Source organism: Bradysia coprophila, chromosome X (genome assembly GCF_014529535.1).
Source record: "Bradysia coprophila strain Holo2 chromosome X, BU_Bcop_v1, whole genome shotgun sequence".
In the NCBI taxonomy this organism is placed as follows: Eukaryota; Metazoa; Arthropoda; class Insecta; order Diptera; family Sciaridae; genus Bradysia; species Bradysia coprophila.
Window position 1 is genome coordinate 998,414 of NC_050737.1, and position 141,011 is coordinate 1,139,424.

The 141,011-nt window shown below is 35.2% G+C and overlaps 14 protein-coding genes and 5 long non-coding RNA genes across 29 annotated transcripts in view; 9 read left to right on the forward strand and 10 right to left on the reverse strand.

Moving 5' to 3' along the window:
- Positions 1 to 3,809: 3,809 nt before the first annotated feature.
- On the reverse strand, positions 3,810 to 17,602 carry LOC119081338. 2 transcript variants are annotated; one of them, XR_005088478.1, is made up of 3 exons: positions 17,171 to 17,602; positions 16,066 to 16,149; positions 3,813 to 4,572 (listed from the first exon to the last, which is right to left on the reverse strand). XR_005088478.1 is itself a non-coding variant. In XM_037190141.1 (2 exons), exons 1-2 carry the CDS (start codon positions 5,112 to 5,114, stop codon positions 3,884 to 3,886), a joined length of 885 nt encoding a protein of 294 aa, XP_037046036.1. In that variant the 5' UTR covers positions 5,115 to 5,145; the 3' UTR covers positions 3,810 to 3,883. The 2 variants fall into 2 exon arrangements, 1 of the variants encoding a protein (XP_037046036.1); XM_037190141.1 differs by lacking the exons at positions 16,066 to 16,149; positions 17,171 to 17,602 and adding an exon at positions 4,919 to 5,145 and having other exon boundaries at positions 3,810 to 4,572.
- Positions 17,603 to 43,282: 25,680 nt separating this feature from the next.
- LOC119081352 (thymidylate synthase) lies at positions 43,283 to 44,510 on the reverse strand. Its single transcript, XM_037190200.1, has 4 exons — positions 44,327 to 44,510; positions 44,006 to 44,263; positions 43,534 to 43,952; positions 43,283 to 43,475 (listed from the first exon to the last, which is right to left on the reverse strand). Exons 1-4 carry the CDS (start codon positions 44,409 to 44,411, stop codon positions 43,338 to 43,340), a joined length of 900 nt encoding a protein of 299 aa, XP_037046095.1. The 5' UTR covers positions 44,412 to 44,510; the 3' UTR covers positions 43,283 to 43,337.
- Positions 44,511 to 44,548: 38 nt separating this feature from the next.
- LOC119081345 (tRNA-dihydrouridine(20) synthase [NAD(P)+]-like) lies at positions 44,549 to 46,416 on the forward strand. 2 transcript variants are annotated; one of them, XM_037190188.1, is made up of 6 exons: positions 44,549 to 44,805; positions 44,864 to 45,000; positions 45,061 to 45,514; positions 45,578 to 45,743; positions 45,810 to 46,009; positions 46,069 to 46,416. In XM_037190188.1, the coding sequence occupies exons 1-6, from the start codon at positions 44,634 to 44,636 to the stop codon at positions 46,317 to 46,319; spliced, it is 1,380 nt and encodes a 459-aa protein (XP_037046083.1). In that variant the 5' UTR covers positions 44,549 to 44,633; the 3' UTR covers positions 46,320 to 46,416. The 2 variants fall into 2 exon arrangements, with proteins under 2 accessions (XP_037046083.1, XP_037046073.1); XM_037190178.1 differs by having other exon boundaries at positions 44,550 to 44,805; positions 45,061 to 45,517.
- On the reverse strand, positions 46,345 to 50,311 carry LOC119081344 (run domain Beclin-1-interacting and cysteine-rich domain-containing protein). Its single transcript, XM_037190162.1, has 6 exons — positions 49,728 to 50,311; positions 48,094 to 49,635; positions 47,540 to 47,841; positions 47,290 to 47,457; positions 47,028 to 47,225; positions 46,345 to 46,878 (listed from the first exon to the last, which is right to left on the reverse strand). The coding sequence occupies exons 1-6, from the start codon at positions 49,917 to 49,919 to the stop codon at positions 46,536 to 46,538; spliced, it is 2,745 nt and encodes a 914-aa protein (XP_037046057.1). The 5' UTR covers positions 49,920 to 50,311; the 3' UTR covers positions 46,345 to 46,535.
- A 1,084-nt stretch (positions 50,312 to 51,395) lies between these two features.
- On the forward strand, positions 51,396 to 62,797 carry LOC119081378. The gene is made up of 4 exons (XM_037190263.1): positions 51,396 to 51,769; positions 61,628 to 61,827; positions 61,918 to 62,305; positions 62,377 to 62,797. Exons 2-4 carry the CDS (start codon positions 61,668 to 61,670, stop codon positions 62,462 to 62,464), a joined length of 636 nt encoding a protein of 211 aa, XP_037046158.1. The 5' UTR covers positions 51,396 to 51,769; positions 61,628 to 61,667; the 3' UTR covers positions 62,465 to 62,797.
- Positions 54,766 to 60,584, reverse strand: LOC119081359 (beta-hexosaminidase subunit alpha-like). Of its 5 annotated transcripts, none has more exons than XM_037190233.1 (11): positions 60,389 to 60,584; positions 57,385 to 57,570; positions 56,997 to 57,321; positions 56,577 to 56,926; positions 56,370 to 56,508; positions 56,127 to 56,308; positions 55,891 to 56,064; positions 55,767 to 55,832; positions 55,583 to 55,703; positions 55,168 to 55,372; positions 54,766 to 54,939 (listed from the first exon to the last, which is right to left on the reverse strand). In XM_037190233.1, the coding sequence occupies exons 2-11, from the start codon at positions 57,475 to 57,477 to the stop codon at positions 54,786 to 54,788; spliced, it is 1,809 nt and encodes a 602-aa protein (XP_037046128.1). In that variant the 5' UTR covers positions 57,478 to 57,570; positions 60,389 to 60,584; the 3' UTR covers positions 54,766 to 54,785. The 5 variants fall into 5 exon arrangements, with proteins under 5 accessions (XP_037046128.1, XP_037046108.1, XP_037046118.1 ...); XM_037190213.1 differs by lacking the exon at positions 60,389 to 60,584 and adding an exon at positions 59,265 to 59,728; XM_037190223.1 differs by lacking the exon at positions 60,389 to 60,584 and adding an exon at positions 59,173 to 59,728 and having other exon boundaries at positions 57,385 to 57,572.
- Positions 62,798 to 68,553: 5,756 nt separating the features above from the next.
- On the forward strand, positions 68,554 to 70,756 carry LOC119081385 (TBC1 domain family member 13). Of its 2 annotated transcripts, XM_037190275.1 has the most exons (9): positions 68,554 to 68,689; positions 68,756 to 68,829; positions 68,904 to 69,029; positions 69,111 to 69,280; positions 69,463 to 69,585; positions 69,686 to 69,688; positions 69,785 to 69,983; positions 70,051 to 70,375; positions 70,439 to 70,756. In XM_037190275.1, exons 1-9 carry the CDS (start codon positions 68,562 to 68,564, stop codon positions 70,548 to 70,550), a joined length of 1,260 nt encoding a protein of 419 aa, XP_037046170.1. In that variant the 5' UTR covers positions 68,554 to 68,561; the 3' UTR covers positions 70,551 to 70,756. The 2 variants fall into 2 exon arrangements, with proteins under 2 accessions (XP_037046170.1, XP_037046178.1); XM_037190283.1 differs by lacking the exon at positions 69,686 to 69,688 and having other exon boundaries at positions 68,555 to 68,689.
- A 1,384-nt stretch (positions 70,757 to 72,140) lies between these two features.
- LOC119081458 lies at positions 72,141 to 72,995 on the reverse strand. Its single transcript, XR_005088488.1, has 2 exons — positions 72,866 to 72,995; positions 72,141 to 72,569 (listed from the first exon to the last, which is right to left on the reverse strand). It is a non-coding gene; the product is annotated as an uncharacterized LOC119081458 (long non-coding RNA).
- A 2,946-nt stretch (positions 72,996 to 75,941) lies between these two features.
- LOC119081449 lies at positions 75,942 to 76,794 on the reverse strand. Its single transcript, XR_005088485.1, has 2 exons — positions 76,672 to 76,794; positions 75,942 to 76,372 (listed from the first exon to the last, which is right to left on the reverse strand). It is a non-coding gene; the product is annotated as an uncharacterized LOC119081449 (long non-coding RNA).
- Positions 76,795 to 80,356: 3,562 nt separating this feature from the next.
- On the reverse strand, positions 80,357 to 81,228 carry LOC119081456. The gene is made up of 2 exons (XR_005088487.1): positions 80,708 to 81,228; positions 80,357 to 80,393 (listed from the first exon to the last, which is right to left on the reverse strand). It is a non-coding gene; the product is annotated as an uncharacterized LOC119081456 (long non-coding RNA).
- A 697-nt stretch (positions 81,229 to 81,925) lies between these two features.
- Positions 81,926 to 88,979, reverse strand: LOC119081400 (cell division cycle and apoptosis regulator protein 1-like). Its single transcript, XM_037190296.1, has 10 exons — positions 87,835 to 88,979; positions 87,547 to 87,772; positions 87,185 to 87,474; positions 85,079 to 85,445; positions 84,278 to 84,392; positions 84,006 to 84,205; positions 82,903 to 83,920; positions 82,602 to 82,837; positions 82,454 to 82,524; positions 81,926 to 82,394 (listed from the first exon to the last, which is right to left on the reverse strand). The coding sequence occupies exons 1-10, from the start codon at positions 88,740 to 88,742 to the stop codon at positions 82,178 to 82,180; spliced, it is 3,648 nt and encodes a 1,215-aa protein (XP_037046191.1). The 5' UTR covers positions 88,743 to 88,979; the 3' UTR covers positions 81,926 to 82,177.
- A 590-nt stretch (positions 88,980 to 89,569) lies between these two features.
- LOC119081409 (glutathione synthetase-like) lies at positions 89,570 to 99,460 on the forward strand. 2 transcript variants are annotated; one of them, XM_037190307.1, is made up of 11 exons: positions 89,570 to 89,873; positions 92,139 to 92,351; positions 93,017 to 93,177; positions 97,844 to 97,886; positions 97,946 to 98,071; positions 98,137 to 98,249; positions 98,427 to 98,738; positions 98,795 to 98,867; positions 98,928 to 98,994; positions 99,053 to 99,137; positions 99,208 to 99,460. In XM_037190307.1, the coding sequence occupies exons 1-11, from the start codon at positions 89,727 to 89,729 to the stop codon at positions 99,335 to 99,337; spliced, it is 1,470 nt and encodes a 489-aa protein (XP_037046202.1). In that variant the 5' UTR covers positions 89,570 to 89,726; the 3' UTR covers positions 99,338 to 99,460. The 2 variants fall into 2 exon arrangements, with proteins under 2 accessions (XP_037046202.1, XP_037046210.1); XM_037190315.1 differs by lacking the exon at positions 93,017 to 93,177 and adding an exon at positions 94,866 to 95,002 and having other exon boundaries at positions 89,572 to 89,873.
- A 420-nt stretch (positions 99,461 to 99,880) lies between these two features.
- On the forward strand, positions 99,881 to 117,724 carry LOC119081455. The gene is made up of 4 exons (XR_005088486.1): positions 99,881 to 99,891; positions 101,771 to 101,782; positions 117,244 to 117,383; positions 117,694 to 117,724. It is a non-coding gene; the product is annotated as an uncharacterized LOC119081455 (long non-coding RNA).
- LOC119081420 (tubulin alpha-8 chain-like) lies at positions 104,420 to 106,389 on the forward strand. Its single transcript, XM_037190330.1, has 2 exons — positions 104,420 to 104,554; positions 104,916 to 106,389. The coding sequence occupies exons 1-2, from the start codon at positions 104,552 to 104,554 to the stop codon at positions 106,257 to 106,259; spliced, it is 1,347 nt and encodes a 448-aa protein (XP_037046225.1). The 5' UTR covers positions 104,420 to 104,551; the 3' UTR covers positions 106,260 to 106,389.
- LOC119081436 (coiled-coil domain-containing protein 137) lies at positions 106,485 to 107,693 on the reverse strand. The gene is made up of 4 exons (XM_037190370.1): positions 107,546 to 107,693; positions 107,339 to 107,484; positions 106,784 to 107,274; positions 106,485 to 106,721 (listed from the first exon to the last, which is right to left on the reverse strand). Exons 1-4 carry the CDS (start codon positions 107,620 to 107,622, stop codon positions 106,503 to 106,505), a joined length of 933 nt encoding a protein of 310 aa, XP_037046265.1. The 5' UTR covers positions 107,623 to 107,693; the 3' UTR covers positions 106,485 to 106,502.
- On the forward strand, positions 108,432 to 110,012 carry LOC119081425 (secernin-3-like). Its single transcript, XM_037190344.1, has 3 exons — positions 108,432 to 108,783; positions 108,847 to 108,940; positions 108,998 to 110,012. The coding sequence occupies exons 1-3, from the start codon at positions 108,622 to 108,624 to the stop codon at positions 109,975 to 109,977; spliced, it is 1,236 nt and encodes a 411-aa protein (XP_037046239.1). The 5' UTR covers positions 108,432 to 108,621; the 3' UTR covers positions 109,978 to 110,012.
- On the forward strand, positions 111,047 to 112,375 carry LOC119081432 (2-oxoglutarate-Fe(II) type oxidoreductase ppzD-like). Its single transcript, XM_037190356.1, has 5 exons — positions 111,047 to 111,229; positions 111,294 to 111,415; positions 111,478 to 111,850; positions 111,914 to 112,024; positions 112,087 to 112,375. Exons 1-5 carry the CDS (start codon positions 111,098 to 111,100, stop codon positions 112,288 to 112,290), a joined length of 942 nt encoding a protein of 313 aa, XP_037046251.1. The 5' UTR covers positions 111,047 to 111,097; the 3' UTR covers positions 112,291 to 112,375.
- Positions 117,725 to 120,334: 2,610 nt separating the features above from the next.
- LOC119081444 lies at positions 120,335 to 125,284 on the forward strand. The gene is made up of 2 exons (XR_005088484.1): positions 120,335 to 120,490; positions 124,856 to 125,284. It is a non-coding gene; the product is annotated as an uncharacterized LOC119081444 (long non-coding RNA).
- Positions 125,285 to 129,766: 4,482 nt separating this feature from the next.
- Positions 129,767 to 141,011, reverse strand: part of LOC119081459 (solute carrier family 41 member 2) — a 29,321-nt gene continuing 18,076 nt past the window's right edge. For all 3 annotated transcript variants that reach the window (XM_037190450.1, XM_037190441.1, XM_037190430.1), the window contains 8 exons: positions 134,961 to 135,220; positions 132,617 to 132,829; positions 132,413 to 132,524; positions 131,184 to 131,330; positions 130,964 to 131,111; positions 130,657 to 130,862; positions 130,420 to 130,568; positions 129,767 to 130,348 (listed from right to left, as the gene is read on the reverse strand). In XM_037190450.1, coding sequence (XP_037046345.1) covers positions 130,148 to 130,348; positions 130,420 to 130,568; positions 130,657 to 130,862; positions 130,964 to 131,111; positions 131,184 to 131,330; positions 132,413 to 132,524; positions 132,617 to 132,829; positions 134,961 to 135,220 — 1,436 coding nt within the window. In that variant the 3' untranslated portion in view covers positions 129,767 to 130,147. The remainder of the gene's footprint in view (positions 130,349 to 130,419; positions 130,569 to 130,656; positions 130,863 to 130,963; positions 131,112 to 131,183; positions 131,331 to 132,412; positions 132,525 to 132,616; positions 132,830 to 134,960; positions 135,221 to 141,011) is intronic.

A 141,011-nucleotide genomic window follows, 5' to 3' on the forward strand; every position in this document is an offset into this window, starting at 1 on the left:
TAAAACTCGCAAAAAATTCACGAAACTTATCGACCCGGGAAAAACTATTTTACGAATTTGCCTTATGAGAAGGATTTTTAAAAAAATTCAAGAATTTTTTTTCGTCTACATTTTTTGGAGATGGACAAATTGGTAGGGATGGGAAACGTTCAAATTATCGATAATATCAATCGAAACTCAAGCGATTCGCTGACTTTAGTGGAGAGTAGTCATCACACCCGTATCTCATTTTCTCCAAAAAAATATCTTGTTGATAAAGTAGAACTATTCTGACAGATCTAACTGTAGTGTCTTATTTATCGTTGACGCGCCTCACAACGGACAGTAGATTTATCAAGAATCAAACATTTTCACAAAAAATAATGAATTCTATCAGCGCATTGTTGGAATCTGCCGTAGAATCTGTTGATTTAAAAGACTTTCGTTTTGGTATATTTTGTCTATGTCAAGGTCTGTGCAATAGTGATTATTAACAAAGCAAATGTTTCTTGTAGGCAATGTGAAATCGAAAGACAATGATGAATGCCACGTTGTGCAAAATTGTGACGTTAGACAGGAGTTGTTTCATAGATAAAATTATGAACCACTACTTGAGAACACAATCTCAGCTTAATTTGCCTGGAAGACCTAATGAAGTTACTTAATGATAATCGAGAAACCTGTGACCGATTTCCAACGTCAAAGGATACAATACTGAAAATGTTCGGAGAGCAACGTGATTTGTTTCATTATGTTCAACTTCATAAAATGTGAAAAGTGTCATTGCATGAACAAAGTCTGTTCAGATGTCACAATATCTAGTTGTGCGCGATGTAATACAGTGCTAAAAACTACTGAAACAAACTTTTTTTTGTTGTGATTCCGATCGAACAACAAATTAGAAAAAGTGTTAAAAGACAACTGGTCGCATATATGTGAATTCGAAGCAAGCTACAATAAAAACAATCAATCGTATTCGGATGCGCGCGATGGCAAAATATTGAAAGATATCAACGAACAGTATGCTGAGTCTGATATAAATATTTTATCTTTATGTTTGAACCTGGATGGAGCAAACAAATATAAATCAAACACGCTGTCTGTATGGCCAATTCAATTGATCCAGAACTACTTGCCACCAAATATCCGATTCCTTCCGCACAACATCATTGTGAGTGGGCTATACTACCATCAAAAAAAACCGGATTGTTACGAATACATGCTTCCACTCATAAATGAATTGAACGAATTAAGCCAACGGAAAATCACATTGAATATTGGCGGTGAAGAATTCGTATTTAAGCCGATTATTACACATTGCTCGGTCGATTTACCTGCCAAAAGTTTGCTTCAAGCGACGAAACAATTTGGGGGCTACGAAAGCTGTACATACTGCGATATTGTTGGGGAATTGATTGTACTTACTAATTCAACCGCTGCAACGACGGAAAAACAGGCAAGAAGAAAAAAAAACATTAAAGAGAACACCAATAAGCCCAAAAAACCGAAAAAATTCGTTCGTTACACTGAAAGAGATGAACCGTGTGCATTACGTGACGAAGTCCAAACGCTTCAAACAATGTTAGCGGTATCGACGTCTACTGCTGGCGAATCTATCAACGGTGTGAAAGGTAATTTTTTTTGTTGATTTTGTTCGTTTCCGCTTAGTAGTTTTTTAAGTAATTTCGTTGAATGTACTAAAAGGCCAGTAGATCGCCAATCAAAATTTTCGTAAAATTGTTGAAAATTCAAAACTGTAAATGTCAAGTCAATACGGCTTTAAGCATCACTTCACTTGCTGACGTTAGTTGAAAAAGAATTTTTTATCTTTCAGATGTATCGTGTCTAGTCAGTTTGGAGCATTTCAATATCATCTTTAGCATAGGAGTGGAGTATATGCATGCAGTTCTGCTTGGAGTTACAAAACGTTGTTTGAATTACTTCTGCAACCCAAACAACAACTCCAAAACATATTATATTCCACCGAAGAGTCGAGGCATTACTAAATGCGAGACTTTTGGCTATCAAACCGACGAGCAATATTACTCGCAAACCGCGATCCCTCGACCAAAGAAAAATTTTAAGGCCAGTGAGTTTCGATCGCTGCTGTTGTATTATCTACCAGTATGCTTACCCCGGTCTCGTATCAAATGAGTACGTTCATCACATACGCATTTTATCAGCAGCAGTTTACAAATTACTGAAAGCCGACATCCCGTACAAGGAAGTGGATCAGGCGGAAAATTATTTGCTCCAATTCGTGAAAGATCATCAACAGTTATTTGGCAAGGAAAATATGGTGATGGTCATTCACTTGCTGAAACACTTGTCGAACAGCGTCCGACAATTGGGACCTTTATGGTGCCATTCTGCTTTTTCGTTTGAGCGAAATAATGGATGTTTGCTGAAGCTGGGTGAACGGAACGACTGATGTGCTTGATCAGATGTCGAGCAAGTATACTTTATCAAAATCGGTTCCGAGAATTTTCAAGCAAAAAAAATTTTGTCGTGGAAAGCCGGTTATCATCGTGGAGACACATTTGGAACTCCAATGTATCGAATCATTGGAACGTTTCGATTTATCAAACAAGTCAATCAGTGCATTCAAACGAATCAAGCTAGACAACGTAATCTATACTAGTTTGTTGTACACACGGCCGAAAAAGACAATCGACTATTTCATTGGACTGAAAGATGGAGTGAGCATTGGAATGGTAAAATTTTATTTTGAACTGAATCACAAAATGTGTGTGTTGATCGAACAATTCGAAGTCGTGGACTATATTTACCACATCGAAAAAGTTATCAAGTCTAACAAACTTATTTTGGCACCCGTAGAGAACATTGCGAAAAAATTCATTTTCATGAAAGTTGGTCTCAATCAGTATATTGTTACGCCTCCGAATCCTTATGAAAACGAGTAATTTACCGACAAGAACAATGTAAAGATTAATTTGTTACTCTGCACTGTATGAATTGAATTGAGTAAAGGACTGATGTTAATTGGGGATTTTCGTTTTTTTTTCATGCTATTGTCTAACAGGTTCCTTACTTTTCAACTTAGTATCTGAGTCTGCGTCTGCAAGTAATTCAAGGTTGAAATTTCTGTTTGACCATTAGCGAAGTTTTTGGATGACTCGGCAATTAAAAAGAACGCCTGTTTAATGTACTCTTACTGGAGAAACTTCTTTTTCATTTTAACTTCATCAAATCTCTGGTGAGAGCCCATACAGCATGGCAACGAATGTCCAAAGTAGGTTTTATATTAAGTTGTCTTGTTAGACTTGCTAAGACTTCCCTTATTTCTATTTTAAACCCTGAGAACGGTTTTGTGCTTGAATTAAGAAGTAAACTGACTCATGTCTGACATTTAGTAGAATCTGGACTGAGATTAGACTAAGACTAGACTAAGATTAAACTATAATTCTGTTCCTTTACTTAAACCTATACGAAGTACTGAACTTATAACTTTATTCGTTTTCACCGATAGTCAACAGTTTACGTAAACCAAAACGATTTTGTAAAACCTGATTTTTCCTAATAATTCTAAGCATTTACCAATTCTTGAGTCTAGATAAATTTGTATGAGGTTGCTGAACGACAAATCCTGTTACAAGTATTAGTTGCGACAAGTATTGTAATCAAACGAATGCAAATCGACCGATTTTCATCTAGGACACTAGTGTTGTGAGAACGAATACATACCTGATTCAAATCGTACTGTCCGGCTTATTATCAACTTATGATTACTTATGACAGCGTCGCTTCTCATGCTGCTGAATGTAATGTTTTTAACGACGAATCCAGGTTCAATATTTCATCCATTACCTCACAGGAAAACCACAGATTTTCAGACACAATTCAATTTGTATTCAAACAAGTTTTTTCAGCAACAATATCGAAGTCACGAACTTCCTTTCTTTTTAGCAATGTTTCGCACACCAGATGCTATTAGTCGGTTAAGGTATGCATCCTTGATGCGCTCAGAATAAGAAACAGCATCAAGCTGACATTTAGATACACGCTGAATGAACAAATTTCTGATTTGTTCAACCTTTCCCGGTGTCATCGGATCTTTGCCTGGAATTATCTCGCCGATTTCCCCATTTTCTGCAATATGTATGACCTCAGCTGTTCCCTTTAATGATCTTTGGACCAGGATGAGCGGATTGTCTTTGTACGCGTACTGGATGCAATGGTGAACAAACGTCGAGTCGGATGTCTTATCTAAGGGCATGCACTCCAAGAATTTTAGCTCTCTCGCTGAGAAAATGTCATCCGTAGCCGCAGTGTCGCTTGAATCTGGTAACATCTGATTTTTTCCAGATTTAACTTTCAGCAGATCTTCAAATTTTAAGTCCATGTCAGCGTTACGAATCGTTAACCGCAAGCATAACTTCTGCAGATTGTCGTACTCTTGTTGCCATGCTTTGCATCCAGTACACTGTGGATTTTTTCCACTTTTGTGGAGATCAGCGGGCGTTTCTTTGGCAGTTGACTTAACGGCCGTCACTGCAATTTGGCCTTCGGTGCCACTTTCCGCATCACATCGATCTGCTTCAATTATTTCTTGCGCGTCGTGTCCAGCCAAACCTGCATAAATAATTGTTTACGAAAACGTCAATATGATGGACTCTACTGTTTATTTCGATTAAAATAAATGAAAGACTAGTACAGCACCGAACCACTTTAATTCTTTTAACTCAACTAGAAACTCAATTTTTATCTAAAAGCAACAAATGTGTCGCTGATATTTATTTCGATTCCTTTTTTGGATATAATCTACCACTCGTATTTCCTTTAGAAAATGTCGGAAATAATCAAATTGGAATATAACCAATATGGAAATTTAAGGCGCTCCAAGGAAAATTTCATCGGAAATTAACATTGAACTCCGAATACTCCAATTTGATAGTCCAGAAAATAGATATTTCTTTACCTTGTAACTTCATTTTCAACGCGTCAATATAAATATTTCGCACAGCGGTTTCATCGGTTATGTTTTTTTCTTCGTCGACATTTACATCCAATTGTCTCGCAACCGCTTTAAAATATGTATCAATTGTTGGGGTTGATCCATTACCATTCACATCTTTCTTATTAGATTGACCATCTTTCTTTTTTGAGGCTTTCATCTTCAATCGAGGCAAATAAAAATGAATTACAAACGATGCGATATAAAAACAGCTCGAATTAGTATTTCAGTTTAGAAAATGGATGACATACACTATCCCCACTCTTTCCTATTTGAAAATCGATAACGCAGTTTTGCTAGCATTCATATCAGTTTTTTATGGCGCGAAATTGAAAACAAAATTATATTTGACTTATATACTACTAGCACTGTTACTTTTATTTATTTAAATTTTACTCAATAGATTATGATAGATTTTCTTTCTAAAACATGCACCTCACAAGACTGTGTTGTGACTGTGAGATTATAGCGGCTTTTTTCTATATGAAAGTATTACTTTTTTTGTGGTATTACTTATGTCTTATTTTCATGCCTTGGACATAAATTACGGTTTTGAGGCTCTTGGCATGAAAACGTGTCTGTTGTGGACGATTTATTTTAGGCACTTTCTCTAGTCGCCCTCACTCAGTGCCTATTTTTAGTGAAATTTTCATGAAATTCGTGAAATTTCGTGAAATTCGTGAAATAAATTTTGAAAATAGGCACTGCCCTCACTACGTTCGGGCTACGACTCGCGAAATTGCGTAAAATATACCGTCCACAACAGTCACGTAAACAAGTGTTTGGTTTTCTATGATGACCCGCTAATTCATTGTAGGCTATGGTGCAATGAATTGACGCGTGGTTACACGCGGTAACTGTGCAGAACTATTTTACAAGACAGCTGAATATTACCATATATGAAAGAGTGATACGACAAAGTTGAATATTCGTGGAATAAAAAAACCTGTGTTGGTAGTACCGAATTTGAGCTAGTTAGCTGTCAAAATGTATGGGACTTTGTAGCTCCTACAGCGCTTCAGCATCTACACCATCGTCTCATACAATTTTGACAGCTAACTAGCTCAAATTCGGTACTAATAACACATTCAATTTTGGCCTATATTTTTCTTCTACATGTCGTATATATCTCTTATTCATATATGATATTACATTCCGCACATATGTACATTTTACATACTGGCCACACTAAGTGCAGCTAAGATGTACTTCGTACAGCTATGTTAACAAATGTACTTGTCCTAAAATTTGTACATTATAGCAGTACGTTTTTCGTAGTAGTCGTACTATTGTACTGTTGAACAGTACTATTGTCTATTGAGCTACACTATGCACAGGATAGATGAGAATTATGGCCTGCTCAGCTGAATAGTAATGCATTTCAGTTGTAAGTCTATACTGCTACGTTACGTTACACATTTGTACTTTTCTCGCTTCAAAAAAAGTGTTCAGCTGTGCTGAATATAATTTTCTGGGTGTGGTGCACCGAGGTGACGCATGATGTACCGAGGTGACACGTGGTGCACTGAGGTGACGCATGGTGCACCGAGGTGACGCTTAGTGCACCGAGGTGACACAATGTGAAATGAAGTCGATCGATTTTAGGATTTATATTATTGAGAAGACACACTTTCATGTTTGGTCCAGTAAATCACAGTACATCAAAATTGATATTTTTTGTTACGAGGAATGAGAAGTGTAATTTTTCAGGACTAGTCGTTGGCTTGCCCTATCGAGTAAAAGCCGACCATGCTGAGGGATTTGAAAGTAGTGATTGAAACGTACAAACTACGGTTTTCGACGCAAGTAGCATATGTAAAGCTTAATACGTAACTCTTTCGACCTACTCAATCGTTGCGTAATTAACTATTCTAAGCATCTTCATCCTTAACACATAACAGAAAATTGGGTGAGAGCACAGCACTGCTTCTAGCATGAACACTGAATTGACAAGTGTCAAATTTGGAGGCTTTAGTGATAAGAGCTACAGCTTAAGATTGTTTGTATTGTATGTTTTAACTCATACAATGAAACGAGTCATCTATCTATATAAAAGCAACGCGGTGCCAACTGTGATTTCATCAGCCTCCGAATATGTTTTATGTTCATGCTAAGAAGCAGTTAATCTAAACCTGAAGCGAGCCGCCCACAAAAAATTACAAACGGCGGACATATATCTTTGATTTTCCACTGTTTTAATACATTGAATTGATCATTCCCGATTTTTTTTTACTCGTCGCTTGAGCACACAATAACTCTAATAATTCTCAGCTTCTTCGAAAATTCGAAAATCTTTTTATTAATAAAATTCCTTAGGTGTTGACCATATTGAACTTGTGATATTAGAGATATTTCCAAAGGAATAGCTTTCAGTAAATTTAAATGTTTGTGGTCCGAGAAAACTCAAAATTTCCCGAAAATTGACACATATTTTGAGTTTTTTCGTAGTTAGGTAACACCACCACAAACATTTAAATTTTTGCTGAAAGCTTACACATTTTAACACCAAACCAAACGATGTTCATACTTTTCAGCTTTAGAAATACTAGAATCGAATTGGATTTGAAATAAAAATTTTGATGTGCACGGGTGAGACACGAACTCACAACCTTCAACTTGCCGGGCTGATGCTCTAACCAATTGAGATACCGTGGACATTTTTATTTCAAAATCCAATTTTGAACCGTTGGTACAACACATGTATGTTCTTTCTTCTATGTGTATTTCAATCTCCATTAGATGTGTATGTGTTAGTTAGTATACATCATATCAATAAATTTTCCAGAAACTCTAAACACAGAGAACACCGCTTGCAGTACAGAATGTATTCCAAACATGGGAGAACATAGTGGACAAATTTCTAGAGAAACGCTATATTCCGCGACGAATTCTTTTTCATTTTCAGCTTTAGAAATACTAGAATCGCATTGGATTTGAAATAAAAATTTTGATGTGCTAGGGTGAGACACGAACTCACAACAGAGCATCAGTCCGGCAAGTTGAAGGTTGTGAGTTCGTGTCTCACCCGTGCACATCAAATTTTTTATTTCAAATCCAATTCGATTCTAGTATTTCTAAAGCTGAAAATTAAAAAGAATTCGTCGCGGAATATAGCGTTTCTCTAGAAAGATGGTCGTACTTTTTCGAAAAAAAACTGCGAGTCCAAAATTATCATCAAAATAATAATAATTTTGTCCCGAAATGTACGCACCAATTTAGTCATGTGTAAATCCGTCTTTTCGTCTTAAGGCAACTGATGTAACCGACTTTGCATAATAATTTGAAAATAGTTCGATAAAAAGGAGTAACAGATTCGATAATTTTACTTATAAGAATATGTCTGTGACAGGTTAAGGAACGTAATGATAGTTAGAAGCGCTGCCGGTCGGGAGAAGCGACTTTTCTGACTCAATGGTGGTTGGTCTTATGCACAACAAATGTTCATAAGCTTTGGTTTAAAAACCATTGATCTCCTCCTGTATCAAATAAATTCTCATCTTACCTGACATTTTTAAATGGTCAGACTGTTATGTGTTGTGTAAGTTACTACGTGTGGTGTGACACAAACTTTTTGTTATCGATCAGGAAAAACTCTGTTATATGAACCTGTTCTTTACCCCTAAATAAATGTAGTTTGTTTCCTAGAGAGAGTATTGGCCTAAGACAAACCTACACTCAACAAATTAAAAAAAAATATATTCGACTAGGAATGAAATTCGTGAGGTTAAGTTCAACGATGCGCTATAATCGACCTAGCGAACTTAAGACAAAGCAACACAAAGATAAATTGTAGCCTAAATTTGTACCAACACCATACACTTTGGCACAAAACGATGGTCCCACTTTTTTCAGAAAAGAAGCTGATACAAAGTTATCATCGAAAATATATTATTTCTATGCATAAAAGGCTACAATTTAGCGCTGCGTCGATTCTTCTTAAAGATAGTTAAGAGAATATCTGTCTGGTCTCTTTATCAAAGGACAACTTGTGTAACTTGTTCGTTAATAGATAATACTGGATCTAGGATTTATTCTTAAAAGAATTTTTTGCGTGATATCTTGGTGTCGATGATTATTCAACAGGTAAGCAAGAAACACTGCCTTTTTTGAGATTCTTTTAGCAGACTAAAGCATCGCTTGTTTGAAAATGAAGTTGCCTTTGTTTAAACTGAAAAAAATAGCTGAAAAATAATGAACAATTTATGGCAAGCAAGACATGCTTTCGCTTTGAGCAAGTCCGTTTTAGGGTAATTTGAGTCATAAATATATTGAGAAAATCAGTCAGTCAAGGGATCTGACCCACCCAACTTGTGTAAGTCCTAACAGTATTAAGTTGACATTTAGATATACGTTTAATGAAACGATCTACCAGCAAGACCAGCATTATGCTGGTATTTAGTTTTACGTATACATTCACTAGAACAATGGTCTTTTTTAATCTATATGCTCATATACAGACGAGTACTCTACATCCCAGTGGAGACAGTTGCGCATTAGATTTATCTAAAATGTATAGCAAGAAATTGACATCTGTAAGCACACCATTTCTTCATAATGCGGGTGGTTGGAGTGGTTGGGCTCCAACGAATTGTACACAGAAAAAAGACAAAAAGAAACGACAAAAGACATAAGGTGTAAGGTCCCTGATCGTGATTTGTGGTATTGTAACAATTTTTAACTTTGTGCGTTATTTTCTTGGAATCTTTTTATATCCAGAAGTAGGGGCTAACTTTATTGTGAAGATTGAACATTTGGCTTCGTAATTAATAAATAATTGAAAAACTTCTTTAATTAAGTTTAATATTTTAATTAGATATTTTTATATGAAGCTCAATAGAGACCGATATTTGGAGGTATTCCAAAACGTTATACAAATAATACTGCAAATCTATGTACAAGAGAATCGTGATTTGCGGTATAATTTATTTTACATGTAAATTTACATAAGCAAATCATGGTTTGGTTTCGCGTCCGCAAATCACGGTCAGGGACCTTATATAACATCATCAATATACAATGAAATTTGTGTACGTAAGTATTATCTGAGTCTGATGTACTTTGTGCCTAGTTCGTATAGGCTCATCAGGCTTATTCAGTCAGTTAGGCGAAAAGCCGGTTGACGGTGCTGTATTGTTATTAATTAATTATGATGACCTCAAAGCGACGAGGGGCCGTGGGTGTTAATTTTTTTTTTATATTTTTATAATTCAATCTAGATCGTACTTGTTTCATAAATGTATGCAGAAGTGAATTTCTCCGCTATAGTTCTGTAGTTCTAAGCTCATTGAAATGTCTAAAAAAAAATTACATGCAAACACACAGTTGCATGTGGTGTGTCTTTCAGCTTCTTTTAGTTCTTGGAAGCTAGAGTGCTATGCCTCTACAGCAATGGAAGGGGCAATTTTGGAAGGACCAGCTTACTGCTATCAAAAGCCGAAACTCACCACTTATTTCTTTAAAAACTATAGAATTTCATCTAACTGTTGGTAAAATATTAGAATCAATGGAGAGGAGATCCTGGTTCTGTTCAATTTATTTTATTTAAAAACGTGAGGTAAAGTTAACTTTACCTCACATTTTTAAATAAAATACCTTGTTTTAGTGTGTTCATTGACCTCGGCTTCGCCTCGGATCAACTAAATTCACTCTCTAATTTTCATATTTTTTTCACTCGTTATGTCAAAAACAATTTCATTATTTCTACTGATCTCCCTGCTGTGAATGTGTTAATGTGAAATTTCAAGAACGTTCATGAATTGTCAATTTTCGTATCTAAGCTGCTGGTCCCATCCGTTTCCAATGGGGCAAATGATGGAAATTGCACTTCTTGTGTGTTTACCAGCAAAATTTCACACAAGAAGTACCATCTCCATCATTTGCCACATTGCAAAGTAATGTACTGCAACAACACGTTTCATTAGTTATCTAATGTAATAATGCTGCAAACATATCATGAGTAGTGTTTCTGAAAATTATTAATTTTATTGTTTTATTTGATAAACATCAACTTCGGGATTCCTTTAGCACAAAAGAAACCATTCCACACTCAACGTGCACTCAAGTTTCGAATTATTGTGATTTTGACACTGGAATAGTTAATGCACCTACTAAATTTCTTATCAACATTACAAAGCTCATTAGGTTGGGAAATTGAACCTGAAAATATTTTGCTCGTGAACTGATCAAAACAAATGAATAAAAATTTCAACTACATACAAATGATATGTCAAATATACGAATTAATCTGTTGTAACTCAGAACTATCGATTGTTCGTGTAATTATTGAAAAATTCAGATTATTTGAATCAAAGTCACATAATGAAAAACCATTAGTAATATACTTAGGCCTATCTACATTACATAAGTATTATTATTAAATCCGGTTTGATTATCATCTTTGGAAATCGTGTCATATTTTTACATTGTAGACTTTTATTCAAATCGGTAAAGAAGATTTTGCAATTTCTACAACGCCGAGATTTTGCAGTCATATTGGCGTGAACTGCAGTAAGATTATAGTCGTTTGATTGCTTGAGAAGAAATTATCGATAATTGATTAATCATATTGTTATCGATAATTTAATAGTTATCGATAATTATCAAAATATCGAAATTCGATAATTATTAAAACATCGATATTTTGATATTTATCTGAAAATTCATGTTAATATACCGATATATCGGAATATATCGATAAATATCGGATTTTCGGACCGAAATATCCATATATCGAATTATCGATATCTTGATAATTATCAAAATATCAATAATTATCGATTATCGATATTTTTTTGATAATTTTCGATAAAAAGAGACGATAATTATCGATTATCGATAATCGATAATTATCGACAATCATTATCATTATCGCCCATGCCTACAAATTGGGTCCGGCTGGACATTTTAGAAAAAATGACACACTCTAAACATACTCTTAGTACCTGCTTACCATAGCTAGCTGTCTGATTATCTTATTAATTGATCAGATAAATTGCATAAAATAATTAATTTGACAAAGTTTCATGCAGAGAGTAATTCACCTCTAAATTGTCTGAGTCTAGTTGTTTTTCTTTGCGATCAATGTATTTGTAGACTTGTTTAAATGAACGTTAAAACTTAAATATTGATAGAAATCTACATTCCCAAAGCCAAGCTTAAATCTGTCGTCGATATAGATGGAAACGTACAACGCCATGTACAAATTCTTCTAAATTACCTGCCCTTTTAAAAGTACGCAGTGAACGTTTTCCCATTAACAAAACAGAAAATTGTTGCACTAATTAATTTGATGCTAGCAGCACATTACTCATTCATTCTATTCATTCTGTTTCGTTATTGATAACTTTATTATCGGCAGTCAGTAGGTATACACAAACGTCTCCCAGACATTAGAACAATGAATGTTACTGCATTAAGATGAATTTCAGTTGTGATAATATGCCACAGTGACCACATTCAAGTTTGATAAACAAAAAAATTATTCTTCGGAATGAAATTATTAGGCAAGTTGATTGACCTCTAAAATTTACAGATTTGGAAATATTGTTTAATTGCAATTGGATCCGTCTGTCTTGTCTATATATGTGTTGTTAGTGTTTTGTTCAAACAATGATCTATTGATAGAAACTGGCGAAAAAACGATTTTTAAACCAATTTAACACTCAGGCATTTGGATACGGAAAGTTTGTAAATCATTAAATGGTTAAATTGGTTGGAAAGTTTTTCAGTTCAAAGTTGTATTGAGCAAACGAATTAATTTTTTGTGTGTTTCCATTTTGACGGTCAATTCTGAAAGCTCACATATTCCCATTCTTAATCACACAAAATCTGCCGTATGATTAATTGATTATTAAAATGCGTTCATACACCGCTTACGGTTATTGTTGTGAATAAGTGGTGAATAATATGGATCTGTTTGAGCTCAAGTAATATGAGCTGGTCTGAGTTGAAATGGATGATTAATTCACAGAGTTCTACACCGAGTCAATATTGTCACATGACTAAAAAAAGACGCAGTCAGTCTTCATGTGGAACATTAATTCATATTCACATGTGCTAATATTTAAACATGGCAATTAAGTCATGAAAAAAAAAACTATCGTCGTGCTGGGCCAATAACCGGAACAGAGTCTTTAGCATGAAAGTGCTAGAAATCGAAGCTTTTGTTCTAATTTAAGAATTATTCATATATCGTCGGTCGGTGAAATTGAAGAGAGTGAAGAAGAATTTCTGTTCTATTCAACGTGATGACTAAACCGAAATCCTTTGGCGGAACATTTTGAAGGGATCATTAAGCTTGCGTCAAAAGTTTTTTTTTAAACCAGCAAATAAATATTTAATCAGTAAAGTCAATACGAATTGGAAGTTTTTGTTTAAACTTGTTTCAAAATAAAATTTTGTTTTCGTTTTTTTTACCTCATCTTCTGTTCCAACTTTTTTTTGTTAAACTTTTTTTTAAATATTTTTAAGCCTCGATACGTAAGCACGAACGAGTATTTTTTTAGAGTAAAAAAAAAACTTTTTTTTGTTTTCATTAGTTTTGTTTTTGTTTTTTTCCTACAAAAACCGGATTCAACTGGATCAATAAGGTTCGGTAGAGTCTTCAGTAATGTTTAAAATGCAAACGTCTTTGGGATTACATCATCCTTTAATATTTGAATTGAATTAATTTATTTCAAAAGTTCAGCTTTTTTTCAGCATAAAATCGAAAAAAACAATTCCATATTCCATCGAAATCGAGAGAAAGCAATAGAAAATATTTATATGTTTGCCTTTGCACGCGTATTAATACAAATTGTGAATTTGATTTTACATAATATTCATCTGGATAATTTTTAATATCTAAAACAATCTGTTGTCTTGCACGACAAACGAGTCTATTGGGGGTGAGACTATTTTCGTTATTTATTTTCTAAAAGCATTCCAATTCATTGTGACTCTATGGTGATGAAGTTAAGTTCTAAGCTAAGAAGCTTTTAGTAATCGGTGTACTAACAAGAGGACTTTCAGTTACGCTACTGTAAACATACGTTCAGTAATTAATATTCATAAAACAGAAGCGAATTTCTTGACCCTCGACAATAATAACAAAATTAACTCCGGCGTGAAGCTCAACCCTTTTTTGTGCTGAACTGAAAACCGATCAGTTTCTCTTCGATTCAAATTTATCAAACAAAATCCGTTAATATTTCCTTCCTCTCATTATTATTAAAAGTTACTGGAAAAAACCACAAATAAAGCTTAAACGACAACGTTAAAGTTGCAGACTTTAGCTCTACAAGATCCCTTAAAGAAAACTTTAGTCGAAGAAGAAGCGAACAAGAGTAATGGAATTGAACAAAGTATTTCATATTACTGTTTGTTAAGCCCTAACTCGACTCCGTGAAACAGGAGCTCTTGCCTTTTGCTTGGCTAGATATATACTGGTATATTGGTCAATATCCACATGTTATTGAAGTGAACAGTAATCTAACATTCATCAACAATAAAGATGTGCTACTGATAAATAAATTAAACAACCCGAATGTTACCTGTGAAAATTGTGTTCTCAGTCACTAGCAGTAATACTAAAAAGTCACGTTATTAAATTGAATTTAGCCGTTAAACAATTAAATTTAAATTCACGTCTCTTCATACGTCCGTTCTGATCTAAATACCGAAAAGGAACGATGATGTTTCTTCACTGAAGGTACCTATCACACTGAACGGGTAGTACAAAGGAGCATTTTTTATATGCAATTTTGTGAAGAGTTCTGACATAAATTGATTGACATACTGACACAGAGTCAATAAATCAACAACAACAAAAAATTAGAATCCATTTCCATTACACGAAGGTTGACAATGTTGCAATTATTCTTAGATTTATGTTTCAAAAAGAAATGCTCATAGCTTTACGACGATCTTTTTTCGTGTCAGTTATTGACAATAGGCGAGAGTAGATAAAAATATTCGCTAAAATTTAAGGGTTTCACATTAACTTCTGATAAACAACTTATCATCTGTTATCCACCCACAACGACCACAAAATATATAATAAACTCTGGTCATTATATAGGAAAACTATGTGTCAGAATATAATGAAGTAAAAGATTTTGTGTCAAACATCAAATGGTACGTTAAACATAAGAAGTTTTTAGATTTATAACAAATCAAATATGTTTGAAACGGCATTAGCATCGTCATTTTCAAACGTTTTCAAAATTGATGCGCAGTTTCCTCTCTGAATTTCTATTGAATATTGTTGTATCAAGAAATTTGTCGAGCGCTTTTCTCCAGTTTTTTGTTGCAACAGTTTTCCGATTTTATTTATGAATTTCTTAGTGTCCTCTCCCATTGGCCCGAACGTTTCGAAAGCGATAGGAGTGAATATGTAGTCACGTTTCAATGCCATGTAGTGATTATGTTTATGACGTTCTGATTGATCTGCGACAGAGCCAGCGATTTTCGCTGATTGGGCCAGGTATGATGGAGCAACGGTGTCGCTAACTGTAGCATCCCAAATCAAAGATTTGGTCCCTTTTTAATGGTTTAATTTGTGGACAGAGGCTGATTCAATCTACAAACCACAAACAAATTTTTTTGATGATTTTCATTTACCAATTAATTTGGCCGAAAGCTATTAAGCTATTAAGAAAAGACTAAACAAAGCCAATGAACGGAGATGGTAGAACATTCTGTAGTTCTGCTGATGTATTTCTACTTTAAAACAACAAAATATGCTAAACTCTATCCTCCCTACGGTAAATAGGACATGAAACTTTTAATTTAACAACAGCTATTTAGAGCCTAAACTCTGTGTTTTTCGTCTTGCTAAATTAAAAATTCAAAAAAAAATTTTTTGGTTGTTAAAAAACAGACCTAACAAATACCATTAATAATTGCCTTTCTTATTTGCTAATCAAATACATTTGAACATGTTTTGTTGAACTGAAAAAAAAAACCGACTCTGTACATCTTACGTCTTTTAACTTGGCAAATTTTTCAACCATCGAATATATTTTCGACTGATTTTTGTACTCAGACTTTCCGAAGCAGCGAAATTAATTTAAAATTTAAAAAAAAATAAAATTAAATTTAGGGAAAAATATGAAAATATTGAAAACACTCACCGCTTAAATTGTTCGTGTACAGAAAAAATTCCTTGCCGTGTATGCGTGAAAATTGTTCGATCTCCGATATGGTAATAAAATTCACTGGAAAATAATAAACAAACACAGCATTCAGTGAGATGTCTGTTTTTTTTTGTATTCTTAAACAACACGAAAGAAAAAAATTTAACGTAACGACTGAGACGTAAAGGTAAGAATATAAATGTATAATAATTCATTCACATGTAAATTTCCATTAAAATAATTCACGGGTTTTGGAGTGACGAAAAAACCAATTGAATTGAATTCAATAATATGAAGCTATGATTAAAAGCAACGGAGTGCAATTTTTGAAAATAGAGAAATGAAACATTCAAATTGTTTCGGTTCGGATTATATGACGTGCAATTGAGGTAAAAATGAAATATCAAATGTTTATCAGTCAACGTTTCTGTATTATTTATAGTTTACAGCTCATTAAACCAATTATTGGTTTGGTTTTTAATTTGTGAACATTGTTAAATTGGTGAAATAATGAGAGTACACAGGTATACCTGAACACTTATGTATGTAGACCTGATGTATTTTTATATATATAAATATATCCAACAACAATTTCCAACTGAATATTGTTGTGTCGAGTAATATAATTGTTGTACATTGACTTTAAAAATCAGATTTTTATTATTACACACAAATGTAGCCAATGGGTCACAAAAATTTCAGTAAAAATTTTTATTTATTGGCATTTCGTTCGGGTAGACAACTTTCTAAAACACAAGAATTCGATAAATAAAAAAAAATTGGCAACGTTTTTATATGCAAAATTTATTTTTTTTATTTTATTTCATTTAAAGCAAATAATACACGAAAAATGTGCGATAAAAATATTTAGTCTTCGTTTGTATTTTATCTTTCTTCAATCTGCTGCTGGTTTTTTAGAGGAAGGACACAGATGAAGCTTAATGATTTTGCAACAAACTAAAGAGATAACATGAAGAAGAGAAAATTGTATTCAATCATCAAGGATATGTTCTCATTGCTTTGCGTAAATTTAAAAAATAAAATCGATCGGTTGAAACACGGTTTGTTGAGCTATATACCGATAGGTTTAATGGAAATTTACCTGGGAACTATGAAAAGTCGTTTTGTAACATCAACAAAATAAATGAAAAAGAAACTAACAAAAATTCAGTGTTGCACACGACCACTTCCTTAAAATATCGAACTTATTGGACACACAAATCTGTTGCGATGCGTTTATAATCCGTAAAATCCGTTTTTCTTTTTTCCAACAACAACATCAACGACAAAAAATCCCCGAAGAAAACACACAAAATAATAATGGGGCGTTTAATTTACATCACTACAACAATTATTTTTATCCAACAGAAAATAAATTAAGATTTTATTTTCAAAAAGCAGCAAAAAGAAACGACTATCAACTTTGCGATACAGAAACAGGTCTAAACAGCGCGAGATTGCAAGATCAACTGAAAATCGCGTTTCATTTAATACGGAGCACCATATGTATTATTTTAGCTACCTGTCGTACCTGTTGATATGACTTTGTTTGGTATACAATTTAAATATATTGTCTTTTCTATGAAATTTTTAAGTTATATCTGTCGGTGTTATATTATGGCGCTAGTTGTGTTTATAATATTTTGATAAATTTATCGTTTAGGAAAAATTAAAGAAGAGAAGAAAAGATGTTTTGTGGCTGTCACAATTTAAATATATATATTCTGCGTGTACCTTAATTCTTAACCATAATAATGAAGAAAGGTTACACAATAACTAATGTGTTGAATGGCTGTAAATTACTCGATCGATTTGTACAGTACAGATGAATTTTCTTCGATTATTTTGATGTGGGTCATTTGGTTATCGGATTCTTCGGAGGCACGGATTTACATCTTTCTGTATTATTACGTTAGCCTCGTCTGACTGTTCTGTTTCCGAAGTAGCTGTATTTCTGGGAAGCTACGTTGGAATATTTGTGATTTTTGATGCAAATTTGTAAATCAATGAAGTCTAGTCAAATTGTGGCAAATAAATTTAGTGGCTTCCTACTTGTTTTCTTGCGGTTTTACTATAGAATTGCTGAGGTCTTGGGTCCGCCCTACCATAGGCCAATTTATATTTCAGCATAATAATGTCGAAGCAACTACACAATGGGTGGCCTATGGTGCAGTGGTATATTCATTTAGGATTAAGTTAAGGCTAGGTTTGTAACGAATGGATTGACCAACAACTGGACGATTCGTTTGAGAATATTAACAATTTGAAATCGTTTGGAATATATTATTTGACTATGACCACAATAATTTCTTAATTCTTAACTGTAATCCGATGTCCCCTCATAAAATTTAAATCTAAACGACCGAATTATTTAGATCATAAATTGATACTCATGTCGCACGAATAAGTGCTAACTTTTACATTTTTTTTAAACAGCCAACTTCACGACTCAGAGTACGAATTGTCTATATTCAGAAGGAAATGGCATAATGTCGGTCTTTTGATTTTCCCTGTGACTGGGAAATCAGAATAATGTCTCCTCTTGAGGATAATTTACCAAGCTTATTGTGTAATAACATTCGAATATTTCTGTTCTAAATTTATTTTTAGGAAAATGTTGGTGTTACTGTCCCCTGTAGTCAGTGATTTTTAGACATGAATTTCGTTCAGTTGTATTAACGATTAATGCGTATATAAAGCTAAGTCTTTTCTTGGGTTCTATAGAATAGAGAATTATATATATTATGAACCTCTGTCCAAATGTTCATTCTGGCGATTGGGAGATTGTGATCCTACTCGTCAAAATGAACATTTGACTATTGTTGATGGTTTTTACTGTCATACACAGAGAAAAATCCTGGATTAGATTTAAATCTTTTTCGGATTACATATAGGACCAAATTTATTTTTGGATTGAAATCTAATTTTTCGAAAGATTACTTGCATTTAATCTTTCGAAAATAATCTGTCAATGGATTAGATCGAAATCTTCCAAGAGATTTAAATTTTTTTTATTTTGAAATTAAAAATTTTTTTACAACATTTATTTGAATATTGAGTCAGATTTACTTGTTTTATTTATTCTGAAATTGGGAATTTTATTTGTTTAGTTGAAATTAAATGTTTGTTTTTTTCACTTACTTTGATCAGGGGTGGAATTACGGCTGCAGTTTTCTATATAGAAAAGACTCTTTTCTACGTAGAAAAGATTCTTTTCTATATAGAAAAATAATCTTTTTCAACTTAAAACGTTTGATTTTTAGAGGCAATTTTATGCGTATTCGTAGTAGGCATAATTGTTTTGATTGAATTCATCGTCAGTTTGTATTACGCATACTATTGCCTCTAAAAATCAAACGTTTTAAGTTGAAAAAGATTCTTTTTCTATATAGAAAAGAATCTTTTCTACGTAGAAAAGAGTCTTTTCTATATAGAAAACTGCAGCCGTAATTCCACCCCAGGATTTGAACTCTTTCACCTCGGTACCTCCGTATCTCCAGTCCTGTACTTTACCACTGAGCTATTGGGTTCTTAATCTTCGCAAGATTTAATTTCGAACCGTTGTTACGGAGATTTTAATCTTTCAAAGATTAAAAAATAATCTTCTGAACGAATCCTTTGTACCAACTGAGGTAACCATCATAGTAAACGAGTTCAAATCCTAATCGAAGGCAACATTTTTTTTCTTCATTTTTTTAATTATTCAATTAACGATTATTATATTTCATTATTTCATTATATTTCATAAGCAACGATAAGGAAGTTGAACCTGGCAAAAGTATTGAAAAGTAGGAAAATATTATAATAAAACGATATTTTGCGCCCATATTTAATTGTACAATTGATTAAGAAGTATAACAGACCTATTTGCATGAAGAATTTATTTAATTTTTTAACGATTTTCAACTCATAAATCAATATTCCTAAAGAAAAGCAAAAAAAAAGTCTCAAACATTAAGTGTGCTGTGGTTTTTATTTTTACTTTGAGTCGCTAACATATGACAAAAAATTACACATCTACCATCTACTAGCTTCTAATCACAAACTCTAGATACCATAACAACGAACTTTGAAAAAAAAAAAAAAATCGTGGCAAAATGTTCTATATTTAACTTCACTTCTCACTGCTACTATCAATTTTAGCCATTTTAATCCGAAACGTAATCTATCGAAAGATTTTATTTTTGTAATCTTTGAAAAAAGATTGAAATGAAATCTTTAGAAAAATTTAAAATGTTCGTAATCTTTCCAAAGATTAAACATTTAATCCGACTTTTTTCTCTGTGTACCAATGATTGCTAATGACAGTGATAAATTACTAAGAATTTTTATTTTGTTTGATCCACTAATCAAACTTTCTATTCGCCCAAAAAAATCTTAACTTGTCAGTTGAGTGCAGCGAGCAAAATCTACTACTTCATTTGTTTCAATCATGTGCATTCTGCTATATAACAGAACACTAGAGCTTTACCGCCTACTTTTCGCGACTTCATCTCGTTTTTAAAATTCTTTCATCAATTGTTATTTTTGTTTTGTCTTTATCTGGACAAAAAATCACTTCTTCGACGTCCTCTAACCGGTCACTAAATACAAGAATTATCCAATTATATCCCTTGTGCTATGACTGGATGTTATAAATGTAGCCCATCAAGATTGAAGAAAAAAAAACATCAATCGATTAGACCCAAAGGCAACATAACATCAATTTTCCATTCATAAATTAATGCCAGCGACCACACAATACATGATCGAACGCACAAACAATTATTTTTGGTTTTTTTCCTTATTTTTGAATATAATTTTTATCGAACACAAAAAAACAATCCACTTTTTTGTGTTGCATTGGAAACATTGTGTAAGATTATTGTTGAAAAGTCGTTTTTTCATAAATTCAATTGATCTCGAATAATGTGCTCGAATTCATCGTTTTTATTTTTAAAAGGAAAATTACCAGACCAAATTTTGAAATATTTCCACAGTGTAACTAACCATTACTTAATTTGCATCTCTACAAGTCGACGCCATAACAATAATTTCTGAAAAATTCAATTTGGTTAGTTGTTTGGAGAAGTGGTAATAATTTTGTACAATTGCAGACTAATTCAAAATTAATACAACCAGATGATGGGTTTCAATAATAATAATGCAAATGCTACAACTTGGTCAAATGTAAATGTAGCCATCTCACCAGAAAAGATAAAACAAGAGTTTGCCTGGGTTCTGGTTTCCAATTAATGATTCCTCTTTATTAGACTATTTATCGACTAACATGCATTCAACATCTCCAATCTCTGGCTCTATCGCAGCTGTCGTTTTGCATTCTTAATATAAAGACATTTGTTTCCAACATAAATGATATTTTAATGTTTCGTCGAATAACACGTGGCTAACTGTTGGTCGGTTATATTATTGTCTCACATAATCAAAAACGTAACGCACACGACCTTGAAATATTAGAAATTTTCGTTCGATATATATAAATAAATTGGATTTGTATAGCACACAGTGTTATAAACGACATTACGCATATTACGAATTTTGAATGGATAGCATATTTCTATTCATAAATTAATAATAATAATCAAAATTCATTCATTTTTAACATTTTTGTAATTTTGTTTGTTGAATTGTCTGTTGGTTGAACAAACATGCAAAGTATGGGCTATGATTTTTGAAGTTAATCAAATTAATTGAATAAAATTCAGAGCAAAATTACTTCCATGTTTGTGTTGTACTGTACGGTGTTGTACTGTACGGTTAGCTGAGTTCTTTCAGAACCCAGATATTTCTATTATATATTTAGGAACTGCCTGAATATTTTTCCACAATTTTTCAAGATCTACTAAAATTGTTGACGACAAATGGCAGGTCAAGAGTATTTTATTAAATTCCTGGAAATTTTTTGGATCTTTGAAATTATGAAGATTCAAGAAAATTAATGGCTCGCATCATGTAATTCCGCAAAGCATTTAGAGATTAAGATTAGCGATCGGTAATTGTAACTTTTTTTTTGCAACGACAATCGTATCACTATAAGGTTACTGACCGTAATTTGCGGATTCAAAAACCAACATATACTTGGTTTACGTAAATTTATATGGACCATTTTTTTACCACAAATCACGGTCCATATGGAGCGAGATTTGCATATTAGCTTTTTGGCTACCACCAAATATCAGTTCATGTACTTTATATGGATATACCTCAAATAATGATTCTTGATTCACAGAAAACACTAACTTTAATTGAAGAAATTTATTGAAAAATTAATTATTTTTCGTTCAATTCGTGTTGAATCTTCATAATACAGTTCGTAGCCATTATTCTTGGATTATTCTTGAACGGCAACTGGAGAAGAAGATACAACCATGAGCTGTATCAGCTTTACAAGGAGCCTGATATAGTCAAATTCATCAAAATCAATCGATTAAGATGGCTCGGTCATGTACAAAGAATGAACGAGCAACGTGTCTCACTGAAACTGCTAAATACAAGTCCCAATGGAAGACGCAGACCAGGAAGACCAAGAGCGAGATGGAAAGATGTAATTGAGTCTGATCTAAAAGTACTAAGAGTGAGCGACTGGGGAACGTTGGCGCGGAATAGGTTCGATTGGAGAAGATTGCTGGAAGAGGCCAAAACCAATAGTAGGTTGTAGTGACTGCCTAAGTAAGTAAGTAAGTATTATTCTTGGATATCAAAGGATTACAAGAAAATGACCAACGCACTTCAAGCAAAAGTGGTACTCTAAATAGGGTACTAAAACTTGACAGTACTCCATACAAAATTTTACACTGTAAAAAGAGTGGGGATAAAATTTCATACGAAATAGTACTCTTGGCAGCTGTCATTAATAGCACTTTTATTTGGGGTGCGTTGAAACGACGCGTAAAGATAAAAAGTGTCACTTTACCTCAGCGACCTTAATTTGTTACACCATTTATTCAGGGTATACTGCTCTGTGCAAGATACAAAATCTTTTACTTCAATTCTTTCAACATTATGATATAAAAGACAACATTAGTGGCATATCACAGCTTAATTTAGTTAATTCAAGATTAATGACAAGAAGTGTGGATCTGGGCTTGTTCGATTTATATAAATTCAAGGAGGTGACTTAGGATCGATACAACATAGTAGGTCTAAGTTAATTTTAGTTCTGGAAATATTACGTAAGTGATTCAGCAGAAGTTGTTTTAAGTAGAATAATCTAAATTAAGTTAATTTGAAGTCAGAAAATTATTTGTAGGGTAAGGATTATTCATGTTCCTACGGTCAATATCAGCTCAGCAAGATACGGTTGGAACTATTAATGAACGTCCATCTTCAAAAAACACATTTTTTAAATTAAATAAAAATTTATGGAAATTGAGGAAATTGGGTAATTATTTTCAATACTAATACGACCAGCTTCCATGTCAATGACAATGGCATAAGTCGAACGTCTAAAAACATTGTCATCACCTCATTTTTTGTAATACTGTAAATGATCAGACTTAATGTCAAAACATCTGAACGGCTTTTATCACAAAAAAAAAAGTCAGCAGTTTTCTACTGCAAATAACACCAGACTCATTTTCAAACATCCCTCAGACCTATAAATTACACTCTAAATTAATGTTAAAAATCCAGCAAGGTAATACGTCCGAATTAATCTCTTCATCATGATCATTTTACCATATAAATTAGCTCACGTCACAAATATTTGATTGTGAAAAACTCGCATAACAAAGCAAGAACTTATCGCAAGAAATAACAATATTATTTATAAAATGAGTCCTTAAGCTCCAAGCTCTTTTTGTATTTAGGTGCCATTCGTATTTACTATTCGTAGTTAATGAATGAAGCGCGAGTACAAAATGGTGACAAATTTGTTTGGACGACTTTTTTGATTGATTTACAATTTAGAAACATAATATTCATTCAGACATGCTGAACTAATTCCACAAATTGTTCAGTATAACGATAAATAGCGGATAAAGCTGTCAAGATTTGGTTCCATATGGCTCGCGTTGTCATAGGTTTTCTCGTTTGGTTGTATGATCATTGTGTGGGTGTGAGTGATACGGTACGCGATATTCTAAACGTTTTGTTATCTGATCACACTTACTAACTTATAGAACTGAAATGGTTTTTCTTGTACAAATTTATTTAGACCGCATGCATATATTACGAGTGATAAATCTGATTTTCTAAGCAATTGTTGTGTAGACTTTATACAGAACCTTGAAAAAGTAACTCGTGCTCGTTGAATGTTGGCCAATTTAATGTACTTATGTAAAAAATAGTGTACCACTCCGCGCTGAGGCTTGTTCGCGTAATAAATATTGTGGTGAACCTGTTGACGACTTTTGAGTAAATAAAGCAAACATTTTTATTTATTTCTTTGGAATATGGTTCAATATGGTTCATGGGCATAGACTCCATGCATAATATACTGAGCTGCATGCAGTCTCCTTTTTTGTATACAACGAAAAATGACGAACCACCGAAATGTAGTTTGCGCCAATAGGTGAGTGAAATAAAATGCTATGTTCAGAGCAGAAGTTCTAAATGTTATGTGCTCAGGCTCTAATGGCCCCATGTGGTACGTTTTCGTACCTAAAGGCACCAGTATTTGCGTTTTTATCGCTTCCATCCCCTCTCTTTAGATTGCTTCATTTTCCTATATTTGTCCTCAACAAATGGTAAAACCTCACTTTCAACCACTTTTTTCAGTGCAGTTTGAAGTCATGAATCGTTTTGGCTTAAATTTTCGACAAAATATTAATTCCTTATCGTTTCGTTCTAATTTTTATTTCAGCTAAGACAGGTCTGTATCCAAATTATTGGAGTCACTATTTTATGAGGTGAAGAATATCCCCTACCACTGTATCGGTTTTCGACAGTCTACCAAAAATTTCCAATCCTCATCCATTCTAAAAAAAACCAAGAGTCCGTTTTACCACATTCTATATTGCCAAAACGTTTGATTTATTTCCTCTGCGCGTCGCACCGTTTGTTGCAAATCGCCAATATGCCGGCCGCAATTGATTACCGCAAAGAGAGTAAACTCCTGACTATTTATTCAATTTGTCTAGGGTAAGGATCACTGAATTGGTGTACCGTTTGATGAACCACATGCTATCTATAAAAATCAGGCGCTTTCTGGAGAAATATTTTCCCATGTCTTCACGAATTTTTCTTAAATTCTCTTATCGTTTTCCCGATTTTCCAATTAATTGAGAAAGAAAATTTGGCAAATATGAGAAAATTTAGGAAAATGTTTTCGCAAAAATAGGTTCTTTGCACAAAAATAAAGAATTTATGAAATGTGACCCTTATGTCTGAAAAATTACTCCGTTTGCAATTTTGTTTGTTCCACTGTTCCACAGCTTACTTTAATCATTTCATAGAATCTGCAACCTCATATTAGAGAGGCTGTGCTCCAGTGCTCCAGTGCTCCAGTGCTGTGCTCATTTCTAAATCTAAATAATTCGAAAACGTAAACAGAACGAATTGACACAAGATGCCGTAACGACAAAGGATACACTGATTAACAAACTAAAATTTTGGTTGTTATTGTTACTTTCGTTTCATTTCTTTTCATTGATGAAAAATCTTTTACTTCATTTTTTAACAACATATTTCGATACGTAGTACCCCATTAGCAGAGCAACAATACCCAGAGCTTTAATAAATTATTGCAAAAATGAAAGTTACAATTTTCTGACTTTGCAACCGAAAATCAATTTTTTTGTCGTGTAAAATCGTTAGCATGCATTAACAGTAGCCACACGAAAAAGATCCATAAATGCAACCTTTGTGTATTGCATAATTTCATGGTTAGCCACAAATAAATTGCAGTTTTTTTTTCTCTCTCTGATTTTAATTTTCACATTCATAAGAACCTTCTAATTTTATTGTGAAGATAACTTTAGATTCTAATGTTATCATACAATCGATGCAGGGCTGTGTAATATATATAGAGAGATGGTTGTTGTTTCCGTTGTGCAATTTAAACAAGAAAAAAAATGCGATGCAGTTTTATCACCCAATAATTGTCTTTGTCTTTTGACGTGTCTTCAAATTACCGGTGATCCGTAGAAACAACTATTTTAAATATGCATTGTATTTAGGTCTACTAAATAATAAAGTAGAGAAAGGAGAAACTATAAAACTTTTTATAGTTTGGTGCAAAAAGCACCCATTAATAAAAATAAAAACAATCAACCGAAAGAGAGCATATATACGAATATAATAAACTGATTATAATCCGTGCCAGTTCAAGAAGTCAGCGAAAATTCTTGTGTGTACACACGCTCGTAAATTCCATTTCAAAATGAAACAATAAAAAAAATTGAGTAAAGACTTTCATTGAACAAATTCAGAAGCACAACTATATAAAAAAAAGACCCGACCTTCATTACGTTAAACGATTAATAATTTAACGTGAAATAAATAAGTTGAATACTTTAAGATCTGTGTGCTATCTGAAAATTTGAGTATAACAATAATATACACCTAAAATGGATAAAAAAAGCACAATATATACAATATACATACACACATCGCATATAAAATTCTATGTATTATACATATATATGCAATCGTCGTCGCCGTCTCTTGAAACAAGAAAATCTTATGCTTTTTTTAAAAAAATCCCCCGATAATATAATGTTGCTACTGTCACACAGTAAAAAGTGATGAGGCGAAAATTTTGTGTTTATCTTTTGTTTTAATATTTTATGCGACTGTTAATCATATTTTTTTTTCTTTGTACAGTTGCTATACAAATCCATTGTCAAACAATCTAATCAAATTTAATTAAATATTATGCATAATTTTAATGTCATATCTCATAAGACTGAGGCGTATAATTTGAAATTGTTTTGTCGAGATTTTTGCTGTTGTCTAATTTAGTTTTAATGAATGAAAAGATGATCACGAGATGTGGCAATGAAATTCGAAGAAAAACAAAACAAAACAAAATTTATCGAAGTAATTTGTAAAGGGGGTAAAAGTAATACCGATTATGATATGTGTGGATTGACTGTGCACATATAATTATAGGTCAAGAGGATAGAGAGAGAGAGAGAGATAGACGACGAAATATATTATTCCGTAACAATTGTATCTACAACACGATGCCAATTCACAAAAGAAGTGTACAGCATTGTGAAACACATGGCATGTTTAATTAGTTTTACCAGATAAACGCTAAAGTACACCAGTTACACTCGCATAAAAAGTAATTGTATTCAATCAATATGTAATTATGAAATATATCTGATAAACTTTGGTTGTAATTTAAACATTTTTTTTTTGTTAGAATTCTTGTTGTATATTATGTTGTTCAAGATAAAATGGGTAGATTCAAGGTCTTAAGAATCGTTTTTTTTCACAATTTTTAAAAAAGGTTTGCACTGATCAGAAACTTAAATTTTCGATGTTATTGCAAATTTGTTAACTAGGCGCCACTGTTTGTGAGTCGGGTCCCTTGACTGCCTTTTTAAATTTCGGGAAATTAAAGTAAATTTTTTTTTTATTGAAATGAGGAAAGTTAGCCACGGTTGGTTTGAAACGAGATTAAATAGGGACCGTCGACCACCAATATTTTTTTTTCATATTTATAATAAGTGATGGACAAGAACTTCACACAGGAAAAAATTAGCCCGAACCCCTGAGCCGTTTCTGAGAACCAGTGGATGCGACTACCACAAGCAGTTAGGTGCAGCCTGAGCACATATTTTAATTGGGATCGGTAGAGGGAACAATTCTAAGATCTTCTGTGTAAAAATTATTGCTTTCGATGATCTGCTCTCGGAGCAATAACTGTTGAAAGTCAAAATTTCACAATTTTCGAAGAGTGATATATCCTTGACAAAGTGACCGAGCCAGCCAGTTATGATTGATTCTAGACGCGGTTAATTAGCTCTTTCGAATGGCGACAAAAAAAAATTGAAAAAGTTCTTCTATGTTACATTTTCAGAGAAGTTACTTTTTCCGCTACCCTCGGTGAAATTCGGACATTTCTGTACCTTTCTGGTAGCTTTATTTCAAACTAATTTGTCGCTTATATTGTAGCCTGAAGAATAAGCTTTTCAACGGCACCAAACATGCCATACATGATCCACAACAAGTACTGTCGATGATTCAGTTTTTCAATCGACACTCTACTCGCAAATCTGGAGCCCTCGAAAACGAAATTATTAAATTTCTAGATTTTTTTGAAAAAAAAGTAAACATTAATGATTTTCTGAGTCGGTACCATAAATATACATAAGTAAAAGTCATTCAATTATAATATCAGCTTGAAATTTAATAATTTCGTTTTCGAGGGCTCCAGATTTGCGAGTCGAGTGACTGCGATTGAAAAACTGAATCATCGACAGTACTTGTTGTAGATCAAGTATGGTATGTTTGGTATCGTTGAAAAGCTTATTCTTCAAGCTACAATATAAGCGACAAATTAGTTTGAAATAAAGGTACCAGAAAGGTACAGAAATGTCCGAATTTCACCGAGGGTAGCGGACAAAGTAACTTCTCTGAAAATGTAACATAGAAGAACTTTTTCAAATAATTTTTTTTCGCCATTCGAAATAGCTAATTAACCGCGTCTAGAATCAATCCTAACTGGCTGGCTCGGTCACTTTGTCAAGGATATATCACTCTTCGAAAATGGTGAAATTTTGACTTTCAACAGTATTGCTCCGAGAGCAGATGATCGAAAGCAATAATTTTTACACAGAAGATCTTAGAATTGTTCCCTCTACCGATCCCAATTAAAATATGTGCTCAGGCTGCACCTGACTGCTTGTGGTAGTCGCATCTACTGGTTCTCAGAAACGGCTCAGGGGTTCGGGCTACTTTTTTCTTATTATAAATATGAAAAAAAAAATTATTGGTGGTTGGCGGTCCCTATTTAATCTCGTTTCAAACCAACCGTGTAGCAGCAATGACCAGTGATAAACACACGGGATTTTTACTTTTACAATGCTGATTTTAGCAATGACCAGTGATAAACACACTGGATTCTTACTTGTATAATTCTAACTGTAGCACCGACAGCACCGACCAGTGATAAACTCACAGAATGTTTACTTTTTACTTCTACTAGTTTTTGAAAGGCGTTCAGATTTTCCATATCCGGTTCAGGATTTTTCGAGTTATCGTGCAGTCAAAAACCAGATAAAATTGCTTTTGGGAATTACTTCAAGATCATGAGTGCTAAGCTGATCATCTACGAACTGGAACCCAAAAACGGTTTTCTTCGTCGAATACAACCAAAGTTTCCAAATTTGGTTCAGGATTCCTCAAGTTATCGTGAAATTCGAAGGCCAGACAAAAATGTTTTGGGAATTACTCAGAGAGCATGAGTCTACCATTGACCGTATTCGAAATTGAGCACAAAAATGTTATTTCTCATCGAAGAAAACAAAAACTTCCAAAATTGGTTCCGGATTTCTCGAGATATCGTGAAATCCGAAAGCCAGACAAAAATGCTTTTGGGAATTACTTCCAGATCATTTGTCCAACATCGACCACCTACGAACTTGACCTGAGGAATTTTATTCCTCGTCGATTAAAACCAAAATTTCCAAAATCGGTTTAGATTTACTCACGTTATCGTGCTGTCAGGAAACCAGAAAAAAACTCTTTTGGGAATAACTCTCAGATCAGTAGGTCGATATTGACCATCTACGAACTTGACCTCAGGAATTTAATTCATCGTCGACTGAGACTTTTGAAAATCGGTTTAGAATTACTTAAGTAATCGTGCTATCAAGCGTTACATACATTTCAGTATTTTCCGTTTTTTGCTAACATTTTATACATTTTACGTGTTACGGCATGTTTCATTTTCATTTACATTGCCTAATCACGTAAAGCATTGTACTTACGAGGTTCCAAGTTGTTATTTGACAGATATTTTTATGAGACCTAATTAGCCTAGGCACGGTGGGTTGAACAAAACTTTTATAGGGTCGCGACACCACCTCTGATTTTTTTGAATCAGAGGTGGTGCTGCGACCCTATTTAAGTTTTGTTCAACCCCACCGTGTAAGACTTTACAAATTCCACCAATCGTCGTGCAATATTTTAATATGTTACCCATTTTATTGAAAGTACTAATAACCTACCGCTTGATCCAAAATCTTTTATTTCCTTTTTTGTAGCATTTATATACGTTTTGCTACAGGCTTTAACATTTCAAATGTCTCACTATCATTTTTACCAAAGAATTTCATTGTGAATTCGCAATGACACAATGAAGTTCTCTGAAAAATTTGACAGTGAGACATTTGAAATGTTAAAGACTGTATGTAATAGAAGTCTAGATGGAACTAGAGCTTTTTTTAATCGTCGTTATAAAGAACATATATTTCACTGTTCATATGGTCACTAATGGGTCACATGCTGAAGGAGACCAGTTACAAAAAGTTTTAAAGTATACCTTTGTTCCCTTGGTCTTGGACTTATTTCCTCTAATTAATAGACTAGAAATCATTGAGATCCATCCAAGATCCCCATCTTAGAGTTCATAACCATAAAGATGCACCTAGAAATAAAAGGCAAGTAGTGAGCTCCAAAGACGGGAAGATTAAGTTTCCAACAAATAAAAAAAAATTAGATGATGTGGATATAATTCTACCGGAATTTGAAATGCAGATTCCAATTGCTTTTTTTCCATCAATATTCTTCAGAATTTGAATATTAGAAAAATTAATGCAAAAAAAAGAGTTGCTATCATGTCATTGCCCCCGCCCAATGATAACATAAAATGATAATGCTCTTTGTATCATTGATATTTGTAAAAATGCAAATACGAACTGTTTACATCTTGCAGAAGGGTTATAAACACACATTTTTTGTTCACCTTCCTGATGCGTCTGTATCGATAAACGATATTATAGTCGATGTCATTGTATTATGTTTATAGTATTGAACTTGACACAGAAAGATTTCTTTTCAGTTCGTGTTTTATAGTTTGCTACTTTATTATATATGGTGGGCATTGCCAAATACAAACACCCACACGCATTCAAAATGCCCTTTTTTGCATTTCAATCATTATTGTGTTAATAACCACTTTTGAACTAAATAAGTACAGTAAGTTTTAAGGGGCTTACATTAGGAACTATTTAGAAATTGTTGAGAAACGTTGGAACTTACTCAGCGAAAGTAAAATCATTTTTCAGCTAAGAAGAGAAATCTATTTTACTTCTATTACTACTACCTCAGTTTATCTAAGTATTAATTTTCAAGATACCGATTTCAAATCTTTTACTTCATTTTTTTGAACATGTTTTGGTTTCATAAGGTCGCATCAGTCAGAGCTTGTCGTTTATTTACGAAGTTGCTATCGATAACAGATGGTAGCAACGCACTTCAAGCATGAGTGATACTCTAAATAGAATACTGAAACTTGACAGTGTGTCATATGACTGTAAAACACTGTAAAAAACCATTTCATACAAAATAGTACACTATTTGGCAGCTGTCCACTACAGGGCCTACTTTTTGGAAACTAATTTCTTGAATTTCTCGTTTCTCGAATTTTCTCGAATTTCTTAAATTTCTTGATTTTCTCGATTTTCTCTAAAAGTTTCTAAAAAGTAGGCCCTGGTCGACTATGATCACTTTTGCTTGAAATGCGTTGATGGTAGCCGTCCTTAACATGTAACGTTTCAAACATAAACAAAATACAAATGATGGTGCACAACAGCGAAATCTCCGTGATTCCTTACATCAATAACGTGTTGTAAAGAAAGGCATCCTTACATCAGAATAAATATTGAAATGTAAATATCGACAATAAAATTCAACAATAAAAAAAACGCAGACGAGAAGGTTAAATTCATAGGTCAAAGCACGTTTAAGCTAAACAACTTTCGTATACATATAGGAAGTCATCTTCCATGAAAAGTCAATAGAAAAAAATTGTTTTTACCTGAATAGATGATCCATGGAGGCGATTCTGATGAGTGTAATACCACGATTTTTTTTTTAAATCAAATAAAAAGTCCAATCCAATTAATTTATGCTTAAAATTTCATATTTTTTTGTTGTTGTGACGTCTGTCGCATCAAATCAGGGAAAAAATACTGACAAAAACAGTGGAATACGCAAGGAGGTTGCTATTGTACAAGTGTAAAAATTCTTCTGGACTAATACAGTTTAAGGTGTGTGTACTGTGTGTGACACATCTTCAGGTGTTATAAATACAAGGTGGCATAAAAGTTTTAAACAAGTTTTTTGTCATAATAATCCAGCTTTCGTATGGATAGTGTTGTCGGTGAAACTTACGGAGACAACTAGGTAGTCTACCTATGCCATTTAAAGCCTTAGTCAAAAGAAAAGTTCTAACACAATTCAAAAATGCAGATTGGTGTTTGCTGCAGAAAATTGTAAACGAACAAGACATTTTTCTCGTAATTTAGTCCTTTAGCATGAAAAGTTGTATGCGTATCTGTTGTGGATGGTTCACATTAGGTACTTTCGCTTGTCTCCTTGAACCCTTTTCTTAACCTAGTACAGCTTTCATTAAGATAAAAAAACAAGAGATTGCATTCTATTATTAACAGTGAAACGTTTCAAACGTTGAAAGTAGCCTTGATGTTAGAATGATGAACCACCTTTTATTTCAGTCGTCACGTGTCGCCTAAATTAATTAACACAAAATTGATTTAATTTCGCCTGTAAAACAAGTTCCATTCAGACGAAAATTTATTGCAACTTCGTGTGGCTAGTTTGATTCGCATTTCATTTATTAAATGCGAATAATGAAAAATTATCGACATGGTGCTAATTGATAGTATCATATTCCGCGATCGTATAAAAATCTGGGGAGAAAAAAATGGTTGCTAATCAGGAGGCAAATGCATGATAGAAATTATTGATATCGCTCGTGTAGTGCACATCCATTGTGTATGTCTTCTTCTTCTTTTTTTCTTCAACTTGTGCTATTTTTTTTTACACCAACAGCCATGACATAAACAAACAAAATATCTGGTCAGCTTTCTTATGAACGGGCTTTCATCATATCATGATATTATTGGTATAAATACCACCATCGTCAATATCAATGAACGCTTCAATTTTTCGTGTGTGCTGTCGATATCGTTAGGAAACATTTATTTTTTTTTTATTTTTATAATGATGTGACCGTGGTTGGCGTGTAGCTTCTTGTCACTGTGTCAATAAAATTTACAAGAAAAGAAATATTTCATATAATACTATTAAACCGAGTGTAACATTGACATTTTGCGTGTAATCACAACAACAAAATTTAAATATTTCACTTAAAAATCTAAACGACTTTTACGGAAAATGTTTACAAAACATTTGATAGGAAACTTCATCAACATTCAGGACGCAAACGAGTTTTATTTTTTATTTATATTTTTAACTGGCAATTCATCAATGATTGCAATTCAATAAATCTACTTAAATTGATAAGTCCAATGATGCTCAAATAAAATGGGTTAATATAATAGTTGGATCCGATGTTATTATGCAAATCTATGCATTTCGTTAGTTAATTACGAGCGAGATTAGTGAGGAATTTAATTATAAACAGGTGCATTGCACTTAAGTTAGGTAGACTGATACTGAAGATGAATTATTAGCAATTTGCATTCTTTTTCATAATGTCTAGTTTCCTTTTACCAAAAAAGTACTCCGTGTGAGAGACAAAATTGAATTTTGTCAATTTTTTCTTTGTTTATTTGACAGTTCGCTCTCTCACGGCTCTCTCAAGGAGTACTTTTTGTTGAGTGGAGTGGACACTTAAGGTTCGATTATTAAACTAGGGAAGCACTCCCAGCTTGAGTCGAGATTACTATAATGGAAAATATTTCCCTACCAAAAATATTTTCACCGTTCCAAGGGAAATATTCCCCACATTTTAGGCTTTACAGCTTACTATTTGCACTCGGTTGGATCTAAAATTCACTATTATTTGCAAATAGTTATGTAAGGCCATTATTTCAGTTTGTATAAGTAAAATGCAAGTTTCTTCTGACGAAACACCCAAAAGTTCCAAACAAAAAAAAATTATATTTTTTATCTATGGAAAACGATTTTAGTATAGGTCCTTGTAGAATGTAGAACAAAAGGCGCCAAAGGCATCAAAATAGTTCATTTTTTAGTAGAATGCTGCGCTTTGGACCAGTGATTAATATTGGTCGCCTGAGTCCAAAAAGATTAACACCCCTCAAAAATCCCCACCTTATCACCCAAAACCCCTCACCAAAGATTTAAGTGTAAGGGTCACTTTATTGAATTATTGTGAAGCCTATGCAACATGCTAGAACACCGATATGGAGCTTAAACGAAAGGCAAAGGTTCATACTTTTTTACATGACCAAACGCTTTTAAATTTCTCCATTTTCAACACAAATTATCCGAGTTTTCCCTGAAAATCTATGAAATCTCAAGCATGGAGGTTGGTGAATACATAAAAAAAAATTATGCAAACTTTCTTCTGCAATATCTTATCCAACGACTCCTGCGCGAGGGGTGAGTCACTTTTAGATTAAATGGATTAAATGGTATTAAATGGTATTAAATGGTATTAAATGGATTAAATGGTATTAAATGGATTAAATGGTATTAAATGGATTAAATGGTATTAAATGGATTAAATGGTATTAAATGGATTTAATGGATTAAATAGGAAAAAAGTTCATTTTATCAAATATTACTTTAAAAGTCTTAAAAATGGTTGATTTTGATCGAACCACGTACTACAAGTCATACTAGAACGTTAAAAAGCATAAAATTCCACTTTTAGAAGTTTTTGGTGTAAAATGGATTAAATGGATTAAATAAATTTAATACCATTTTTCCAAAAAAAGAATTTTCTATGTCTAACGAGTACTTAAACGCCCTGGGGATCGTGCGAATGTAATTTCCGTAATTAGTTTACAAATTTTTTAGGTGGGTGGCCTAATTATTTCGGTAAAACAAAAAATTTTTTTTGGAATAAATGGATTTAATGGATTAAATGGAAGTGACTCACCCCTCGCTTCTGCGCAAATTTGACGAAAAAAGTTAATTAATGTGTCATAGACTAGGAAAATCGATCTGGCGATCTGGATCGAAAAAACCTGCCCGTAGGGTGACTTCGCGTCTGCGCAATTGTCAGGTCAGTTTGTAAAAGGAAAAAAATAAACAAATGCAAAACTTTATGGGTGTAAATAGTCTTTCATGGACTATGTGCATCCTGGTACAAAAGGTGAATTTTAAACTATGGGCACCGAACCTTTGTATTATTTTTAGACTATTTGCACCCGGAAGCAAACAGTCATTTAGATAAAATGTAGCGTTTTTCCGAAGTTAGGAATCCTAACTTGTCTTTAGTAGTCGGTAAGGTATGTTTCAAATCTCTAAGACTTTTCTTCTGAGCTCCTATGTAGCCGAGCCAATTTTTACTTTTATAGATTAGGGAAAGAAAGCATGGATTCTATTGAAAGTAGACGGAGATTCGTTGCACTTCCAGTCATGTGTTTGTTATATGGTGTTTTTTTGCTGGGAGACGACAAACGCAGTCTGACTGAAGAATATATTTTCACACCTACACCGACAGATATGATCAACTCAACATTGTTACTTAGGTTCGACGAGACGACATATTTAGACATTAGGCAACTATGTGATATTACCTTTTCAAATTTTCCATTTAACTTTTTTCTTACATTTTGACTTCGCCTTGTTTAGTGTGTGACTAATTGACTGTGATATTTTTTATCTTTAATTTATTCACTTACTTTTTTGACTTAGGCATACCGTGTGATGCGATTGACTTTATTTATTTATGCCTTAAATTCCTTAGTAGCTTTTATTTTGATGTTGTTTATTTTACCTTTGGTGCCTTTTAATTTGACTTGCCAAACTTTAACAACGATGTATTCTGCCTGTACTAGATCGACGTTAAAAGAATGAAACAATAATAAATATGTTTATACACAGAAATTGGAGCGAATAGTCGAACGCCATTGTCTTTCAGTAAAGGCTCCCTACCTTTGCTTTCAGGTGGCTAGTCGACAGTTAATATCGATTCTTTGGAAGATTTTTATGATCAGATTCATCGAAAATTTGAATGTGAATAATCTTAGGAAATGTGAATGCCTACAAAAAAAAAGTTGTAATGAAAGAGTATGGCACTAAAGACTGTTTGGGCTTATGACAAACTCATGACCGTCGAAGCTTTTTAAAAAATACCGCAGATTCTTGATCAGAGCCTTCGCCAGGCAGAACATATTTGGAATGATACCCTTTTCGTAATGCAAGCAGTAGAACAGATTTTCCAAGAGGGGCCTGCGTACACAACCCTACTATGTTGTCATTATAAACGCCGTCCATAAAGATAAAATTGAAAGCATACAGAACAAAGTAAAAGATAAGATAATCATTTATTTAGCTAATTTGCTATTACAAATACAATTCACATAAAATCACAGAAAAAAAGGACTACAGCAAAAGTCACACTTCTTAGTCAATTTATAATCAACTTTCGTCTCCCCTTAAAAATCACGAAAGTGGTTCTAAACGGACTTCATCATAAGTTTTCACTTGGTTAGCATCTTAAAGCTTTAATTGTTCCACATGTTGTCAACAAGGAAAAGTGAAGACACGCAGAGCAAAATAAACCAGGCAGTAGTGGTTCATTTTTGAACCTTCAAATACACTTAATACACCAAATACACTGTATGAAAATGAACTCAACTGAACGACATAAAAATTGAATAATAAGGCTACTAGATAATCCAGGTCCCTAGTCAAATTAAGCGCTCCTGCCTGGTTTACTTTACTCTGCCATGGTAAAATGAATCATTTCACTCATACGTACGTGTACAATTGAAGAAACGCAGAGAAAAGCGCTATTTCTGTGTGGTGGAATACGTGTGGAGCAAATAAAGCGAAAGAAATAATCGAAGCCCACTAAAATTAAAAACTTATGTTGAGGCCCGTTTACCTCTACTTGTCGTTGAAAAACGACATCTCACTGAATCATACGTCCTATCACAGTACACCACACTTGAGGTCAATAATCACATTGCTGACAGATAAAAGGATGCTTGTCGTTTATACAATGTATTGCTGCTAAACACGTCCACATATCATTACCTCCTGTGCTTTCAGAATGTTCGAAAAAGAGAAGTCGTGCCTAGATAGGTATTGGTCCCTAAGAGACAAACATATTTTTTGAAAATTCGTCGATGCTTATGCACCTAGCGAGAGGCGATCGAAAACTGAAAACATACACTTTTCTTATGGAATTTTCTCCGGCTGCACGATTCCCGTGAAGTATCGCCAAAGTCAAATCGCCAAGAAAAAAGTAAATCGTCAAAAAAAATCGCCAAAGAGTGAAGAACCACCAAGAAAAATCGCCAAAGAAACGGCAATTATTTGATTTTTTTCTTTTTGTCGTTTCTTCTCACTTTGGCGAATTTTCTTGGCGTTTCTTCACACTTTGGCGATTTTTTTTGGCGTTTCTTCACACTTTGTCGATTTTTTTTGGCAATTTAAAAAATTCTAAAAAAGTGACGAATTGCCAAAATAAGTCACACTTTGTCGATTTTTCTTGGCGATTCTGTTGTACCATTGTCAAGGTATGTATGTGAAGTACAGGCGAACTTGAACCTGCGAATTCTACATTATAGTCAAGTAGTTATGACGATCATTTTATATCACTTTTTAGTGATTTTTGGAATTACAAAAAATTCGCAGCATAGAAACTGCCAAATAAAAATTTCGTAGGTTTGAACCCGCGAAAAAAATCGCCCATTCAAACTGCGAAAACTTAACTCAATTCCTAACTTCCTTCTCGCCATAAAAGCGTGTTGTTGGTTCCTAGGGAATTCATCCTTTTACGAAATGTAACGTGCAGGAGTTTAGTTCGTCCCTACAGAATTCATTTTGCGAAATGAATGTCAATTTTCATTGTACATAAAAAGTGTTTTAACACACCGAGCGATCCGGCCCATTGCCCCGGAGCGAAGCGGAGGGCCGCAATGCGAGCCGGGCGCCGGAACGGTGTCGGTAACTTAGGAGTTATTTTTTTTCTCTCGCACCGTCTAATAATTAGTCCTTTTACAAAATAACACGCTAATAAAATTTCAGACAGAGAAATACTCCGTATTAAATGGTGGACATGTATCTCATTTCTATTGGTAGTTTATTATTTTTTATCAGTGGTATTGAATTAAATTATCGGTCGTTTATTACCATCCTTTTTTATCTCCGTTTTTCAATTTTTTACCTACCGTTTATTGAGATCGCTTCCGAATGAACAGGTGCATCGCCCTCGTCTAGACACATCTAGAGTACTTCGCACTCAATGTAATAAATAACTAAATTTCAACTAGTCGGATCTTACTAAAACGAGCCATCAGAACAGTCGGAGCGTTTGCTGCGACTGAGCCCCGTACAAACCCGTATATCTATTGCGTACGTGACCCTAGTGCGTCTGTCACCCTACTTTGACCGTAAGCCTATGCGCCGGTTAAAGTAGTTAAAGTAAAATTATTATGTAATGTGTACATCTTAGAAATTGCGCATAGCGCAATTACGAAGCCCCGTACGACGTTCCTTTCAAATAAAACAAAAATTTCAAATAGCCCTAAAATTTTAATTTATTGAGTATAAATACACATAGGGCCTAGTATCGGCCTCAGTCCGAGGATCCAAATTTATTTTTTTTTTTTCAACTACATTCTATTCGGCCTTTGATTACCTTCCAAATGAAACAAAAAATACGGAAAACGGATGAAATTTGCTCGAGTTCAATGTAAAATACACATAGGGCTCTAGTAGCGGCCTTAGTCCAAGGACCCAAATTTAATTTTTTTTTCAACAACATTCTATTCGGTGTTCGATTATCTTTCAAATGGAACAAAAATTACGAAAAACGGATGAAATTTACTCGAGTTGTATGTAAAATACGCATAGGGCCCTAGTAGCGGCCTTAGTCCAAGGACCCAAATTTAATTTTTTTTTTCAACAACATTCTATTCGGTGTTCGATTATCTTTCAAATGAAACAAAAATTACGAAAAACATATGAAATTTACTTGAGTTCTATGTAAAATACACATAGGGCCCTAGTAGCTTTTCACTTCTACTAGGCCCTAACTCACGGTCCACACACCCGATTTTAAAAAACTTTTTTTTCCTGGATTGATATTGACAATACCTATCATTTGCCGTGTCATTTACATTTCCATCGTTTATTTTGCCATAAATATCACCAAAAGACCTTAAATCACTTAGGTGGCCCTAACTCACGAAGGGCCGACCCGAATATGCCCATCTTCGAACTTAGCCTCACTATTTTGACTATCTTTCAGGGAATTTTTTTTTTTTTTGAAATCGGATTTGATTTACTCAAGATATCGACGTAGCAGACAGACGGACAGACGGCCCAAATTTTTATTGCGGATTCGTCATCTATGAACATAGGCAAACACTTTGCCCTTACCGTCTGCTTCGAATTCCATCAATTACACACGGGATCGTAATCCTATAAGCCCCTTCGTACTTCGTACGGGGCTAACAAACTGCCGGTGTGTAGCGCGCGATCTCAGGATCCTGGCGCTAGTTTTATACAACTCAGCTCAGCATCATAATTTTCGAAATCTGCGGACTTTAGATGCCTCTGTTGCATAAAAGGCTCTACGAATCTCGATGCAAAGTGCTTTATAAGGCTTACTATGTGTATTGTGCACTAGGCCTACCGCCTAGAGTCACAATTACTCATCTAAGGCCCGATAAATCACTTTGCACTCGATGTCTTTCAAGACTTTGAAATCATGATGTGATGATAACAAAAAAATCCAAAGATAGATATATGCTGCAAACTCTAATATTTTCCTGAAGAATGAATTTAAATTTTAAGGTTTTTTTATTTTGTCGTTTTTTCACACTTTAGTTATTTTTTTTCGCGATTTGTCAATTTTTGAGAATTTTTGTAGTCGCCAAAAAAATCGTCAAAGTGTGAAGAACTGCCAAGAAAAATCGCCAAAGTGTGAAGAAACGGCAATTATTTGATTTTTTTCTTTTTGTCGTTTCTTCTCACTTTGGCGAATTTTCTTGGCGTTTCTTCACACTTTGGCGATTTTTTTTGTCGTTTCTTCACACTTTGTCGATTTTGTTTGGCGATTTAAAAAATTCTCAGAAACTGACGAATCGCCAAAAAAAAATTGCCAAAGTGTGAAGAACCGGCAAGAAAAATCGCCAAAGTGTGAAGAAACGACGAAATGTGAAGAAACGCCAACATTTTTTTTGGCGATTCGACTTTGGCGATACTTCACGGCAATGGCTGCACGACAGGCGTCCGATTTCGGCAGTTAGTTTTTCATAAGAATCCCTTATCGGTAATGAAGAAATTTCGCATGAAAATGGCTGCAAACTTTCGTTTCATTCTGCTTGCATATTTTTTGAAAAAATCTATTTCAAAAATAAATTTTTGTCTCTGTTTGGGACTAATTTTGGGAAAACGTTTTTCCTAAATTTTCTTACATTTTCCTAGATGTTCTTAATTTTCCTAATATTTTCCTCAATATTGGAGGAAACTAGCACTGTTTCCCGGCCTTCGGCCGGGTCGTACTGTTCCCAGGGTTATTTATCAAAATAAAGTTTACTTACTTGGTTATCAACCCTACGTGTCGTATTTAGAAATTATCTTTACAATTCTGGCTTCGCGTTCTGAAATTTAATTCTACGCTTATCGTGTTTCGATATTTAACTCTACACTTCCAGCTTTCCGGGATTCAACTCAAAGTTCTTGCATTCAGAGATTCAACTCTACGCTTCCAGTTTTCCAAACTTCGAATTTGAATTCTACATTTTTAATGTAATCATAATCTCAATCCTTAATTTCGTTTCTCTTTCAAAATCATAATTTTCATTAATTATCACTCTCTTACTTTCTTTTTTGCTCTTTTTAATCACACAAACGAAAATTATCAACAATCGTTTCTTTAAGTAAATTCTAGACTAAACAAAGTTTCATCGATTAAAATGTACAAGGACGCCATGTTTGATTTTGCAGTTAGCTATAGCATTTGTCATAAAATGAAATAAAACTTTTTCCCTCACATCGGCTTTCCTTTTCACCTCTTATATCTGACAATTACCCGCACTACATTCGGCCGGGTCGTACTGCACTGTTTTCTCGCTTGATATATGCACTGTTTCAACCGTATTTATTTTGATATAACTCAACTGGTATTTAAAATAGTACTAATACTTTAGGTAGCGTTAACATTCCGATTCCTGTAATTACCAGCAATCGTTCTGTTATTCTTAATTTTACTGATACCAAAATCATCAATCAATGTCTACATGAAATTGTTCAAAAAATTGTACACTTTTTCTGAAAACTGATTTAGTTTACTTTTTCGTTTTTAAGTTATTTTTTCTTATGTAATAGTTTGCAGAGATTGTTGGTTTTCTGCATAAGATGTTCAATAAAAGTTTTAAACAAAGATTTTTTAAGACGGGACAGGTATCTTTGACATGATTTAAATCCTTCAATCGGGCGCTACAAATAAGCGCCATAATTTCATTTAAATATTCATAGCTAAATATGTCAAAGCTTAACCAACACAACGTTCAATTCAAGACAATCGTTACATAAGGGGCCTTTGCAGTTTGGGCACTATTTGAATGACCCCTTAAAATGCTTAGATATTTTTATTACTTATAGTAATATCTGACGTTGGACAAACATTTAGCAATAATTTTAGATTTTGTTTTGACGCGTGCGAGAATTACGTATGCTGCCTTTCGAACTTTACGTACCGAGGCGAAGTTTGATTTTTGACTTCGACTAATCCTCGGGTCAAGAAATTTCTCACGAAAAGACGGTTTCCTTCATCTTACTTCTCCTCACTCTTTCAGACAAAATTTCCGAAAATTCTGTAATAAATTAATGCTAAAGGGTAAGAGATGCACACAATGATTCACAGCTTAAGAATTTGATTTTTAAGGTTTGTTTTATTCAGTTACTTTGAATTGAATTTTAATGTTTGATAGAGTTTTAGTAATTTATCCCTCTATGAAGCACACTTTGGAGAAAGATATTTATGTCCTGAAAACTTTTTGAAAAACGCACTCTGATGTCTTGCCAGCTAATTTATTTGAGGTCAATTTTGACAAACCGAATGAGGTCCAGATACTGTTTTCGAAAAATGGCATTGGAGAGCGTTTTTCAAAATCGTCCTCGGCGGCGTAACAAGGTGTGCCGTCGGATACCGTTTTTAAAAAACGACTTCGGAGGGCTGACCGGTTGAATTCTCTGATTTTGGAAAACGGTCTCAGAGGGCTGATCGGTGATACATCGGAGGTCGATTTAAAAAAAACGGCCTTGGAAGGCTGAGCGGCTGATCCGTCGGACGTCTATTTTGCAAAACGGCTTCGTAGGGCTGTCCGGCTGGTCCGTCGGATGTCGTTTTTAAAAAACGGCCTCGGAAGGCTGACTGGCTGATCCGTCGGACGTCTATTTTGCAAAACGGCCTCGTAGGGCTCTCCGGCTGGTCCGTCGGAGGTCGATTTTAAAAAACGGCCTCGGAAGGCTGACCGGCTGATCCGTCTGACGTCTATTTTGAAAAACGACCTCGTAGGGCTGACCGGCTGATCCGTCGGAGGTCGATTTTGAAAAACGACCTCTGAGGGCTGACCGGCCGACCCCTCAGAGGTTGATTTAAAAAAATGGCCTCGTAGGACTGACTGGCTGACTTCTCGGAGGCTGGGTGCCCCCAGGTGCTCCGAGGTGCGCCGAGGTGCTCCGTGGTGCTCCGAGGTGCTCCGAGGTGCGCCAAGGGGCGTCGTGGTGCACCGACGTTGGGTTTTATATGTATAGATGAAGGAAATTTAGGAAAATGTTTTCCCTAAACATAGTTCCTGTATAAATCTCTAAAGGTTTGCCATTTTAAATTGTTTTCTGCAAACTCAGCTAAAGAAATTGATTTCACTTATACTCTAAATAGCGGTGAGCCAGGACATTTTATTCGGATTTTTTTAGGAATTATTGAAATTTGTTAGAAATAATGTTCTGAATAAAAGCCATGCAGAGAGCTTACCCTGAAGTCAATACAAAAACCAATTAAAGATCTTCTTCAGATTATATTTAGAGTAAGACATCGTCCGTCCATAAAAGTAAATGATTTTCGCACATTTCCGACAATTGCATCCCATTAAGTTCAAGTCTATTTGATATTCATTCGAGTCATTTCGGAGCTTTATTCCAGACTGTTTCAGATCAAATACAAATAAATTTATTCAAATTGCCATGTCCATTTTAACAGCCGGATGAGAAACATAGTTCTGAATTTCAAAATCCTCGAATTTGAAATCTTCAATCGACGTAACGGTTCGCTTAAAATTCAATACTGGAAATGGTTTCGGTTCTCGTTTCAGCTGAAAGAATCTATCCATTAGAGCCATCAAAACCGGCGAACAATCAATGACTTCATACCTGTTCTTGAAGTGGTTCAATGTGATTCAAATAGACGTGTGCGTCACCCAATGTATGTACAAAATCACCAGCCTTCAATCCAGTGATATGGGCGATCATGTGCGTTAGTAGGGCATAGCTTGCAATGTTAAACGGAACACCAAGTCCCATATCGGCAGAACGTTGATACAATTGACATGATAGTTCGCCATCGGCCACATAGAATTGCACCAAACAGTGGCATGGAGGCAATGCCATATTCGGTAGATCGATTGGATTCCATGCACACATTATAATTCGTCGATCGTTCGGATTATCGCGTATCCGTTTGATAACATCATTTAGCTGATCGACTCCTTGTCCGGTGTAGTCATCGTTACACGTACCGTATTTAGCACCGAAATGACGCCATTGGAATCCATAAATCGGACCAAGGTCGCCTGGGAAATGTGATTTTGAATTTTGTTTATTTGACTGTGTAAACAGGACAAACCTTCTTCACGATCGGTAAATCCAGATTTGTCGAGAAATTCTCTAGTGCTGTTACCATCCCATATCCGGACATTTTTCGCTTGAAGTTCCTTAGCATCTGTACTACCTCTGATAAACCACAGGAGCTCTTCGGCTATGCCCCGGAAGAACACCTTTTTCGTCGTCAGCAGCGGAAAAGTTTGATTTCGTAGGCTGAAACGCATTTGGCCACCGAACACCGAGACAGTTCCAACGCCTGTGCGATCATCTCTTTGTTTACCTGATGAGAGTTTGGTTTCGTTTAAGAACGGACGATTGATATTCCAATTTCACATGCACAAACCGTTGGCGAGGATGTGCTTGATCAAATTTAAATACTGATGTTCGTCGTGTATTTGGACGGTATCTCCATTTCCATTATGCTCCATGTCAGCCAAAATAGTATTACGATTCGATTGTTTACTCTGCTTACGTTTTGGCGGGATATCGTCGATGATTCACGTTTGTTCCGATGAATGACGCTGTTGATCTATCGATACGTTGACACTTCGTGTGTGTGACGTTCGATATAATGACAGATCGGAATTTTTGGGGTTATGTACCTGATCAACACACTTCTCTATTTTGATTAAGGTTTAAAGTCGTACGCGATGGTGTCAGAGCGTAAGTCCATGGATTATCGAAATAAACTAATTCTGGCTCCAATGGTACGAGTCGGCACTCTACCATTTCGTCTGCTATCATCCCGGTACGGCGCTGACATTGTCTACACAGAAGAGTTGATCGATTGGAAACTGTTGAAAACTACCAGGAAAATCAACGGTAAAAAGAAACTCTGACTGCACTGAATGGTGTGAATACTGAAATGAATCATTTTCAGATATTTTGGGAACAGTCGATTTTGTTGACGAAACCGATGGAACCATAGTATTTCGTACGTGTGCAGAGGAACGACAAAAAGTTGTTCTACAAATGGGAACAGCGTCGGCAGAACGGGCGTTGCAAGTGGGAAAGTTGGTAATTTGTTAAATTCCTGTTCTTCCCGACGACGAAAAATGAAACGTTTCACTTTGTCAGGTGGAAAATGACGTAGCAGCAATTGACATCAACATGGGATGCCCGAAAGAATTTTCTGTGAAAGGTGGTATGGGCATCGCACTGCTCAACAATGCTGAGAATGCGAAAAAGATTTTGAAAACGCTAGTGGACGGACTGACCATTCCGGTTACCTGTAAAATTCGAATATTTCCTGACATCGAACGAACAATCAGTTTGGTGAAAGAATTTGAAGCGATTGGAATCAGTGCGATCGCAGTTCACGGCCGAACGAGACAAGAGCGACCTCAGCACAAGGTTCACGCCGATATGATACGGAAAGTGGCCGAGAATTTAGACATTCCAGTTATAGCGAACGGCGGTTCCAATCAAATTAAAACGTACGACGACATTTTCAAATTTAAAGAGAACAGCGGTACGTCAAGCGTTATGGTCGCTCGGGCCGCCCAGTGGAATCCGTCGATATTTCAGAATGGTCGTAAGTTTTGGCATTGAGTCAATTTGAGTCATATTTTCAATGAATTCCATACTATTGCAGCTCTGATGCCTCTGGACGATGTGATCAAAGAATTGTTGAAATTGTCAATTGAATTCGACAACTCGCCATCAAATACCAAATATTGTGTCCAGATGATGCTGAGAGAATTGCAGGAAACGCCACGAGGAAAAAAGTTTTTAGAATGCCAAACATTGGAAGAGATATGGTAAGTTCAGACGACAGTTCATCGGTCCTTATTGTGGCATTTGGTTGAAACGATTGGTTATTACAGTGACATTTGGGAACTGGGCCGCTATTGTCGAGAGAAACAACTGGAATACCAGGAACGTGGCAGTGCCAGTAGACGTAATGTGATACCCGGGAAACTGTTACAGAAACAGAATGAGGACGAACCGGCGGCGAAAAAGATTAAATTCGACGATGATGTCATCGAACGCAATGTGGCATTCTTCCGAACACATTATGAAGACGGTAAGAACTTGTCCGGTCTTACTTCGACTCGTTTATTCATTCCACTATTTTGTTCACAGTGCGTGATCTACCGAAAAGTGTATTGCACGCGCATGCCGTACGGAATTTCAAACCGATACCGGTCTATCGAACGCAGCAACAGGATCGCCTGTTTCGGACCGTTGTCGAATTTGGCAAAAAGAAGTACTCCAGTTTGTATTGGGAGAAGAATAAGCGATTTGCCGAGCAGGGTGCGGCTCTGGTGTGCATTCTAAATTTAGGATTAATCGACGAAGATGTTCTGATCAAGAAGGGCAGCATTTTACAATGACAAAAAATGCGTTGGATGCAACGGATTCATTTGTAAATAATTTATTTTTGTTTCGTTTTCGTTAAAAATCGAAATCATTATAGACCTACAAGGCATATTCGGTTCCTCTGTTCTTCTTTTTTTTCTCTAATACAAACAAACAATACTGCCGCCCCACGTCGTCGTCGTCGTGTCAATTATAAAAATATCACAATATCACCCGCTTCTCGCATCAAATTAAATTTTCCGCGCTCCCGACGATTGTTGGCGCTTTTTCAGTCGCTGGCATTTGTTGCAATCATTTTGCCAACAGTTCTCATGGCAACAGGCTCCGCATTCGTTGCAACGCCGCACTTTCGGTTGCCACGGAAAAATCACTTGTTTCTGCGGACAGAGTTCGCAGATAAAACCGCGGGCAGTGCACAGTTCACATTCTCTGATGTGTTCATCACATTTGGCTATTATGGTCGAAATATTCTTCAAAAATGATCCGTTACGAACGGCTACAAAATCAGTCATCGACCATAGATCCGTGTCATTGGTCAAATACTTTTCGGTTCCATCAAATAGTCTGAGCGAGCTGCAACGAAAAAAATGTAGGAGGCAGAATTACGAATCTGGATATGTTTCGGCCCTCTCATCGGAAAGACAAAACTTTGGGCGAAATTCACTGCGACATCGCTAGTCATGAGTGTGAAAAAGTAAATTTGTAGATGGACAAACACTTACTCATCAGCGAAACGACACGACGTAATGAAGTCCATGACGAATTTCAAATGGACGCGTCGCAGTTTCGCAAATCGTAGGATTCGAACTTTTTCGTACAGTTCTGGGTTCAAATCGGAAACGCGAAACACCGGAAACGTCCAAATCTGGTCCAGTAATCGATAGGAGAAGACGCTAACTGGATGTAGTGTGAAGTCCCATCTGCAATTGGATGAAATGGTAACACGTAAGACAAATGGAAAAAGGTTCTAAAATGTCAGTCTACCTATCCAAAACACGAGCTGGTATGACAGATATTTGATTTCTGTGGCATCCACTGCAATGATATTTCCCAATGTACTCACAATACCGGAAACGATGCGAAAACGCTGCAGCCACTCTCATGCCACATCCGGCACATTTCTGATTTTGTTTGTACAACAATTTTTTGCGACTGTAAATACGGACGTCAGTTGAAGTGCATGGCAAAAATAAACTTTTTTTTTTGATCGGAGTTAACAATAGGAAAAACTTACTCCGGTTGTGGATGTCGCGTGAATATAATTTGTGCTCTAGGTGGTGCCCAATCGCGTGTGCCTCGAGTGAATGGAATTTTGTAAATTTCGTCTGGACTTACGGTCCAGCTACCAGGCATCGGTAACATCATTTGCGGTGCATCCTGTTCCGATACCAGCCACATCAGGTCAGAAGCTTTTGGCAATTGTTTGTCGTTAAATTTCGATATTAGGCTTAATGCTACACTTTCGGCCGACAGGTTGTCGCCCCATTCAGCGTACGCTTTGTGATCGTTCATGCTCTGGGTGGATGTAGACAGGTTCTGCGAATTATTTAGATGGGAGAGCATTGAGAACAAAGAAACATTTTTGGGAATAAGGCGGAAAGCATCTGAAGTTGGATGAAACAAGAAATTCATTTCATTGGACAATAGCAATAAAGTGGCGAGTGCAAGCCGTGTCGGTTCACTTTGATAGGGCAGTATCAAGAAAAATCACGTATCAGTCGTCAGATCGAGAAGCCCTTCCCGAAAACCAGCTATACAAACATAACAACAACAAAAATTGGAAATTACCTGAGATTGTCTGAGATTCGCGGTAGAATCATTGGCTGAATATCCCAAATCCCCTGAACTTCCATCGGATGACGAGGACGATCCCGATTCAACAGATTTTGCTTTTGTACTACTTGCACAACGAGTGTACTGTCCGCGATTTTTCAGCTTCCGATGAATCGCTTCGACGTCTTCAATCGATTGTTGTTTGGTTTCCTGGAATCGTTGCCATTTGATTTGTTCGATGGCCGATATCATCGCTTCGGAAACACTGAAGTGAGCATTTTCCCGTTCCAATTCCGTGTTGGCCCGATAAAATTGGGCCGCTTGCAGAAATGACGTCAAACTTTGGCCTTGCTTGGGTCGCTGCTGTGATCCGATCGGCGAACATTCTTGACCAAAGTCTGCCATTGTCGGTTTGCCGTATCGGTTTTGAATTTTCTCACCCTCTCGCGGTATAAATTCGTTGACGAAATCGGCAGGAGCTGAGCCCGGACCACCAAAGCCAGAGTACATGGTCAGCGATTCCGGTTTATCGGGATGAATCATAATGCTGAGTAGATTTTCATTTCCAATGAAGTATCCGCTATGCGATGCTTCGTCATTCGATGAATACGAAAAGTCCTCTGATTTGAGATGCGACGCTTTTTTATTGGAAGTACGTGGCTCCTTCGGTCTGAACTTTCTGTCCACATGAATTTTAATGTCATCACATTTGACTAATGAAATCGGTATCAGTTCGTTACTCATTTGGCTGCTGCCCCCGCTTGGGCTGAGTGTTGCCAACGAGTTGCAATTGTTTCGTTCTGCTGATCCCGAATCGCTTGCATTCTGTTTGTATGTGAATGAAGGTACTTTTCGCACTGCACCAGACATTGATGTATTTTTTGATCGTATGTTTGGAATGTGTATCGGCTGTGACATTGTGGTGCTTCGTTTACGCTGCGGCTGTATATTGCTATGAACGTCTGGCAAACTCGACCAGGGACGTAATTTCAAGCTAATTAATTGAATGTCTTTGGTTTTTGCGATCCTTTTTCGTATCTTAGAACTTCCATCAGTAACGCTGTGGCTATGGCTGAGTGATGATTTTCTGTGTTGAAAATGTACGGTTCGCGTGGTGGTAATAGAATTGATGGACGCCTTGAGATTGCCTTTCGTCCGTGGAACAAATGAAAAATCGGGATGTGACGTTGATCTTTTGTGTTGAGACTTTTCCGATTTGTACAAGGTGCCGTCGATTTGTGACAACAGATTCGGTTGATTATTTTCGATGGCATTCAAACACAACAGAAATGCTCCGATGTACTTCTCGCTTTGAAGGAACGCCGTCACTTCGTAACACGTGTTAATGTGCTCACTGTCCGTCAATAGACATTTCAGCTTTTCCGACAATGTATGAGATTCTAAACTTTCATAGATCCAAGCCAATGCCTTGTCGTTTTTGATCCGAGCATAGGGAATGTGAATTGAGGGCGAACAGCTTCGATTGGCAATGGAAACGGTCATCGACGGATTTAGCCAATTTAGTCCTTCGATGAAACGCCACGTATCGGGAGTAATCTGAATCGGTAACGATGATGGTGCATTTAGAAACGATTCAATCGAAAACGCGCAATAAAAAAAAAATAAAATTTTTAAAAGGGACAACTTACACCATCTGGTTTGAACACTCGAATGCCATTGATGAATATCTGTTCGATTGACGTGTGCAAACGGAGTAATGCACCAGAATAAATCCACGACTCGCCCAATTTACTATTTAAAAATGTTTCGGCGATGCATTTCAAATTTGACAAAAGTTGTTTATGTTCGAGTTGAGCACGAGCGAATTTCGTATGATTCATGACCTCTCTGCTCGTTAAAGCTAATGTAAATATAAATTCCGTTTACTCAGCCAAATCGTAATTCTATAGAAATTGTACGAATTTTTGTTTATTATGGTTATCGCATAATAAATTCAACTTTGAACATCACTCTCTAGTTTTGCATTTTTATCAAACAAAAAAAATTGTTTCCAAGTTCGATCTTTCTTTTTGCGTAATCTATTCTCCAATTGGCATCGAATGGTTCATTATTCTGTCAAGTATTTACGAAAAACGTATGTCGTTCATGCGGTTCAATTTGCAAAGAAACTTTTAATGTTTTGCCTTTTCAATTGGATTGATTTGTAAATTTCACGAAAACAAACATTTTTTTGATTTGATAACTCCTCACTGCTATATGACGTTTCCATTGACAAGTGCCATACCCATAAATTAATTGTTCACTTTGTATCACTTGCTCGGACGTTTCGAGAATACGCGCCATATGATCAGGTGTGTTACCAAAGGTGAGTGACAATATGACTATAGCTGGGAAAGCTCTACATAGTTTTCAGTTCGTTAATTTGCTTTGATTACAAATTTCATTGATTAAAATCTTAAAATTGTTGGCGATCTGCAATATTATCGACTGTAACATCAACGTTAAAAAACAGGACGTTTATCCTAAAGGAGCTAATAAATTCTGCTAATTTTTACTTTGATCGCTACCAATAGGGTCGAACTGGTCATATGTCAAAAAAGGCAAGCCCGATTGACCCTTTCATTATTTGATTAAAAATATATGGAATTCGCTTCTCTAAGGTTGTTATGCGTTGTAGCGAGGTGAGGCCGATATAACTTTTGGATGCCGATTAGCATAAGTGCTACCATATCACCTCTTGGGTATGACGTAATGATGCAGAACCTAGTAATAATGTGTTCCAAGGTTATTTCTTCCAAGGTTATGAAAGAACAGGTTAAGACACTTCTGAGTTGATCTTAAAGGCGGTGACACATAAATTTTGACAAATAGATGTCTTCACGTTGAAGTTAATTGCGGCTTGTCAACTTTCGGCACCCTGGACTTTACTTAAATCGTCGAGGAATGCCTCCAAATAAATTTCTAAAAATCTAGAATTCCGTTTTGGATTTTTAGAAATTTATTTGGAGGCACCCTGGTAAAGTCCAGGGTGCCGAAAGTTGACAAGCCGCAATTAACTTCAACGTGATGAACAGACTCATTACAGATTGTTTGAAATGTCAACTTGATAAAAACTATTTGGTTTGTTTAGCATGTGCTCTACAAAGTGAACTGAAGTCCGATATTATAAATTTTAGTAGCATGAGTATTCAAATTGTGATTAAAAAGTTTTCGTAAAAATAATTTATATTCAACCGAAAACAAACAAAAGTTTTAATTTCCGCGGTCCGAACGGCGCTACTCGATGAATACAAAATGAACAGTTTTTTGTAGCACTTTATACAAGTGTCATGATGATGCATACAAGGAAATGTCAATTGAAATATTTTTCGTGTTATTGAAGTGTGTGTATGGTTCAAACAAAACATTTATTTATCGAAATCTGCATTAAAACTAACTAAAATCAGTGAAACGGATACAAATCTGGCGATTTTGTTGTATGGAAATCAAACAATTGAAAATTGATACAATTTTAAAGTGAGAGTGCAATAAGTCATTAAAGTGGACTAAGAAGTGCACAGGAGTTTTCATTGAACACTTTTTTTCATGACACATTGTAGACTTTGTGTACAATTTAAGCGACGATTGCTTATAAATATACCTTTGCTGTACAAGAAGTGCATTTAAGAAAACAAGTTTGTCGGCTACAGCGCGACTACTATTCGACGAGCATTTCCAAAGTGTGTGACTTGTAAGTATAATTTGTGTTTTTCGATTTAATATGATGCATACGCAATGCCTTTTTTGGACATGATTTCCCATAAACATAAAAGTTTACTGAACTTAACCTTATGCTTAGTGTTAACATTGAATGTGTATAACAATGGGAATGGTCGGGGACAGTGCATTCACTGTGGGTATTTTTGTATTCATTCATTTTCCTATTATTATTTTGCGATTGAGTCACAAAAGCCGACACAAGAAATGGCTCAGCATTTCGTTAAGACAATATTATACGAAGGTGGTAAAAAGAAGCTTCACGTCGTCTCTTGCGGTGAGCATATGTTCAACAATATTATTTTACTGCCAAAAGGCAATAAATCAATTTACAATCGACTGAAAAGCTCTCGTCCACTGAAGGTATTCTTCAAGATAATTGGGTAATGCTTTAGAGTAGTATCTCAGTCCTCTTTTATTCCGAAAGCTTCCATTATTCGAAGTGTGTTTCCACTGCTAGCGGAAATAAATTGACTCACTCAATCCGTTCGTATTGCTACACATTTAATGAAATTGTTTATAGGTAACCAGTCTTGTTCGTAACCTAATACCACTCACTCAAATCGAACATAAAAATGATTCTTATTGTTTACCTTACCAACTAAACGGACGGCACTGACGGATCGTTCCTCAAACGTATTGAATGAATGGACACAAATGTTTGCTTTGTTTTCTTTTCATTTCATTTGTTTTTGCTGCTGACTAACGACTGTTTAACACGTAAATAAAAGTCGCTTTTCCGGATAAATTTTTGATGGATTAAACGAATTGGTTGAAATTATCGATTTTAATGAGACTGGAGTTGCAACCGACTGTACATGTTTTTCTACATACAAAATGTGAAGGAAGGCTACCGAGAAAACGGCAAGGAAAATGTAATCTTGCAAAAGTCTGAATCGATACTCAATTGTGGCTGCTAAAATAAGTTCAAATGAATTGAGCTACAAAGGATAACTCATCGCGAGTTTGTCCAAATTCGTAGTTATATCCAAACAGGAAGAACTTCTCATAAAGAACCGAAATTGTCTTTTGTTATGCGAAACGAACTACATTAACCTTTTTCCGTTGGTTCAAGTTAGTCATCATTGTTGTTACGTATAAACAAGAGCCATAAAAGCGATGTACGGTGGGCCTGAACCGAATTTAATTGAAAAATGTTGACCAAAAAAATAAACATTTTTTTCTACGGTGGGGAAATGGATAGATTTCGAAATAACTAACCGCCGTTGAAGTAGACGGACTTTTACGTTCAAAAAGTGTTTGAAGCCGGTTTTATATTAAATCTATCGGAGCCACCCTCGGACAAAAATTGTTTGTAATGTCCCATAAAAGCAAATAACGAAGAAAAATCGACTGCCGGTTCAGGCCTACCGTGGATGACAAACACTTTTGTTTGTCTGCTCTATATGTTGTGTTACGTAGTTGTTTGCATATTTGGGTTCTATACTTAGCTCAACAAATTCTGTTTTTGACACTGCTGAAGAACATCCATTGCTGGAGATATTTACTCAGTCACTTGCAGTTTGGATAGATTGACAAATAAAAGAATTTAAAAAAAATTGTAAATACAGTAATGACATGATGGATGATGCATAGCATGCGTATAACCAGCGATAATGTGTTTTGCATTTTTTACTATTTGTCATCTGTTGTTTTCTACAAACATTTATTAAAATTGGCATCAGGATATATTTACTCAATTCAACCATTTCTTATATGCCCGTTTCGAAAACGTTTAGTTGGCTATCTCATGTCTAAGGCACATTGCTGTTAACATTTGTGTATTAGGGAACAGTAGTTTGTGTATATTGTTGCACTCCATCACTTGCCTATTTGTGTACAAGAGTTCCTTGTATATATTTATTATAGAAGAATTGTGTAACTTCGTTCACAATTAAAGTGTGATTTTGTATCATCTAAGACTATGTCTATTACTTTCCATCTTTCGATCACTCACGGGTTATTTGAATCTTAATACAATCAGTTTTACTATCGGATCTATTACTTCATTAATTTTCAAAAGATTGATTTCAAATCTTTTACTTCATTTCTTTTGGACATGCGTTTAGCTATATAAGATCGCAATAGCCAGAGTTGTCATTTGTTTCTGAAGCCGTTGTTATCGATAACAGATGAAAGCCGCCCGTTCCGAAACAGATCACAAACGAACTGAGACCAACCAGCAGTTCCAAGAAAAGGGAAACAAAAACAAATTTGCTTCGCTTTCATACAAATGCTGGAAAACGTTTACACACAACGCTCCCATTATTTCTGGTTTTAATAGTCAATTTGCAACTAAATTGATGATCACACATCAACCTACTCATTATTACTGTCGTTATTTACCTATAAATTGGTTTGAATACTTTATTTATTTATGAAATTCATTACGGCGCTAAATAAATGTGTTTTGCGTCTACGTTCGACGAATGAATCGAGCTATGTATAATCCAATACGCTTGTGGTTTTTAAATGACATAAATAGAGCTCAAGCAAGAAGAGAATAAAAGTTTTTTTTCCTCTTCTTTTCATTGAGAATGCGTTTTTATTATTTAATTTTTGATTTTTTTTCTCTTATCTACGAAATATAGAAAAACTTGTAAATGCCAGTTTCCATTCCGTGGTGACTGATTAAATTGCTGATTAAATAATAACACCTTGTAAAACAGCAATATCCATATAATTCTGTATGCTTGTTATAGATAAACCAACCGAAAGCTATACGTGGTTCGTATTGCATAGTTACAGCTAGCTGTATACCGCAATTTGGGAAGTAAATTATTTTGCATAAATTGCATAGCGTAAACCATACGTATAGTTCGCTCAGTTCGAATAATTTTTCGCATTTGAAAACTATTTCGTTTACAGAATTTATGCTATTATAGTATGTCCCATCGGTGGCAAATATTTTTTTTTTTTTTTCGATGAATTCGCTTCCGGTTTATTGATTGCACAGAATTTCAAACATGATTCCGGTTTTATCGTATATTTCACAAAATTATCGAAACAATTACTAGAAGTACACCCACAAATGGCACAATAATGTAATTAGCTGTCGCTGCTGATGAAAATCGGTTTTCGGTTTCGTATGCTTCCCATGATCCACAAAATCCGGGTAGTAGTGGTTGGGCATTGATTCCTCGTCTGAAAATATTACCGTGCATTTTGAGAGTATAACTAAACAACGTGAGAGTATAACTAAACAAAATCATGGATGAGTGGCACACTTCTCCATTAAGTCCAAGAAGTGCGGCGTCACTCCTTGGAAATTATTTCATTCAAATTTTGATTATTATTTATGAAATTTACGAAAGAAATAATTTCCATTGAAAATCAACTCGGCATAACATGAATACGAAAACTTCAACTCACTGAACTAGTTTACAACGGAACTGATCCAATCGGTCTCGAGCATCTACCACTGCCGTATCATCGATGGGAATGTTTGATGACCACAATCTCTCGGCGATAGCGCCAACGAACGGTAACAGTCGTGGTACATAATTCGTTTTGTCCACAAATTCTGCCCAAATACAGGCTTCTCCGCCGAGGATATTTTTTTGTTGTTCGGGAGTAACTGGGAATTTGATTTAAGTAATTTTAGAAAACGAACCAATTGCACCGGTATAGAATAGTAGCGGTAATACTGTTGACGATTCACAACTGTAATGACATTCGTTCGACAATTCTAACTCTAGAGGATTTTAAACTATCAAAGAACTAGTTGCTCTAAGTCACTATTGTGTTACCGCTACTTAAAAATTTGATGTCTTTGTTTCAAACTTACTATCCGGAAGACCTAGAATTGGATCAGCCGTATAATAACCTCTCCATGATTCACCATAGTTTATGTAGTTAAGATACCAAGGCGAAGATAGAATGGCTTTGTAGCCTTTATTGAGAACATTCTAAAACGTTTTCCTTTGAAATTTCTTTCTGATTCAAGAATTGAAAAGAATCCATGAACATACCTGAAGCTGCGATTGCCAACTTCCTCCCCAATCTTTCCACATATGAATCACTACGTCTTTACTCAACTAAAATTCAAACATTTCATTCCAAACAATTTAAAAAAAAAAATTTTTTTTCATTTACCTCAACTCCCTGGTCTAACGGATCTTGCCATGAGATCGGAGTAGCACCTAAACTTTTCACCATATCGATATGCCTAGTAGCGTAATGTTCTTCCACTTGGTGGATGCTTGTGTAATTGTTCGCCTGCATAAATGCTGCGATTTCAGGAGAACTTTGCCAGCATGGTGGATAAACCTGACGAACAGAATCGTTTTATTTCGATATAAATAGAACGACTTTCGGAAGTGGCTACGTACCTCATCCATTCCCAAATGTACAAACGAATCTTTTGATACATTTTGAACGATTTCCGTAAACAGTCCCCGCATGAATGTGTACGTAAACTCTTTCGTTGGATCCAGATTCTCTCTGTCAGCATGTACACCCGGTAGTGCTGTTCCAGGTTCTCCGGGAACACCGTAGCAAGGAGTTAGTAACTCTGGAATTCGTAACAATTAGTCCGATTTGAAAAATTGATGTATGATGCGAACTTATCCCACCTGGATAGGATTTTCCCATTGCAAATGTGTGACCTGGAGTATCCAATTCGAGAATTACTCTGATTCCTCTCAAGCGTCCTGCTTCAATGACCCGTTGGACCGCAGCCGGACTATAGATGTGTTTCGATGAATATGCTCCCTGTTATTTGACCGATGATTCACGAATTTTACATTTTCAGTTCATATTTTGTAAGTCGAGTAACTTACCTTTGCTGATAATTCAGGATATGTCGTACTAACGAATGGAAAACTCTGATCGTCCGTTATGTGCCAGTGCAGAACATTCAACTTATTGTACATCATACCGTCCATAATAGTATAAAAAGTGCTTTCTAGCTGATAATGTCTCGCCGAATCTATCATGAAACCTCGGTGGGAAAATCTTGGGAAGTCGTTGATGCTTGTAGCATTTATGTAAAAGTACAGTGGCCCTTTATCAGCGTCGTAGCCGTCATTGTTCCAAATTAGTTGAGAAAAGGTTTCAATGCCTCTGAGCGCACCCCATACCGTTTCGGCTACTATGGTACCAACTCCTTCCTCTTCGATAGTTAGATTGTCTGATAAAATATTTTTTTTTTAAATGTTTACACGACAAAATGACGAGCTGTAAATATGGTAAAAACTCACAACTTTCGTATACTGACGGATTGTCGCTCAGTCTGGGATAATTTAAACATTCGTTTTCACCAGTGACTCCACCAGTTATGTTCACATTTACTACAGAAATTATTTTAAAATTCGGATCAGGAATTGGTGTTATTCCTTCAACCGTTCTAAATAAGAATTGATTGTTGTATTTCGCAATTGCAAATTCCAATGGATCGCAGTTGGATATGTCTGTAGACAGCACGGTTGCAAATTTAAACGATTGAGGATCGAATGTTAGTTGTTTTTCGGTTGTTACTTGTGCAAATGGTAACGGCCAGACTGATCCTGGAGGCCATTTTCGTCCCTATTTCAATACAATTACTAGATTTTAATATTTAAATTCTTCACTACACAAGTATCGACTTACCGCTAACGGACTGCCAGGTGCAATCGGTATAAGTGTTCCATGACCAAATTCAATGACTGATCCAAGAATAGCAATCAAAAGTAAATTATTCATTGCGAATTTCCACTATTAATACTGTATGTAGAGTCAAAGTAAAGCTGTTAACATCTTAACACAAACCAACACCTGACCACACACGGTTCGGTACTGAAAATTGGAATACATTTTGTTTTTTAATACAAACTGATCGATATTTAGGATAAGTGTGAACGGGATAACATTTGCTGTTGAGACGATTAGATAATAATGTTCGAATTGGTTGTTCAAGTGTTTATCATTTTTGTCGTACAAAATGAACAGTGTGGAATTGAAAATAAAAATTGTCGGTGAACGTTTTGATGAAATTGAGAATTTTCATGAGCTCAACTTTACCTATTGATTGGCTCACTTTGTGTGGATGATTTTAATATTAGCATCAAGTAACAAAGGTTATGCTAGTTCGTGTAACCGCTCTTTAAATCGGTTTAATTTCGGCAGAACTGTAGCTCAAGTATGTGAGTTGTAAATGGCGTTGTAAATTCTAAAGAGTCTGTTGTTCTCATGGTTCTAGAGTCCCGGAAATCAGAAGTAATTGATTAAATTGTATTCATACTCATTTGAAATTTAAAAAAGAAAAATTGATTAGAATCCAAAAAGGTCCGATTGTGAATATTTTATAATATTCGGATGGTAAACTTTTATAACCAGAGAGACACAAATCAACTAATTTACCGATTTTTGTACGGACACAGGGAAGTTACAGTACTCTGTAATTATCATTTATTGGCCAAATTTGTTTGGAAAACTAATGGAAATCGTTCTAGTAGATTGCTTTGACTGTTGAATTTTCCGTTCAACACAGCTGCCAGCGGGGATGTTACCGAAAATAAAAATTGTTTCGTTTTCATATACACGTTAAATGTTTACGAAACAAAACTCTTTGTTTAGACGATTTCGTCAACTATGTAAATTAACCGAATGATTAAAGAGTCTTCTTTTCATCAGAATTTTTTATTTATAGAAAAAAAAACGTTCATTTTACGATGAGCGATACAATGAACCATACCGTTTTCGATCAAACATATTGATAAACGTTTACATTTGAAATGAGATAATTTTTGTTGTTTTGACTGTCTGTGTTGAGCATATGGTTAAAATTTAAAAAAAATCTTCGATTCTTCGATAACAATTGTTGGTGTTTTTATAGTGTCAGATTTTCACATAGATCTCGACACATGTAGATCGTTCACATATTTGCTCGGAAAAGATGATGTTCTTTGAAATTAGTATAATCAAAAATGAAAAGCCATCGAAAGCTAGATTCTAAGCATTAATGTCTTATTCTGAACACTCGCCAGACTTCAATGGTGCCACAAACCTTGATGACCGATCGAATCAACCTCTAAAGTACATATAAATTATACGACGACGGTTAACGCACAATATAAAACCGCATTTTTTCGTGGAGATGTTTGTTTCCTCAATAAATATATCACATTGTTGTCCTTCATTCTGCAGACGGATGATTCATTGAATATGCCAACATGATGTTTTAGTTTATCGGTAAACATAGGTAAACATCGGTTCTATAGCATCAGCGCGAATACTATATGCATTTGATTAGTTGAGAATGTTTTTGTAAGAGAAAGTGCTTGCTGGCGACAAGTTTTATCGTTCGCAAGCGCTGAGCTAACATTTAATTATGATTGAATGGTTTGGTTATATTAGCAGGTAGGCAGGCAGAGAGGCGAGATAATTGCTTTTCATCAACTTGTTTATTATCTGTCGTTAGTGTGTACGGTTCATTGAATTCATTGATTTCACTAATTGATTAATTGATTTGGATTTTTAAATTTACTCACAGAACGTAATTCTTATTGTAAATGCGGTATGCACGAACACACTTGCAACCAAAAATTTATTTTTCAAAGGTCTTCAGATTTACAAATTTTTTTTTCCCGTGTATAAACACGCAAACGAACCAATTTCTGTATCAATATAAATGCAATACTATTTGACCTTTATGTCTAGGTGCCACAACAGTTGGACTGATATAATAAAAATATTGTACCTATTCCTGAACGAGCAACACATTACTCATTCGCACTGGTATCGCTCGGCACACGTTGTGCATTTTGCTAGCTAAAATGCGATGAATACCATAATCATATGCAATGAATGCTTGTTTACGTAACTAAGGGCGACTGTTTTTGTTTGAGAAGTGCAACGTTTCCGCACTGTTTAGTGCTATTTGTCGCGTATTTTACACGCTTTATCTAGATTTTTGTTCGTTGTAAAATTAGTTGTTCTCGCTACTTGAAAGCATGTGAAACACGTTTCACGTCTAAAAGTTTCATTTGCATTTTGCTACACGACAGTAACATTGTCTCTCTTATATAGTAGACTGTTGTTCGATGAGTATTGAATAGTGAAGAACGTTTGTTAAATGTGTGAGTGTGACTGTAAAATTATTTTTATTTTAGGATTGGACATGCGAAACTACTCAAACCAGTGTCTTAAATGTGTGGATTTTGTAATATTGGTTCTAGGAAATGTACTATTCGTTTTCCAAAGTTTTTAACCGATTCTCAAAAGCTTTAACACAAAACCGTGCAAGAGAGACTTTTCTAGTTAAAGGCGTCTTCTCAAAATAAGGCCTCCGCTTAGTTCAGACGTTAATATTCTTCGGTGGGTGATGACTCTTACGCATTGAAATAATTTCTTTTGTTAAACAGCTGATTGTAATAAACGTCTCAGGAAAACAATTTATTGTCTGAGTATATTGGTTAAGAGTTAAGTCTTTTCAACCTTTAACAGGTCCAACCTTTACATTTAGTAATATCGTGATAAATCACTCGGTATTAATTAACCGCATGCATGTGTTACTTCACTAAGCATAACCACAATGCAACATCAAAATGCAGCATCCAATCAATCAAATTTGATTTGACGCACATAGTGCAATAGAATTTCACTGCCGTATTACCTTTTGAGCTAATTTCTCACTAATTGTATGCAACTACACGATGACCGTTCGAACTAATTAATTGAAATGACTTGACGCGGTTTAATAGCAAACGGATTTTACGCACGAATTTGTATACAAAGTGAAGGTGAATTGTAAATCATTGTACTCGCTTCCAAGAATTTAGTCGCTCTCTTCTGTCTCTACTGTCAATCGATCTAACAATGTCGCCGTTGAGATAAATTTTGATCGGATCGGTGTTGACATCATTTCAATCGTTGCATTGCACAACGCTTAGGCTAGACACGGTCCATTTCCTAATTTTTTTGTCATTTTTAGCAGAGTATTTCATGCTTCGCATTCAAGTTTCAATCAGGTACGGTGTGGGTATCAAAATGCGTATCGTGTGATCTGCCTAAAGGGCTTATAAACTTAGTAAAATGCAAACATTTTGCTCGGAAGAAGAAGCTATATAGGAATTTTAGTAATCTGCCGATTAACCCATATAACGAGTCCAGACCTGGTTTAAGTTTAAAGGCAAGCATATTAACAGTTTTACTATTCAAACTATTACTGCATTTGATGGAAGATTTTCAGAAATTGTCAATAATCTTTTACTTCATTTGTTTTCAACATGCTTTTTGCTATATATGACCTCATTAGTCAGCCTTGTCGTTTATTATTGCTGTTGTGATCGATAACAGATGACAGCCGTCTGTAACAGGTTAAAGGCTCATTTTTGCATTTTACTTCTGCACTTCTTGAATAGAAACCTAAATGCCAATTTCTTTACATAATCAAAAATAAGATCACATAGGGTAAACAGGTCAGTTTTACATGATTTCTGCCTGTTTCGAGCACTTAAAGAGAATATTGAGTCACACAAACCAGGTGTAACTGACCTGTTCGTGTTCATCCTACCTATGCTACAAAATATGAAGTCGACATATAATGGACACTTTCGGCTACTCTCACTTTGTATGCACTTTTATGTCATTCGAATTCTTTTAAAGCTAGGCTCAAGACTGCGGTCATGAAAGACAGTGTTCATAAGTACAATGTGGTATCGCCTTATTATTATTAAGAAGACATTGTCTTCCTCATAAATGTTATTTATTGGAATGTAACGATAAAATCAATGAACTAACCGAGGAAGACTATAAATCATGCAAGATAAATATAACACACAAATGTAATCGTAATTGATTGCAATTCAACAAGAGATTTTCTGCATAAAAATAATTTCAAATTTTGTTTCAGATTGTGGTTCAAATTTATTTAAAAAAACTTCTTAAACAAAATGCCTGCTAGTGGTCCAGTTTATCAACCCACAACAGTTTCTTATGAAATCCGGCCGGGATTGCTTTCTCAAACCGCTTCAGCATCACCGTTAATTATTTTCAAAAAACCAATACGACAAATCATTTTGCTGGTTTTTTCACTACTCGCAATAGCAGCTGGTTAGTAAAATTTATCCGCTAACACAATTGAAATCGTTCTGTGTCATGAAAGAATATGTTGAATGTTTGGGCTTTTTTTCGTCGAATTAGGTATTACAATGATTGTAAATGGAGCCGTTGACTATGAAGACACCGAAGAGCATAAAGAAGAGCTTGAACTGAATGCAAGTCAAGCGGAAACACGAGATATTGGCATCGTTATCGGTGGCGTTTTGATGACAATAGTCGGTTTCATCGGCCTGGGTCTGTATGTGGTGGTGGCCGATTGGAGATGCAGCTATGTGTGTCCGTGCATTTTGTCGAAGAAACAAGGACTTGCACGCCAATTACAAGGACAAAGTGGTGGACAAATAATGGCCGCATTGAATCCATCCACCGATCCACTGGTGTCGCACACACAGTACGCACCGGTGTCGGAATTGCCTCGGCCAGACGATGAGGAATGCCGAACGTTGATGCCTGGCGACAACAAAGATTGGTAAGTCAAACGGATGGATTTTGAGATCTGTGTGTGGGTAACGGCAGTGTTGGTTTTGTTTTTTGTTACAGTTTAAGCAGCGCCGAAGAATCGGATAGAATGTTGGATCCAGATCCAAGAATTGTTCTGCGTCCGATCGGATATGTTGAAGATGCCTAAAACTTATGGACTTTAGATGGAAAAGAGTAAACGGCTTCTCCGCACCCTTCAATTAAAACAAGAGGAAAAAAAATTATTTGAGATTAACTGTGAGATCTAGCAATAATTAAGTTTTAATTTTCGTTTAATTTAACTCTTCTTTTCGGGTAAGTAGTTCAATGTAAATTAACGATAAGTTTCGAATGGAATTGTAATGCAGAAGAGGGGAAGAATTGAATGTCAATGACTAGCATTTACACATGGGCGTAAATTTCGATTAAATTGTAGGGCATAATGGTTAAGATTTTGACATAAAAATAGCGGGAGAGTCTATAAGTGAAGCGGTATATCAGACCAATTAATTTAGGAGTCACGTCGCCGATTTTTCGGTTAAGCTCTAACAGGCACATGTGAAGGCTTCACGACTCAATTGAAGTTCTTGCTTTAAGAACACGGATTTTTCACTCACACCACACAACGGAAAATTTAACTTTTTCTTTTCAATTAATTTAAATAAAATCTTTTCGAGAAAGCATTAAGTAACGCTGGAAAGCGCATGAATTATCCTTGAAATATGGATGAAATTTTCACGGATTTCGTGAAGATCTTCAAAATAACGACCGGGTCCTCGGATACTGAATATCTAGTAAATTCTACGACCATTGGTTTTCAATGATACCATACTTGCATTAGTCAAACTACTACAGATCCAATTGAAGTCAACCAAATTTATGTCGAAATTAGCTTCAGCTGTTTTACCAGCTGGTCCACTCATACAAACACATTGTAATAATCACACGCACGCGAGTGGTAGTGGAAACCACGTATACGCGGAGTGATTGTAAGAGTGGTCCAACTGGTAAGACACCTGAAGCAAAGAGAAAACTTGGACACTAATTTGGTTGACTTTAATAGAATCTCCTTTGTGTTGGATATACTTGAAGTACGACAAAGTACGAAGAGTAAGATCGCGAGCAAAAGACAGTCTCGACAGCCAATGTGCTCTCGCTGAAAGTGAGAGCTTCTGAAATAATTTCGTTTTCAGTAAAAAAAAACCAAGAAAAATTCGAATATTTAGTTTGTTCATCGTATGGGAGAAATTATGACTATTCCATTGCTTCTGCAATAAAGCTAAAAATCAATGAATTCCGAATCTCGCAAATAATGAATCTATTCGTGGTGATGCTTTTCGACAGTTAGCTGGAAAAATATTCCCAAAAAAATGATCAGAACAAAATTCGTGTTTCTGCATTCGTTTTGAAGCCTTCACAGTCAATTCAGAGTTTGATTTAACCTGTACGACTCCAATACCGAACAGACATTTCAGATATAGTGTTTCATTATTGACTCGCTGATAGAAATGTGGATATAATAAATTGCGATGTGTACTGAATAAGTACGGTCTAATATTTGAGATTAAAAAATTTCTAAGATGATAACGATGATGGTGAATCAAACGAAGTTTATGGAGAATTTTTTTTTCTCGAAATTATTAGGCCGAAAATCGATGAAAATATTCACTTCAAATAAATGGATTCCTGGACGGAGAACCGAAAAACAAACCTGAAAATCACTTACCGCAAACCCAGAATGACACAAAAAGTGCGCTTAATATTTCAATTTAAACTTAATTTTTTTTTTTGATTTTGATGTAAAAATGCGCTCTCTCACACACATAGACTCTTAATGTTTTGCATTTAAATTTTACATATCTGGCCGCCTAAACTTATTAAGCAAAAAATATTTTTTTTTGTATAGGAAGAAAACAATTTGTGTTAATATCTCACTCACCAGGTTTGTATTATTTTAAATATTTTTATTTTTATTTTACATCACTCGAATGTTAAGCATAGTTAAATAAGTTTTCGGTGTACATGTAATTAATATAGTATTATGGTTATGTATTGTGTGTATAATGTATGTGTACGTGAAAGGCATTTTTATGACTTTAAGAGCAATGCGCGGATATCATTTATTTAAGTGACTTGTAAAGTCTAATATGAATCTATTTATATCGCATATCGCAGTATATCGGTTATTATAAGTATGTCGCTAGAGCATTGGTTTGAGTTTTTAAATTTGATTACTTTGTTTCAAATTTGTGTGCATTAATAGTAGATTATTGACCTCTGTCCACATGTTTATTTAGACACTTGGGGAGTTGTTGCATGAGCCGAAGGCGAATGTTATAACCATAAGTGTCTAAATAAACACTTGGACAGAGGTGAATACGCTATTTTATCTACCGACGGCGAAATAATAGCACTTTTTCACTACTATCATTTCACCTAGGTAGATAAAAGACCATTCGAATGGATCATAGATACAAGTTTGAATGATTAAATGACTTTGGCACAGTTTTCTCAAACAATTTTTTTCGAAATTGGCACAATTTTTGTCTAAAGAAAAAGAATGAAACTATCAATGTTCAGTACAGCTTCATGGATATTGTCCATTTTAATAGTGGAACCAAATTCAAATAAATGATCGTATTTCCTCATAAGTCGACACGATCCAAATTTGGCTTAGTAGCTTCTAAGGATTAATTTGGGCCACTAATCTCGCGTCTTCAAGGCTCAAGGTTCAAATTAACGTTCTGTCAAGTTGCACTTTCAACATTTTCTATTCATTTTTGAAGTCAAAATTTAATATTTTTTTTAATTGAATTTTTGAATTGAACTATTAAGCAACGGTAGGTTAGTAATCTCCTTAGGGTGTAGTGGAGATTCGTAAATTGTCTGTTCTATACTGCAGAACTTCTTCAACGATTGACAAATGGGAGAGTTTTCGTTAAATTGAATTTTATTTAAAATTTATTTAGCAGGGCGACTTGTACAACGTTCCTGTAAACGTTGAGATTTAATCGACAAGCAATATAAATGTCAGGAAACGTTTCATTAAAATTTAAAAATTTTTGCCAATTCAAATTTGTTTATCTGAAAGTAGTTTTCTCCTCCATCATTTAAAATGAAGAACCATCTTTATTACGAATTCTTTCCCAACTTTAGCGATCTACTTATAGGAAATCCCTAATTTATTTTTTGTTAGAACTAAATGCTGTCGATGTGGTTATGGACAAAATGTATTGCGTTTAAATTGTTGCAGATGAAAGGTTTTATAAATTGGTGCATGCCGAATGCGACTGTTTCTTTGCAATTCGGTTGCACGAAAATTAAATCCTGGTTGGTACAATATGAACCGCTCAGCGGATAGATAGTTAAACAAATCGGGTTCTCTCGCGAGTTTCACAAACATTTAGAATATTCTACGAAAAGAAGAACCTTTTCGTAACGATAGTGTCAAAAGATGAATATTTCCTTTCACATGTGGTAACATTGCTATTTGCGTGATGATTTTTGTGATTCTGTTTCGCACTAGTGCGGCAAATAATTTTCTTTGTGTGCTTTTGCCGAAATATTAAGTTCCCTGCTGTGACAATTTGAATATTAGGATTTAAAAAAAAAAACTTGGTTCATACTTGAATCTAAATGGGTTCTATGCACTGGATGTGAGATTGCTGATACAAAACCGCAAGCGAATTTGACATCACATTCGTAAAAGTGCGAAAAACAATACTCTCGACAAAATTAAATTATCAAAAAAAAATCTTTGAAACTCGATCAACAATTTGAATAGTTTTATGAACGACATAAACTCTTTTTAAATTGTACCAGGTTAACGTTTTTCACAACTAATCAAGTTTGAAACCACGTAAAATGCAACTGGTTCACAAAAGATTTTCAAATGATTTTCAAGGTAATTTTTGCACACGATTTGCTGTTGAACACGCAATGTACTGGCATAGTATTTTATGTTGATGTAACACACACATTGTCTTAAAACCAACTCGTAAATATGTGACAACTGAATTGCAAAAAATTTAGCAATAAAACAACCGATAAATTCCATTCTGTATGCGATGCTTAGTTTTAGAAACTGTTCACTTTCATTTTTCTTTTAAAATAAAAATATGAGTTTCCCGTCCATTAAATAAAACCTGTAATATCATTGAATGATTTTTAATATTTTTTTTTTAAATTATTTATTTAACCGCTCTAAAAACCCCAAAGTTAAACAAAAAATGTTAATTTAAGATTTTTTATTGAACTTGTAGACAACTAACCCCCTGTAATGGGGAAGTGAAATGCATTTTGTAAAAAAAAAGATCGAATCGAAAATATTAGTGGACTAAGTACTTAATGAGAATCATTTTAGGTGAACGCTAATTAAAAATAACAAAAAAAAATAAAATTTAATTTTTTGGTTGATAATAAAACGAAGCTTATTGCATTGGACATAAAAGAAATGAAAATAAAAATTGAAATCTCATTCAACTCTGAAATAAAATGAAAATCTCACCAACTCTAATAAATATAGAATTCCAATTATAAATTTAAATTTCAAAAAGAAAATACTTAAAAAAAAATCTCATTGATAGATTTTACTAAAAAAAAATCCTTTTAAATTGATTAGTCGATTAATCAATATTATTAAGAATTTTAAAATTGTTTGCTTTTATTAACAATTCCCATGATTTCCATTCAAAATCAACTTTGGATATTTTTTACGTTATTAAATGATAAAATCATATCGAAAAGTTAAACTTTGAAATAAGAAAACAAAATTTTTCGTCATTCATTAAGTTTGAAGACAATTCAAGTATTAGAATGTTAAACCGAATAAGATTGTCCTGCATCGTTATGTTGAAGCATTCAAAAATGCAAACTTTTTCTTTTAAACTAGTAAAATCAGATCAGAATTTATTTCATTCGCGCACTTAATTTTTAATTTGACATATTGGAAAATAAAAGTTATCCCGTCCGAGGCAGAAACTTTTGTTTTATTTTATTTTTAAATGGAGTGAGAGTGACATGGATGTGTGAGGGGGTACCTCAGATAAATGAAGACATGGAACTTGGCATATAACATTTACAGGTAAGTGTCTCCGGTTCCACGATGAAACTTTATATAAGTATTCATACGTATAACGCAATAACGCATCCATTAAACTTTTGAAAACATTTATAATCATTTAACCTGTTACTTTCTATGCCTAAAGTATCGAGTAGTACAATGTGGGTCTTCCTATTTTTGGCTAGAATACTTAGAATTAGCACTATATGCACTAGATTGAGCCTTTGTCCAGTGCATGAAACTCTCGGATCAAGGGATCCGGACACCGGAACATCATAAAATTGTAAAATTGATTTTACCGAAGAGCTGCAATTCGTGACGAGAAAACTTGTGTCAAAAATATTTTTATACCAAAATGAAACCAGCCAAATTGACATGAACCTCAAATCGCAAACTGAGTGATTTTCTCGGAATGAGGATCTGGTTGTGTCGACTTGAAAGCACAGATTCAAGTGTCAAGTAGAAATACTTTTCAAATTGACACCAACTCACTTCGTTGAGCTATTGATGAAAATTTAGAGCAGCGGCAGCCTGGTGTCAAATTGAAATTTAACGTTATTTAAGACCTCAGGTACTATATCCACTTCACCGAAACGAAATGTTTGAACCAGGCCGCGAAAAATGTTATTATTATAAAAGCAGCCAATAATTTACAAAATTTACAATACAGTGTTTAAGGAGAGCGATTTTTGACCACTTTGTTTAAACTGGTCTCGGGGTCACACGTCAAAATAAGAGGAATCACACACAAATTTAAACTGGGCTCCCACACGCGTGCATGCACTAACGTCTAGCTGATAAACATGTATAAACTTTTGATCGTAGGTGGAGATCAGCTGAAAAACAGCTGAAGCAAATTCATGTCGAAATTTCACTGCCTCTGACTGTACTGAAGAATACTAAATTAGCCAAGGGTCTGACGATAATATTTAAGAAAGGGTTTTGTTTTATAGAAAAAATTTAACAACTTGTGCAAAGCGAGTTGGTCTATGTAGTAAAGTGAAAATATTTGAGAACATGCATCACTTATTAGATGCTGAACTAAAAGCTGAAGTGTAAATTTAACCGTTCCTTTTTACTACCCAGTTCAAAGCATAGAGAAATTTGAATGTTCGCTGTACTATACTACCGGTCTAAACATTTCGGTACCTTTGTGGTATTACTGGTATTTGGTATTACCTCCAATGCATTACACAGTTTGTGTATGAAAATTCAACCTAACAAAAAAATAATAATCTGCCAGTCGTTACCACTTGCGTTCGAAGTGTCACAACGTTCACATAACATAAATATTATTGCACTCGTTCAAATAATGTCACTGTACAAAGCAAGGTAAACAAATAGTAAATAGGAAAACTGAACTTTGAATTTTTTCTAATTGTCGAAACCCGTTTCCAGAGTAAAGGCATTCGAAGACCTACTGGGCAACGATGAAATAAATTTGGACAAATTGCGAAAATTATGCTTCAACGGTGAGAACATTTTGTGGGTGGACCGAAATGCTTATCACTTGTTTACAACTTTCTTTTTTGTTGTTGTTTTGCAGGCATACCAGACACAAGCGGATATCGGTCATTATGTTGGAAATTACTATTTGGATATTTGAGTCCGAAACGGAAAGATTGGAACGATTTGTTGAACAAGAAACGAGAACTGTACAGACAATTCATAAGTAAGACTAAATTCGTATTACAGAAGTCTTTCTGTCGATGACACTGAAAATCATTCTTTTTTTTTGCGTCATCACTAACAGATGAAATGGCCATTCCCCCTTGCGGTAACAATGATAATCAATGTGCCGATCATCCACTCAGCGATGGGCCAGAAAGTGCGTGGAGTACGTTTTTCAAAGATAACGAATTTTTGTTGCAAATCGACAAAGATGTACGCCGTTTATGTCCAGACATTTCATTCTTTCAACAAGTAAGTGAAGACACTACAATATATCAACGAAATGAGATGTCGAAGTAACGTCTTGATGCCTACGTGGCTAGCAATGTGCATGAAATAAGTGAACCGAATGTATGGTTCTTCAAGTTCGTTTCTTAGCTTTCCTAAGACTCAGTTTCTACCTGTTCCACGTATCTGAACTATTTTCTTCACAGGCGACTGAATTCCCAAATGCTGACATTGCCAACAGCAGAGGTGTAAGACGTTTGCACACTAGAGTTACACCGTCAATCCTTAGTTCCGCGAACGTGGAGAGAAAAGGCTTGGGACTGACAAAAGTGAGTTTCTGCGATGATTTTTCTTTTTAAAGTTCTTTGGCTTTCCAATCGAAAATCAATTCATTTTCACCCATGCTATCTAAATGGACTTTTTATTTAGCAAGTAAGTCGATATGGTTTGTTGTTCCCGGCTAAGTTTTACGCATTTCAATAATTGATCCATATGTAACACAATTTCAATTTTTTTTAAATTTCACAGATAAGTCTGCTGACAAAACGAGCTCCGGAAAATTACGAAGCAATGGAAGAAGGTCAAGAAGCTCACTGGGAGATCGTTCAACGGATTTTGTTTCTGTACGCGAAACTGAATCCCGGTCAAGGATACGTTCAAGGAATGAATGAAATTATCGGTCCGATCTACTATACATTCGCTTCGGATCCGAACATTGAGTATCGCGGTATGCAAAACCAATAGTAAAACACAAATTTGGTCTTTCGTCATGAGAATTCCATATTGATTTTCAGAATTTGCCGAAGCCGATTGTTTCTTTTGCTTCACAGCACTGATGAGCGAAATTCGAGATTTTTTCATAAAAACACTCGACGAATCCGAGGGTGGCATCAAGCAAAAAATGACCAAACTGTCCTGTTTGTTAAAGGAAAAAGATGTGGAAGTTTGGAATCGACTGAGAGACCAGGAACTCTATCCCCAATATTACAGTTTTCGTTGGCTGACGTTGATGCTATCACAAGAATTTCCGCTGCCCGATGTGTGTCGAATATGGGATTCGGTGTTTGCCGACGAAAATCGTTTCAAATTTTTGGTCGACGTTTGCTGTGCTATGATAATGTTAGTTTATCGACCCACTCTGAAAGGCATTTCCATTTTTAATTGATTTTTCTTTGAATGCAGACTCTTACGGGAACAGATACTGGAGAATGATTTCGCTTCGAATATGAAATTGTTGCAAAATTTCCCGGAAATTGACATCAATGTGGTGCTGACAAAAGCGGCTGGTCTTTGATACATCCGACAGTATACGGAGGCTTAGGAGATCGTGCTGATTTCATACGGACAAAATAATATGCGAACAAATCTCGAGTGTGTACCCTCACTCTCTCTATCTTCATCAATCTCTCTTTTGGACAAATCATGTATCACTGCAAATGATTTACCTCAATATCCTGATGGGATGCATCGAATAACTAACATAAGTAAGGTCGTTTCTATATTTTGTTTTATAATAAATTATCAATCGATTCGTCTGGACGTTAGATGCCGGTTTACAATTAGCAATAAAAAATTATAAATTTTTGATAAAATGAAATTTTACATCACCCGAATGCTGTGTAAACGAATTTTCCACTTTACATTCTTGTCTTTACTGACAAAACATAAAATAAAAAAAAAATTGTTATTTTCTTACGTGTTGTGTGTCTTTGTAGATTATTTGTTCTAAGCAAGTTAATGCATGACTTTCCGAATCAACAATTCATTTGAATCAAATGATGAACTGTAAATTGCAAGCGTGAAAACAATTTCGAGAACCTATCGAAGAATCTGACTGGAGGCTGAATTCTCCTCTTCTGATGTAAAATCTTCCGCATCTGGTCATTATAGATTGATCTTTTCCTTTTTATTCGTCGTAGCCACATCTCTGAGGTCAGCTAATGGGGCCTTATGGAAAGACTTCTCTGCTGCACACAATTGGTTGAATTTTATTTTTTCTTCAAACGACAGTATTTGATGGCCTCGATGATGACTGATACGAAGATGAATGTTATCTATTTTGAATATTCTTTACATTGATGACATTGGGTCCTGAATTGCCATCTGGTTTACACACAAACAGTTTCGCCGTTAGCTCGAAATATAGTGCAAATTTGTGTGCGATATTGCTGACTGAAAACCGAACACCGTTATAGTAGAATCATTTCCCTAAATAGGTGAACAGTGCTGACACTAGCGGATATATGCACACGATGAACTAAGAAAACTGACCAATTTGAATGAAAAGGATATAGAGAGGTCATTGACCATGTCAATCATTTACGGAGCCGTTCAGTACTTTGATGAAAATACGAAAGTCGCTGAAATTCGCAGCCATAAATTTTGCTCACTCAATGGTTTAATATCGTGAAATTTGTCCATAGATCACATCTCAGATGTCATCCTAGTTTGGTAGACTAATTTAGCGCAAATGGAGATCGACAAATCTCACTCCAAAGATTTATAAAACGTTCATTTACCATTAAATCAATAAAGATTCTGAAGGAAAACAAATCGAGATATCCGATAATGAAAAAAAAAAAAAAAATGTCGGGGGGATCGAACTTAAAATAATTTAGCTTCCAAGTCGGACGCTCTAACCACTACGCCACGAAGACATGTCGTCTTTTAGGACATTGCTGCAGTATATATCACTTACCTACAGAAAATACTGGTCCTTTTGTTCTAACTAGTTTGGTATGAGTGTCCAAGTCCGTATGAGCTTTTATACTTAACACGTGGTGTGCGTGCGTCAACTTTCTATGTGTCCAACATTAACTGACGAATGTTCAATATAGAACTTAGGAAATGCAGAAGTCGAAACCAGTTTTGATAAGTCAATGTGTCGGTGTGAAATTACATTTATTCAAATAAAATCAGAACATTTTTGAGTGTATGTGTAACGTAGAATTGATTTTAGATCATAACGAATGTCTCATCACCTACCACCGTAGCGCAGGTGGTTAGTCACTTGGGTTTCGATTGACTGCAAGCGCACCAAAGACCGCAGGTTCGATTCCCGGGGGAGAGGTTTGTTGAAAAGGGTTGGTTGATCTCAGTTGTGAAAGACATATGTACTTAATATGTACTTAAGGAATCGGCTCAACTTAACGGTTCTAGTCAATGTACTTAGTGTGTAAACGATGTACTTAATTTACACACGGAGTAGTACTTCAAAGTAGCAACTGAGATCATTAACCCGAGATAAACCTTTTTGATGTTTTTTTAATTTTTCCATTTTTTTAGTTTCTTTGGTTGATCTTTCAGGTCTTATCTAAACAAACAAATAAAATAAAAAATCTTAGAGTAGAACACAAAACAAAATTTAGGAAGAAAATCACTTATTCACATGTCTCAGAACACTTTGACACAGAACTTCAATTTAATAAAACACACAGTTAAAATCAGTCGAAAGCAATTGAATGATGAAATCCTGGAATTCGTATGTAGTTTTGGTCATTAAAACGAATTGAAAATAGGGAATCGTTTTGTCAGTAAAAGGAAAGAGTCGTCGCGGTAATAAGACTTTCACGGAAACACACTTGATTGCACACAACACACAACACTTACCATCTTCAAAATCAATTTTTAATAATTTGTTTGAGCCACTACTGGTCTGACTGCAGGACATATTGATGATTTGTCCATGATGGTAGTTGCAGCCATCGACAACTTGCTCTGTACTGAACAAAATAGTGACTCAATTCTAATGGGAAAATGTGTGGCCTTTTATACCTACATTATATGCGTACAACAAATTAACGCAAACGCAATACAGAAATTGTGAATAAATATTTCCGGTTCTTATTTTCAATTTAATGGAGACAAATGAAATAAACTTTGAATGTGTATTGGAACCCGCATCTGATCTAATTTAAATAGTAAACAGAACTCAGATGTCTGCATCATGTTAAATGTTCAAAAAAAAAATTCAATTATAGCACATCCACATTTTTATTCAATATAGACAGCCTGATTTAAACTGATTCTGATTGATAAAAAATTCATTTGATTAGTTAATTTGTTACATGATGACATTTATAGAACCGTGGTCTTAGCCGGAGGTCATCATTGCTTATTTTTGTAGTAGTTGTTCAAATATAGAGCCTAAAAGAGGTTACCGAGAGATTCGCAGAAGTTATAATGGATCGGTCAGAGAAATAGTTAAAATCAAACAAGGTTGGTAGAGAAATTCAAAGTATGAAGCAACGATTGAAAGGTAAAAAATTAGACGAGCAAGCTACCATGAAATTATATAAGCGACAAATAAGAGTCTTTCACTTTTTAGTTAATTTTATAACTTTGTAAATATAAAACTGCGTGGACGCGTGTGGTGGTAGTATATTATTTAACTCAACATTTTGTAAGATCGAAAATATCTGCTTGAAATTTATTGGATTTCAATAAGTAAAAATGCTGTTTTTTAGATATTCGAATTTGTTGAACAGATCAATTTCATGAAAGGTCTTAATTACATACATCGGCTCGCTGGTAAGATGAAGTTAGGTAACATTATTTCTACTTGTTTGTTACTCAAAAATTTATAAAGTATTTCTACCTCAAAAACCCTTAAAGTGGAGACAAAAATGAAGCTTAAGTCAAAAATACGGAAATCAATACCAACCATATTGAACTATACAGCACATATTCCGTTACCGTAGTTAACAACCGTCGTCATCACTATTTGCTAGTGATAACATAGTATCTGTCTAGGCAAGTTCAGAGGACAGTTTTTCTGTAAGACAATAAATGACACGAAAAGCATTCCACCTTCACGGTATCAATGCAAAATTATTGTTTCATTGAGGGAATAATATCTAAATATCTGAAAGGATATGTAAAACTAGAAATGTTACAAACTACGACTTTCGTTTATCATTAAATCAATAAAGGTACTAAAAAGAAAAAAAAATATTTAAAATTTTGGGATTTGAACTAAAAATATTCGAGTTCACCAGTCGGACACTCTAACCATTACGCCATGAAGTCATACTGCTTTTTAGGATATCGCTGCAACTTACCGACTTCCATTGAAAATTTTAGTCCCTTTGTTCTGATTGATCTGGTATGCGTACTCATTACTCATGCACGTGTGCAAGTTTTTTTTTATGATTTACATGTGGTGTTAGTCACTTGTCTATGTGTACAGCATCGATAAACGATAATTTGAGATTAAAGTTAGTATAAATGCCAGCGACTAGCATGCTTTGAAGTAGTAAATTCATTTCTAAGTTTCCAGATATTTCAGCTTTTAACCAAACTTTCAACTATTGATCATTGATCAGTTCACTAGACTGATTTTTCATAATAAATTAATGTTTAAACGAAGACACCCTAAGTTCTAGAACATTATCCTACCCCTATTATTAGTTACGGAATTATTAAATTATAGTAGAGACCTTATTGCCATTGTTTATAATTGGTGAGTTCCAATTATCAATTTAGTCTGAGTAAGAGTAAAATGTTGAAAGTTTCGCTTTACTTCTACACTTCAAATTAATCTTCCGCCAAAGAACTCAAAGAACTAGATACATTTCAAATTGATTGATTTTTTATCTGAAAATAATTTGAAGGTCATATATCTCAGCATTAACTGTTACTGAATGGTTTTTTTTTCAATTTTTAATCATTTTCGTTTAAATACCAACTCTTAGTGGAACAATTTCTTAGATGCGTAGAGTATAGAGTAAACTATTCAAACAAAATCATTCGGTTTGTCTGTACGTCGACGAACGTTTACAGTGACCAATAAAAAATATAAATTTTTGATAAAATTAAATTTTACATCGCACGAACCAAAAATATGTTTGATTGGCCCTTTGTCTAAGATAAAACCTTCTACCGTAGAAGTTCTACGGGAAGCTACAACGCAACTTTCAGTTGTTAGCGCCTGCTATGAACTATTAAAAATGTGAAACATTCAGTATTCAGCATTCAGCAAAACATTGATAACTGAATGCTTCATGAGTTTAGATATAGAAATTGGATTCAATAAACATTTGCCACCAAGATACAATTTAGCAAATTTGCTTCCACTCAACCTCTAACTCACTCACTGTAGCTTCTTGCCGAATTGAAGGAGTACTCGCAATGTTAGTTTATTTTTATTCCGATGTATATTTAGTCAGTGAGCTTTATTTAATATTGATATTGCTCTCAGTAATCATAGATTCGTGCAGGATTCGGACATGCAGCATTCATTATTAAGGATCTGTAGACAATAGAGGAGAAATATTCTCGAATGAGATGTAACGCAAAAAAAAATGTTGCAAGGTACGATGTTCATTTAGCTTTGAATTATTTAATAAAAATATAAAAAAGAAAAAATTCTCGAAGAAAAAAAATTAAAAATGTCGAGGCTTGAACTTAAAATATTCGAGCCCTCCAGTCGGACACTCTAACCATTACGCCACGAAGACATGTCATATTTTAGGACATTGCTGCAGTATATATCACTTACCTACAGAAAATGCTACTCCTTTTGTTCTAACTAGTTTGGTATGAGTGCACAAGTCCGAATGAGTTTTTATACTTAACACGTGGTGTGCGTGCGTCAACTTTCTATGTGTCCAACATTAACTGACGAATGTTCAATATAGAACTTAGGAAATGTAGAAGTCGAAACCAGTTTTGATAAGTCCATGTGTCGGTGTGAAATTACATTTATTCAAATAAAATCGGAACATTTTTGAGTGTATTTGTAATGTAGAATTGATTTTAGATCATAACGAATCTCTCATCACCTACCACCGTAGCGCAGGTGGTTAGTTACTTGGGTTTCGATTGACTGCAAGCGCACCAAAGACCGCAGGTTCGATTCCCGGGGGAGAGGTTTGTTGAAAAGGGTTGGTTGATCTCAGTTGTGAAAGACATAATGTACTTAATATGTACTTAAGGAATCGACTCAACTAAACGATTCTAGTCAAATTACTTAGTGTGTAAACGATGTACTTAATTTACACACGGAGTAGTACTTCAAAGTAGCAATGAGATCAATCAATCCGAGACAAACCTTTTTGATGTTTTTTTAATTTTTTTTATTTTTTTCGTCTCAGTTTCTTTGGTTGCATGTCATATCTAAACAAAAAACAAATAAAATAAAAAATCTTAGAGTAGAACGCAAAACTAAATTTAGGAAAAAAAAATCACTTATTCACATGTCGAGACAGAACACTTCGAGACAGAACTTCAATTTTATGAAACGCACGCAGTTAAAATCAGTCGAAAGCAATTGAATGATGGAATATTATGAAAATCCTCGTTCGTAATTAGTAGTAACTAGTTTTGGGAATAATTTTGTCAGTAAAAGGAAAGAGTCGTCGCGGTAATAATACTTTCACTTGATGGAATTTTATTCGATTGCACACAACACTTACCAACTTCAAAATCAATTTTTAATAATTTGTGTGAGCCACTACTGTTGGTCTGACTGCAGGACATGGTGATGATTTGCCCATGATGGTAGTTGCAGCCATCGACAACTTGCTCTGTACTGAACAAAATAGTGACTCAATTCTAATGGGAAAATGTGTGGCCTTTTATAATGTGGCTGATGTGTACCACAAATTAACGTAAACGCCATACAGAAATCGTGAATAAATATTTCCGGTTCTTATTTTCAATTTGATGGAGACAAATGAAATAAACTCTGAATGTATATTGGAAGAGTGTCGTGTAGCCTGCCCGCATCTGATCTAATTTAATTAATAAACAGAACACAGATGTGTGCATCATTGGACCCATTAAATGTTCATTTTTTTTTTTTTTCAATTATAGCACATCCACATTTTCATTCAATATGGACAGCTGATTTAAACTGATTCTGATTGATAAAAAATTCATTTGATTAGTTAATTTGTTACATGATGATATTTATATAATAGAACCGTGGTCTTAGCCGGAGGTCATCATTGCTTATTTTTGTAGTAGTTGTTGAAATATAGCGCCTGTAAGAGGTTAATGGTTAACGAGAGATTTGCAGAAGTTATAATGGATCGGTCAAACAAGGTTGGTAGAGAAAATCAAAGTATGAAGCAACGATTGAAAGTTCAAAAAATAGACGAGCTAGCCACCTCTACCATGAAATAATATAAGCGATAAATCAGAGTCGTTCACTTTTTATTTAACTTTATAACTTTGTAAATATAAAACTGCATGGACGCGTGTGGTGGTAGTATTAACTCAACAATTTGTAAGATCAAAAATATCTGCTTGAAATTTATTGGTTTTCAATAAGTAGAAATGCTGTTTTTTATTCGAATTTGTTGAACAGATCAATTTCACGAAAGATTTTAATTCCATACTTTCGGCTCGCTGGTAAGGTTTGGTAGCATTTCTATTTGTTTGTTATGCAAATTGTTTGTTAAAGGAAGTATTTCTACAAGTTATTGAATCTCAAAGAACTTTAAAGAGACAAAAAATAGGCTTACTTACATTTCCTTATTAAATTGTATATTGCACTATACAGCACATATTCCGTTATCGTAGTGAACAACCGTCGTCATCACTATTTGCCGGTGATAACATTAGAATGTCTGTCTACGCAAGTTCAGAGGACAGTTTTTCTATAAGAAAACAAGTTGACAATAAATGACACGAAAGGCATTCCACCTTCAGGGTATGAATGCAAAATTATTGTTTCATTGAGGGAATATTATCTAAATAACCTCGTAAATAAGGAGGGCTTGCAATACACGACAGAGTAAAATAAATCATCGACCCCATGAACTCTTATGTCACAAAGAAGAAATCATTCGTTTTGTTTGATTAATCTAAATTGACATTACAAAGATCAAATTTATTGATCACCAAAAGGTATTACTCGTTATATTGGAAGTATAGACAAAGACGGAGAAAACGTATTTGAGTGATGCGATATGTAAAACTAGAAATGTTACAAAGTACGACTTTCGTTTATCATTTAATCAATAAAGGTACTAAAAAGAAAAAAAATATTTAAAATTTTGGGATTCGAACTAAAAATAATCGAGCTCACCAGTCGGACACTCTAACCATTACGCCATGAGGTCATACTGCTTTTTAGGATATCGCTGCAACTTACCAACTTACATTGAATATTTTAGTCCCTTTGTTCAGATTGATCTGGTATGCGTACTCAATACTCATGCACGTGTGCAAGTTTTTTTTATGATTTACATGTGGTGTTAGTCACGATGCGTACAGCATCGACAAACGATAATTTGAGATTAAAGTTAGTTAGTATAAATGCCAGCGACTAGCATGCTTTGAAGTAGTAAATTCATTTCTAAGTTTCCAGATATTTCAGCTTTTAGCCAAACTTTTAACTATTGATCATTGAGTTCACTATACTGATTTTTCATAATAAATTAATGTTTAAACGAAGACGCCTTAAGTTCTAGAACATCATCCTACCTCTATTATTAGTAAGGAAATTATTAAATTACAGTAGAGACCTTATTGCCATTGGTTATGGTAAGTTCCAATTATTAATTTAGTCTGAGTAAGAGTAAAATATTGAAAGTTTAACTTTAATTTTACACTTCAAATATTCTTCCGCCAAAGAACTCAAATCACTACATTTCAAATTGATTGATTTTTTATCTGAAAGTAATTTGAAGGTCATTTATCTCAGCATTAACTGTTACTGAATGGTTTTTTTTTTTAATTTTTAATCATTTTCGTTAAAATACCAACTCTTAGTGGAACAATTTCTTAGATGCGTAGAGTAACTATTCAAACAAAATCATTTCTGTTATTACTATTATTATCAATCGGTTTGTCTGTACGCCGACGAAGGTTTACAGTGACCAATTAAAAATTTAAATTTTTGATAAAATTAAATTTTACATCGTACGAACCGAAAATATGTTTGATTGACACTGTTTCTAAGATAAAACCTTCTACTGTAGAAGTTCTACGGGAAGCTACAACGCAACTTTCAGTTGTTAGCGCCTGCTATGAACTATTAAAAATGTGAAACATTCAGTATTCAGCATTCAGCAAAACATTGATAACTGAATGCTTCATGAGTTTAGATATAGAAATTGGATTCAATAAACATTTGCCACCAAGATACAATTTAGCAAATTTGCTTCCACTCAACCTCTAACTCACTCACTGTAGCTTCTTGCCGAATTGAAGGAGTACTCGCAATGTTAGTTTATTTTTATTCCGATGTATATTTAGTCAGTGAGCTTTATATAATATTGATATTTCTCTCAGTAATCATAGATTCGTGCAGGATTCGGACATGCAGCATTCATTATTAAGGATCTGTAGACAATAGAGGAGAAATATTTTCGAATGAGATGTAACGCAAAAAAAATGTTGCAAGGTACGATGTTCATGAAGCTTTCAATTATTTAATAAAAATATAAAAAAGAAAAAAAAAAAAAAAATGTCGAGGCTTGAACTTAAAATATTCGAGCCCTCCAGTCGGACACTCTAACCATTACGCCACGAAGACATGTTGTCTTTTAGGATATTGCTGCAGTATATATCATTTACCTACAGAAAATGCTAGTCCTTTTGTTCTAACTAGTTTGGTATGAGTGCAGAAGCCCGTATGAGCTTTTATACTTAACACGTGGTGTGCGTGCGTCACCTTTCTATGTGTCCAACGTTAAATGACGAATGTTCAATATAGAACTCAGGAAATGTAGAAGTCGAAACCAGTTTTGATAAGTCCATGTGTCGGTGTGAAATTACATTTATTCAAATAAAATCGGAACATTTTTGAGTGTATTTGTATTGTAGAATTGATTTTAGATCATAACGACTGTCTCATCACCTACCACCGTAGCGCAGGTGGTTAGTTACTTGGGTTTCGATTGACTGCAAGCGCACCAAAGACCGCAGGTTCGATTCCCGGGGGAGAGGTTTGTTGAAAAGGGTTGGTTGATCTCAGTTGTGAAAGACATATGTACTTAATATGTACTTAAGGAATCGACTCAACTAAACGATTCTAGTCAAATTACTTAGTGTGTAAACGATGTACTTAATTTACACACGGAGTAGTACTTCAAAGTAGCAATGAGATCAATCAATCCGAGACAAACCTTTTTGATGTTTTTTTTTTTATTTTTTTCGTCTCAGTATCTTTGGTTGCATGTCTTATCTAAACAAAAAATAAATAAAAAAGATCTTAGAGTGAAACACAAAAACCAAATTCTGCGCTGTACAGTGTACACTTATTCACACTAATCAGAACTCTTCTAGACAAAACTTGAGTTTTATGTTAAAATCGATCGAATATAATTGAATGATGGAATATTGAGAAAATCCTCGTTCGCCTGCAGCAATTAGTTGGCCATTTAAGCGAATTGAAAATAGGAAATCACTTTGTCAATAAAAGTAAGGACGCGTCGCCGTAATCATTATTTCACTCAAACACACTTGATGGAATTATGTTATCAATTGTACAGAACTTACCAATTTCCAAGTCAATTTTTAATAATTTGTGTGAGCCACTACTGCTGGTCTGACTGCAGGACATGGTGATGATTTGTCCATGATGGTAGGTTGCAGCCAACGACTTTCTCTGTGCTGAACGAAATAGTGCCTCAATTCTAATGGGAATATGCATGGCCTTTTATAAGGTGCCAACCCAACTGCCTACCACAAATTAACATAAACTCAATTCAGAAATTTTGAATAAATATTTCCGGATCTTGGTTTCAGTTTTATGGAGATAAATGAAGCAAATTTTGAATGTATATTGGATGGTAACCTATAATTGACCCGCATCTCATCTAATTTAGGTAATAAACAGAAAACAGATGCATGTATCACTGGACCCCATGTTCACTGATTTTTACATTGTTAACGAACCAATCTAATTTCATCACACATCAGCACATCCACATTGAATAACACAGTGAATATACTAAAGGTATTCAAAAATCGGCGACCTGCGACTGTCTGCTGTTGACATATTTGTTCAGTAATTAACCTTCTGAAAGCCATTTTAACAGATTGATACAAATTATTTTATCTCATTAGTCAATACATTCCGTGCTATATATAGAAAATCGTGCACCTGCAGTTCATGCTTATTGTCGTGCTTGTAATTTGTCGCCTGCCAAAGGGTTATATAACATTTCTACAAGTGAAAATGGATCGGTTGAATAACAGCTAAAATCAGTAGATAAGAATAGAAGTATCGATTAGGTATTTCGACACGACACCAAAATGTCTTCAAATAATATTTGTGACTTTTAAACTGGCTACACATCACCGCTCGGGAGAGAAAAGATCGTAAAACATTTCGCGTTCAATTTCTTCTCTTGTCTAGCGATCAAAGGTGTTGATTTTCTAAGGGCTCACTCACTTAACTTAAGAATACTCTAGTGTATATCAAAATCCTATCCACCAGGAGACGTACATACCCCGATTGTCAAAACCTATCATCGATATTGGGCAGTTCGATGGATCTCTTCTCATTTTTTCACTTCCAAGTTTTTGTTTTTTTAATGAAATTGAAGAACGATCACCGAAAATGAGGTGTACGCCTTTCCGTCGCTGATGTTGTTTTTTACTGCAAAATTTGTTTGAAAACGACTGAAGTAAAAGATTTTGTACCAAAAGCTAGAAAATATCTTGAAGACATTTGAAAGTAGTCAGAGGTTTTGTTGTATAGAAAAACACACATTTTTTCGGCAATTTTTTTTCGGTTTTAATGGTGACATGTCAAAAAGGGAGAGAATTATAAGTAACGGAAAAATTCAATTGGATAATGGTTTAGAGTATCACTCACTATTCAATTCACATTATGCCAATGCATTTTCTTCACAATAAAACATTTCAACTGCCATGTGGTTAAATCGTGTAAAATAAAAGGAAAATCGTTAATTCAAATAAACGCGTGACGACTATATAAGTTCTGTTGTATACAAAAAAAATCTAATTGGTCTCCGACTCCACCTTCACATCCGTACACTCAGCTTTGATCTCCTCTTTATCCGGTTTAACGTCCACATCCAGTCCGTCATCCTTTTCCGTCTCTTTGTCCTTTTCACATTTGATTTTTTCTTTGTCTTTATCGTCTTCCTTATCCTTTTCTCGTTCTTTATTATCTCGATCGTCACGATTTCTGTCCTTGCGGTCCCGGTCACGTGAGCTGTAAATGATTTAGCCATTAGGAACTGATCTACAGGAAGAATTACCAATTCCACTTACGATTTTGCGAAAACTGGAGCCACACGATCGTGTATGCTGTTCAGTATGGAATGGTACTCGTTACTCTTTTTCTGTAATGGAAGAAATTAAAAAAAATTATTTGAGTAAGCTAAGGCGACGCTTTGTGATTTCCAGTAAGTCGACTTACGTTTACACTGCTCAATTGTTGTTCGGTGTCGCTGAGTTTACGATTGGAACTCTTCAAACTCGATTGCAGATCCTTTATTTTGTCCTTTGCTCGTGTGTTACTGGCAACGAGCTCTGAATTCGTTTTACGCAAATCAACCAACAATTGTTCGGTTTCATCGCGTGCCTTTTCCGAACGCTTCATTTGTTCCATTAGCTTTTCGATGTCGACGAGTCCGCCCTTATATGTGACCATGCCTGGAAACAACAAGAAGAATGAAAATATTTACCTTTCCGCGCACTGAATAAATGACAATATTAACCTGTTTCAGAGCTGACGACCTCCGATTTTTGCCCGTTTTCAACATTATCTGACTGATGTATGGATTCAGTCCTTGTCGCCTTGAATACTGGCAAGTAGATTTTATTGCCTTTCGACAAGACCTCGTAATCAATTTCCACAGCTTCCGCTTCAGTGGCCTTTACTTCGGCAACGGTCCCATCGGGTTTTTCGTCTTTCGGTTTGTCGGTCAGCTTTCGATAGTACAACGAATCTCTGGAAATGACTTTTCCGACTACTTTTCTAGTTTGTGCCCGTGACAAATTCAATCCAAGAGTGTAGAACAGATCTTCAATATCCTTCTCGAAAATGTATCCGCAATGTGTTTGATCGAAATATACGAATGACAACAGCAAATCCGGATCGACAGTGAAGTATTTTTGACGATCTTTGTCCTTGCGCCTGGGATCGCCCGATCGGATCGAAAATGTGTCATCATCAGCTTCATCGTCGCGACGGCGACGACTTCTCTCCTTATCCTTGTCTTTGTCCTTGTCGCGAACCAATTTCTTATCTTTGTCGGCCGTATCGACAGATTTCTCCTTGTCCGTATCTTTTTTGTCCTTTGCGTCTTCTTTCGGCTTAATTGCGTCCGTTTTACTGTCCTCATCTCGTTTGGCTTTCTTTTCCTTCGGTTCATCGTCGCTCTTGGCATCGTCTTTCTTTGCGTCTTTTTCCTTCTCTTTGTCCTTGTCCTTTTCGTCGACAGTTACTTCCTTCGGCTTATCAGGCAATGCCGAGAGAGCTTTGTAAATGTTGTAACCAAAGTCCCGGATCAACATTTCGTTAAACAATTCAGCGAACAGTGAAACCTCGAATGAATGTTCCTTGGTGTCCTCCGGGCGATAGTCAAGCAGTATTGATAGAGACATGATGTGACAGAAGAATTTACCACCTTTCGCGGTACGTGACGGATGTACGATAATTTGTGGATTGTCGGGTAGTTGATAGCGTTTTTCGAGTAGACGTCTCTCACGTTCATCAATCGGTGTTGGTCCTTCCTAGGGAAAGGAAAAAAAAATGAAAATCAAGTACGCCCACCCAATACATCAATTCGATGAAATTGTGTGTGATCGCCTAACTTACAGGAACAGGTTTTGGTTCTTCCGGTTTGGTTGAATCGTACTCGTCAATTACTACAATATCCGTCATATCCAATTCGTCTCCGTCCATCGTTGCGTTGTTGTCTTCAGTATTTTCCCCATCCTCGTCCATTGGTGTGGCGGCATCGGTTTCTTCAGACTTTAGTGCCTTGGCAAGACGACCAACTAACTGTGGCTTGAGTCCTAAAAATAACATTAAACGTATGGTTGTTATCGGGCGTTCAACGTCCAGAAAATTCACCGTTTTAAACTAACCTTTTGAAGATAGACTTCTGGCCTCCAATTCTTCGCGCAGATCGTTAACTTTCATCGTCTTTGGATCCAGTTCGGAAAAATGGGTTGGTTCACGTTTTAGCACACGTTCGGTACCCTGTAAATGATTCATACGAACTCCGTTAATTGAGGCATTCAAAATATTTTCATTAACGAAACTGTAGAGTCGTGATGACGATTTTGAAAAAGAAATTCATTTTTGTGGATAGCCGAGAGACTTTGTTGATGGAATTGAACATTTTCTTTCTTTCATTTGGTTAATGTGAATTTGGAAGATCGGGTCAATCATTTCTATAAACAGAAAATAAACAAAAGCAAAATTTGGAATCAAACGATCGTAGATTTGTCCTTGCAAAAAGTCTCGGTCTATCGCTTGAAGAGTCTGGATGGAAAGGTTAATGATTCGGGCAACGCAATGTCGAACCAGATCACGAATTTTGTGTTTGTATCGTCTTTTCTTTGTTAGACCGCGGCATCAGATTTTTCAATTCAAATTCAATTCCAACGAACAAAAAAGTCAAACGAAAAATAAAATGGTCGAACATTTAAAGCTAAGCCTACGAAAGTACATCTGCTGTCCAATGAAGTCAATTTGTACAGAGATTGCAGTCAACTGAACCAAAACGGAAAATAGCTCTACGTTACGCGAGTATGTGTGGCTTTTTGTTTGGAGGGCGGGAAGGGCGGGCGGATAATAGGCTGTTAAACAGAATTTTCTTAAATCTAAAAAGTTTCTTAAAAACTAATTTTTTTTATACTAAAGAGAAAACGTTTTAGCTGTGCCTTATCGTTCGCCGCATCTGCATCACCATCAGCTGCTCCGACCGCGACTGACGCATTGGAATCAGCAATTCCATTCGAGTCAGCACCATCGTTAGGTCCCTTTTCCGAATTTTCATTATTCTTTGCTGTTGATGACAATGTTGATGATACTGCATCAGCACCATCCGCCGTTCCCGATTCGCTGGCCTTGATAACCTCCTCCATTTTCTGTTTATAATTTGCAGAAAGACCATCCCATTCAATACGGGTTGGCAAACACGAACGCACATCAGGCAGATAAATGACCACCGTTTCGACACGTGCCGGAATGGTACGACCCTTATGAATACTTTCTGATCGACGATAATACAGCTCCACAAAACGGTACCTGTTTGATATAAGTAAAAGAAAAGAAGTTGATGTAGCCATTTGTTTAGTTGGAGATGTGAGTGTGTGGATTTGTTGATTTTTATTTTTAAATTGGACTTGCGACAAGAATGTTTATTATTTAATTGGCCCGAGTTTTACGATTTTTGTAAAGTTTCGTTGCAATTTTACTTACTCTTCGTGGTGAACCTAAAAGTCAACGCAAAATTTGAAATAAAAATTCAATTCAAATTTACACCGAAACTGTGACATTCACACCGTTTCTAAGATAAATATAAAATTTCAATCAATGTATACCAGCAACAACATAGTGGAGAGCTGAAAAGACCAACCAATCATCATTCTTTTAAAGTCATCAATATTAAAAGTGTAATGTGACATGGCAGTAAATGACAGTATGACAATGTGATTACATTTTGGTAGATAATTTGGCAGTAAAAATTTGATGCAAAAAATTTGTCAATATTTTCAACAATTCTAATCCATAGAGTGTTATGATGAAAGAGAAAGAAATACTTTGACAAATACCCCAAGGCAAGTTATAATAAACTAGTATTTGGTCCTCTCGCCCGCATCGTAAAATGTTGAAAGAGAAGCAAATACTTTGACAAATACCCCAAGGCAAGTTATAATTACCTGGTATCGGTCGTCTCGCTCCGATCATAACCCTCTATTAATTATGTTCTTCTTCACCATTGTGTCTCTACTGATTATTCATTGTTCTTGCAACTAAAACAAAATATTTTCTCTGATTTCACTTTACGAATATGTCCCAAAGAATAAACTCTATCTCGTTTTCTTATTGTGTAACACGCAACTTGTATTTCTCATGCATTCATTAGGAAACAAAAAAAAGTTGGAATCAAAATTTTAGAATTTTAATTGCGATCAGCAAATTGAAATCGTCTAGTGGGAATCAGTATTTTAAGCCGTTTAGATAAATGCAGTTAGTACGACTTTCTGAAGGAGTTTATTGTTAAACATTTACATTGGTGGGAGCCAAAGACTGAGATCAGGTTCAGGTAACTTGACAATTTTAATTGTACCTAAACCCAACCTGACCTGATATGAATCTGTTGCTCGGAGCATCGATTTCCGATTTTTCGCTCATTAGCATTAAGGCACGACAGGCAAAATTCTTATTTTTCAATTTCATTCTTTTTTTGGCACCATCACCTTCATTTTGACACCAATCTGGATTTTCTACGATTTATCACGGCAGAGATGAACACTAGGGACACCCACGTTATGGTCCTTCTAGAGCTCAAGAACTAAAAGTGGTAAAACAAAGAGCTTTCGTATCGGGCCATGCAATAGTTTGGCAAAGATTTCGAGCCTCGGCCTTATGAGTTCTTGAAGCACCGTTAACTAGATAATACGCAGTTTTCCTATGAAGAATGTAACCAACGTGAATGTGATCACCTTGTATGTAACCTACTTCAGACTCCATTAAATTTACCGCTTTAAACTTTCATATCCGATAAAACCAAATATTTTAATCTTCCCAAACATTAATAGCGAAGTCGCATCATTTACGGAACCTATTACTGCTCTTTATGACCATAAAGCCAATAGAAAAAACTGTTTTCGGAAGCTGATGTAGATTTCTGAAAAATCATACCGCAGCATCAAACACAAACATTAATCAATTGCACTTTTGCAAAAACCATAATCCCAAAAGTACAAATGAACATTGACGCTACCTCAAATTCTAAAAATAAAATTCAGTATTAAGCTCACCATTGCGTGCACGGCGACAAGTCAATACCAGTTAAAGCCTTGCATGTGCGTATAGCGGTTTTGATCAGAACGGACGGATCACTTTCGGGATTAGCACCATCCAGCGATTTACTCCATGGTCCGCCAATGCAACACGGTTCATGTTTTCCGCGTAGTCCGACTAGAAAAGTGATAAGTCTGGTTGGATGAACGAAATTCCGGTCATCGTCTCGATCCTTTTCCTTCTCTTCGGCGGTTGCAAAACATTTTCGATAAATCTCAGACATTGGTGGTATTCCCATTAGCATGACCTATGCAACACAAACGGTTGTATTAGCCAATGGTATTGCGGGTAATCGTAAAACGTTTATGCATTAACATACCTTGGCTGAGAACAGATAATCAGCATCAGGTGGATTGAGAACGGCTTCATTTTCTTTAATATTTTCCACGCTGCGGTGCTTGATGTGAAATGAGCATGGCTTGTGAATGGAAAATGTGGCATTCGGTGGAAACGATTGTGACCAACGAATGTTGGTGAAAAAGAAGTCGGACGGAACATACAAATTTGTGTAGCGGCGTCGTAATTCCAACACATCCGATTCGACCCTACAAAAGATAGACATCAAAGTTTCGATGCTATTGGTTGATCAAAGCACAGCAGGACTTACAAATTTAATGTCACTTTCGGAACTTGGACCATGTAACGCGTTTGCGTCCGTCGTCTTTTGGGTGACGTTCGCCTGGCAGGACTGTGATCACGTTTGTCAATACTAAGATCACGTTTATCCTTGATACGGTCTTTGTCCTTATCACGGTCATCGCGCCGGCGCTTTCGATCATCATCTTCCGTGTCCTTCGGTCGTGAATCGCGTCTTGAATGGCGATCGGGTGATAACCGTCGAGGTGGCGGTGATGCTTGATGTCTAGCAGATCTTCCTCCAGAGCGTTCGAAACTATTTGGTGGAGGCACAGCGCCGAACTGCGATCCACTTCTTTGATTTTGATGATTATTACTTGTTTGTTGATTGCGAACAACACCACCACCTCCACCACCACTGCCACCACCGCTACCAGATGTTCCACCAACGAGATACACTCTGGTAGCATTCCACTTAAAAGCGGAATTTGTACTGAATGTTGCTTCGACGTAAACACGATCACCGATTTTCGGTAAAGTTCCCTTGCACACATTTTTATGGAAGAAAATTTCCTCATCGATGAACCCGTAGTCGCTCTGGATCTTGGTCACAACTCCCGTCTTATTGCACGTCTTCTGACCTTGATTTTGATTGTTTGGCTGTTGTTGTTGCTGATATCCGCCTTGATTGATATTTCCTCGTGTCGGATAACTTATCGGTTGATTAAATGAGTTTCCACTACCACTCAATGGTATCAATGGCTGAATGTTGCTGTGTTGTTGGTGGCCCATCGTCATATTTTGATTAAAAAGTGACTGATTACCCTGAAATCCGACCAGGTTTGGATTGGGCAGGCCCATTTGTGACTGTAAGCTGGGTATTTGGTTACCCATCGAATATTTCTGCCATGGTGGATTTGACGAACCGCCGAAAGACATTTTTGTTTTTACCGATTTTGTTTTCGCGACCGAAATTCAATGTTATTCCGTTGAATTGAATACAAACTCGATGCAACTGTTCGGAATAAACGATTTTTGACACAATTAACTGGATTTTATTGCATGAAATGAGCAAACGGAAAAAAAGTTAAATAAATTTATTTCGCAAACTATAAAAACGCATTTTTTTTGTCGATAAGTTTGTCGATGATTTTTCTGATAGCCGGCTGTCATAAAATGAACCATATTTTTAGAAAATGAACCGTACGTGCGTCAAATGTACGAAATGGAAATGAATGAGCTATACTCCACAAGCAACAAGAGACCCGCACGAACCGCAGGATTCCAGGAATGAACTGCATAGAATTCATTTTTTGGTGAATTTTTGAATGGCCAGCAGAAAATGTCTAGCATAGATCTGACAGTCCATTGCTGGAAACCCACATACGTTTTCTTTGGAATCTATTCTCGATTTACACACACCCTCCGAGATAAAGATTCAGTTGTCCCTCTGTCTTTCTTAAATGAACATTTTCGCTCTTTTTTTAAAATTGTTCAAATTTTTTTCATTTTTCCCCTTGCGAAGTACCTTCAACAGCCCCTATAAATTCAATTTTCTGACTATATCCTCAACACCACAAATTTAATTGTTTTTCTGTGTTTTTTGTGATAAAAACGTCTGAACTGCAAATACATAGAGGAACAGGTGTGATTCATTTCTTTACATGATTGTATCAAATATAACGAGACCAACGAGACCCATCGTATCTTTAGTTTCATATTGATGTTTCGCACAGGCTTAAAATTTCTTAAACAAAATCGAACGCATCCACCTGTCAACCAGGCAGACAAATTGTATTTTTTATCAGAAAAACATTCCAAAGAATATTCTTATCACACGTAAACTGTAACAATTTTAATTATTTTTTAATTAAACTAAAAGTGATTCGAGAACGTTGTGTCAGTCAATTATACAAAGCGGAAATGTCGAATTCTTACTTGGCGACATGCATTAATTTTCCCATTGAACGGGATGTGCTACTAGACATTGTGGAAAAGGCCAAAGATTGGGCACTAATGCACGGTGTTGGTCTACGATCGAAAGCCAATTTCAATCCTGATGTTATGCAGGTTGGTTGTTGTTTCCAAACTGCTTAAGTGAACTGATTGGGAAGTGTGGACCTTTTTGCCTTTTTAATGTATCTCTTTTCGTCACGAAGTTCGAAGAATCTTGATTTAGTCCACCTAGCTCCTTAAGGAGTACATCAACCAGCGGGCTGATCAACTCAAATATTTGTTTTTATTTTCTAAAAAAAAATTCTTAGCTGGTAAGTTAGCTGGAAGGAGACGAGGGCGTGGGCCGTGAACACATAACATTTAGTGTTTCACTTCAATGCTTAATTCTTCTCAGTATAAAACGTCTTTTGTTGATCCAACCAACTTAAAGAAATAGTTTGATGGATGAACTGTCGGTTACATTAATCGTCCGTCAGCTAATTAGGAGCCACGCAGTCCATTAATTTCTTTGGGATTCTGAATCAAATTGTAGTAATTTCCCAAGTTTTGATACTTTTTCGAGCCAATCTAGTCTAACTCCGTAACATTCGTTGATGTTGGTAAATTGATTAAGAGTCAATTCGCCAAAACTTCAACCAAGTTGTATGAAACATGTAAACAAGCCATCAGCGATTTTCGGCGGGTACACAGTAATCGATTCAGGTGATCCTCCTGAGTCATTTGCAACAAAAAAAAATCCTCGAAATAATTATGTTTTCACGCCAGAAATCATGAAAAAATGTACTGCGCGAGGGTGACCAAAATAGTTTTTGTTGCATATCACCAAGAATACGTAACGCATTTATCTGAAATTATGGTCATTGGTAGAGGTGTTGACGCCGCATAAGCTGGCCTTTAAAACATTTCGAAATTTTTCGTGTTTGTGGTGCAGTAGCTATTTTAGGGGGAAAAAATTCCAGAGTGTTTTCAAAAAGTTACAACGATAGACTTGGAAGATATGGGTATCGTTGGGTAGGTAGTGACCTCTACTATCCATGACACCATAAACCTACCGCGGCACGACTTCCGTTGAGCTTCAATTTTGATTGATTGATTGAAGTATACTAACACAAAAATTCTCTATAATTCCACGCGTCTTCGCGTCTATTTCAATTTTTCTGACGTATGTGACAATTTTAAATCAGGGCTGCAGTAGAATCATTTTTTGTACTTTAGCCACTTACCAGAAGTTTTTGGAAAATTTTCTCAAATGTACGAATACGAAAAATTCGACATATTTCCAAATCCTTCCGGTAAGTGGCTAAAGTACAAAATATGATTCTAATATGCTAGTAAACACTTGATACAGTGCCGCACTGGCCATACTAGGAAGTCTGGAGATACCCGAGGAACATATGACACAATTGAATCAGTTGGTTTTGTTTCAAATTTTATAGGCCCTAAACGAAATTTCCCGAAGCGTAAGGTGCCAGTAACTGCAGCCCTGATTTAAAATTGTCACATACGTCAGAAAAATTGAAATAGACGCGAAGAAAAGTGGAATTATAGAGAATTTTTGTGTTAGTATACTTCAATCAAAATTGAAGCTCAACGAAAGTCGTGCCGCGGTAGGTTCATGGTGTCATGGATAGTAGAGGTCACTACCTACCCAACGACACCCATATCTTCGAAGTCTATCGTTGTAACTTTTTGAAAACACTCTGCAAAAGTTGGAATTTTTTTCCCCTAAAATAGCTACTGCACCACATACACGAAAAATTTCGAAATGTTTTAAAGGCCAGCTTATGCGGCGTCAACACCTCTACCAATGACCATAATTTCAGATAAATGCGTTACGTATTCTTGGTGATATGCAACAAAAACTATTTTGGTCACACTCGCGCAGTACATTTTTTCATGATTTCTGGCGTGAAAACATAATTATTTCGAGGATTTTTTTTTGTTGCAAATGACTCAGGAGGATCACCTGAATCGATTACTGTGTACCCGCCGAAAATCGCTGATGGCTTGTTTTTAAGTTGTTCGAAGTTTTGGCGAATTGACTCTTAATTCCCAGAGTTGACAGCTGACTGCTGTTGTATGCTGATTTAAAATTTGAACAAACTGTAATGAAGAACTGGAAACTGGAAATAATTCTTTTAGTGCTATCGTTTACAGTTAGATGCAAAATCTTTTAATTCATTTGTTAGTCTTGCGTTCTGCTATAAATAATAGAACACACTTAGTTGATCTTAATCCTCATTTTTGTCGATGATGTCAATAGCAGATGACTAACCGACAATCATCTTGTATTATCTTGTATGTATGCTCTCACAATCTTCATTTGTTCACATCATTGTTAAATTTACGTTAAAAAAAATCCCAATTCCCCTTCGTCAGATTGCTCCATTTACCTTGATACCAACCGCCTTTCCACGTCAAGAGTTTGAAAAAGCTGTACGACTGCAAACGATACTGAATGAGTTAATGCACTGGGTAGCCCACGATTCCGATTTCCTGTGCGAAACACTGTCATCGACGATCAAAGGAGACGAATTCACTGCCAATTTGTTTCAAATTTACGAAACGATATTGGCCGAAAATGATCAACAGGTGAGTGATTTGGACGATATTGTCAAGTTAATTTGCTTTCATTAAAGTGTAACGTGTTAATATATTTGTTGTCTCTCGAATAAAATGAATTCGTGTTGATAATCTCATGTTACACGAACATAAACTTACCGATCAATTTGTTGGTATAAATTTGAATGTTCCACAATTGATTCAACTGGTGAGAAGATCTATGTCGAATTTTGTGCTTTTTCATTTTTATATTTTTGTCTTTCAATAGTAACACCTAATGTTATCAAGCTCATATTTATCATTGAGGACAGGCAAAATCTACACAGAGAAAAATATGGGAGTTATTCGACCAGTTCAATCACATTAAATATGCTGGTCGTCAAACACTCGCTTAATGTCGCTTAAGTGCCAGATAGAAAAAAAAAACATTCTCAAAAATATCAAGTACGAACTAAAGAAATTTAGGTTCGTTCCTATTCCATGAGAGCATTTTCTATATGTGTCTGAGGTAAAGAAATTGGGACCATGGGGTCAACTGCACATTTTGTTTTATTTTGACACAAAAGACCCCTTTTTATACATTTGTCCCTCTAATACATTTCACTCACTAACAAAAAAAGTGGTAAAAAAAAATTCCAGATTTTTCTCTGTGTAAAACTAGTCGCAACAAAATATTTATTTCTCTCTTGATATAGCCTTTATCATTGGGACTGCTCAGATCGGACCTAATGCTTGAGAGCATTTGTGCCGAGGACTGCTCTTGTCCACGATCATATTGCTGTTGGAAACAGGTCGAAATTAATACAATTGCCAGTGGTTTCGGGCATCTGGGTCCCATAAGCAAAGAAATTCAAAGGTCTACCAACTAAAACAACTTTTCTACAAAATTATTTACTTTTCCAATTTTATTTTTATCTTTCTAAATTTAGTCACGAGTCACTTACATGCCTTGAATATTTTATTTTAATTTTTAAACTTATTGAATGTTCTCCTAATATTTTTAGTTTGAAATGAGTGTTTTTTCGACTATAAATTTTAGTTGGAATACAAAACTGTAAATAATTCATTCCCATTTTCTGACGGCTTAAAGTATTCTTTTACCGGAACCATTATATGCGTTAAAGAAGTAAATACATTTTTGGTTGGCATGTGAAATGTTAGCAAAGACTGTGCATAAAAACTAATGAATTCACATACACCACACAACCTATATAACTTCAATAAGCACGGAACACAAATTTATATATAAATATCATAAGAGCTTTACTAAATCATCACGAATGCGAACTAACCGGGTTTGATAAAAGCTCAAAAACAAAATATTTTAGAGTCTGTAATGCTGTTGCTATCGGTTGCTATCCATTTGCAGCGAACAAATGTTCTCTGATTATTTTATATTTTCGAGAGATTGCAAGAACTTTACGTCAAATGTATGTAGCTTTTCAACGTTGAAAAGAAAGAAAAATGTGGAAAGAAGGGCGCGGAAAACGGCATGATGAACCACAATCGACTTTAAGGATTACGGTAGAATATTAAATGAAACTACGCATAAAAAATATTTTATTGACTGCACTATGTGAAAGTTGAATGTTACATATCAGTTTGCTCACTGCGAAAATGATCCAGTACATGAAAAATATTTTGGGTTCATTTTATGTGTGTTCGTGTGCGATATTCAACTTTAACTCGGAAACAACTTTGTGATACTCGCCAACTCACTCGTATGTTTTTGAGCAATCAGCTTCGGGTTTAAGTGAAAATAATTGGTATTTCGAAACTAACAACATTGTTCACTTTCTCCACAAACGAAGCGAAGTTTACTTCTTACTTCGAAATGTTCTGATACGACTGTAGTAGTCCCCAGAGCCTAGGAATTGAAATTACAAAAAAAAATAGCAAGAAATTTAAAGCACTTTTTTTTAATGCTTGAAAATAGGCGCTAGTCTAGCCCGTTTAGTGGAATATTTAAAATCTCCAAAATTTGGATTGGAGAAAGTTATCACAATCCTATAATTGTGCTCTGAAAATCACAGCTTCCTCGCCCTATTCATTCACTTCAATCTTTGAAATTGCTCTATTATCGGTATAAATAATTCTTTCCTAATTAAAACAAAAATTTGGTGTCTTTTCGATAATTAAGAGAATACATTCACATTCTAACATTAAAATCATTCACCAACTAGGTCCACTTGGATTGTTAATCATAAATCATTGTCGACTAACTCTCAGCAATGAATTTATAGCGCAAAAAGACTAATCAAGTAGATAATGGAAAACTTGTTATGCTATACGATAACTTTGTCGAATCATTCCCATGCTACTGTTTCTAACTTAAATCGGACTATAACGCAAAATCAATTCCTGAAGGAACACCGACAGCAAAGACATTTCCGTCGAAATTTAGTTATCATAAATCGTTGATTTGAAATCAATCAATCAAAAGCAAAAAGTCATTTCATTCGTTTCTCGCTTTAGAAATTTAAGGTCAACCGAAAATCCCGTGTTTACAATGCAGGTAGTATAAACTGTTTTTCCGATTTACAGGAAAGAATGTCGTTAGGTCTTCTTCGATCGGACTATTTGCCGCACAATGTTGAAGATAATTCCATAAAACAAGTGGAAATCAACGCAATAGCTTCCAGTTTCGGTGGTATTTCCACTTACATGACACCTATGCATAGGTACAGTAAATTTTTTTGTTAACTATTTAACCGTTTCACACAAACATGTAGCAGAGTGTACTGTTTTAGACTAAGATTTTTTTTGTTGTAATAATCGAGGCACCGTTTTGGGCAACGAAAATGAGTTACATTTCAATTTTGTGTTGTCTGATAAAATCGCTGTCACTGTGCAGAACTTATTAGAACTTTTTTCTGGTTAAATTTACAGCCTGTGCGCTCGGGTTCTATCCCAGCGAGAGACATGCGAACATCACTGGTGTGTGAATCTTACTAGAATGTCTTGTTATAAATCCAATTGACTTATTGACTCGTTAAAGTTTGAATCTACACCCGCGGGAAAGTAGATACTGCAGATTCGGGTATTGTTGCGATTTGAAATAGTTTCCTCAAAAAATTTTCTTTTAGCAACTCAAATCCTAGATTTAACCTTCAGATTTTTTGTTAGATACGCGCTGGCGACCTGCAAAGAAACACTAAAATTAGTACCTAGACTTTCATTTGTTCGTTTAAGATTCTCAGAATCGAATTGGAATTGAACCTGAATTTAAATGAAACCTGAAAATCAGTAAAAGTTCAGGTATATTCGGGCATATTTCAGGGATAACTGGGACTTTTTTCAGATATACCTGACACCTTTGGCCTGAACTTTTCAGATTGCACATTAATTCAGGTCATATCGACCTGAATCAGATCAAATGATACCCGATGTGTTTCGAGTCTTGTGTTCAACGAATGTATGTGGAAACAATTTTCAATCAAAACACCCGGTAAATCCTCGCTAACAATATGAAGTGGAAGTACCTTAGAAGTGATTATGTATAAAACCAACGCACTCCAAATAGAGTACTATTTTGTATGAAATTTTATCCCCACTCTTTTTACAGTGTAAAATTTTGTATGGAGAACTGTCAAGTTTCAGTACCATATTTTGAGTACCACTTTTGCTTGAAGTGCGTTGATAAAACTCATTACATTGCTGGATTGCAGCGATGTAAAGCTCAACGCTAAGTTTAGTTAAATTACTGTTAATTCTGCTTGCTTGGATGATTAGCTAGGGTCTAATGCCCATTCTTTTCTAATTAACAGTTCGAACTCGCGTCTTTCTTGGTTAAGGATTTTGTTATACAAAACTGCGAAAGTGATTTAATCAGAAGTAGATTATCGTAAAGGTGATGGTATTTAATGGCTTGCTAAACCGAAACAAAAGAATGTTTTTACTCACGAGCACTATATTTACTACAAAAAAATCATTTCTTAGTCTCCCAGCCATGTCTTTTCTGCCTGCAACGGTGATCCTCACATTAAAAAGTCCTATTTTTGTAAAATATACTATTGTACCATTCTGCACCTCATCCTATTGCTTTTACTATTTTCCGCTTTTACTACTTTTTCGTTTATCGCGGAAGACAAATGATTGAATCAGTTTTCTCAAAAAAAAACCACCGGATGAGTGAAATCCTTTGTCAACTAAATTTCGCCAGTATCCGGACATATATCAGTAGTTGGACACTTATTGTTCTTTCATTGAAAAACTTTGTTATGAATGACAGAATAATGGGTGTCCGACTACTGGTACAAGTCCGGAGACTTTGTCCACCCCAATAGGGTGACCATACATCGCTCTTCGCTATTAGTATATTGACTCAATGTTATGGAGTGTATTGAAACTTCTTGTGTTCAATCAGTTAAAACTAACACTATCCGTCAAAGTATTTATGTTTAACATTATACATATTATTAACCACTTTGTTCGATTTTGTGGAAATTCGGGAAGTTTTTCTGTGTATAATTCTTCAATCGAAAAAGCACTCATTAACGCATTGACGTACTAGATGAATAGACCGATCGCATAATTGTTGTTCGACTTTTGATTTATCGAATTAAGTGTTCCTTTCACTTCGAAGTCAGTAAAGTATCTCAGCAATAGGATATTCGACCATAAATTATTGTCTCCTGGAAAAAATGTCTATTCGTCTAATTCGTCGATGATTTGGATTAACCAATATGCATGCGATTGTATCGTCTCTAATTTATTATTCGATCACAACTTTTACATTTGTCTAAATTTAAAGCAACTAGAGGCGGACCATTGTAATGTATGATTGGAGAAATTTTGCCTAATTTTTGGTGGATGTGGCTCATAGACCTTCCAACTGTTTACATCCTACAACTGCAACTGTTTCACTAAAGATCAATGAAAGTGTAAAACAGGTATGGTCTATTGTCCGCCCGGAGGACATAAAAATTTGATTTTCGTACTTAAACGCACTCATTTTCATATTATTTTGACATAAAATTTGAGTGCTTTTAAGACGAATTCGCCGATCGACCATACCTGTTCTAGACTTTCATTGCTAAAGATGTGTTTTAGCATTAAACAAGAAAAGAAAAACTTTGAAAATATATTGGTGGTCAGTTCATGAAGGTTAGGACTTCTAATGGCGTTGTCAATCTTGAATAACCAATTTTTTTTTCGGTGTTTGCTATCTAATCATACAAAACTCCTCATAGTTCTATACAAAACTTGAATTTTGATTCACCAACATCATCAGTTCTAATTTAAAAGTGCAATATAAGGTCATCGTCATGGTCAAAGAGGAGTTCCTTGCACCAAGGATATTGTAGTGTTTTGCAGATTGCGATTTGTTTTTTTCGTTAGTTTTAGTTGAGAATTTGCGACGATTTATTTTGAATTGGCTCACCTTAGTATATTTCCTTGTCAGTTCTTATCATCTCTGTTCTGTTAAGAGTACGAAAGTAAAAGTTGTGATTTCCGAATGATGATTTTATTGTATCTTCCTATTCCGTCAGACGTATTCTAATACTTTCATCAATTTTTAGCTACATTCTCCAAGAATTGGGTTATGCTGACAAATTAGTCAATGTAAGTTTTGATTTAAAAAAAAATTGTAAAAATCCTGATTACCCAATCATTCCGTGTAGTTGCCACCAAACAATGCCTTAGCTGGACTATGTGATGCCATGGTCGAAGCATGGAATTTACAAGCGAATCGGGAAGCAGTTATTTTGTTCATTGTTGAAGATGTTACGTACAACATTTGCGATCAAGTAATTCAATGGTTGAAATTTAGAAATATTTTTAATCTGACCGAGGATCCCAATCGAATTTTCAGCGATTCCACGAGTTTTACATTCGACGAGAATATCCACATGTTAAGGTCATACGGAAGACGCTGACTGAAATTCACAAATTCGGAAAATTAGGACCGAAAAAGGAGCTGATTGTGTACGATAATAGTTTATGCGGGTCGATCTGGAACGGTTCTTTGAAAAGTATTTTCCCAAAAATTTCGGAGATCTCTAAATCAATAGATCCGAAATTTTTAGGGCGGTTGCTTTCGAAGTATCAATGTCCAGCAATTGATTAAATGTTTTCATGTGGAAATCTTTTGATTTTCTATAGGAATGATGTCGTAGCATCGGTAGTCTACTTTCGTGCTGCTTATGATCCGCAACATTTTCCATCCAAAAATGAATGGGACGCACGGCTCTTGATTGAAAAATCGTATGCTATCAAATGTCCGTCGATCCAGTACCAGTTGGCTGGCACAAAGAAAGTGCAACAAGCGCTGGCCAAACCAGGAATTTTAGGCCGATTCATTAAAGATGCCACTCAGATCAAAGCTATATCGGACATTTTCACGGGCATTTATTCGCTGGACGATAATGAGGAAGGTCGGAAGGGTTTGGAGATGGCTTTGAAGGATCCGGAAAGGTAAAGCTACTTTCTTGGTCAGACTTCCGATGTTTAAAGTAAATTTCCGCTTTTAGATACGTTCTGAAACCTCAACGAGAAGGAGGTGGCAATAACACTTATGGAATGGAAATTGTGGACGCATTGAAAGTAAAAGGAAAATATTTTTGCCTAAAAACGCAATCGTAAAATCGAAAAATTGATTTTCAGAATATGTCAGCGTTAGAGCGTAGCGGTTACATTTTAATGGAACGTATCTTTCCACCAATATCAAAAGGTTCTAATTGCCCACTTCCGACGACATTATTGATTTCTGATCTCTTTGTCACATTTAGGTTACGTGGTTCGTCCTGGTGGCCCATCACCGCCTGAACTGTTAGATCTAATATCAGAATTGGGAATCTTTGGAGCAATTATCGGGTATGTAGCACAGATAACTTTAGTGGAACTGAATTGGTTACATTCAAAAATCAACCTCTCTTCCTTGCAGTGACAAAAGTAAAATTCTTTACAATAAACAATGCGGTCACATGTTGCGCACGAAATTGTCATCGGTGAATGAGGGTGGTGTTGCGGCCGGTTTAGGCGCTCTTGATAGTCCGTACTTAATTGATGATTAGGTGTCCCGATGGATCAATGTTATTCGATTGTAGTATTTTGTTACACACGACGAACTAAAAATTATTATTTTTTATGAAAGTTCTTGTAAATTCTTAATGGAAATAAAATGAAACTAATTTGGATCGGAATACAGAATTAAAATTCTTGAGCTTGGGAGAAATCTTAGACGGGAAAATATTGACACTTGAGTATACAACTAACGAGTGAAAACAAGGGTGGATTTGCACTGACCTGAAAATGTAATCAGAAAGTCTGGCTAAGGTTACGTTCAGATTCAACCTGAATTAAACTTACCCGGAAATTTTTCATGCCAGGGCTGGTCAAAGCTTAAGTTACCATGAATTATTTGGAAAATAAATTTCAGGCGAAACTAAGCCTCATCTGCATCTAATTCTAACGCGATTTATTTTGGGCTCAGAAAATTGTCGTTCTGTAAAAATTAAAAACTCGAAAAATTCCGAGACCGTAAGTTCAGAAACTCAGACTCTTAAAAAAGAATCAAATTTGGCATTTCCTCTGACTGAACGTCCGTCTCAGGAAATAATTTCAAAACGTTAAACTTGAATGACTATAACACACTCACACAAGGATCTATGCACGCACTAGAATCAAAAGTTTTGATGTTTCATTGTACCGTAACAATGAAATGCTGATAAATTGAAGAGCTACGAATGAATCATTCACTATTTCTGTCACGAAATTTTTTCCACTATTTTTTGGGTTAAATTTCCACATTATCATACTCCTCGAACCGACAGATTTTCTCCTTCTGCCCAAATGTTTTTCTGATCCAAAAACTGCATTTTCTTACACTCCATCAAAATTCAACTCACTAAATCACTTCAACGTCTTTATTGAATAAAATCATCAGTAGACGGACAACCTAAAAAATCATTGTTGCTTGCAACAACATCCACTAGTTTTTGTAGGCGATGCTGATTTTTCTGATGTTCCATTCCGTTGACCACCGTATTCAACTGGCAATGTTGCATTGTTCCCGTAATTCTCGTACGGTTTGCTATATTGACTGCTATGACCTGAATCGTAGCTGTTGCGGCTATAAAGGCTGCTGTTTGATGTTCGTGTTGTTGTTGATGCAAGTGAGTTGGTGTCGGCCCGGTTATTATGCATGGTATTTGGTGTATTTTGTGGGTAAGTCAACGGTCAACCTGATATTCAAAAACCGACTTTTGTGTCTGCGATTGACGACTGATCTCCAGAATCACCGTTCGGTTTCTGAATGAGACCTATTAATACCATCTGTATACTTTGGCAAAACCGATGACTTGACTAATTACAAAGCAAAGTAATTGACCGATAATCGCATTTTGACTATGTTGTATTTTGAGAGTAAGATTTTCCATTTTGACTTCGTAGACAGAAAATTATTTTAATCCAGCAAATTAGATTGGTTTTTGTGAACAAAGTATGTTCGAACCCACTGGTATTTGGTGGTCAGTACAAGAGCAAAATAGTGTTTAAACAAACTTTTACGATATACGGAAGAGATCGGATGCGACATTAAGCGAGTAAATAAATTTTAGATTCCGTGGCGTCAGCTTGTGAATTTTTGATTTACCATCAAGCGAACAATGAAATCAATTAAATGAGATTTGTATTTGAATTAATTATTATAGCTTTGTTGCATTGTTATTGAGAAGGATCATTCAAGTTGAACAGGACAAACTTCAGGTGACAAAATTGTTTGACGTGGAGAGAACATACAAAAAAAACTCCAAAATATTACGGACGAACGTATAATTTGCTCAAAAACTAATCCGTTGAATCATGAAAGTTCTTTTACGAAATCTGCATTGCCTAAGCTGAAAATTATCTTGGGTGGAAGGTGATTTTAGGTAACACATTGACAGGAAAATTTTATGAGGTGGACAAATTCGGTAAAATTCTATGCTACAAAAACCAAACCGTTTTTCGTTTCTATTATTAGTCAAGTTAACGGCGAGTAACGAATTTTAGGACTCCTAACAAAGAATTGTCAATTCTATATTTTTAGGGAATGCAGATCGAGCTTCGCTGATCCGAAGCTATTGAGGACAAAAATACACAAGAAACCTTCACTGTTTATTTTTATCATGAACCGAAGCGATAGAGGAGGTTCGTGACGCTAGTTCGACTTTTCTAAAAAAGAAAAAAAGAACAACCAACGGGAGAACTAAGGAACCTAAGGAACGAAAATTGGACAAGTGGCAGATTCTGAGGAAATCCATCATACGTCACTAATCATCTGCCACTTGTGACGCATTTTTTTTGTTAAATTTTCGTTGCAAAATCTCACCGGTCAAATTCTTGTCGACACATTTTCTTGTTTAAATTTGATTACGTTGATTACTGTTTTGGAAGTTTAATTTTTACTAGACTAGCGTCACCTTTTCCTCTTTTGAGGTTTTAGTGGGATCGCCGTTTATTAAAAGTAAATTTTTAATGTTGAAGGCGACATAATGTGTGCTTTCTACTATCGGGTACAACGTACAACATAACGTATTGTTTTAATAAATCGGGATAAAAATGAACAGGAAAGGTTTGCTAACAAACTAACGTTTCAATCACTTCATTATTGTCCAGTAAGGTTATTAGGAATTTAATGGAAATTTACCGAGATTATAGGGAAAATCAAATTCGGTAAATTTGTACAGGGCACAATTCGCTGTTCTGGCTTCTCCTAAATTTTCCCTTAAGCATTTAATTTAGAAACAAAACATAAGTGTTGGAAAATTTTCTATTTAAATAGATAGGAAGGATGAATCTTGTCATCACATGGATAAGGAAAATGTTTCTGATTACTAAATGGTGAACGCCCACTTCTATTTCTTTATGCTGACTGCTTTTCTCTTTCAAAAAAAATATGAAACGATTGCCTCTTATTCAACAATTGGACATATTGGCTACACTTTGCAGAATCTTTTTTGAAGGTAATGGAATAATTCAAAAATATAATTTAATTTTCTAGTGTGGCACCTATTTTGTACATCATATCTCAGGCATTAGATGATGAGACTGAAGATTGAGTTATTTGATCATTTCTCTTTGATCTAGAAATTCTTTTCAACTATTCCAACTATTCATACTTCCTCTAGAAAAATTTTCATTGGACAATAAGATGAAATTTAACAAAGGAAATTTGTTTTTCTTCCACTAAATTAATTTTGCCGTTATCATTTATACTAACTAATGTGGGCTACTTCATGTGGCAGATATTTTATATTTTACAATTATATGATTTGCTTACTCAGACGTATTTTCCTATTAGATGATGAGACTGAAGAGTCTTCAGGGACTATTTTTATGAACACACTTTCACTTTCTTTAATTTTTCCACATTTTCCCAGAAAATATTTTTGGGAAAATTTGGAAAAAAAATTAGGAAAATTCGGGAAATTCCTGAAAATAGTCTATGAATTATTTGTTCTCTTTTATTGTTTTCTCATATTCCCATCTTTACACTAAGTTGGTTTTGCAGTTATCATTTAAACTAACTAGGTTACTACTATCTGGCTTCACAGAGGCTCCTTTATTCGAATTGACTGACACGATTTAGTTTCACTTTCCTTGCCTGAATGTTACATTTCCGAACTATAACACCGCAGAATAACGCTAACAGTCTGCTCGCTTACCATGCTGCGTTGCTTGTACTTTCAAAATAATAAAATGAAAAATAAAAATTTTATCTTAGGTCTCGATTGAAACAAGCCCTTTTATTAGGAAACAAACTCTGCACAACTGCTCCTTTATTTCCTAGTTGAACTACGGGTATTGTATGGTGATTGATATGGAGTCTGCTTAGCAACCGACACCATAGGAACGGAGAACGCCGCTTTTTTGGGTGAATTAGCATCGGATCCATTCGATTGACCGTTGTTTTTGCCTGGCGAATTACGGTTCTCCATTTTCTTAGCTTTCCTTTGAAACGCAACGAACTGAGAGTGCTTGGAGTGATTTTTTAACTAAACTGAATTGAAATCTGAAAATCTTCTTGTTAAATAGGTGAAAAGTGCTGATGTCGGCGATCAATTAAATAAACTCGCATTTTATCGATGAATCTTTTTGATGAGCGAAACATTCAACAAAATGATGAGGAAGAATCGACTGTATCAATCATATCATTTACTGGAACATTTAGTACGTTCAGGTCTTGAGTAAATTCATTTATCTGCCTAGAAGAATAAGCTCGCATTTATCCCTCTGGTGCAAAACTGTTTATCTCCATATATCTGTTCCCCGCAGATAAAATACCAAATGACATATACTGGCACATCTGTCCAAAATCATTATTTCATTATTTTGTGGATTGGGAATAAACATTTTGGACAGAGGTGTATAATCTTCTATAGTAAAAGTTATCAGCTATTTAATTATGCCTTTTCTAGTGCACCTGTCCAGTCCATCGGTGGGAAACTATTTTCTTCACGTTATTAAAACTAACAGGCGTCGGCTACATACAGGCAATACGTATAAGTTTAACCAGCAACCATACTTTGTAGGACTGGATATAGCAGTTCAGCAAATCTTCGAAATTCATCTGTAACAGTTTTGATGAATTTTAAACTTTGTTGCAAAAATCAAGCAATGAAATTCATCAATAACTTTTGTTGCTGACAGCTATTCATCTGTTATCTACAACGACGACCACAGTAAATGATGAGCAATGCCTAATGCAGTCTTATAGCTTATTTTTTAACAAATGAAGTAGAAGATTTTGCATAAATCCAACGCTGTTAATAGGACATCCGATATTTTTAACGTTACAAATTGACAACGAACCATTAGAATATCATATAAGTAAGTGTTGCATAGAAAGCGAATGAAGGAAAAATCATCTTGCCCAGCCGTGGATTTGAGCTTGCGTTGATAAATCTCTTGAAAATATTCGATGATTAGAAGTCACAGATTCGACTATTGTACTAGTGATATGCTTGCCGTCTGTGACAGGCTTATCTAAAAAATCAAATTTATCGGTGGCACCCCTAACATTTCCATCAACCTTTGATAACAACAGACAAAGAAACATTCTGTGGAGTTCTACCTTGTGCAAAGAGTTCATTTATTCTATTGATTGTAGGTTTACCGTTTTGTTTTCTTGTTCTGCACTCGCCGACTTCATTTCGATTTCGTCTTTGTACTCGTCGACTTGTGTGTGAATTTGACTGCGTTTTTTCCTTTTTTAATTTTCAAAATTTTATTTCATCGAATTGAAAATGGTGAGTTGCGTTCAGATCTAAGCCGAATTTAAAGTCTAATTTTCAACAAAATGGGAAAATCAAAAATGTTGCAAAGAGAACAGTCGTCCGTCGTCGGCATTGCTTTATCAGAGTGTTAGACCCAATTTTGTCCATTAGAAAATCATTGTTGGATCACGACACTTAGCTTATGATTCGATTTAATTTTTTGGATGAAATGCTTCGGAGATATTTCAACATGCACAACGAATGCTTCGCTTATCCAATTCAAAATGGCGCGATTTAATTCGTTTGTAAGCTAATGTCCACGTCGAAAATACCGTGCCCCTAATTTCTTCGGATTCTTCTTCGTCTAATTCGCCTTCTTTTTCATCTTTTCCAGCGTGAAATAATCTCAATTTATGTTGGACAAGCCGGAGCCCAAATGGGCACATCCAGCTGGGAATTGTTCTGTCTCGAACACGGAATCAATATGGACGGCAGTCTACAAGACCAACCAGTGATCGACGAAAATACGTCCACATTCTTCATGGAAACATCTGCCGGTAGATATGTCCCGAACAGTGTTTTCGTTGACTTGGAACCATCGGTGATTGATGGGATAAGACATGGTCCATTAAGGACACTGTTTCGTCCGTACACGCTATTGAGTGGAAAAGAGGATGCTGCGAACAATTATGCGCGTGGCCATTACACCATCGGCAAAGAGATGATCGATAATGTTTTAGAGCAAGTGCACAAAATGGCCGAACAGTGCAAAGGCTTACAGGGCTTCTTGATTTACCATTCGTATGGTGGAGGTACTGGTTCCGGTTTCACAACGCTATTGATGGAACGCTTAGCAATGGAATTTCCGAAGAAGAGTAAACTGGAATTTTGCATTTACCCGTCGCCCAGAGTATCAACAGCCGTTGTGGAGCCATACAATTCGGTGTTGACGGCCCATGGGACACTAGAACATTCAGATGTGGCATTCATGTTCGATAACGAGGCAATATTCGATATTTGTAAAACGAAAATCGGCATCGATCAACCCGGCTACGAGAACTTAAATCGCATCATTGCTCAGGTTGTATCATCGACCACTGCTTCACTTCGGTTTTCCGGTTGCATGAATGTCGATCTCAACGAATTCCAAACGAATTTGGTTCCGTATCCACGCGTCCACTTTCCGGTAGTGTCATACGCACCGTTGCACAGCTTACAAAAGGCGTTACACGAACAAACATCGGTCGTCGAAATTTCGAATGCCTGTTTCGATCGTTCCAATTTGATGGTCAAATGTGATCCAGCCAGAGGCAAGTACATGGCCTGTTGCATGTTATATCGCGGCGATGTTGTGCCCAAAGACGTGAATGCAGTGATTGCTAGTCTGAAGTCGAAGCGACACATTTCATTTGTGGATTGGTGTCCGACCGGCTTCAAAATTGGCATCAATGACAAACGGGTGAGAGCGATTCCGGGCACCGAACTAGCTGAAAGTTCTCGTGCGGTTTGTATGTTGGCGAACACAACGGCTGTGGTGGAGGCATTCAGTCGACTGAACGAAAAGTTCGATCTGATGTTTCGAAAGCGGGCTTTCGTTCACTGGTACGTTGGAGAAGGAATGGAGGAAGGTGAATTCGGAGAAGCGCGTGAAGATATGGCCGTGTTGGAGAAGGATTACGAAGAAATCGGAGGCGACACACCGACTGATGACTATTATGAAGAAGTGGAAGAGTTCTAAACAATGACTGTAGTTGGGATAGGATGAGCTAGTAGTTTTATAATAATTTTTTGTGTGAATTTTTGTCATTTTTCCAGTTGTTATTTTCTTGAAGAAATTTGAATTTTTGATCATTGCAAATAAACTTTCAACAAAATTCTGAAGTTTTTTTGGCTCCCTTGATTATCCGTGGTGTAAATAACTGCGGCATCGAATGTCATCAATTTCATTTAAACAAAAACAAAATTTGCTTCACGAATTATCTCACGACATTTCGGTTCTATTTTTCTTCTTCAACTGTCGGTACATTTCAACAACATTTTTCTGTTGATTCTCAATCATTTGTCTGGTGGCCATCGGCAATTCTTTGCGTTTTCCTTTAAGATCAAAACTGGGAAGCTTTGTAGCTTTGTTTGCTTTCGGTTGCTCTTTCTCAACAGCGCCAGAAATAACCGAGTGCAACAGTAAATTCTTCTTGCCAGGCTGTAAACAATAACGATTTACGTAAACTGGCTGAAACAACAAGAATTTCAATTCAAACTTACCCGTGGTACTGTATCGCTCTTTGTAGCCTTCCTTGGGGTCGTCAACTGTGGAGGACAATGTGCCACCTCGCCGAATTTAATTTCATCTTTGTTGTATTCTGGCAGTGGCTTGTTCTGTTTATCCTTCTCCTTCCGCTGGGCTATCATTTCTTTAACCAGCTTCTTCTGCTCGGCTGGGGTGATCTTCACTTCGATTTTCTTATCTTTCTTCTTGTCGCCCATAGCACTGTCCTTCCGAGCCTTTTTCATCTGCTCTTCCAGTTCGTCTTTGGGCCGCTTCTTCAGTTTAATTTCGCCGGTTTTCCGATTTCGAATCACTTCGACGCCGTATTTAGCCTCGAACTGCGACTCTTGTATCGATTCTCGCGTTATCCGGTTAACACGACGCAGATAATCTTCGTCGCTTTCATTTTGATATCGGTGAATTGACGGCAGTTCCTTGCTGTGGCGATCAGCTTGTTTCTGTTGCTTCGGCTTTTTCGTGTAGTTTTCTGCATCAGTCACATTGATTGTTAGTTTGGATTGCTATTACGAATTAGTACATCAGTTACCCACCTGGTTTGTCTTCCTCATCCTTTGGTCTTTTCAGTTTAAAATTACCGGATTTGGCCTCTTCTTTCAATTTGATGAAATTCGCTAGTTTATGAGACACTTTCTGAAAGTCCTGCTTTTCCGGCGGATTGTTGATTTTGTCTTTTATGCTGTTCAAGAAATTACATCAAAAACATCAAATTGGAGACGAACATTGTATCGTTCACTTACAGTGCTAATCTTTGTTGGTTTTGTTTAATAGGATCACGAACACCGTGGTGCTTCCTTGCTGGTATTTTTCGACCCATTTCTTGTTATTTATTTCCTCAATGTTTTGACACACTCCGTTCACCATGCGATTAACGTGCATGTGTTGACATTAATGTAATGACAGCACCCAATGCGTCAACGTGTACGCTACGTTACGTTTCGCTTGGTCTGAAGATTAGTTCACTTTCATTATTTCACAAAAATAGCGCTGTACGAATTTTTGAGTAAAAAATGAGTTACAACGGGTTAGCAGAGTCCATGAGTTGTATTGCAAAGTGCACACTTCTTTAACAAAATGTCTGGGTGCGTATTCTGAGATCGGCTCTTTTAATAAATTTTATCTCTTCATTCTAAAACGCAACAAACACTAAATGAACAAGTGAAAACACGTCATTGGATATGCTTGCGGCTTGCCTATACAAATTAGTAATAGCTGTTAAGCGAAACTTTTGCGGAATTCTTGACCAACTTTTAGTTCACAAGGAACCGTCATAATTGCATCAATTCTAGCGAGCTTGAAGTATCAAGCACTTTAATTCTCAAAGAATCGTATCTTCAAGAATTTTTAACATCTGAGGATATCAGACTGCGGCTCTGTCCAACAATTTTCACCTAAAAAAATTTCTATCGATTCTGAATGTCTACCTTTCGTAGAATATTTTGAATTCACGCCATAAGTGCGGTCGAAATTCAAAATCTTTCTCACGCAAGTCTTTCTAACACCGCGTTATTTTCATACAAGGAAGCGTTGAAATGTACTTTTCGGTTCACTTTTGCATGAACTCGTTCACTTGAAATTCAAATTTAAGGCACACTTACGGCGTGAATTGCAAACTATAATAGTATGTAACTGACCCGGTATGTATTACACTTCCATTACACCTTCGCTCGACAATAGATCTCCAATGATGATGATGTTGATCGCACAATATGCATACTTTTTGCAAACTCCCGCGGAAAATTTTCATCACCAAAGTGACACTCATCAACAGATGATAACACAGAACAGCTGATCGTAATTTGCTAAAATAATAACAATGAAGGAACAACCAAAATCGTGTGATACTTTTGTGGTTCTACCAAATTTGACACAAGATAATCGGGTCATTTTCGGTAAAAATTCTGACCGACCGAGACATGAAGTCCAGGAGGTGGTCTATTTTGAAGGCAAGAAACACGAACCGGATTCAACTGTTCAGGTAGCAATAACATTGTGGACCGTTTACTGATTTACACACTATCATAATCAAATATGTTTTTAGTGCACGTACATAACGATTCCTCAGGTGCCCGAAACTCAGTCGGTTATTTTATCAAAACCATCATGGATGTTTGGCGCAGAAATGGGTTCCAATGGCAAGTTTGCTCTGTGAACCTATTCCCTGCGGTCACACAATAAAACTTTTCTTTTAGGCTGTGGAGTGGTAATTGGTAACGAAGCTGTGTGGAGTGATTATAAATCCCATGAATCGGACGTCAAACGGCTTTTGGGAATGGATTTACTTCGCCTCGGGCTTGAACGGTCTACTTCAGCAAAGAGTGCCATCGACGTCATTACAGACCTACTCGAAAGTTATGGACAGGGCGGACCGTGTGATAAAAACGATGCCGGGTTCAGTTACTTCAACAGTTTCATTATCGCTGATCCAATTGAAGCTTATGTGTTGGAAACGGTTCACAATGTGTGGGTAGTGGAACGGATCACCTCTGGGTACCGAAACATCTCCAATGTCTATTCGATTCAAACGAAAATCGATTTTCATTCGAAGAATTTGTTTGATGAAGCAAAAGCCACCGGAAAATGGAATGGATCGACAGATCTAAATTTTGCAGCTGTTTTCGGATCATCAAATGATGGAACAGTTTCAAAGGGAGATGGACGATATGCAGCTGGAAAAGCGTTGCTTCAGAACCATACCAGCGATAAGAAATTCAATCTCGACTCAATGACGATGATACTTAGAGACAAGATGTCTGGAATCTGCAGAGATTGTTACAACTCGTTTCCGACTGCTTCATCACAAGTTTCACTTCTATCTGCTGAGCATCTGAACATCCATTACTTTACTGGAACTCCCGACTCAAGTGTGAGCGTATTCAAGCCATTTGTTTTCGCTAAAAGCTCTAAAAATGAGTTGACGACTCTAACAAAATCGCCCGAAACAGAAGATGGTAAACATGACCTGTATGTGAAACACGAAGCAATTTATCCGATTTTAAAATCAAAAAATGCTGACGGAACAAAACTCCGCCAGCAACTGCGACGATTGGAAGAACTGTGCTTTACTGAAATGAATCAAGTCATGCTGACAACGGACAAGGATCTGGTTGAAGACAGACTGGGAATCACATTCAATAAAGCTGTTGACTTAGAAATTGAGTTGTACCAGTGAGAGAAAGATGATAAAATAAATGAAGATTTACAGCAGGTGTACTGTATTCATTTCAAGTTAAAAGAGAGTCTCTTTAAGAGACTGTTGTCAGGCAGCAATGCAGATTACGATATACTGATGCTGTCGTAGATAATGATTTTGTCATTTACGTTACCTCTCTTTCTCAAGATATACATAATGAGTTGCAGGAAACGGTAGTTCTCTAAACTGCTTACAATTTTATTCAACAGACTTTTCCACTGAACAAATCTTCTACTCGTCTTACATTTGATATATGATTCAATTTCAAGAGCAGTGAAATATAGCTCTCGTATATCTTTGGAAAACTCAAAAACTCGCAATTGGAGTTTTATTGTATATTAGGGTGGGTCATATTTTCATTTTGTTTTTGTTTTTATTTTAAAGGGCCTGGCCCCAGGCTGTACTTAGAATTGACCAAGGAATCCGAAACAGCAAAAAAAAAAATTTCAAAAATTAATTTTTCCCTTGCCTCTAGGCTGATTTTGATTTTCCGGGTAGTAGCATGAAATTGCACACATTGTTGGCTGATATCTCGGGCATTTGGGAACAGAAGGCATTACTGCTAACTGTAGCTAATAGCTGAGGAGTCCAGCTATGAAATACCATAAGAACGTTGTTGACCTTCGCCTTCACTCGAGCAGAGTAACTCTGTCAGTGTTCCCGACTAAGACTTTTCGACAAAAAATTTCAACTTTATTTGCAAATAAAATCGACAAATCATGACATAATACGTCGTGTGAGGTATGTCTGAACAGGTAATCTCATAGAGAATCCATTGCAGAGAAGTTTGTTGAAAACGAGTTGAAAAAACTCACAGGAGCTCTGTTTTCGAAGCCCAAATTTGGCAATTTTTTGTTAGAATGAAAGAGTCAAATGAAAAGTACCTTTAAAAATTTAAAGAAAACCACAACAAACCGGACTTAAGACTTAATTCAATTTATAAAATTATTTCCCGCAGCTCGCTGACTGAGAGAAAATAAATTGCGTTGCAGTCGTTATAAAGCAGACAAAGAAAACAAACAACTTTGTTATCAAACAAGTCTACACTGTCTACACGTATCTTCAGTAGCGGTATGTTCAGTCGATTTTTAACAATAAAATGAATAGCATCCCAGTCATTGACTTTGCCAAAGTGTCTGAATCGAATAAAGAAATTTCGGAAAAAGTGAAGTGCGCTTTGGCCAACGTTGGATTCTTGTATATTATAAACCATGGGGTGGACATGTCTAAGGTCAAATACATTAACAAATGGAGTGTTTCAGTTATCAAAACTACAATATAAATTCCCATCTAAGATTCGAAATGCGTTCGCCCAAAGTAAACTGTTTTTCGAACAGCCGGATGATGTGAAACGTATCTTCCGACAAAATCCATCTGTGACGGGATATGTTGGATGGGTGGAACCTGGACAAGAATTGTACCGAAAGCGGCCCATCAAAATTTACAGCCAAATATTACTCAAAAATCTCACAATTTCAGCCACTCGAAACTTGAGTCGGATACTAATATTGTCCCAGAGTTACGAGAGTGTTATGATTATCCAGTTCACGGCGATGGATTCGAAGAGACAGAATTTCAGCGTTCAATTCGAGGATTGATGGAAGAGTGTCATCCAGTGCTAGAACATTTGTTTCGTATTTTAGCCAGATCGCTTGATTTGGACGATGAAGACTTTTTCGTAAATACTGTTCGTTGTTTGAATCATTCAGACGTTTCCAGCTTAACCACTGTAAGAAGTACCTATTATCCACCTATTACCGACACTATTTCGGAAGGAAGTACCCGATGTGAAGAGCATGCCGATTACGGTCTTGTAACGTTGCTATTTCAAGATGATATGGGTGGTTTAGAGGTGCATTCATCAGAAACATATTTGAGTAAACAATTTTTGATTGAAAATTGCTTTTGTTTCCAGGCTAAAACTGTTGATGGAAGTTGGATTCCTGTGCAACCGATTAAAGATTCAATTGTGGTGAATACTGGAGAACTACTCGAATATTGGACTGGTGGATATTTTCCTGCGACTGTAAGTAGTAAGCAATGATGGAAGAGACGTATCAATAGTGATTTGTAATCGAACTACTTTAGCGGCACCGCGTTGTGGTTCCAAGCGACGAAGTTAAGAAGAAATGTTCCCGTCAATCGTTGGTCTATTTCATCCAACCTGATGACGCTGTTGATGTAGTTCCACTTCGACCTGACTCATCGGGAGTATTACAACCTCCAGTGAATTCTAGGCAACATTCCATGGTGCGACTCGAAACAACCTATGGTCTTGATACACCAAAGTGACGATCTGTAAAGTGCAATTTCCTGCCTTTGATATGCATTCTGAATACACTTTTTGTTCACACACTACTCGACTTTTGAATAAAAATTTGCGATACACAAAATAAACTGCAATTGATCGGTACTCGGTTCAAATTAATATTCTTTGCCGGTAGAAAATGTCGCATATGAGCGGGTCTTCTGATTTACATGCTACAGCCTTCTCATGTGCTTGGAGCTGTTTTAGTCAATCCCAAATAGTTTTTTTTGTGCTTAATTATACCGCTCGCTCGCCCAGAGTTAGTCCTTAAGTTGGGGGAATTATTTGTTGGAAATCGTTATAAATTTGGAGGTTTCCGATTTTTGAATAAAAGCATCATCACTCAGTGTCAATGTCAATATAAACCCAAAATGTAATTCATTTATCTCCGTTAGAGAGCAACTGAGAACAGGAAATGTTGATTCATGATTTCTGCCTCAATCAATTTGCACCAGAGTGTCTTGCTTTTAGAAAATTGGACTCTTTAGTTACGATTGTCTGCAGTTTAAGATCAGCGATTTTTTTAGCTTTTGCATTCACTTAAAGATTTTTTTTCGTTTAAACAAAAACTGGCACAACCCAAATGAAACTATTAAAAAAAAAAAAAAATTGAAAATCAACAAAAAGGTTTGTCTCGGATTGGTGGATGTCAACTGAGATTTTGCAGGTACAACTTGTTGTGTACCTTGACTAGACTCGCGTCGGTTTATCCCATATAAGTGCCGTTTAAGCACATGCATGGTTTTTACCAATCAACAACAACCGCTCCTTTTCAACGTACCTCCCCCGGGAATCGAACCTGCTGACTTTGGTGCGCTTGCAGTCAATCGAAACCCGAGTAACTAACCACCTGCGCCACGGTGGTAGGTGATAAATCATTCGTTATGGTCTAAAATCAATTCTACATTACACATACACTGCAAAATGTTCTGATTTAATTGAATAAATGCGATTTCACACCCACACATTGGCTTAGGGGTCATTCAAGTAGTACGTACTCACTTGGGGGGAGGGGGGTGTTCGACAAAAGCGTACGCTTCTAACAAATATGGGTCACATTTGACCCTTTTAGGCGTACGAGGGGGAGGGGGGGGGGTCAAAAATCGTCAATTTTGGGAGTACGTACTACTTGAATGACCCCTTATCAAAACTAGTTTCGATGCTGGTATTTCCTAAGCTCAATTGCAAACATTAGTCTGTTGATGGTGGACACATAGAACCACGTGATAAGTAAAGAAAAAACTTACACACGGCCATACACTCTCATACCAAATCAATTAAAACAAAAGGACATTTCAATACGCGATGTGCTGTGCAAGTTCGGAGATTTTGGATGTGTTGGGCCAATTTTGTGAAATTAGTTCAGATGTACTGTTGTAGCAATATGCTTAATCACGATGTGCCTTCATGGTGTAATGGTTAGAGTGTCTGACTGGTGGACTTAATTACTTTTGGTTCGAACCCGGTATTTTTTTTTCGAATTCCCTGATTTGTTTTTTAATTCAATTTAGCCACTCTACTAGCATAGAGCACGCCCACAGGAGTCAACAGTCAAAATTTCCTTGGATCATAGGAGACCCGACATAGAACCAAGAAGTCGTCGTTTTTTGTATAAGAATCACCGTGTCGTCTCGTGTTTCTCTAGAAAGTTCTAAATAGCAGTCTTCTTGCTCTTGATATGAGGATTTTAACTTGATCGCATTAAATGGATTTGTTTTCAAAAGACCGCAACGCCAGAATATTGAAAGCAAAAGTATCTTAAAGTTTATGTTTTTCGACAGTAAAAATATCAAAATTTGTTCTTTAGAATGAAACTAACGGTGATCGGTTTCCAGTCAGTTTGAAAAACGCTTTCCCAATACAACCATTCATCATTGACTCCAGCAATGTACATAGATCTAGGATGTATTACCAGTTGTAAACGGGTAGAGTGATTGCTGGATGTTATTCAGTTACAAACACTTCATGACTTTCCGATTTTGAAAGCCCGAGGTGTGCTTCACAGACCGTTTGACTGGTCACAGGTTTTTGATGGTTTCAAAGATCGGCATTGTTTTTATAGCGGAATGTTTGTGTTTACTTTCAGTAATGTTGTGAACAAAATGTTTCTCAAGAGTCTTCCTAAAGGATCTATTACGAGAGAGGCTAATATAAGGCTTTTCTTCGTCCTGAATAGCTAACAAATTAGCTCTTACATTTCCTAACGACGACAATGCAAACCTGTACTGGCTGAAACTCATAATAGACAAATATGGATGAAAATATGTGCAAAGTCTTATGAACCAGCGTCCTGTTTTCTTTAAGGGTAATGGAGCAACAAAGATGGCCATAGATAAAGAAAATTCATTAATCGCAACGTCATGCTCAATTCTTCTTATGTACAATCCAGCGACATCGAACTCCACATTTCCTCTTCCTTCAATAGATCCGTTTGTTACCTTCGCACAAGCGGCAGCCATTCTTCGAGGAACAAAAAATCTAGCAACAGCAAAACTTTACCTTAGCTGGCGTCTGTCTTATCGATTTCAAGCAGCCGTACCAACGAATTTCTGGTCACTGCGTAAGGATGTTCCAATGGAATCAAACCTTTATTCGAATATACTAAACCGATCGATCCATTCGCCTTCAGAAAATGAATGTCAAATAGAGCGATTGTAGTTGGATACCTCGCATTTGATAATACATACCACATCAATTACTACAAAAAGACAAACATTTTAAAAAGATGTGCAGAGTCAGCATGTGAATTTGCGACAAAGATATCCTTTTATGCACGACATGTAGCAGTAATGTGCTTAAAAAGCTAAGGTGTCTTCGTGGCGCAATGGTTAGAGTGTCCGACTAGTGGGCTGGACTATTTCAGTTCGAGCCACGGTATTTTTTTCACCTAATCTACGTGAAAAAAGAAGACAATACCAATCAACGCATCTCAAGCAAAAGTGATTATAGTCGACAGTTGCCAAAGAGTACTATTTTGTATGAAATGGTTTTTTTATTTAAAGTACCACTTGAAATGCGTTGGAGCATTGGTTTACTTTTCCCATAGCTTAAAAAGCCTGCGTTCAATACTTCCATAATTCCAACCACTCTCGCTGGTAGAACAATTATAGGTAACTAAAATGTACTGTATCTTTAAAAGTTATGTGTCTTCGTGGCGTAATGGTTAGAGTGTCCGAATGGTGATTTCGAAAATTTTTGGTTCGAGACCCGCCGTCTTCATTTTTTTTAAATGAAAAATCATGAATTATAATCAAAATTTGCAATATTTTGAGTATAAGATCTTTCTTGTCTACACTTGCCTTGTAGAGTTTACTTCAAAATATTCTTATGTGGTCCTTCATATTCACATGTTAGGCATAAAAAGGTTACACACTCCCATATGAGTACTCATACCAATCAGTTAGGATTTTGAAGAAAGGGACTGACCATTTTGAATAAACGATGTGCAAGAATTTTGAATGTGTGTAGTCTTTTTGTAACAATTATAAGTAGGTAAGTGACATACACTGCAGCAGTCTCAAAAAAATACCTTCGTGGCGTAATGGTTAGAGTGTCCGACTGGTGAGCCCGACTATTTTTGGTTCGAGCCTCAAAATTTTTAATATTTTTTCTTTTCCAGTTTCTGGTTTTTATTAGTAGCTCTGGTGAACATTATCATTTGTAATATTTTTATAGTTTTCATTTAACTCGAACAATGTTTTTCCATTAATGTCAACGTATCTACACTAGCGTTGATTGGTAGTCAAAAAATCAATTTGAAACCTATTTTTAAATTTAAATAACAATCCGATCACAGACCTGGGAGGCAACTAAACTTGTCAAAGCTACAAGACCCAAACAGTCTTCATCAGAATAGAAACACTACTGAATGCAATGAAAAGCTTAAATGAGAAATATGTGTGCGCCTCTAAGATAAAATATAAAATAAATGTAACAGAAGTGTGTCTGAAGCACTTTAGTTTGGTGTATTGTGTTGACATGTACGATTTTGACGATTTTGATCATCGAAAATAACACTTCCACTCATTGAAAAGCAGATCTTAGTTCCTACAATAATTGTGGAGTAGTCAATATATATTTGGTTGAGTCTAAAGGTGATTCTGAATATTCATTGATCGCAATGCCATAAAATACGTTAAAAATATTCAATCGAATTCCCCAACCTGAATAACACGCAGGTTAAGCGAAACAGGAACAGTATAGTATAATACTTATAAGATTGAAAAAATTTAAAAACTATAAAAATCAATTCCATTCGTATACACGTCCAACCACTTTTACTATGCAAAAAGGAAAACTTCGTGTCCAAGACAATCTAATGCGTCCAGGCAGTTCCATACAAAATTTGTTTATAAAATTAATTAAAAATTAAAAATTTTTGTTTCGTATGATTGATGTGATTAGCAGGTCGTGCTTCTCAATCCATACTTCTCTTTTATGTACCTTGGTTTCAAAGTTTTATTAACATTTTCCATCGCAACTACAAATTAAGATAATAAGCAATAAGCTGCGCGGCTTAATGAGGAACCACAATACAGTATTGTAATTAACTAATGAAATGAAAAAAATTTGTATTCAAACTGTTGAAATTGTTTAAAACAGAAGGTTAATTTTTATTGAACAGAGATCAACGCAGTTCAACGATTTTTGAATACCATTATCTCACTGAGTTGATGTTGAACGTCTGATGAAATCTTTGAGCATGTTTTAAACACGCAACTATTTCTGTTTGTTACATACTTAAATTAGATCAGATGCGGGTCAATTATAGGCTAGACTCTTCCACTATATAAATTCAAAATTTATTTCATTTGTCTCCATTAAACTGAAAATAAGAACCGGAAATATTTATTCTTGATTTCTGTATGGCATTTAAGTAAATTTGTGGTACGCTACGCATCAGCTAGCTTATAAAAGGCCACACATTTTCCCATTAGAATTGAGTCACTATTTCGTTTAGTACAGAGCAAGTTGTCGTTGACTGCAACCTACCATCATGGACAAATCTTCAACATGTCCTGCAGTCAGAACAGCAATGGTGGCTCACACAAATTATTGAAAATTGATTTTGAAATTGGTACGTTCTGTGTTAATTGAATGAAATTCCATCAAGTGTGTTTGAGTGAAATATTTGAAACGGCCAGGACTCTTTCCGGAAAGGATCCTCTTATTGACAAAGTATCCTCTTATTGACAAAGTGAATGCTCAATTTGTTTTAAAACTACTAACTAAATCATATATACGAACGAGGATCTCTCATTATTCAATTTTGTTCGAAGGATTTTTGCACACGCGGATTACATTATGAGAAACTTTAGAATCAAAGCAGATTTTTTCCTAAATTTTGTTTTTGTGTTCCAAAGTAAGATGTTTTTTTTTTCGTTTAGACAAGACGGAAGATCATAAAAAAAATTAAGAAAATCAACAAAAAGGTTTGTCTCGGGTTCGCTGATGTCAATTGTGATTTTCAGGTACTGCTTGTGGTGTAAATTAAGTACATAGTTACACGTTAAGTAGACCGTGACTAGAAACGTTTCAGTTGAGTTCCTATCCTTAAGTACCGGTTAAGTACATATGGTCTCACAAATTGACATCAACCAACCCTTTTCAACAAACCTCTCCCCCGGGAATCGAACCTGCGGTCTTTGGTGCGCTTGCAGTCAATCGAAACCCGAGTAACTAACCACCTGCGCTACGGTGGTAGGTGATGAGACATTCGTTATGATCTAAAATCAATTCTACGTTACACATACACCGAAAAATGTTCTGATTTTATTTGAATAAATGTAATTTCACACCGACACATGGACTTATCAAAACTGGTTTATCCATGTGCTCAGAATAAAAAGCTCACATATACACATCCTAAATCAATTGCTACAAAAAACTTACAATTTTCAAAGCGATGTGTTTCTAGAATCTTCGGTCTGTTTTGTGCTATAGTAGAACAATTATTATAGGTAAGTACTGCAGCAATGTCCTTAAAAGATATGTGTCTTCGTGGCGTAATGGTTAGAACGTCTGACTGGTGATCCCGAATATTTTTGGTTCGAGACCAGTTTCTTTTTTTTTAATGAAAAATCATGAATGCAGTTACTGCATTGCAGTAGTTTGCAACATTTTTAGTATAAGATTTTTCTTGTCTACACTCGCCTTGTATAGTTTACTTCGTAATATTCTTATGTGGTCTTTTAAATTCTCCAATAACTTCAAATCTTCAAATTAGGATAATTCTTCAATTTGCGATTAGTCAGTTTATTAAACTTATATTAGATCAGGAAACGAAACATCGAGTTGCCAATTAATATGTTTTAATAAACCAAGCGGTTTACTTTGCACTATTATTGGACCCAGCAATAATTCAAGAATGAAAACGTGTTGCTGATGCGTTTCTCGGAAAATACTTTATTAACATTTTAGGATCGAATCTTGGCGATTTTGTGAGTTAATAAATTTCGGCTTTAGTATGTTGTTAGAAGTGATGGAATGAGATGGCTGAAATTTATCTCGCCTGACGTCTAATTCATTTCATTCAGTACCATTACTATCATTAATGAACGTCCGTAGATGCTGGACACAGATCCAAGAAACTCACACCACACGTTAAGCATAAAAAAGATTACACACACCCATATGAGTACTCGTACCAAATCAATTAGGAATTTGAACAAAAGGACCATTTTGAATAAACGATGTGCAAGCATTCTAAATGTGTTTAGTCTTTTTGTAACAATTATAAGAAGGTAATTGACATACACTGCAGCAATCTTCTAAAAAGTAACATCTCTTCGTGGCGTAATGGAGAGTGTCTGACTGGTTGACTCGATTATTTTTGGTTCGAGCCCGAAATTTTTTTTTCCCTTCCCGTTTCTTGTTTTTATTAGTATTTCTAGTGAACATTGTTTGTAACATTTTTATAGTTTTCATTTAACTCGAATAAATTTGTTTCATTCATGTGAACGTACACTTCCCTTGTAAACAATTATTTCTTCTGCATATCTCCTCTGTTGAATGTAGCAGGAACCAATAAGAAGCAACGAATCAAGAGTATCGAAAATGCATTTCCTCCTCACGATATTAGTTAAAACTTAATTCATACTGTGCACCGGAATAAGCTAATAATTTGAGTAGTCTCAAGCGATGAAGTAAAAAATAAAATTTGCCGTCAATCACTGTGTTTTAGGGAACCGCTAATTAGTGATCAATGAGAGATTTAGTGAACGAAAATGACAAAAATAATTCCTAACGATGTAGTAAAAAAACCTTCTGAGAAGTACAGAAAAATCAAACTTTTCGATATTTCAGTCTATAAGCGCAAAAAAATCAATTCCATTCGCTATACGACCAAGAGTAACTGCTTTTATTATGCAAAAAGTAAATATTTGTATGCAAGACAATCTAATGCGTCCAGACAGTCTCACGTTCCTGGTTAATAAAATTATTCAAAATTAAAAAATTGAAAGATTTTTGTTTATCGCTTCGTATGATTGAGGTGGTTAGCAGGTCATTCGTCCTCAATCCATACTTAGAATTTCTCTACCTGGTTTACCTTTAGCCGATCTGTTTTCAGTATACTAGATAAAAGTTTTGCATCGCAACTACAAACTAAGATAATAAGCAATGAGCTGCGCGGCTAAATAAGGTTCCGCAATACAGCCGCACGCGTATTGTAATTAACTAATGAAATTAAAAAAATGTACTCAATCTGTTGAATTTGTTAAAATCAGAAGGTTAATTGAACACAGGTCACCGCAGGTCAATGATTTTTGAATACCATTATCTTCACTGAGTGATGTGGACATGATGAAATATTTGAACATGTTTTGAACACGCAACTGTTTCTGTTTGTTACTTAAATTAGATCAGATGCGGGTCAATTATAGGCTAGACTCTTCCAATATATATATTCAAAATTTATTTCATTTGTCTCCATTAAACTGAAACTAAGAACCGGAAATATTTATTCTTGATTTCTATATGGCATTTACGTTAATTTGTGGTACGCATCAGCTAACTTATAAAAGGCCACACATTTTCTCATTAGAATTGAGTCACTATTTCGTTTAGTACAGAGCAAGTTGTCGTTGACTGCAACCTACCATCATGGACAAATCTTCAACATGTCCTGCAGTCAGAACAGCAGTGGTGGCTCACACAAATTATTGAAAATTGATTTTGAAATTGGTACGTTCTGTGTTAATTGAATGAAATTCCATCAAGTGTGTTTGAGTGAAATATTAAAAACGGCGAGAACTCTTTCCGAAAAGGATCCTCTTATTGACAAAGTGAATGCTCAATTTGTTTTAAAAATACAAACTAAATCACACATTCCATCGAGGATTTCTCATTATTCCATTATTCAATTTTGTTTTAGAATCAAAGCAGATTTTTTCCTAAATTTTGTTTTTGTGTCCCAAAGTTAGCTATTTTTTTCTCGTTTAGACAAAACCTGGCAGATCAAAAAAAATATTAAGAAAATCAACAAAAAGGTTTGTCTCGGGTTCGTTGATGTCAATTGTGATTTTCAGGTACTGCTTGTGGTGTAAATTAAGTACATAGTTACACTTTAAGTAGACCGTGACTAGACTCGGTTAGGTCCAGCTCTCCTCTTAAGTACCGGTTAAGTACATATGGTTTCACAAATTGACATCAACCATCCCTTTTCAACGAACCTCTCCCCCGGGAATCGAACCTGCGGTCTTTGGTGCGCTTCCAGTCAATCGAAACCCAAGTAACTAACCACCTGCGCTACGGTGGTAGGTGATGAGACATTCGTTATGATCTAAAATCAATTCTACATTACACATACACTCAAAAATGTTCTGATTTTATTTGAATAAATATAATTTCACACCGACACATGGACTTATCAAAACTGGTTTCGACTTCTACATTTCCTGAGTTCTATATTGAACATTCGTCATTTAACGTTGGACACATAGAAAGGTGACGCACGCACACCACGTGTTAAGTATAAAAGCTCATATGGGCTTGTGCCCTCATACCAAACTAGTTAGAACAAAAGGACTAGCATTTTCTGTAGGTAAGTGATATATACTGCAGCAATATCCTAAAAGACAACATGTCTTCGTGGCGTAATGGTTAGAGTGTCCGACTGGAGGGCTCGAATATTTTAAGTTCAAGCCTCGACATTTTTAATTTTTTTTCTTCAAGAATTTTTTATTTTTTATATTTTTATTAAATAATTGAAAGCTTCATGAACATCGACCTTGCAACATTTTTTTTGCGTTACATCTCATTCGAGGATATTTTCTCCTCTATTGTCTACAGCTCCTTAATAATGAATGGTGCATGTCCAAATCCTGCACGAATCTATGATTACTGAGAGCAATATCAATATTAAATAAAGCTCACTGACTACATCGGAATAAAAATAAACTAACATTGCGAGTACTCCTTCAATTCGGCAAGAAGCTAGAATGAGTGAGTTAGAGGTTGAGTGGAAGCAAATTTGCTAAATTGTATCTTGGTGGCAAATGTTTATTGAATCCAATTTCTATTTCTAAACTCATGAAGCATTCAGTTGTCAATGTTTTGCTGAATGCTGAATACTGAATGTTTCACATTTTTAATAGTTCATAGTAGGCGCTAACAACTGAAAGTTGCGTTGTAGCTTCCCGTAGGACTTCTAAAGTTTTATCTTAGACAAAGTGTGAATCAAACATAATTTTCGGTTCGTGCGATGTAAAATTTATTTTTATCAAAAATGTATATTTTTTATTGGTCACTGTAAACGTTCGTCGACGTACAGACAAACCGATTGATAGCAATAGTAATAACAGAAATTATTTTGTTTGAATAGCTACTCTACGCATCTAAGAAATTGTTCCACTAAGAGTTGGTATTTAAACGAAAATGATTAAAAGTTGAAAAAAAAAACCATTCAGTAACAGTTAATGCTGAGATAAATGACCTTCAAATTACTTTCAGATAAAAAATCAAAGTGTAAAAGTAAAGTGAAACTTTTTACATTTTACTCTTACTCAAACTAAATTGATAATTGGAACTCACCAATTATAACCAATGGCAATCAGGTCTATACTGTAATTTAATCATTTCCTTACTAATAATAGAGGTAGGATAATGTTCTAGAGCTTAATTCATCTTCGTTTAAACATTAATTTATTATGAAAAATGAATATAGTGAACTCAATGATCAATAGTTAAGAGTTTGGCTAAAAGCTGAAATATCTGGAAACTTAGAAATGAATTTACTACTTCAAAGCATGCTAGTCGCTGGCATTTATACTAACTTTAATCTCAAATTATCGTTTGTCGATGCTGTACACATAGACAAGTGACTAACACCACATGTAAATCATAAAAAAACTTGCACACGTGCATGAGTAATGAGTACGCATACCAGATCAATCAGAACAAAGGGACTAAAATTTTCGATGTAAGTTGGTAAGTTGCAGCGATATCCTAAGAAGCAGTATGACCTCATGGCGTAATGGTTAGAGTGTCCGACTGGTGAGCTCGATTATTTTTAGTTCGAATCCCAAAATTTTAAATATTTTTTTCTCCTATTTTGTTTTTCTTTTCAGTACCTTTATTGATTGAATGATAAACGAAAGTCGTAGTTTGTTACAGTTCTAGTTTTACATATCACTTCACTCAAATAAATTGTCTCTGTCTTTGTCTGTACTTTCAATATAACGAGTAATACCTTGTGGTGATCAATAAATTTTGCAATGTCAATTTAGATTAATCAAAACAAACGAGTGATTTCTTCTTTGCGACAAGGGTTCATGGGGAATACAATTGAATCAAAATTTCATCGATTAGAACCAGGCAATAGCGGTCGATGGTTTCCCAATGTAAGCAAGTTCAAATCAAATTATTTGCGATTAATAGAAAACAAAATCTTTTAGAAAAAAGACAACTCTTTCGAGTCCTATTTTTTACTATCTGAAGTGTGTCTAGAGTAACGTTCGTAATTTTCATTTTTGAGGATTTTTTCTTGATTATAAATTTCGTTGTTGGAACAATAAGCCGGATTAGATTAGTGCGTAAATAACTATTCTAAATCTTGATTGGCACTGACTGGAATAAGCTAGAAATGTGAGTAGAGTCAAGTGGATATATAAAAAATGTTGCCTTCAATCTATGTTTTTCCATCTGTCATAGCGCCGTCCAATCAGTTATTTAGATAATATTCCCTCAATGAAACAATAATTTTGCATTGATACCCTGAATGTGGAATGCTTTTCGTGTCATTTATTCTCAACTTATGCTTTTCTTATAGAAAAACTGTCCTCTGAACTTGCGTGGACAGACATTCTTATGTTATCACTGGCAAATAGTGCAAATAGTGCAATATGGTTAGTATAAATCGAGAGAGATTAATAAGGAAATGGAAGTAAGCCTATTTTTTGTCTCTTTAAAGTTTTTTGAGATTCAATAACTGGTAGAAATACTTCCTTCAACAAACAATTTGCATAACAAACAAATAGAAATGCTACCAAACCTTACCAGCGAGCCGAAAGTATGGAAAAAGTGAACGACTCTGATTTATCGCTTATATTATTTCATGGCAGAGGTTGCTAGCTCGTCTAATTTTTTAACTTTCAATCGTTGCTTCATACTTTGATTTTCTCTACCAACCCTGTTTGATTTGAACTATTTCTCTGACCGATCCATTATAACTTCTGCGAATCTCTCGTTAACCTCTTACGGGCGCTATATTTCAACAACTACTACAAAAATAAGCAATGATGACCTCCGGCTAAGACCACGGTTCTATAAATGTCATCATGTAACAAATTAACTAATCAAATGAATTTTTTATCAATCAGAATCAGTATAAATCAGCTGTCCATATTGAATGAAAATGTGGATGTGCTATAATTGAAAAAAAAAAAAATGAACATTTAATGCACACATCTCTGTGTTCTGTTTATTATTTGAATTAGATCAGATGCGGGTAGGCTACACTCTTCCAATATACATTCAAAGTTTATTTCATTTGTCTCCATTAAATTGAAAATAAGAACCGGAAATATTTATTCACGATTTCTGTATGGCGTTTGCGTTAATTTGTGGTACGCATCAGCTACCTACATTATAAAAGGCCACACATTTTCCCATTAGAATTGAGTCACTATTTTGTTCAGTACAGAGCAAGTTGTCGATGGCTGCAACTACCATCATGGACAAATCATCAATATGTCCTGCAGTCAGACCAGTAGTGGCTCACACAAATTATTAAAAATTGATTTTGAAGTTGGTAAGTGTTGTGTGCAATCGGATAAAATTCCATCAAGTGTGTTTCCGTGAAAGCATTATTACTGCGACGACTCTTTCCTTTTACTGACAAAACGATTCCCAAAACTAGTTACTACTAATTACGAACGAGGATTTTCTCAAAATTCCATCATTCAATTGCTTTCGACTGATTTTAACTGCGTGTTTCATAAAATTGAAGTTCCACCTCGAAGTGTTCTAAGACATGTGAATGAGTGATTTTCTTCCTAAATTTTGTTTTGTGTTCTACTCTAAGATTTTTTATTTTATTTGTTTGTTTAGATAAGACCTGAAAGATCAACCAAAGAAACTAAAAATATGGAAAAATTAAAAAAAACATCAAAAAGGTTTATCTCGGGTTGATGATCTCAGTTGCTACTTTTAAGTACTGCTCCGTGTGTAAATTAAGCACATAGTTTACACACTAAGTAGCCCTTGACTAGAACCGTGTGGTCGCTCCTTAACTTAAGTACAATTTAAGTACATACGTTTTTCACAACTGAGATCAACCAACCCTTTTCAACAAACCTCTCCCCCGGGAATCGAACCTGCGGTCTTTGGTGCGCTTGCAGTCAATCGAAACCCAAGTAACTAACCACCTGCGCTACGGTGGTAGGTGATGAGACATTCGTTATGATCTAAAATCAATTCTACATTACACATACACTCAAAAATGTTCTGATTTTATTTGAATAAATGTAATTTCACACCGACACATGGACTTATCAAAACTGGTTTCGACTTCTACATTTCCTAAGTTCTATATTGAACATTCGTCAGCTAATGTTGGACACATAGAAAGGTGACGCACGCACACCACGTGTTAAGTATAAAAGACCACACACTGCATTCGTGAATCTGTGTTATGTAATGAAGCAATAGTACGTAAGTGGATGTGTACTGCAGAAACATCCTAAAAAGCAACATGTCTTTGTGGCGTAATGGTTAGAGTGCCCGACTCGTGCACTGCGTTATTTTTAGTTCGAATCCCGATATTTTTCAGTTTTTTTTTTTTATTAATCGAATGGTAACGAACGTTACGACTTGCTTAACATTTTTAGATGCTTCATCCCATCATTTCGCTAACTAATTAATAAATCTTTACGCATATCCTAATAACTCAAGCGGGCTACTCTCTACTTCATCCCATTCCTTATAAGATGTCGATGATGCACCATCCAACGATTCGCGAATCGATACGTACAGTCGAAATAACTTCAATAAAATTTTAGGATCGACTCTCGGGAAATTTTGAATCTCAAACCCGACAATCTAATGTGTTATAGGTGTATTCCTTACATGTGTCGACTACCGCTAAAAATGAAAAGTCTCGTTTCGTGTGTTTTGTAACCTCAACTACGCCTCGGATCAACAAGATTCACTCGAAAACTCCACCTCTCATCTTTTTATCAGTCAAATTATAGTCAAATTCATGAACTCTGTTGGTGGAAAAAATGTGACTTTTTTAGCCACTTCATTTTTAAAATTTGTGATTAGTGTTCCGAACTGAAGAAGGAAGAAAATAGGAATGGTTAAGAAAGTGGTAAATGGTAAAGGTAAGTAGTCTTTTGCTAGACAAACCATTCTCGTTTTTTTACATTAAAATAATTTATTTTATTCTCAATAGCTTTTTCTTTTCAACTAAAACAACATTTGTACACTATACACTTTTTTGTTTAACTATGTTACACATTCAGGACATAATATCAGGTTAACACTAATCTGGATCTCTAAATTTTTTCTTTTCTTCTTTTTTTTGTATAATACCACAGCGTTCCAACAATTTCATTTATACAAAAAATAAAACTGTACACAGCATCATCCCCGATCTCTTTTCACTTTCCAATTTTCTTCTTTTTTTGGCATAATATCTTCTAATTACTTGCAATTCTAAAAGACATCATTGTTTTTTTTCCCTTTAAGTATACCATAAACACACAGCATGTAACAATTTGAAAATGTAAGAAAGCATTTTTCAGTTAAGTATAGCATAATAAGATTAATTTGATTCAGGTGCATATATGTGCAACGTCTGACATATCATTATAATTGCGGAAACATTCCGGAAGACGCAATTTCAAAAGAAGTGTTTTCGTTTCCGAGTTTTAAATTTAATTTTTTCGTCGCAGAACGTTCTCCTTTTCATAAAAAAAAAATAATTTGGGACATTCACCATCGTCGACCAATTATTTATATCAATGCCTATAAAGCTATTACCAAGATTTAATTTTATATGTATTTATTTGGAAGGAAGACTTTATGAGAGTGAGTGTTGGATAATATTGATATATCCTACACTTGACTGAAAATAAATAGACAAATTTGAGTTTCTGGTCCACATTCATTCGGTTTACGTCTATTATTTTGAGCCAATAGTAAAAAGGAGTTCCTCCATTTCCACCAATATAATTCAGTTTCTTCCTCGTTTGAAAGCCATCTGTTAAAAATTAAGTCTTCACCATTTTGTTGTTTTGAGCGTAAGAAGTGGAAGGCATGGCTTTGCAGATGAAAGTGGGTGCACTAAATTTGTTTGATAAGGAAGAGGCTAAGATGTTAACTCATGCGTCATGCAAGCCTTGTAATGATTCCAACAAAATCTGAGATGAAATCATCACCCGCTTCGCTCTAAATTGATTCCTAATGACGAGCGTCTTACTCAAAACCATCAAATTTAAAACTCGGATCTGAGATGCATTTTTCTGTGAGTTTGGTGAATCAGTTCATTTGAATACTGATTACGGAGTACGTCAAATAATTTTGTGGTTACATGCTGTGACTTAAATTTTATTTGTTGTAAGCTTAAATTTAATGTTTTTTTTTAGTTAATTAATTTGTATTTTTAATACTTTCTCATTCGTCTCATTGTTCGATTTCGTTATGAAAAACGAACAAATGAAATACGGCCTCTCGTTTACATTCTATAAATTAAATAAAAAAAATCAATGCGAAAAAGCTCATTGAAATGGTTATTTTCGTCAAACTCTTTCAAGGGAAATTTTTATGAGACAGTCGGTAATTTTAAGGTCGGAATACGTTTTAAGGAATTTAATCGCTTTGCTTCAATCAATTCTTGTTCGATCGACAAAATATGCATTCAGTAAACGACACGACAAGAAATCTTATTTTCTTCGATAAGTAAAGTTGCTGAGTAAATGAAATCTTTGACTGTTTCCGTCTGCTTCTCAGAATGAGAACAACGAGTAAAATTGTAAGTTTTTTTTATCTAGAAGAAGAAGGAAAGGTTTGGACTCATTTGTTAAACGGCAAGTTAAGATGAAATAATAGATTTTGTATCTACCTTAAATGTTCAAAATACTTGGATCGAAAGTCTCAAACGATTCGTTGAGGCTGAGTATGAGGAATGATTGCCTATTTCGTTGACAGCAAAAATAGAAATTATTTGTTCTGGATTCTTGTTCCTTCGAACATCAATATTTTCTCTTTGAAATAAGAAAAACCAATCAAGGATTTGAAATCGTATTGTGAGTTTCGCCAGCGGTTTACAACACATCTTTTATTGGTTTATCAAGTTTGACCGCTCAAGTCAGCTTTATTGTCTGGGTTTATAGCTACGCACTTACCCGCAAAGTTTTTTTTTTTTAATTGTAGTCGGTGAACAAATCAGAGATCGACTTGAAATTTTGATTGAACTAACTAGGAGCCGTTATTAAGAGAAGGGGCAACAGTTTTATTGATCAAAAATATTTTTGGATGTTTCCAATACATATGGTCGTTCACTGTCTGTGTAGATAAAATTTAGAAAATGCCTGACCATACTTGGAAGTGACCAGAGAACATTCTTCTAGGACTCTTAAGATTTTTAGGATTTAATCGACAAAAAATTGATGAGACCAATTGGTGATACAGAAAAACTGAACGGTCTGAGAGAATTTGTGTCGCATTCGTTTTTAATAACTCAAAAATCATTTCTAATTTATCAATTAAAGCAAGAATAACAAACAAAATTTAACGCCTTGCGTTTTGCTACCACTAGCTGCTAAATTAGCTAAATTTCTATGTTTTACATCAAATAATTTTTAAATTTCTTTCAAATTGACTTAACCATTTATTATTTGGTATAACAAGCAAAATAATGTCTAATGTTCCATTTTGAACTGAGGCTTTTCCGCGATTGATTTTTATAATTTTTTTTTACGAAAGAAAATCATTAAACAAAACACATCATTATAAGGTAATGGTACTATTTTCGGCCAGAGTCGCTTTCTCAGACTTTATGTCAATGGGCATGTTCATATGACACACGAAAAATGATTTTTTTTGTTCTCGAAGTCATTCGCAAAGAGTTCGACAAATTTTATGCGAAAACTGGACTCTTCAACTTTAGGTGAATGTTACTCAGATCAACTATTAAGTGAATGTTCTAACGTCTTTTATGAAATATGCCCAGTGCCTTATTTTAGGAATTTAATTGCATAAGATTCCTCACAAAATTCTTTTAAAATTTCTGAATCCTAGAATTAAGGAATTGTTTGTAACAATTAAATTTCTAAAATAGTCCTTCTGAATGTGCCAGTTGATTCTGAAGTTATTTTCGTAAAATATTTCTTACCAACATTTCAAATCGAGAGTTATTTTGGCGTCATATGAAAATGTTCACAAATAAATCGTGTAAAATTGCTCGGGCCGTACCTCAATTATGATGCATTTGCTATCCTTAAATTACTTTGATTATATTAAATAGAATTTCGGGACATGAATATTTTTTAAAGTCGAATACTGTTTTCCATGGCAAACGACTGAAACTGGTTCAGAAACGGATTATGCATAACTTAGTCAACTAAAAATCTTACAAAAAAAACTTAGGATTTTTTTAAGAGAGCGATTGACTTATAAAATCAGAATTCCGATATTTAAGCAATTCAATTGCTAGCTAACTTATTCATTTACTACAACAACTAAAAAACAACGACAACTAAAAACAAATGTGACAAAATCTGGAATATTCTACGTTGCGTATACACTTGACTGAATTGAAAATTATTTTTGTTAATTTTTTTTTGTTTTGTTTTGCTTAATGTTTGGCTCAAAAATCGATCGACGAACCAACAAAATTGTTTTTTTAGTCGTTTGTATTAAACACTTAACGACTACATATTATTGTATCAAGACGAGAGGACATCATTGTTTTCTCAATGTTAGAATCACTCGAAAACAAAAAAACATTCCGTGTAATTATTGTCGTCAGTTTCAAGTAAATCCAAAAGTGAATCGTTGCGTTCTTATTAAACGTTAAGTATAATTTTATGTTTGTTTGTTTGTTCATTTATTCTTAATAAATGTGTATCACACTTTGCCATTCATTCGATAAATATACAAAATTTATATCCCATGCCACATTGAGTTATATTCGGCATGACATTATTAAAAACCAAAACAAAAAAAATAAATCGAAAATTAACAAAAAAAAAACAGAATTACCGACTACATACAAGGTGTAAAAAAGTAAAGCTTTCGTTAAAAAGACAGAAAAAATTGAATTTTTTTCTCTTCCCTTTTTCTCTCTCTTTCTCAATTTTTTTTTTTCGTTGGGCTTCTTTTATCCTGTAAACCATTTTATGGTCCAATTTCTTCAATGTCCCGTTCACCATAACCGTGTCCAACACCTTGAAGAAAGAGGAACGCCAGTGCCAACAGCATTGAGCCGAACAGATCGCCCAGTGCGGTTAGATATGGAATTGCCGAATTATCAGGATCAACTTTCCACCTCCACATTGCATGAATGAGGACATGAGCAATATACAAAAGAAGACAGATCTGCAAAACGAAAATGTATTGGGTGAGGATGGTCCATTTCGTTATAAGATAATGTTCAGCGGTCCACTTACTTGAATAAAACTAACGAATAAATACGCAAAAACGAATAGAGCACCAATTGTCGATTCACCCATGTGTATAACATCAGCCACAAATATAAATATTATTTGACCAGGAATTGACATCAATATAAGAATTCTAGCGGTCTTTGCATAAGGAACTGTAAGAAAAGGCAAAATCGAAAAAAAAAATTATTTTCGAAACAATAGGCTCCGCATCACGTATACACCATGAAACAACAAACTTACCTCCAGAAACCAATGCTCTGAATGGATTTTCACATATCTTACTATGCGGGGGCACGATGCCAAGTATGGAACTTTGATGTAAGAAGGTTGACATTTTACTTGCTTGCACCGACACCAAATTACCACCAATTCCATTGATAATTGGTTGAAAAACTACAAAACCGGTGAATGCATCCACAGCCTGATCTAATACTAAGCCACCCATTCTGAAAAAGGAGTCATTAAATCATTAAAATCCGTCCGGTATCCATATCACATTTGAAAATGTCTACAAAAAAATTGATTGGATTGCAAATGCTGTACTAACCCGCTAATGAATAGCGCCGACAGTACGGGAACCCATCCAGATTTCAACACCGGTCGTGTGTATTTATTATACAAAACGCAGATAATCCAAAGTGGTAGCAGGATAAAGTATATGGAAATGATCATAAACGATAGCCAGCTATAGTAAACTGTGTGGATGGAATAACAAATTTGCATTTCAAGTGATTGCCCGCTAATATTAGATTAGATTTTGATTTTACCTAAATTTTGGAATAACATTGTTGCGATAAATGATAGCATGGTGAGTGACACTACATCACCGATGGAAGCTGCGAGTGGTGTTGCCAGATTATCGGGATTCAGGTTAAACTTATAAGATAATAATATCACAGCCACTAATATAAAGTCTGGAAAAAAAGAAATTTTAGAAATTTTTGTTAAATTGTTGTCGATTAATTCGAATGAATCGCAAACTTATTTAAGAAACATCACAAATGTCATCTGTTAACGACAGAAATTACGTGTGTTCTCTCATATAGAAAAATGTGAGGAAAAACAAATGAAGTAATAGATTTACTACCAGTTAAAAGGTGATACTTTAAACATATGAAGTAGTAGATTCAATGATTAGACGCTGCACTTTCTATCAAATATAAAATCGATAAAATAAGTCGAATTTCTGTAAAACTCCTAAAAAACGCAGTTGCTGATATTGAAAACCAAAATATAGACCGGACCTTAGATTAGATTAGGTGGGTGTGACCATTTTCCGTTGGATGTGAATAAAATTTAGATTTAATTCGTGCTAATCACATAATCCAGAATATGCTTGAAAGAGATATCCTTTACAATACCATGCGGTTTAATATACCCGCCTCGATAATCTAACTCTATCCATAATGAAGGTTGGATAGTGATACAGTAAGCTTTCGGTAGATTTCACCTGGCCACAGTTGCCGCACAGAGGTGTGTTAAATATTCCTATGGTGTGGGAGTGTAGGTGTTTATTTAACTTTTAGTTTTCCGTGGGGATATTTGTTAACTGTTAGTCTATTGGTTCGCTTAGTGATAGATAGCGCTAGCTCATTTCAATTTTTTTTTTTGCTTTTCTTGAAGTGATTTTTCAACTCCGAGCTATTCAATTGAGCCCCAGGATCTGGTCTCTAATATAACCGGATCTTATATCCGATATGGGTCGTAAAGTCCTTCGAAAGATATTTTATTCATAAAGTATATCTCGCTTAGATGTAGGAGGCGATACAGCCCGTCCTTTCACGTATTACATTTTCTTTTAAAGTGCAATAGGCAAGAGAGGTGCTTAAAATTGTTAATTTTAGCGGAACAGACTTTATGAACAACACCAGTGACGTGTTAACACAAACAACTAAGTATTTCGAAATCAAACAAAGAAGGAGTGTAACTCTTATACATTTTCATAATTCTGTTGCTAAGTTTTATCAAAATTTCGTTCCATAGTTTGTACACTTACCTAAAAGAAAGCATGAGACGGTTGCTGTAAACATACTTGACGCAATCATCAAAATCGCATGCTCCAACACAAAAGAATTGTTCATCGCTGATCCCACAGTAATAGCAAATATCTGCGTGGGTGGAAGGAAAATTGAATCGATAAGAGTCTTATGCAACAGGAAAATAATTTGTGATTTTAGCTTTGTGTTCGTTTAGTACTTACAGCGACAATGAACGATGCTACAATGGCTTGCACCTGCACCAGCGCTATATTACCTACAACCATACTAAGAACCTCACGACGAGTCGTCATATTACCCAAATTAGCTTGTGTTGATAGACGCGAGGCTAGGCACATGTCTAAATTTCCCTTAAGGCCAAGTAGAGCTGGAACCAGTATGAATAATTCCCGAACTTCATTGAATACGGTCCATTGCTGAAATTAGAATTTATTTTCAGAACTTTTTTTTATCTCGCAAAAATGTTCGGCTGAATAATTGATTGATGAGTCTTTGCGTGAGATCGTTTGAATAAAAATAAAAAAAACGTTCACGATTTCTGCAATAAGTATGTCTGTTGTTAATCCGGTATTGTAAATCTTTCTATAAATCGATCAATTCATCGTCCCGAAATTCGTCTACAAAAATCACTGTAATTCAATTTACCACGATCTTATCTAATGTTTCACCGTTGAAGTGATTTCATAAGATAGCGAAACAGTCTGACAATCAAAAAGTATTTTTTTTCTCGGACCTACCTCAACAATAATACAACGAGCATATCAATCACAATAAAATGCTTTTTGACTGGATGGATGAGGCTAGATTTCATTTTCAACCATCAATCATGTATTTTGTTATTTATTTGTTGTAATTCGTATGTCTGACAAATGGTAATTCATATATGGGAGATTACGACGATTTATTTCCGATTTTTTTTTTGTGTTTTCTCAGTCTTATTGTACATACGGAAATTGTCTATTCATTGCAAAGAACAAAGAACACTTTTAAAAATTCTAGAAACTGTAAAATCTTTTTAGAAGTCATTTAGACTTCAATTGAAGTCTGCACACGAAAAAGATAATTTAAACCGAGGCGAATGTGGAACGGAGGTTTTTACATCTTTTTCATTTTGTATCAAAGAGGGAGAGAAAAATCCATCGATACATTTTTCTTTCGCACTTCAGTGAAAGAGATGGAAACCCCTGTTCCACATTGCCGGCGTATTGCACATTTAAGAGCTTTAATAAATTATTAAGTTCTTTGAAATGTGATTCTTCAAGCAACAATCGCTTTTAGACGTGTAATGGCCAAATCATCTGTTATCAACAATGTCGATAAAAATGAGCGATGAATTTACATACTCTTATGTCCTGCCGATAGTATACTCTTATGTAGTAAATTATACGATAAACCGAATGAAGTAAGAGATTTTGCGTCCAAACACTTTGCACAAAAGAATGCGCAATTGTTATGAAATGACTAAATTTTCTTAAAAATTGTAAGGACACTTTTTATCGCTTCTGTAAAATAGCTCTGTGTGTAATTAATTACCTCCTCAAGGTTCTACTTTGTCTGTTTAGATTTATCATTTCTTTTCGGGTATTTCATTTTGTTTTTCCGCTTCACCAATAGTTACTATGACCAAATATGTATTATGAGAATTGTCATTTGAATAAAGAAAAGTTTGAGAAGATGATCATAGCAAAAATCGTATGTCATAAGATAATAAGTGCACATTGATTGAATGAGAATGCTACTTATAAAGTAAGGAATTTGTTCTGGCATTACTCGTTTGACAAGCGAGTCATCACCGGTCACCAGGGGGATTTAACTTCTTATTTTTTCACGTTGGTGGTACAACATACTCCCTTCCACCTACATAATAAACATACACTTTTAACGAGCTAATCTATTATGCCACTGGATCAAAATCAAAAATTTCGTGACACAATTTTGTTAAAATGAAATCTGTGATGAATTGAATACGACCTTACTCACGGCTGTACCTTTTCGTCCCATTAAATTCAATTGATTTCAAAATTCTACTGTTCGCAATAAGGTCGGTTTTAACGACATCCCATAAAACTATATTCAAAGTTCATTGTTTGGACTAATAAAACTCATTTTACTTTTATTTTTCTCAACCTACCAGTCAGTCAACTTAATATTTTCATTAAGTAATTATTTGCCCAGAGAATTACAAAATACAACAATTGGACAGGTAAATAGTAACAATTTACGATGTAAAAACGTCTGAGCTTTAAGCAAATGGAAATAAAAGGAATTTAACGAACTTTAAGTTTAATAGTTTCTCTTGTGTGTTAAGAAATAAACGGCACAATCAAACGAACATCGTAGCATTACCATCAATATTACAATCACTTTATCGTCATTTAGTGTGATGGATGGATGATAAGATATTTTTTCATTTGTTGAGATCATGATAAAATTGAGGATAAAATCCATTTATTGCCACATCAGATAACACAACCGCGACACGAATGTTCCGTGTGTCAAACCATTTTCAAATCTAGCAAAAACGAAATTTTCTTTTCTTCTACATACCTCAACTATTCCAAGTATAATACCAGCTCCAATCGTTCCGACACCGGCAATTAAAAATGGTATCGAAACCTGTATCGTTGTTTGCCACCATGCTTCTTCCGAAGCAGTACCGTTGCCCGTTAATTTATCATTTCCACCGTCATCGCCGCCTTTATCTGATCCGGGATCAGGTTCAGATGATGCTACTGACGTCGTGGTGATTGAAGTTAATGAACCGGTTGTGGAAGGAGGCAGCACAGCAAATTTTTCATTATCACTATCTGTAATTTAATGGAAAATAATGAAATGTTAATTAATGTAATTAAAACATAGCGAAAAAAAAACCAAGCAAAAAATTAACGAAACGATAACATCGCATTGTTCAATCATTAACAAATAAATTACCATATGAGCATCATTGTGGTGGCATTATAGAATTATTAAATCAATTGTTTCGCCAACTAATTATTGAGAACACATAAATCTGTATATTTATAATCTTTAATCGTGCAGTACATGCTTGCGTCGCGCTAAATAGAATTAAGCTACTGATTCGTGTAATGTAAGGTCTGGAAGTACATTGGAATAATTGAAATCTCAGTTTCTGAATTCAAATATATTTAGCCCTTTCTTGCTAAAAAGTTATTTTATTGCCTGTCTCATACGAAAGTTAATCATTCCATAACAGTTGATCCACTGAGAAAATGGTCCATTGTATGAAGTATAATTTGGGCTCATTTGAATTCCTATTTAATATTCAACGTTCGTATGGGATAGGCAATACATCCAAATACATTGTATCCTGATACGTAATTCAAAGTTTCAGAAACGACATTGTGATACTCGTAGACTCCCTCGTGTATTTTTGAGGAACTTGCTTCAGTAACTGTTCGACAAGACTCTAGGATATACAACATCTCTGCTACCGAAGACTGTTACCGAAGCCTGTTGCTAAGAACACACACAAGTGAGTTTGACTTTATAACAAAATTGTTACCCATGTACAGAATTACTTCCACATCATCCGAAATAATCTACCATTTTCGACTTCTAAGAATTAGATGTCTCTATACCTTTAGGACTGCCGCCTCCTCAATAAAACATAGTTCAAAATTCAAAAGCGGATTTTGTAGGAGCTTGGAAAATCTGAAAACTCACAGTTGTCAGTTTTTGTCAATTCAAACAATAAGTGAATCGTATGTCATCTGTTATTGACGAGACGACGTCAAAAATAAGCACCCGACTGTGGTCAGCGTATTCACATATGAAACAAAACGTATGATGAAACGAAAGAAATAAAATAATTTGCGTCAAGAATTAACCTTTACGGCTGTCATCTGTTATCGACAACGACAGTGATAATTAACGACAAGTTCTGACCGATGAGGTCTTATATAGCAAATAGCATGTTCAAAACAAATGAAGTAAAAGATTTCTGAATTAAATCTCTGAAAATCTTCGATCAAATGAAGTAATAGATCAGATAGTAAAACTGTTAATATGCTTGCCGTCTGTGACATGTTAAGAGTAATATACACAGACAAAGTAATACATTTACTATGGTTGATGCGATTTGCAAAAGGTTTTAGAGAATGTCTAATTCAATATTTTAGGAATGACATCCGTTGAAGGACAGATATATCATCTGCACAATTGGTGAAACTGAAGTGTCACAAGTGAAACGTTTTTTTAAAGTTTACTGTAGATGAAGTACCTATCTTTCATGTTACACGTCCTGTTCCATAAACGTTTTGAATTTGATTGCTATAATTAACTATATTTAAATTAACTCAAATAAAAGAGACTGAAGCTCTAACATGACTTCCGTACATAACTATTAGCACCGACAGTAATTCAATCGATCAAAAATATAATGAGATTGGACCGTTTTGACTTTAATGAAAAGCTGCATGCCCAAGACAAAAAATTCTAATGCTGCAAATTAACAAAAAAAAAAAAAACAGAGAGGAACACCATATTAGGCAAAGAACACCACTTATGATTTCAATCAATTTTTAATGAATCAAACAACAATTCAACAATTTTTTTATGACGAGATTCTTAACGGATTGTAACTTTTTTTCGCTTGGTTATAATGTCACTTTATACGAGGTATTTTCACCGACACATTTAAGGAATTTCAAAATATTTAGATCCAATTCAACTGATGATCACAGTTATAGGGGATGTACCGCTAAAGGTAATTTACCAAAATTAATATTTACCAACAATAACTCATCGTTATGCTAATAAAGTGTCCCAACATGATACATTGCAAAAAAGAAAATTTTATTTTTCAAAAGTCCCCTTTTGCATAAATTAAATCGTGGCATTCGAACTCAAAATCAGATGTGGTTCCATTAGAAGAAATGTGGAAGAAATGATTTCAATTCGATAACTAAAGAAATGAGTCAGCAAAAACGAAGTTGTAAAATATTAATTGAGCCAACAAAATTGAATGAAAATATTTAAAAATCTTTAAGATGGAGAAACAGAGAAGAATTCAATTCACAAGCTTAACTGCACTATCGTCAAATTAGGAATTTGTTTTGCATGAATAGGCAATAAATTACATCTTACCTCTGTTAAAGGAACATTGAAATTATTTTATGAAAATCTTAGGAACACTTTGGAACGAATAAGATAAATAATATGAATTTAGCGCACCATGCAGTCTACGTTTTAGAATGTTTTTTTAACCAGCAATAAATTTTGTCTGAAAACTTTCCAATTAGCTGGAAGTCCGTCGAAGAAGACGTGAAAATACAAAACTGGCAAATGGAAATATAGTTAAAACATTGCATTACGTAGGATGACTGGATGGCTATAATAAATACTTTTAGCGACACAATATAACAATCGAAAAATTAGAATGAGTACGAGTTAGTGATATATGACGACTTTGTAATACAAACTTAGCACATAGCACATTACAAAGTCCTACATGTTTACTTACAATAACTTATAACTTGCAGCAGAACTGCAGAACACAATGCATTGAATTCAGCCGCATTGGCATATCAATTTACGAACATATATCGTAAAATCATGACATTTAATGGATCGATTGGCTTTTGAATATCAAGTTTATATTTCTTTACATTTTTCACGTTTTTTTTTATTTTCGCCGTACAAAAATATGCGTACAACAAACAATATTGTGCAATTGTAAGTACGAAGCGATTTATAGTTTTTGCACACACACTGCATATTATCTACTACATACATATTTCATTGAAGACCATTAGAAATGTAAAAAAAAAACGAATCAACAACACCGACAATAAACAAAACGATTATTAGATTGTCCCGCGCAGTGTAACATTTTGCATAATATTCTTCGAATAAAACCGTGCTCGGACGAAAGTTCATGGGAGTAAGGAACCGGAAATGGTCGCCAAGTTCACATACTTAACATTATAAAAGTAATAGTAGGAGGCGTCTATTCACCTTTTACGTGTTTACGAATTTTATTATAATTATCGTTGGTAATGTTTTTTTATGTGTTTTAATCCATACCGTGTATGAGCAATGCATCATCAATATGTGTATAGTATGTTATATATGCTTGCGTGTATCGTGTATCGTATGGGTTATTATATTTCTAACACTAAATCGATTTTTATTTATTATTATGTTTGAATGATGTATTGTTAAGACAATTAGGAATGTCTATTTCCTCGGTGTGGTTTGAAATAAATTGAAGAAATAATTGTCCGACCGCGAAACTCTTTTTTTTTGCAAACAAAAACTCATTTTTTCCTTCTGTAACATTTAATATTCATGCTTCTTGATTTGTGAAGTTCGTGAACGAATAAAAAATGTACATGAGAAAAGGTTAGAAGTTATATCTAAGATCATGTTAGCAGATTAAAATGCCAAACAATTATAAGATAACCGAAACATTTGCCCACGCTTTTCAATATTTTCAGTGATTTAACAAACAATTTTTTTTTTGTTTCAAATCGGGCTGAATTTAATAATTTAATTGATTTTAATAATTCATTAAAAGTGCTAATAAAATTGCAAATCAAAAAAAGAAACATTCCGACATTGGCACTATTTTCAGCACCACATTTTTCGTTTAAACTAAATTTTTATGATTTCGAATATTATTTCAAAAATAAAGAGAAACAAAATGCAAAACGGAAAACTCAGCAACAGTGCATTGTTATTTGGAAGCATAATTAGCAATTAATTGAATGTTAACACGTTCTAGGATCTAATAATTGATTTACGTTTGCGTGCACACGAAAAAAACGAAACTAATTATCGACCGTGTGAATTTTATGAATGTGATAATTCTGATTGTGAGTGTGGTATATACAAATTAGCAGTCAAATATTTTTTTGTTAGCAATTCTATTACCATAATCGGTACAACAACTTTGAAAGTAAAATTGTTACGATGAGACCGAAAATGAAGCATATAGATCTTGATAAATGAATATCGGAACATATCATATTAGCGAATTATAAGAAAAATGACAATGTCGAGTTTCTGCAGTTAACTTTTCAAATACTGTACTGGCGAGTTGGTTTTTTTTTTGTCTCTTCTACATAGATGAGTTAATTTGTTCGATAAAGGCGAGATGACTTACAAAAGTCGATTTGGAATGTCAACAACAAATAACTCTTGTTGTTTTGCACGGAACGAAGACTTACAGTAAACAAATGTCCTTGCTAGCGATGCGAAAAATCCTTATTTTGTCCACTAAGAAGCGTTCGTGAAAATGGCGTTTGGTTGTCATTCTGAGCATGAAAAATGTTGTGTTCACCTCGGGGAGAAAATAGAAAATTTCACCTTGAACGAATTACGGCCCTCGCAGACTTTCGCTCTTGGTGAAATTTCCTATTTTCTCCCCTTGGTAAACAAATAACTATTTCTAACAATACACGCGATTCGCCTGCACAATCTCTCTAAATTGTAATTGCATTCAAATTTAAGTTAATGTTGATATATCAACTGTTATTGTACGATTGGATTCCCGGTAAAATAACGTTCAATAAATCTGAAAAATGTGTATAGACGTCTGATGCATAAAACTGCATAGTGCATACCAATGAGGTCACATACGATTGCAAGTTATGCTTTTAATGCATAATAGCAATGCGTAACAAGCTACGAGCCATCGGCCAAAAACAAATTACCTAATTTACGAAATTTGGTAAAATTTTGTTGAACTGAATTTGAGTTAGTGAGATGAGGCCTGTTGGACGATCCAATTCATTTGCAAAGTAAATTCTTGGGGCAATTTTTTGTTCTGACCGAAAATAATCAGTGTTTTTGTTGCAGTAATTTAACTTGTGGTTTTGTGGCATTTTTTTTTTTGAATTTATATTGTTTCAAAGGTCAACCGAGCATACCAATGACCAATAAAACTACAGTTCCATTGGTAAAAAATTAATTTGATTAATATAATTGTCGCTTAGAGACACCTTGTTCTTGTTTATTTATGTACGATACAGCCCACTTAACAAATGCTCTAATGAATGAATAACATTTGATAAAAAAAGTGATGAAGTGGAAACTCGTTAAAAACAAATTCCGTAACCAAGAAAACCGCTTCCGATGAAGTAACAGGATTGATTTCATTTGATTTTACAAATATAAACCAATACTTTACGTGGAATGGTAGCTATTCCTCTTAGAAACGGCGAGTCATATTATATAATGACAAAAATAAGCTCTCTTATAATAACAAGATATACGTTGAAACTAATGAAGTACAAGATTTTACACTTAGCGATAGCGTTAAATAAGCGAAGTAATAGATCTAATGATGAAATCTGAAAGGTTAATCAACTCAACAGAGTCTTAACACGTGTCTGATATGATTGAATGACTCTTATGAACTCGATTATTACTTCGTTATGGATCTTCTCTGTACAGAATGTGTAAAATAACTATTTAAATGAGCGGGAACGTTTTTTACTTGAATTGCATAGTCAAGATGAAAACCAATAAGGGACTGTCCATAAAAGACGTCTGGTTTATGGGAGAAATTTGTAATTTTACATTTTTGTGTGGAAATTTTTTTGATTTTGGGGAGGTAAGCAGCGGATAATGTCG

Bases quoted from the DNA above. Each gene is read 5' to 3' on its own strand.
- LOC119081338 (XM_037190141.1), bottom strand. From the start codon at position 5,114: ATGAAAGCCTCAAAAAAGAAAGATGGTCAATCTAATAAGAAAGATGTG. The intron at 4,573-4,918 runs GTAAAGAAATAT...TTATTTATGCAG, and splicing joins GTTGAAAATGAAGTTACAAG to GTTTGGCTGGACACGACGCG.
- LOC119081352 (XM_037190200.1), bottom strand. From the start codon at position 44,411: ATGGAGCATAATGGAAATGGAGATACCGTCCAAATACACGACGAACAT. The intron at 44,264-44,326 runs GTTTGTGCATGT...AACTCTCATCAG, and splicing joins CAAGCACATCCTCGCCAACG to GTAAACAAAGAGATGATCGC. The intron at 43,476-43,533 runs GTATGAAGTCAT...AGATTCTTTCAG, and splicing joins TTGAACCACTTCAAGAACAG to CTGAAACGAGAACCGAAACC.
- LOC119081345 (XM_037190178.1), top strand. From the start codon at position 44,634: ATGGTGTCAGAGCGTAAGTCCATGGATTATCGAAATAAACTAATTCTG. The intron at 45,001-45,060 runs GTAATTTGTTAA...TCACTTTGTCAG, and splicing joins CGTTGCAAGTGGGAAAGTTG to GTGGAAAATGACGTAGCAGC. The intron at 46,010-46,068 runs GTAAGAACTTGT...TTTTGTTCACAG, and splicing joins CCGAACACATTATGAAGACG to TGCGTGATCTACCGAAAAGT.
- LOC119081344 (XM_037190162.1), bottom strand. From the start codon at position 49,919: ATGAATCATACGAAATTCGCTCGTGCTCAACTCGAACATAAACAACTT. The intron at 47,842-48,093 runs GTAATTTCCAAT...AATAATTCGCAG, and splicing joins CGAATCTCAGACAATCTCAG to AACCTGTCTACATCCACCCA. The intron at 46,879-47,027 runs GTAAGTGTTTGT...TTTTCGTTGCAG, and splicing joins TCGTGTCGTTTCGCTGATGA to CTCGCTCAGACTATTTGATG.
- LOC119081359 (XM_037190233.1), bottom strand. From the start codon at position 57,477: ATGAATAATTTACTTTTGATTGCTATTCTTGGATCAGTCATTGAATTT. The intron at 56,065-56,126 runs GTACGTAGCCAC...TCTGTTCGTCAG, and splicing joins TACATTTGGGAATGGATGAG to GTTTATCCACCATGCTGGCA. The intron at 54,940-55,167 runs GTGAGTTGAAGT...TAATATTTTCAG, and splicing joins TTCCGTTGTAAACTAGTTCA to ACGAGGAATCAATGCCCAAC.
- LOC119081378 (XM_037190263.1), top strand. From the start codon at position 61,668: ATGCCTGCTAGTGGTCCAGTTTATCAACCCACAACAGTTTCTTATGAA. The intron at 61,828-61,917 runs GTTAGTAAAATT...TCGTCGAATTAG, and splicing joins ACTACTCGCAATAGCAGCTG to GTATTACAATGATTGTAAAT. The intron at 62,306-62,376 runs GTAAGTCAAACG...TTTTTGTTACAG, and splicing joins CCTGGCGACAACAAAGATTG to TTTAAGCAGCGCCGAAGAAT.
- LOC119081385 (XM_037190275.1), top strand. From the start codon at position 68,562: ATGAAAATTCAACCTAACAAAAAAATAATAATCTGCCAGTCGTTACCA. The intron at 68,690-68,755 runs GTAAACAAATAG...ACCCGTTTCCAG, and splicing joins ATGTCACTGTACAAAGCAAG to AGTAAAGGCATTCGAAGACC. The intron at 70,376-70,438 runs GTTAGTTTATCG...CTTTGAATGCAG, and splicing joins GTTTGCTGTGCTATGATAAT to ACTCTTACGGGAACAGATAC.
- LOC119081400 (XM_037190296.1), bottom strand. From the start codon at position 88,742: ATGTCTTTCGGCGGTTCGTCAAATCCACCATGGCAGAAATATTCGATG. The intron at 83,921-84,005 runs GTAAGTTAGGCG...TCCTTTCCCTAG, and splicing joins AAGAACCAAAACCTGTTCCT to GAAGGACCAACACCGATTGA. The intron at 82,525-82,601 runs GTAAGTCGACTT...CTTCCATTACAG, and splicing joins AACAATTGAGCAGTGTAAAC to AAAAAGAGTAACGAGTACCA.
- LOC119081409 (XM_037190307.1), top strand. From the start codon at position 89,727: ATGTCGAATTCTTACTTGGCGACATGCATTAATTTTCCCATTGAACGG. The intron at 98,868-98,927 runs GTAAAAGGAAAA...ATTGATTTTCAG, and splicing joins AAATTGTGGACGCATTGAAA to AATATGTCAGCGTTAGAGCG. The intron at 99,138-99,207 runs GTATGTAGCACA...TCTTCCTTGCAG, and splicing joins ATCTTTGGAGCAATTATCGG to TGACAAAAGTAAAATTCTTT.
- LOC119081436 (XM_037190370.1), bottom strand. From the start codon at position 107,622: ATGGGTCGAAAAATACCAGCAAGGAAGCACCACGGTGTTCGTGATCCT. The intron at 107,275-107,338 runs GTGGGTAACTGA...TGACTGATGCAG, and splicing joins GGATGAGGAAGACAAACCAG to AAAACTACACGAAAAAGCCG. The intron at 106,722-106,783 runs GTAAGTTTGAAT...TATTGTTTACAG, and splicing joins AGAGCGATACAGTACCACGG to CCTGGCAAGAAGAATTTACT.
- LOC119081425 (XM_037190344.1), top strand. From the start codon at position 108,622: ATGAAGGAACAACCAAAATCGTGTGATACTTTTGTGGTTCTACCAAAT. The intron at 108,784-108,846 runs GTAGCAATAACA...ATATGTTTTTAG, and splicing joins AACCGGATTCAACTGTTCAG to TGCACGTACATAACGATTCC. The intron at 108,941-108,997 runs GCAAGTTTGCTC...CTTTTCTTTTAG, and splicing joins CGCAGAAATGGGTTCCAATG to GCTGTGGAGTGGTAATTGGT.
- LOC119081432 (XM_037190356.1), top strand. From the start codon at position 111,098: ATGAATAGCATCCCAGTCATTGACTTTGCCAAAGTGTCTGAATCGAAT. The intron at 111,230-111,293 runs GTCAAATACATT...TTCCCATCTAAG, and splicing joins ATGGGGTGGACATGTCTAAG to ATTCGAAATGCGTTCGCCCA. The intron at 111,416-111,477 runs GTACCGAAAGCG...TCACAATTTCAG, and splicing joins GTGGAACCTGGACAAGAATT to CCACTCGAAACTTGAGTCGG.